The 117,469-nt window shown below is 47.3% G+C and overlaps 8 protein-coding genes across 19 annotated transcripts; 5 read left to right on the top strand and 3 right to left on the bottom strand.

Moving 5' to 3' along the window:
• The first annotated feature begins 572 nt into the window (after positions 1–572).
• Positions 573–36,136, top strand: LOC125768298 (dorsal-ventral patterning protein Sog). 7 transcript variants are annotated; one of them, XM_049435944.1, is made up of 10 exons: positions 573–826; positions 1,752–2,732; positions 6,159–6,471; positions 7,335–8,055; positions 22,025–22,128; positions 22,890–23,022; positions 27,858–27,920; positions 28,031–29,848; positions 29,977–30,482; positions 30,597–36,136. In XM_049435944.1, exons 4-10 carry the CDS (start codon positions 7,917–7,919, stop codon positions 30,798–30,800), a joined length of 2,967 nt encoding a protein of 988 aa, XP_049291901.1. In that variant the 5' UTR covers positions 573–826; positions 1,752–2,732; positions 6,159–6,471; positions 7,335–7,916; the 3' UTR covers positions 30,801–36,136. The 7 variants fall into 7 exon arrangements, with proteins under 7 accessions (XP_049291901.1, XP_049291725.1, XP_049291816.1 ...); XM_049435768.1 differs by having other exon boundaries at positions 573–1,143; XM_049435859.1 differs by having other exon boundaries at positions 573–1,143; positions 6,159–6,477.
• A 552-nt stretch (positions 36,137–36,688) lies between these two features.
• On the top strand, positions 36,689–38,522 carry LOC125773055 (protein LST8 homolog). 3 transcript variants are annotated; one of them, XM_049444311.1, is made up of 4 exons: positions 36,689–36,838; positions 36,922–37,061; positions 37,152–37,869; positions 37,959–38,522. In XM_049444311.1, the coding sequence occupies exons 2-4, from the start codon at positions 36,945–36,947 to the stop codon at positions 38,120–38,122; spliced, it is 999 nt and encodes a 332-aa protein (XP_049300268.1). In that variant the 5' UTR covers positions 36,689–36,838; positions 36,922–36,944; the 3' UTR covers positions 38,123–38,522. The 3 variants fall into 3 exon arrangements, with proteins under 3 accessions (XP_049300268.1, XP_049300258.1, XP_049300228.1); XM_049444301.1 differs by having other exon boundaries at positions 36,689–36,846; XM_049444271.1 differs by having other exon boundaries at positions 36,689–36,855.
• Positions 38,523–38,796: 274 nt separating this feature from the next.
• Positions 38,797–42,402, bottom strand: LOC125769342 (xaa-Pro aminopeptidase ApepP). 2 transcript variants are annotated; one of them, XM_049438055.1, is made up of 4 exons: positions 42,119–42,402; positions 40,519–41,837; positions 40,118–40,425; positions 38,797–40,037 (listed from the first exon to the last, which is right to left on the bottom strand). In XM_049438055.1, the coding sequence occupies exons 2-4, from the start codon at positions 41,802–41,804 to the stop codon at positions 39,745–39,747; spliced, it is 1,887 nt and encodes a 628-aa protein (XP_049294012.1). In that variant the 5' UTR covers positions 41,805–41,837; positions 42,119–42,402; the 3' UTR covers positions 38,797–39,744. The 2 variants fall into 2 exon arrangements, with proteins under 2 accessions (XP_049294012.1, XP_049294089.1); XM_049438132.1 differs by having other exon boundaries at positions 40,519–41,778.
• Positions 42,403–42,794: 392 nt separating this feature from the next.
• On the bottom strand, positions 42,795–63,562 carry LOC125771269 (cholesterol 7-desaturase nvd). 3 transcript variants are annotated; one of them, XR_007419296.1, is made up of 6 exons: positions 46,096–46,781; positions 45,116–45,449; positions 44,285–44,994; positions 43,904–44,195; positions 43,614–43,836; positions 42,795–43,117 (listed from the first exon to the last, which is right to left on the bottom strand). XR_007419296.1 is itself a non-coding variant. In XM_049441839.1 (5 exons), exons 2-5 carry the CDS (start codon positions 45,332–45,334, stop codon positions 43,675–43,677), a joined length of 1,383 nt encoding a protein of 460 aa, XP_049297796.1. In that variant the 5' UTR covers positions 45,335–45,449; positions 63,232–63,562; the 3' UTR covers positions 43,264–43,674. The 3 variants fall into 3 exon arrangements, 2 of the variants coding, with proteins under 2 accessions (XP_049297796.1, XP_049297704.1); XM_049441839.1 differs by lacking the exons at positions 42,795–43,117; positions 46,096–46,781 and adding an exon at positions 63,232–63,562 and having other exon boundaries at positions 43,264–43,836; XM_049441747.1 differs by lacking the exon at positions 42,795–43,117 and having other exon boundaries at positions 43,264–43,836; positions 46,096–46,780.
• A 6,783-nt stretch (positions 63,563–70,345) lies between these two features.
• On the top strand, positions 70,346–80,876 carry LOC125769979 (cytochrome P450 307a1-like). The gene is made up of 2 exons (XM_049439135.1): positions 70,346–72,187; positions 78,408–80,876. The coding sequence occupies exons 1-2, from the start codon at positions 71,743–71,745 to the stop codon at positions 79,664–79,666; spliced, it is 1,704 nt and encodes a 567-aa protein (XP_049295092.1). The 5' UTR covers positions 70,346–71,742; the 3' UTR covers positions 79,667–80,876.
• A 2,081-nt stretch (positions 80,877–82,957) lies between these two features.
• On the top strand, positions 82,958–91,403 carry LOC125767527 (rapamycin-insensitive companion of mTOR). The gene is made up of 6 exons (XM_049434232.1): positions 82,958–83,718; positions 84,782–86,823; positions 87,361–87,549; positions 87,621–89,263; positions 89,490–89,584; positions 89,646–91,403. The coding sequence occupies exons 1-6, from the start codon at positions 83,673–83,675 to the stop codon at positions 91,076–91,078; spliced, it is 5,448 nt and encodes a 1,815-aa protein (XP_049290189.1). The 5' UTR covers positions 82,958–83,672; the 3' UTR covers positions 91,079–91,403.
• A 927-nt stretch (positions 91,404–92,330) lies between these two features.
• LOC125774364 (uncharacterized) lies at positions 92,331–93,466 on the bottom strand. The gene is made up of 2 exons (XM_049444622.1): positions 92,878–93,466; positions 92,331–92,804 (listed from the first exon to the last, which is right to left on the bottom strand). Exons 1-2 carry the CDS (start codon positions 92,960–92,962, stop codon positions 92,350–92,352), a joined length of 540 nt encoding a protein of 179 aa, XP_049300579.1. The 5' UTR covers positions 92,963–93,466; the 3' UTR covers positions 92,331–92,349.
• Positions 93,467–109,627: 16,161 nt separating this feature from the next.
• On the top strand, positions 109,628–110,714 carry LOC125774646 (small lysine-rich protein 1). Its single transcript, XM_049444778.1, has one exon. The coding sequence runs from the start codon at positions 109,797–109,799 to the stop codon at positions 110,136–110,138; it is 342 nt and encodes a 113-aa protein (XP_049300735.1). The 5' UTR covers positions 109,628–109,796; the 3' UTR covers positions 110,139–110,714.
• The last annotated feature ends 6,755 nt before the right edge of the window (positions 110,715–117,469 follow it).

Here is a 117,469-nt window from a genome sequence, read left to right as displayed (position 1 = left end):
ATCGCTACGCAATGGCAATTTTTTTTTCGTATAGAGTACTTCATGGTGGAAGGGAAGGAATAATGTGGGGGGCGGGGGGGTGTAACGTAGCGTAAGCAGTGTGTCTATATCAGACGATGTTTACGATGGTTGCGTGTATATATATTAAGACACACATCTTCGGCCAAAAATCCTCTACACCTCCACAGGAAAAATGATGGGACGATAGACGTAAGAATAGCTGATAGGGCATTATTCGGCAAATGGGAAGAACGGATGATGGGTACCGACACGGCATTTACTGTACGCGTGCGCAAGTGTCTCAGGAGTGTATTTTGCGGGCGCGCGCTCACCAAGGAAAGTCGCACCTTTGGTTGGAAAGGCTGTCAGACCTTACGATTGCGATGAGTGGGAGAACACCGACACAACCACCGGTTACCGTTTTGTCGATTTCATTTCTGTCTGTGTGTGTGTGTGTCTGGGTATATACATACGGTTTAGTTTTCTTTCTAAAATGCTCTAAGAGAGCAAGAGCAGAAACCGAGCGCAAAACGCGCAACAACAAAAAAAACCGGCCCGCGCAAAAGCGCGTAGCGCCACATCGTTTGCCAGCTTTAGTAGGTAGCCACCGACGAGCAGAACCGCCAGCGCCAGCTAGTGATGTACCGTGACCGCGACGTGCACGATCACGACGACGGAGATTTGTGCAAGACACAAGCACCGACCGAATAGTGTAGCGGAACAGCAGACAAGACGTTACCCCGGTTCCGGTACCAGGTGTCATCCTGAGGGTGTGCCGAATCCCCCGACCGACCGACCGAGTTCATCGGAAGCAGCAGCCGAAAAGGTAATCGATTTTACCCAAGTGCCCAAACGCGGACAGAGACCCTTTTTAGGCGTTTGAGACGCAAGTGCGCAACCAGTGCGAACGAACGCCACCGCTTTATCGTTGTCCTGCCGAGTACAGCGTAGTGTGTGTAGTGTGGCGTAAAGTTTTTATTTCTATTTGCTGTGGTTAATTTTTGGACAAACAAAACCGGAAATACGAAAGCGCAATACTTGCACGGCAGCACGGGATACACCCTCAGGCGTCGGTGAGTCTTCGATCGTGAACGAGCGCGTGTGCGCGTGCGCCTATCTTCCGGGCGCCGACAGTACCGAAGGGTAGGTAATAGTGTACGGAGGGTGACGGAAGGAAGGCAACGTTAAGGGTTAGCTAATTGCACACGATCACTTTTCTGTCTGGTACATTAGAAGGCCCGATCGATGGGAGACGGGAAAATAGTTGAGTGGTGGGGGTGGGGGGGGGATGGGGGTGTATGTGTAACGGGCATGGTTCTTGATTTATTTTGCATCACCTTAGCTGAGAACGTTTTCCTCCTTTTTTTTGTTGCGGTTTTTTTTCTTTTTTTGTGCGCTTCTGTGTATGGGTGAGAGACAAGATGACGATGATGGAGCTATAAAGATTTGCTGTGCTATTGGAAGCACGATAATCGGGCATATCTTTTTTCCGATCTTCCCCGCTCGTCGATCACTAGCCCTTTTTATCCCCCCGCCTTACCCCACTCCCCTCCTCCTGCCCTTACATCTTCAAACTACCCGATCCCCATCCACCAAAACTCGACTAAACCAAGGTTGATCTGGTCGTGTAATGTTCGGCTCTGTATAACCTCCTGACGTTACATTTGTCAAGTTATATGCACACGTGTGTGTGTGTGTGTGATTTTTGTTGTACTTTTTTCCCCCTATTGAACCATCTTTTCCTATTTCAGCCGCCCACTAGCAGCAGCAGTACGTCGCCGGCAGCAGCTAATGCTACCACGATCAAACGCATATCGAACGACGACGACAACGAACGACGACGACATACACAACTACACCTAAGGATCGCGATCTTTTTCTACCACCCCACCCCACCCTCCCCCGAATAACAAGCGGAAGAGAACCACTACGGCTGGTAATACGAGCAAAAAACGCGCGAAGGTGATCACACCGCGGGGTGTGCAAAAAGGGACGTGGGAAGCAAAAAGAAGAAGAAAAAACAACAACAAATCGTTCAGGGCGGTGGGTAGGAAGACGCTGGCAGAACATTGATATCAAAAATAAGAAAACTGACTAGAATTTTTAAAAAATAACATACACACACACACCACCCTTCTTTTCCCAACTCACCCCCAAAACCCCAACACACACATACATTCGTGTAACACGATCGCTAGACGGTGCGAGCGAGACGCATACACCTGGAGGCGCCGTCAAGGTGTGTGGCGGTGGCGCTGGTGTTACCGTCTACCGGTCTCCATCCTCCCAACCACTGTCTTCCACCAACGAAACACCCCCACACACACACACACACACACAACGCCTTCTCTCACGCCTGCGAAACCGTGTGCGGAAAGCAGCTTTAAACGAGCGGGGGGGAGGGCCGTGTAAAGGGCGGGCAGCGTGGCAGGCTTCAAGTGTGAGCGAGACAAACGAGACAATTTATCATCGGCTCGCGCAAAAGGCCGTAAAGGTGTAGTTTCGCACACCCAGGTAGTACGAAAGACAGCGGCCACAGCAGCGGCAGCAGCAGCAGCAGCAGCAGCATCATCGGCAGCATCATCAGCAACACTATCAACCGAGTTACTACTTGCCATCCGAAGAAGAGAAGGCAACAGCAACAAAACGCACGCAGCGAAACACACATCACACCCGTTGTCATTTGGGGACGAATCAGCGCGCAACGCGAATGATTTGCAACTCGCACAAAGGTAAGTAGGATAGTATGTGATGGGGGGGGGGGGGGGAGGGTGGGTGCGATGGGAGGAGGGTGTGATTATCACTCTGTTTTTTTTGGTACGGCGAAGTTAGATGGCTTGCCGAATTTGATTTCAATCGAATGTGATCGTCTGTTATTTATTTATTTTATTTTTTTTGAACGAGTTTATTGTTTGGGGGCTACTTAAGCAGCGCTTAATAAGCTTCAAAGTAGCAAACGTATTTCAAATAGTTAGGATAGGTTGCTATTGAAGAAAATAATCAGAAATGGATAAGAGAGGGAGGGAGGAAGGAAGAAAAGTTTTTGTACGAAAAGTATTTTTGTAGTAACATTGTCTTTGACCCACCCATTCTTCCTTTCCCTCCCCCATTTTTCACGCCCGCCATCACCTTCATCGTGTATCCTTCAGCCAAAAATTGCACGCACGCATCTTTACACAACAAACGTCACAGTGACGTTGGGTTTTCTCTTGGCACTGCTCATCCTTTCTTTCCCTCCATTTATCTTTCTCTCTCCCTCTCTCTTTCTTTATCACTTTTCCTCTCACGTTTTCCCTCCACGTTCATCATCCCCTATTTGCGAGTGATTAGCGCTTCCTGGTGAAACTGTTTCGCAGAGGTTTGTTTTAAATTTATATACATAAGAGCATACGTGTGTGTATCTAGATATAACTAGAAATACTAGATACACTTTTTTGATGCTTCACAGCCACTTAGAAGACGTAAAGGATGATGCAAGACCCCTTTTTCCGAGTATGCAAAATATTACCCAAAAAAAACATCCTTAAAAATTCATAAACTGCGCAATCGTGCGGAATAGTGCGTGAGTTGCGCTCTTGGTAGGGCAAAAAAAAAAAAGGGTGAAGTAGCTGGTAGGACAACAGAAGTCCACAAGGAACACGGTCACTGCGTCAGTGTCCCCAACGGTAACGCCGTAACGCGCGGCGCGGCGATAATTACTCTTGCTACACCGGATCGCGTACAAGCACGCAGCAAAATTATATATACAAAATGAAGAAGCGAGAAATACAACAACAAAAAATACCACCAGAAGAAAAAGGAGATGCACTAACGTGAAATGCGTAAGCTCTCGCTCTGTCAGGCACGCTTCAAAACGGGGCAGCATTTTTGCATCTTGTCTTGTTTCTTTTTTTTCTGTATTTTTTGTCTGTAGTTGTTGCTGTTTTAGCAATTTAATTTTTTCATCGCTCATTCTGGACCGACCGAGCTTCTGGTTGTTGAATGAAGCGCGCGGCTGCGAATGCAGTTTTACGCGAACCGTTTCGCATGTTTTCGCATCGGCCGAATCACGCTCGCGTTAAATTGCAGCGTTTGGTGTGGTGCGTACGGCATAGAGAGCATAGCCGAGCTTAGGCGTAAAGCGCACACAACCGCGGGAGACTGGACGCGAGTGCGTAGCGTGGCCGCGGTTAGCGTTACAGAGAGAGAGAGAGCGAACATAGCATTAACCGGGAGAGCAAATTGAGCAAAGTGAGCAAAAGATCTACTATGCTGCTGCTTAGCGGCTTTAAATATGTCGCAAAACCCACAGGTAGAGAGGATGAAAGAAAAACAATACCGCCGCAACGAGAGAGAGAGAGGGACAGAGATAGAGAGAGAGGGCAGGAGAGCGTGTGCCCTTTTTTTTTGCGTGACCACGTTCAAGGAGCGAGAGACCGAGAGCAGTGTGAGAGAGAACGAAAGAGTGTGCCAGACACGGTGGAGAAGCAAAAGGTTCGATTTCCCATCGAGCGGATCGCACAAACGCGCGGTTGCTCGGACGAGTCAGAACAGAGCGCAACACGGCAGTGATATAAGCGGCAAGGGCATCAGCATCAGCGAAACGACAGTAGAAGTTTAAGCAGCATCAAAGAAGGCAGTCGCACATACCAAACTAACCCGTTGGTGATCGTTTTGGTTTACCTTTTTTTTTTTTTTAATTTTCATTCGTCCGTATTCTGTTTTCGTACCGTGTTTTCCTTCGTTGCTCTGGCCACAGAGAAGATTGTGACATTTGTGTGAATCCGCCGCATTACTTTTAACCGATCGAGCGTGCGCGCGCGCGCACACACGCCGCCGGAGGGATTCGTGCACGTTTTCATCACCCAGCGCGGCAAAAAAACCCCACAATCAACGCCCTCTTCTTTTCTTTTATCAAAAAAAAAAGAAAAAAGAACAACAAAAACCCTTTTACCCAACTACCTGTTCGATATTGGGTCCGTACGCGACGGTTTCAAACAAATAGGGCAAATTAATTGTTGAAAAAAAAAAGAAGAAAAATTGCTGCTAAATACATCGACAGTTTCGGGGCACGCTCAAGAACCGGAAGGCCCTTCCCCAGTACAACGGAAACTGAACGTCGGCTGCCATTTCCCGTGGCTTTTGTAGTGCTTTTGGAGAGTTTAGTGCTGTGAGTTTTATATGCATATAAATACATAAGTTCGTCTCTAATTGTGTCGGTGCTAAAACGTAAGTGGTCGGGAAAACCCGTAAAACGGGGAAAAAGGGAAACGTTAAGCTTTCCTCCTCCCCACCAATACCAAAAGCCCTCCTCATCGCTCCGATTCCGCCTACTTGTGCTTACAGTTTTTGGGGGGTACAGCATCCCCAAAAATTAGGTTTCACGTGTGTATGTGTGTGTGTATGTGTATCGTAGTGTGTGCACAGGAGGTGTGGGTGTATGAGTGAAATTCGTTCGTTAGGTTGATTGTGGTTTTGGTATTTTTTTTTTCGTTTGTTGGGCAAGATCCTGACGTTTTCGACGAGTCAACGCAGCTGCACTCAAGTGGCCGAGGTGGCGCATCTCATCAACCTCAATCGAGCGAGTAACGCACACATATAGAGGCGTACGTACGCACGTACACGCCCTCGGGGAAGGAGAGGGGGGGGGGGGGGTTTGCTGATGCCTTGGTGCAGGTCATGTTTGCCGCCAACAACCAACCACCGTCCACAGTGCGAGTAGATGCAGTATAGTACGCAACCATCAACACCAGCTTCCAATCACCGCGGTTCGGCGGTGTCTCTCTAGACACGATTCCTTACGGGCATCGGGGGTTTTGTGGTGTGGCCGCTAGTGAAACAAAGGTTTGCAACATTGCCACATTATGCGAGCAGTTTTTTGAGGGGGATTGGAGAGACAAGCAAGTCACTAGCTCCTTGGACAGGGTTAGAATATTGGGGGGAAATTGGGCTAATGTCTAGACGACGTCAGCTCAAAATGTTGAGAGCAGTGAAACAATCCCGTTGAGAGATGTTTCATTTGGTTGTTGGAGTGTTTCACTTGATTACATTTATTGGTCAAAAGAGTATTCTGATATCGAAGCGAGTTGTGTGTTGTCCTCAGCTAACCTTTATTTTCTTTCATTCTACTCCTTTTGTCCCACAAACGCATTGTTCCGGGTTGTTCCCATTCCGTGTAGTGTATGGTCGCGAAACGCGAGAAAATGTAAGCAGCCGCAACAACCGCAGTGCAACAATCGGTGCCACTAGACGAACGATCGAACGAACGGAAGAAACGAACGGTACCAGTGGCCATAGGTTGCCCCGTACCAGTCAGGGCACATCGACCGTTGGCCGGAGAACAGCGTACCGCTGGACGCGCCCGAAGCAGCGAACCCGCAAGCGCAGAAAACGCAAGACCGTCACCGATCGCCGGTGCGGCGACGCGCTGGCACCGTTGGCACCGGACGACGGCCTGGTGCCAAGGAGAGCAGCCAGGATCCAGCAATCCAGGTGCGTGTGAGTAGTAGCTCCCCCATCCCGTTACACTTTCCTTTTCCAGGATTTTTATAGAAAAAAAAACCCAGTGACCTGAACCGTCCGAGTTAGATTAAATCGATAGAGAGAAGATAGAGAGACAGAGAGAGAGAGAGATGCAGAGAGAAGAGTAGAACATTGAGGATAACCTGTGTTAGAAGATGCACCGTATATTACATTCTTCTATCATTTCCCGCACGACATTTTGCCCATAGTTTAGACATTTTAAATGAAGGGGAAATCCCAACCAAAAAAAAAAAGTTTGCTTGCTGCAGCTTCGAAAGACAAAAACAGCCCCCTCGCCCGATGGGTAATGCACGGTATGCATTTAACCCACGCGTACGTGCACAGGACTAAAGGAGAAAAAAAAATAAAATAAAGGGTACCGCGTTGAACGCAGTGCGCACTCTGCTACCCTTCGGTGTGCGCGCGGGCCTGCAAATAGTCCCCTTTTTGGCAGGTCCTTCTGTCGCGGCCATACCTTCCGAAGTGTGCGTGCGTGCGCATCATTGTATGTGTGTGTGTGTGTAGATGTGTATCTGCGCAGGTGACCCGTGCTGAGGGCTCCGCATCATTAGGACGGTTCAGTCGCTCGTGAGAAGCTGCCCAGTGCACAAGCACAAATCCAATCCAAAAACCAATCTCGCTAGAAAGCACAGTAGAAAAAACACGCTCGTGGCATTAAGTTTTAAGGAGTAATTATTTAATTTCCTTTTTTTTTATTGTGTTTCCAAACATTTTGTACTAAAAAAAAAAACATTCTTCTTTTCTTCTCCTTCGTTCGGTTCCTGATGTGCTGTGGTGGATCGTGTGTGTGTGTGTGTGTGTGGGGAAAACAGTTTTACGTGACCAGTTGAAGCTGGTAAGGTGATTGGGTTGAGGTTAGAGTGTTGTTTATCCATGCTATCCTGATAGGTGAATACTATCGGAAGATAAGTATACGCAGTGTGTGCATGTGTGTAGTGCGCGGTACCAAACGTGAAGCGTGAAAGCGCACCAAAAAACGCTAGTGAAGTGTGAGCAAAACTTCGGTACAAGTTCGGTATTTTTTGTTTTTTAAATTGAAGTGCAACAGTAAAATTTAAGTTGAAGCAAGTGTTTATGCTTAATAATTTGCAAACAACCTCAAACCAGTGTTGGAAGTGAAAATTTTTGGTGAAATAGATGTGAAATAGAGTGAAAATAAAAACCACAAATATAGTTTAAAAAAACCCTCAATTTTTTTGGTGGAGCATAACAAGGAACCGCAAAAGCAGCAGCCAAGAAGACAAGAATTTACAACAACAACAACAAAAAATCACACACACAAATCAAAAAGAAACAAAACTCAAATCGGCTCAACCAAAAAAAAAGCCGTACGGTTTTAGGACGCAAAACACGGTAAAAAACCGTGTACCACGACAGAAAACCGGCAGCCGACGATGGCTAAATTTATCGCGACACTTTGTCTCCTGTGGCTGTCGGTGCTGATGCTGATCGGGTTCGCATCCCGACCGGTCACAGCCCGCCGGCATCCACTGCTGATCGAGGACGAGGGAGCACGCCGTAACCGGCCCGCAGGTAAGACACTATAATCCGCCCCGATTATATGTATCTCATCACTAAACACAAAGTTCCAACAAGAAAAAAAAAACATTCCAAAGCGTCTCCAGAGATGCGTCTGCTTAGTTTTACTCCCCCGCCGGTGGGCATCAAGCAAACCCTCCACACTCATTTCTTTTGCCGGAAGTAAACGACCGTGCTCCGTTCAATCCAATGCCGAAAATGCCCACCAACGGGTGTAGCGGAAACAACAAAAAAAAACGTCAGTTGCTGATCACGAGATATCTATTTTCGCCCTTTTTTTGCCGTGTGCAATTGGCGCGCCCTTTTGTGCGCGAACGTATTACGGGAACTGGGTGGTCACACCTCCAATTTTTTTTTGCCCTTGTTTGTTGAGTGCTTCAAGCATTCAAATGTGTGCGACACAAACCATTTCTGGGGTGGTCGGTGGCTACTCACGTGAGCCCACCCAAGCTCACGCCACCTGAGCGGCAACGCTACGTCATATACGTTGAGTTCGGTTGAAGAAGCGCGTGCGGTGTATGAAGTAAATGGTAGGAAATAAAATTATTGATGCTATTCTAGCATCTCTCAGCAACTCGGAACACTAGTTTGTGAATCTCTCTGTCTCCTGGTTGCGAAGATCTGCAGCATCAGGAAATTAGACTAACACGCCTTATATAAGTCCCCCAAGGATTCACGCTGCAGAACCTCATCAAGCATTAGAGGAAGACTTGAAGACGAACATTAAAGAAAACCTCCACTGAGGACACTTACAGCACAATACGCCCGATACGGTACAGTGACCACCGTACAGTGTTGAGGTGGGGAGAGAAAAAAATATTTCATAATTTCTCAGACACCCCGGGGGGAAGGTTTGGTGTTTTTTTTCGTTACTTTGGCTTGTCGGAGACCACAGATCACAGCAAAGTAATAATAAAAAAAAATGCAAAAAAAAGGAAACCAAAATACTCAAGAACCGAACAACGCTCGTTTCCGCCGAAGTGATGATGTTTTTTCAATTATTTTTGCCACTAGAATCCGTCCTCTCGTCCACACACACACACACACGTCACAACCGGTGTCGCGGACTAACGGGGTTGAAAAAGGTTTTCGCTATTTCATACCGCAGTTTTGCTACGTTTGCTATCGCTGTATCTATTCTGCGTGTGGTTGTGCTTTTTGTGTGTAGTGTCGTACCGCATTGTGACAGTGTATGCCATTGGCATTTTTGACTTTTAAAAAATTGATGGCTCTCGACGAGAAATACAAATATATATATAAATATATTAAACCCCGAGCAAAGCAACTCCAAGGTAATGGCGGATGTTTGCTGCCACCTGGGCTGCCTCGTGAGGTATTTGCCGTGACGGATTACAGCGGTCGGTAATTAAGATATCCGGAATATATTGATACCATCCCGAACCACCTGGATATAGGAAGATACACAAAAAAAAAGCACGGAGAAAGCTCGGTACCGGTATCGGAAGTAACAGAAGACACAGTGAGGGTCTCCGTTCTCTAACAGCAGCCAATTGGTTCTTTAGAGACCCAACATCCAAACGAAGGGTGCTTTTAATGGTAACCTACCGGTTGCCCTCCTACATTTCACACGTACCATGTACGCTTCTCTATCTGTGGTAGCTGTCCCTTTGAGGTTCGCTAGATCCGGCTTTACCTGTATTCGCTCTACCTGCAAAACCGCTCACCGTAGGACTTATCGTCGCTACGGTAGACGACCGGGAAAAAGATGCAGTGTATGCGAAGATAAATTTCATTCTGGTAGCTTTTTACTGCGACTGTAATATTCGCATTGTTTTTGCTATGTGACCAGTTCCAGTCCATCGTCCACTGCCAGATGTTGATCGGGGTTCCAGGTTCTTTTCGAATGTTACGCCCCGCTCATAAATGCGACCGGTCAATACATAATCCTCGCTGCATGCGCCATTCTCCGGTACACAAACTGTTTTGGGGTTTTAACCTCTACCAATTCTAGCCTGCTACCGGACGTAGACTTCTCGGAAGCTAATGCTTTTAACATCCGGACACTCTACAGGAAAGGAGTGTCCATATCTCTCACTCTCTGTCTATCTCCAAATCCTTGGAAATGGTTCAGCAAATTTTGTTTGAGGATTTTGAGGTTGTTTGCAAAATTTTACACGAGAAGTCTAGAAATCTGGATCGGAGCATTCTTCAATGTAACGCACGAGGCACAAGTAGTCTCCACTTCCAGGAACTTGGAACTTGCGGGCCATTCAACCAGGGAAGTGCCTAGACCCGGAATGCCGGGAACTGGATACATCCCTCTTCAACTCTTCCCGGGCTCGGAGCCAACTCCCAAACAACCCTGTTAAAGAGTGGGGTGGTGAAGGAGGGGTAGGGAGGGTGATGGGGGTAACCGGAAACGTAACGGAACACACACACACCGATCGGTGCGATATTTTTGCGCGTTGCGTACTGCTGCTCATTTGCATAGGGGCAGGAAGCCGGCAAAAGGAAGGAAAGTATACTATGCTGAACTATACCATCCACACTGCTTCTATTGCAGCTCGTTGTTGGTGTGCTGTTGAAGTCAAGTCAAGCACACAAAGAGAGCCCACATACGTTACAAAACAAAATCAAACTGTAGATGCAAATATCAAATTTCAACTACCGTTGTGTAACGTAACAGAACGTGTAGATCTATTTTGCTGAGCTCACTGCACTGTTTGCCCTCTTTTTCCAGTACACCGCGGTATACACCTTCCCTTCCTCTCGCATCACATCTCTTCGCTTCTTGTGCACTTTTTCGATGGGTGTTAAATTAAAATAGAAACAAACAGTTTTTACTTATAACCTCAAAAAACCTGCCCTTCTACAAAAGGGGTTAAAAGTAGGGTTTTTTTATTTTGAAGATACATTCGATTTATTATTATTTTGTTGCTTAGTGTTTGCTCAGGTAATTGGATGCCCCATAACGGCATTTTACCCCTGGCACGACCCACACACACACACACACACAGGAACGGTGCGATAAATGGGGATGAGTAGGTGAGTGTCCAGTAATGCGGTGAACCGAAGATTGGTGCGTAGGTTGACACGTTTGCGCACCGAACCTGAATCACACTATTTGCCATATGCGATTAAGGGTGGAAAACTGGGGGAGGGGGGGTTGGTCGCGGTGGCCTTACTATTGCAGACATATGCTACCCACCCCACAGGGTGGGGGAAGGGGGGAGGAACAGGAGTAAGAACGGGTATAATTAATTGGTGGTCCCCCAACGTTATGCCGCGAGATACTCCCGTATAATTCTGGCAGCAGAAAAGAAAAAAAAAAGAAAAACCAAACCAGCCAAACGCACGTACAAATGAACAACACTATTTTTCATCATCAAACAAGCCTCCTTCGGGTTCTCTCTCTCTCTCTCTCTTTCTTTCTATACACATCAAGGCACGCACCCCTTTAGGTGCAATTAGCTAGTGAATCTTCAACATTACACCCCCGTAACCTGTATCTCACACGCACAAGTGTCACAAAAGGGGGGGGGGGGGGGGGGGGGGGGGGTGGGGGGTGGAAATGGTGATTTTTCTGTTGTTTTTTTTTGTTTCTTTTTTTAATTCACCCACCCCATTTTCAACATCCTTCTTACGGTAGACGCGACTGCAAATCTGCGTGGTCGCAAGTTACCTACTTTATAGTCGTGCTGTGGAAACGATTTGATCGACGTCTGTTTGCCTGTTAAAATAAAACACTAAAGCTCTCCCGAAACGCATCCACCGGCAGACGGCAGACATTAGAAAGCAAGAAGAGGACAAAAAATATTTAGATTTTGCCTCTTTTTTTTTAAATAATGTGTAAGGAAGCAAGTGTGGGAGGGGTGAGAGGATAAAACGAGGGGGGTGGGAATTGAGCAGATTTATTAGCGAAGCAACAACAACAACAACAAAATCGCATCCAGTTCGTTGACCCCCGCGTGCGCGGGGAGTGGGTTCGATATGAAGGATACTTGTGTAAATTATTTATTGCAACAAAAGAAAACGGAAAACATTTCCCAATTAACGCACCGAGAGAAGAAGGGGGGGGGGGGGGGGGGGGGAAAGGACAATAGCAAACGACAAACAACAACAGCAAAAATGAAAAGTGCACTTTTCCGACCAATGCACAATCAAAACAACACCCCCCCCGTTATCCACCCTCCCTACGATCTGTTTTTTTATGGACGATGTATGAATGTTTTAAACACCGCCAGACATCGTCAGGGATTGCCCCTTTTCCTCCACCCTCCCCCCCAAAAACCCTCTATACTACCCCTTTAATTAAGAGGAGAAACATTTTTCGAATAACAGCAGAGAAAAAAAAGGAAACCCAACCACCCAATTAATCGTACGCTTCTCGGCTCTAGCGTGTGTGTGTGTGTGTGTGTGTGTATGGGGATAGGGTGACGGGAACGCAGTCGAGACGAGAAAAAAAGAAGATGAAAAAAAAATAGCAAAGAGTTGGCGAACACCACCCCGTCCGATGCAGGGATTTGAGGGTTTCATCCTTCCCTTCCCCCCCCCCCCCCCAAACCCAACCCCCGGTTTACGGTCATCCGGTTACGGTGGCGCGGTTGTTGCAAATGGTACACAAAACAAACACGGCTCACGGCTGCTCTATCTAGACTATTTTTAGTGAAGTCACCGCCGTCACTTGTCGGGGCAACTAGTCGAAAGGGGTTTGTACCTTCTTTTATTTTTTAATGTTTTTTTTGGGGTTTCGTTCTTGTTTGTTTTTGCTTTTTTTTAGTAGCTAAAGAGACAGTTCTTTCGCTCTGTCGATCTCTCTCTCTCTCTCTCTCTCTCTCTCTCTCTCTCTTTCTCTCTCATACACATACGAACGGTATCTTATGGGTGGGTTTGTCGTCTAGCCTGTTTTAGAGCATAGTTGCATAGTCGTAGCAGCAGGGTACACCTTGCATGTATATACACCTTCTCATCCACATTAAGTGATGAGATTAGGTTACCACCGAAGGATTAAGCTTCCGATTCTCATTCCCTCTGGAACTCTGGTCCCTGTACTATTGGAGACATCCTTTTCGTTGAAGGGTCGGCCGATTGTTGAGGAATGGTCACGTTGTTTTCGTGGCGCCTGCTAAGCGCCATTTGAATGCTATCTCCATCCTCAGTCGCCAACCTTCGCCTTCCCTCCATACGGATCCATCAACCTGCACGTTAGTGTGCGTTCGTATCTGTGAAAGAGGGCTTGCGTACATGATCCAACCAGTCGAGTCAGTAACAAGCGACCGTACGTGCAGCGAAGTGACCGCCGTGTGACAACTCATCCACCCAGAGCAGGCACTCAATAAAATCGACAAACTCATAACCGATCTCCCGAAACGACACTTCGGATCGGCGAATCGGAATGGCAATGGATGGTGTGTGTGCTCCACATTCCTAACCACCATGTGTGTGCCTGTGCCCTAGCGCGCGTTCCCATCATGCAAGCGCACACCGCGCTGCATGAGCTGTCGCCAGCGGCTGTCGTCGAGCCAGCCACACTAAAACGGCACACAGCACCGCTAGAACGTATGGGCTGTTCGAGATGAGGTGCAGCACGAGGTAAAAAGGAAGAAGCACGAGAACCGTAATGTGCAGCGTCGCTAAGACACGACGACAAGTATCGAAGACCAACCTCCCCCCCACCCCACCCCCATCCCTCTCACTGCACCCTTTTATACTGGTCTTCTCCACCCTTCATCCCTCTCTCACCTTCAAACTAACGAAAAAGGGGTAAGACGACGGCAGGGTATAAGGGAGAAGGTGCATGCGATCGCGTCTCGCTAGCGGCGCTCGCGACATGAATTGACTTCGCGGCAATTTAAAGTTCAACCGCATACCGGCGCATACGGTTTTGCTATTTTTGCAAAACCCAACCCAACGCAGCAATACACACACACACACGCATGTTGCGTGTCTTGCAGTGAGACAACCCTTTTGGGGCGTCACACGGCACACGTCTGAGTTTCTACCAAACCCCTAATATGCAGACAACGCGATGTCCACCACTAAACGCTCAAGAAGGCGGGGAAAGGGAATTTTCTTGGGTTTGATCCACAAGGAAGGGATATCCCTGAGCAGCATTTTTGCATGACTTTTTGACATGTTGGGTTACAAGGGAAAAGATTGAAGTTAGTGCTGTAGTTCCCACGGCACCTCTGCCGGAGATCTCACGAAAAAAGCTGAAGAATTCCAAATGTCTGAGGTATTTTGGTACATAAGAAACTGAGGAATGGGGAGGGTGGAGAAGGAGAGAGGGGGAAAGAGAGCGGGTTTTCAAGAGACACGCATACTACGCATGAATCGATCTTCCGCTGTATGTGGGGTACGCGGGTGGTCTCCTTTATACCGCCAGTATCCTCAACATTCCTCAGGAAAGTGGACATGAGCTCGTAATAGCGTCTTTTGCAGGTTTTTGCATCATCTCTAAAGTGGCACGAAAGAAAAACCGCATACGAACCGGGAGAGCATGGAATCGTTTGCTTCACACGCATATTTGCACGTTCCGCAATCGACGTGCACTTCTTCGGGACGTTCCAGAACGGTACGGTTTGTCCTCTATCCGCATGTGTCGAACGCGTCGTTGCGTTATCTGTGGCGTCCGATCCACCGATATGTGACGGAGGGGTTTTGTGTCGCTGTTGTAAGCCGCACCTTGGAGTTGTTCTCCAACTCCAACATCGGTAGCCCACATTAGTGGGGTTTTTTTTGCAGCTCCTGCAACTTCTCTGTGTGCGTGCGTGTGTGTGTTTTCATAAATTATTCTCCCTTGTCCCTAGATAACTGTCCCCCACACCCATCTAATGGTACCGGGGAGAAACTGGTCCCTAACACCACCTAACAGACTGTCTAACAGTGCCAACTGATAAATACCTGCCCAAGATTTCGTAACAAGAACCGATCGGGTTCTAATGTGGCCCGATCGGAGAGCGGCTTTCTCTCTTCTGGTGTAGAAAAAGAAAAAGCGGAAAGACAAACAAAACAAACAAAAACGCACCTAGAAAGAGATGTAGCGAGGTGTTTACAGGCAGGTGTTGCCGCCATTTAGTCTGGCCTCACCGGAGTCCGGAGCGCATTTAATTGGGAGAGGTAGAGGGGGGGGGTGATAGCGAGTATCCCGTTGTGTCATGGCGATTGTCGGCAGCCATATCTTGTGACTTGCATTCCACTAACAACGCGTGGTTTGCCGCCATGAATGCGTGCCGAAAGCGATGGTCTAACTCCTTACCTTTGTGGGATGGGGAGGAGGGGGGAAGGCGTGGAAGGAGGAGTGGATCCAGGTGCTGGTTTACATGTTCCGGGCCGGTTTTCACTTCCACCCGTTCCAGTTGCTGATTCCGTCGCGCGCACCCGTCTACAACCCCGGGGACGTCCATCGGCGCACCGGCTGACTGTCCATCGCAGACAGTACGTCTCGCACAGTCCGGGGATCGGTAATCTCAAACATCGGTATTCTCGGCGGTCTCCGGCTTCAGGCCCCGGCCCCCGGGAGGGGCACGAAATGTAAACAGCCGCAAGCTGGTGTGTTTTCGGCTTTTTACCCCAGTGTTTTTTTTTTCTTCTCCTCTTCACTTCAAATTCCCATTCTTCCTCAGACATATCCAGACCGTTTACCGACGCCTGTTTATCGGAACTGTCAACGACCTCGGCCACACTCCGGTTTGCTGGGTGTGTGAGGATGATGTTTCTTCCTCCGAAGTACCCGAAGTACCGGAAGATTGATGCGGCAAAGAAAAAAAAAAACCTCCCCAAAAAAAAGGCAATCATGGATAAGGGGTTTGCAGCCCCCTCCCTACCCCCCCGCCCCCCCCACCTACCACCCAACCCCGCCCATTCATGCTAGGGAGCTCATCAGTTTTTTTAACGCCCATTTTTATTGATTTACTTTCGTTGTCGCTTCCTCAACTTTCCCCCTCCTCGATCGCTCGTATTGGTGGACGAGAAATATCAGTCCAAATATTGTGACCCTATCGAGTGTCAGCGTTGTTTGCGCGGTCGTAAATTATTGGTACCGCGGTCGATTAACAAACACGCGTACTGTTTGCACTTCGCCCCACACCGAACGCCCATCATTAATCGGCCGCGTGTGTGAGCTTGTGAGTACGGTCCGGGCCACAGTCGTTTATGGCAAAATGGTTGAACACCTTCCGGTGTTTCGCACTAGCAGCATCCACAGGGACACACACAGGGACGCACCATTAACATCTCGTCGCCTTGCAAATGGTCTCGACAATCCCCTCACCTCCCCCCTTTTTTCCCCCAAAAACCACCCTCGCAGAGGATGCGAAAGCAACAAGGGGGAGGGGGGGGGGGGAGGGATGAAAAAAAATTGGTACGACCCACCCCAGCTGTCGTGCGCTCTGCTCTGATTCGATGATGATCCCCGTGGGTGGGCAACCGTCATAACAGTGTTGCTTTAATTAATAGACCACTGAAAAGGACCTGACCTCTATCTATCTTTACCCGCGGGTTTGGTCAACCAACCTCGCTTTTGCATGTCTCTTTTGCGAAAAATCGGTAAGGTCTACGGAACCCCATCCCGTAAGGGTTTTATGAGTCACAGCACTCATCACCCTTTTTCGGGGAGGGGAAGAGGGGAAGGGAGGAGGGTTCCTCCCGAGCAAGGTTGTTGCGATATTCTTCTCTTTTGTTTTTTTTTTTTTTTGAGAGAAGAAATTTGTGAACTCTCCCAATGAAACCTAAATATTAACCTAAAATTAATAATAATAATAAAAAGTCCCAGAAGGCAAAAACAGTTCATAGACACACGCTCCTACTAAAAGGGGTGCGAAAACTTTAACGTTTTCAAACACCGTGCCAGACGAACCTCCCCTCCGGTGTTTGGGGGATGTTCGCTGGTTATGTTTATTATTATTTCCTATTCCCAACCCGTTTCCCGTTTCTTTGCCAACGTCTCTGCTTTTTTTCCCACCCTTTTTACAGTTTGCCAGAGGCTTCGTCGTTTGATTTCGTTCTTGTTCTTTTCGTTGTTGTTGCCATCCTTCCATCGGCGTTGGTCGGGCGCTTTTTTTTGCTGTTGTTGCTTGCGGTTTTGTCGCACGATAGCCGTTTAGTTTAATTTAATGATGATATCATCCGATCAGGGAGGTGTGTTTTTTTGTTGTTGTTGCTCTCCCCCGCCATTTACTGTAAGTTTTATTTTGGAAACTTAGTTGTCCGTGCTTCCGCGCACTTCCTTTTCGCTTTCATGCAGCACCAGTGTCCACCTACTGTCCCTAATTATTGCATTGGGCTGGTTAGGAGAAGAAGAGAAGAGGGTAAGGAGGGGTGGGGGGGACAGGTTGGAGGAGAAACACCCCCACATACACACACAGAGAGAAATAAACTCAAATGCATTGTTGTTTGATTGAATTTCGACTCTCGTGCGCCGTGATGGTGATGAGATGAGCATGAACAGGAGAAGAACTTTGAGGAAGAAGAGGAAAAAAAAGGATTCGATTCGGATGGACGTTTTGAAATTGTTGGCCGTGTACCGCGTGTGGGTTAATGATTTGCCGCTTTGAGGCTGACCCCTTGTTTGGTTCGTCGCTTTATTCAACCCCGTCTGATTTCCTCCTTTCCCTTCTCGCTACCCACCCTTCATCCACGTCCTTAATTGGTGAAGAATCAATCATGCATTCTGTGCACTGTATCGTTTCCCATAGCCACAACCTCCTTCAGGGTTTTGATCATGCGAGACATCTCCCACGCATCGATATCGTCTTTTTCTCTCTCTCTCTCCCTCTCTCTCTCTCTTGTTCGCATCGTAAGCACACAAATGTACCCGAAATGCGCATAACGCGAGCAATAAATTTCCATTCATTCTTCCCCCCTTCCCCCACCACCACCCTCCTCCACCTCCTCTCGATTCCTTCTCCCGCTCCTAAAAGGTGTGAAGAAGAGGCTGGACAGAAGGGTCGTGCAACCACACGACGGGAAATGGGTCTGGAAGGGGGGGGGGGGGGATGCCGGGGGTGTTAAAGGGGGATCATAATTTTCGAAAAACCCCAAACCAGCCAAAATAATTTTAACCATTCGGTAAAAAAGAAAAACAAGAACGCGAGGGAGGGAAAATAAAAAAGAAAGAGAACAAAAATAAAAGAATAAATAAAATAAGCGCACACACACACATGCACCTAAACTATTAAAGATGCACGGTTTCCAGGGGTGAACATTACGAGGAAGAGAACACATCTTAAAAACGAAACGCAAGCGAATAACGAAAAAAAGAAGGAAAATTATATACCAAAAAAAAACTGACACACACAACCACTGTGATCAAAACTGGGCCAGGTTGTGTTGAAGGGGAAGGGTAACGATGAGAAACGTAGCGAGGGGGTGGGAGACCGTGCAGAAGAATAAAGGAAAAGAAGCAAAGTGGAGGAGAAAATTAAACCACCACCAAAGAGGCGTAAAAGCGCAACGCCAATATGTTCCATCCGATCGTTAGCTGCTGCGGATGGTAGAATGAACGGAGCTGCACGGATGGGTTGCGATGGGCGGCTGTGCTTCATATTTCTTTATTTATTTATTAATCGCGTAGGAGGAGCGAAACGGCCCGGGCCCATCATCATGATGATCATCATCATCGGGTTGAGATGATCGATGGGTGGCGAATGGAGATGACGCTCGCGTGTGTGTGATACAGAGGGGGGAGTGGATGGGGTAGATTGTGGGGGGTGGGACAGCGACATGTGGAGGCGATTACTTGAGACTCGATGGAGCCATTTGCCACCAGATGGTCGGTCCGAGATTGCCTCAGCCGAGAGGAGGGCCCCCTCAAGTATTCTTTTCACTCGCAAATCCACCACCAGAAACCAGATGGGGGTTTGGGCGGTATTTTGGGGGCGGGTGAGTGTAAAGGCGCAGCGAGCGGTTTGGAGGTTTGTGATGTGTGCCGGAGAGAGATTCTGTTTTTATTGGAGTTGAATTGGTTGCTAATGCATATGATTGCCTTTAATTGACGAGACCGCAACGCAAGCCCGCACGCTTCTTCAACCCCTATGGTTTTTTTTTCTTTTTTTCTTCTCTCTCTTTCGCTACACCGGGAAAAAGGTGGAAACTAAGGGGAAAGGAGTCTGGTCCGGAGTTGGGAAGAGGAAAAGAGGGGTGGGTGGGGGGATGGATCAGAATGGGAGCAACACTAGAGTGCAGTGTCTGCACATCTTCATCCCTCATCACCTCCACAACCCCCGCCGCCCTCCTTCCCCTAACCCCCCTCCCACCCGCGGTCCCACCAAAAACCCCTTCTACCCTCCAATCATGAATCGGTGCGGCTGGTGAGGATGGCGCGCGTATGTGCCAAAAACAAAACATCCCCCATTTCGCACCCCCCCCCCCCCCCCGGATCCTTATTAAACAAAAGAAGCAGAAGCAAGCAAAAAAAAAACCTCCGTAATAAATAAGTAGAAGGCGAAGTGGTTTGTGGCACGCGGCAACTAAGAGCGTGCGCGATCTCATTTGCTTTCCATCCCTCCCCACCCTCCTCTCCTCTCGCTTCTATTTTTTTTTACATCTTTAGTGGCCGTTTCTTTAACGTACCCTTATACCATCTACCACCCTTTCCGCCATCATCCCTTACAATACGCAATCCCGAAGCCAACGAACTGGCCAAGATCATTTTCTATTTTTGCGCATCATTGGCGTATGATTTGTTGGTTCGTAATTTTTATGAGAGCCCTGCCTCGCAATACTGCCTTTTGAGGGGGGTGGGGGGTTAAAAGACGAAAAACGAAACAAAAGAAAATATATGAAGCTGCATGGAAAGCAGGAGGAAGACAGAGAGAATGCAGGGAAGGGGATGTTGATCGAGATATTATTATTTTTATTAATATCGTTACTATTTATATTACTATTATTATTATTATTATTATTATTTTTATTAGTATTATTATAATTATTATCATCACGATTAATGATTGAGTGTGCGATACTTGCGGCTATTTTTGCCGGGCGCGACACGCCGGTTAGGAATTTTCCATTCCAATCACACAACCGATGCGCCATTTGAAGGATTCCCTCTCCTCCTTCTTCCCCCTCCCTCCTCCACTCCTCTCTCACCCCTTTTTGGTTATTCATTTTGTTTTCCTTCGCTGCGCTTGTTTGTGACATTCACTTGACAGCTCTAATGGTATGAGGGAAGTTGTGGATGTATAATGGAATGGGGGTGGAAAAGGGGGAGGGGGGAGGAGGGGTGGAAGAGTGAGTATTTGGGAAGTGAATCACAGTGACACATCCGGTCCCAGCGGACGGTATTGCGAGGGGGAGGCCAGGGGGGAGGTGGGCGCCACGGACCAATGGTTGCGCAGAATGGATCATACTGTGCTGATCGTGCCTCATGCATACCAACAACACATCCCAACACCCTATATTGCAAGGGTTTTGCGGTTCCACGGGGGGGGGGATGCTGCGTCACGGGATGGATGGTGTCCGGGGTTGGTTTTGCGTAATTTTACACCCCCAAAGCCCCCTTCCCCTCCCTCCCCTTAAACGGCGGGAAGAAGTCACCAATCACCGATACGTCAAAAAAAGGGGCTTGGGAGGGGTGGTAGGTGGGGTGAACACAAGAAGGAAAAAAATAACCAAACCACCAACAAGGTTTGACCTTGATCTTCTATCCGTTCGCCCCCCCCCCCCGGGGTATTGTACAAAAAAAAGGGAGTTCAGGCGTTATTCAGGGAAGCATCTTACATCATGCCGGCACTTTTTTAAGCGTACTTTTTAAGTTTCTGGTGCCAGTCACTGTGCATTACACACACACACACACACACCCGTCTACACGGTAAGCCGGTCGGACATATATTTTTATCCCCATCGTGTGAGCAAATGTACGCAAAAATCATCGTCCCAATATTCGATCACCCTTACATAATTCCGTGGACGGCGGGGGGGGGGGGGGGGGGGTGGTTGGCACGTTGGAGTCACAAAACGGTAAGACCGATGAATGGGACCATAAATTAACCTACCAACCCCCTACTCTCGTTCCCTCCCTCCCTCCCTCGGGGCAATCGGTTCCAGTTCACTAATGATGAATGCGAAACGAGCGATCGATTCGGGAAGTGCGACATTTCCACCACCCCCCCCCTCCCCCCCGGTACCCGGTAGCAACACAATTTAAGTTCGTTTCATCTTTAACAATCGAGGATGGGAAGGATGAGGAAGGGAATGGAAAACAGCCTCCCTATCTTCCCTCTTCCTTCCCCTCCCTTCCTTCCCCCTCTCCTCTTCATAAACTTCTGCCCTATACGATTGTTTGGTTAAGGATTGTTTTGCGTGTATTTGTGCTTGTGGTTGACCATTTTGTTAACCACATGTAACGCAAAATGAGGTAGAGGAGCAGCAGGTGCAGGCCTATCAAAAAAAGGGATAATTATTTAAGCAGCGAATGGTGCACCACAAAAACAAATCGCCACAAGCTTTGGTTAGAATTAACCTTCATTTTTTCCCTTGTTGCCTACCTGTCATTCTAGTCTACTTCCATAGCCAGGGGAGTGCTTTTTTTCGTATGCTTTTGGGTGGCGATACCACCACTTCCTTAGCAACAAAGGAACAAAACAAAACGCAACAAACAAATGAACGCAAACTAAGCAACAAAAAAAATCGATCGCGATCACGTAAATTGGTGGCGCCAGTTGTTAACTAATCTGTTTCCCCCTCCCCCCCCCCCCCCCCCCCTTCATCTCCCACTTTAGGGGTGAATTCTGTTTTTTACCCCGTTGAGGTTATGTGTGTTTTGTTTTTGCGTTTCCTTCAAACAAACAAAAAAAACAAAAAACCCGTCCAAGATCGCCCATGTCGGTGTTTGGACGCTTCCTTAAAACCTAGACCGTTACCGGTTTCGGGTTTCTGTGTGTGTGTGTTCCACTAGTATTTTGTTTGATTTTCGTTATGTCCATTTTCATTTCGTTTCGCTATAATCACCGTTTTTTTTCTAACCGTTTTCTGCTTCCTTCCGTTTGTCTTTTCTTTCCAGAGTGCCAGTTTGGGAAGACCATACGCGAACTGCATACGACCTGGTTCGCCGATCTGGGGCCCCCGTTCGGCGTAATGTACTGCATCATGTGTGAATGTGTACCGGTAAGTAGTAGACGAGAGGGGAAGGGGAAGAGGGGAGAGATCCTATTCCGATCGACAATGTAGCGAACCGCACGCGATTATCTATCTTTCCAAAAGATGTGCAGCCTGAAGTCGCTGAACGCTCTGGAACTGTAAAGACCCTGACACGGAGACCGCTCATTATGGATTCATCCGCTTGCGACGGGGGGGGGGGGGGGGGTTCCGCTGATCCGCTCACTAACCGATCATCTGATCGCAAAAGAAGCGTGATGAAGAAGAAAGGAAATACCAGGCAAAACGGACCCCCCATCCAAGCAATATGTGTCGGGAGGGGGGGGGGGGGGGCGTAGAATTTAATCACCCTTCCCTGGGTGAATGGGTGTGAGCAACACCAACAGCAACAAACGGCGAGGAAGGATTTATGGCCGCGTCAACGTCATCGATTACCCATCATGCTGGGGGGGAGGGGGGGGGAGGGGGAGGTTCATGAGCATCCTGCTCCCTTTCCTTTCTAACAACTCTTTTCTCTTCCTCAATGTTGAAGATATCGCCGGCTAATGAATTAATTATCCCGGCTGTACAATACCATCGCCATCGTTTTGTCTGACCGTTGGGATGGGGCATGAGATATTGGGGGGGGGGGGGGGGGGGGGGTTTGTTGAGGAGCTACTATTTCCCCGATTACCTTCACCCCGACATCTTCAAAATGAGAATTCATTCAGTAAAAAGTGGTATTTTCACTAACCTTCTCTCTTTTTTTCCCCTTCATCTCGCATGCACAGTTCCAGAAGAAGCGTCGCGTCGTGGGACGCGTCCAGTGTCGCAACATCAAGAACGAATGTCCGAAGCCGACCTGTGACGATCCGATCCTGCTGCCGGGAAGATGCTGCAAGACCTGTCCGGGAGATGTTCAAAGTAAGTTTAAAAAAATATATATAGTAGTGTTTTGTGTACGTTTGTTGCAAAATCTAGGCACGGCGGAACTCCACAGAACTCCTGAATATTGAAACCACATCAAATCCCGATCCTTATTCGGGTTGTCTTCCTTGATTGTTGTTCGGGATTTTTTCCTCACGTTTCAAAACCCTTCTCCTCTTGTTCTTTGTCTTTAATTGTTTATTATGCAAAATGTGCACTTCTCTCCCCCCTCTTCAACCCGTATTGACGCCAGTTAATTGGCGTGGTGTTGGTTTGGTTTGCCTGCTGCAGGAGACCATAATTGTCGGTGGAAGTCGTCGCGAATGTTTGGTCGCGCCGCGACAAAACAACAACAAACGTATGTGTGTGCGAAGGAAGAGCGAGCGCAGCGTACAAGGCGCAAAAAAGGCCACCAAATTTGCCACCTCGAAATGACGTAGTCTTAAGACGACGGCGCCATCACGGTGCGCTACACGCGTCTTCCGATTGCGCCAGTAGATTTTACGCGCGTATTTTGCCCACCTAACTCTACCCGCACGCCCTACTAACACTCTCTCTCTCTCTCTCTCTCTCTCTCTCTCATATTCTGTTCCTATCTCGTTTTGCTCTGCTTTCTGTCTCATTTTATGCCGTTCTATTCATTGTACACACGGGGGGAGGGAGGACGAGGATCGGTCCCTCAAGTACTATCTGAACCGTCTCGGGACGGCTCAGTCATTTTTACGAGTTCACCTTCCAACTCCCTCTCCTCTGCTCCTTCTCTCTCTCCCCTTCCCTTATTCTACCCTCAACAAACTTCCCTACTGCTCTTTACCCTTCATCTTCACACTTCGCTAACTCCCCCTCAGCCGTTTCTCACACTCTCCCGCACCGTATCTCACTCTATCGTCGCGCCATCAAAAACCAAACCTCTAAGTCGACACCCACTACGGTGCGAGCGTACAGCAAGGTTCGTTCTCCAGTACCCTGGCGCTACGTGCACTGGACCGTGTTGACCGCAATCGTTATCACCTTGTCAGGGTAACCGGCCCAGCACCTGATATCACCCTCTGGTAAATCGCATCTGCTGCTGTTGCTGCTGCTGCTGCTCCACCAAACCCATCGTGTCGTTGCCTGTTCGTGTCTACCGTCCGACCCGCTTGCACGATTTCGCCCGAACACCAGTCCGCACTGGAGTTGACGGCCACCGTTTTCGCAGCGACGTTCTTTGCGCGCCTTCTTAGCGTAGCCTTGAGCTTTTGCCGGGTGTTGTGACGATGTGCGATGGTAAGTGTGGTAGTTAGCTGTCGGCGATATTAGCGACAGTGTGACTACAGTGGGTATATCGTGTTCTCGACTCACTCGCGCTCTAATGGGTGAGTCCTCCAGCAAAGACACCGCAATAGCTCGGTGTGTCAAAATCTATTACCTGGTGAAATCACGAGAGACATCTGAATTTCTCGAGGTACTTGACTTCCGGACATAAGGGTTGTATTGATTTTCTTGCTTTTTTTTACTGCTACCTTACCTCCTCATCGTATCTAAAAGATAAGACTAGACAGGCGAAATCAAATGGCCCCCTACTAAGGTGTCCAGCTATATGCTGGATGATCTCTAACTGGGATCTTAACTAGCTGAAACAAAAAGACCCATAAGGCGCACGATTCACACCACTTCCTTGTTCCTGCACACACAAACCACACATACGCACGCACTTGTTATGTAACGAGAGACGGGTACAAGCTTTTTTGCACACACACACACATACATATACATGAGAGAAAAACACACCCGCGAGTTTAGATAGACCGGCTGGTGGCGCCGTTTGGTGACCTCGACCGATTTTCTCCCCAAGTTTTGCCTTCCTTGAATGTCTCTTTCACTGTACTGCGTGTGTGCGTGTTTGTGCGTAATATAGCGTAATAGTGTATGTGTGAGTGTTTTTTGTTTTGTTATATAGTAGAGTACTATTATTGATAGCAACACCCCGCCACCTTAAACCCCGCCTATCATATACAGACTCCTATCGCCACTCCACTCCGAATCTTTAGACCGGTCGGTATGGTGTTATGGCTCCTTCCGCTAATCTAGTCGCTTCTATCGCGCACACCAATCGCTACAATCCGCTACCACTGCCAATCATCTCCCTCCCCCCCATCCATCATCTCCTCACCCGCTTCTCCACCGGATCCGGATGTATTCCAAGAAACCTCTACGCGCTCTGCTGCTCGTTACTGCCCTGTGGGTGTGTGCGATTTAAAAGGTTCCGGATTCATTCCCCAGTTCACATCAGATCAGCCGTTTGTTTTGGCACTCAAATATACCGTCAGTAATGGGTATGTTTTCGTCCATTATCACAATGCGATCGTTTGTTTCGTACAGCACACGCAGCAAAGTGTTCGATCACACCAAACATTGATACGCCCCCCTCCGTCCTATATATAGCTTCTGGTAACCTCTGGTAACCCTTTTTACTGGGGAGGAAGGTAGAGATGGTTGGGTTTCCGATCTGGACTCGATATCCATTTACGCCCAAATGTAGTACCCGAGTATTTGGGCCAGAGGTAGTATTACGCTGGTAACATTCACACCGGTCGAACCGATATACGAGGAAGCCTGTCGCGGGTTTATCGCCACTGAGTCGCCAGCTCTTAGTGCGCTTGGCGCGCCATGCGGAATTTACGCACTTAGCGCAGATATGCAAAGATATGGAGCGCTAGTGTAAGCCTACTCCAACAGTACGCTGACGTTTGATTGGTGCCTCGCCTGGGTTTTTATTTTGCGTTCTAGGTTTGCTCTTTCGGAACAGGTGCCAGGAACGGTTGCGTAACGTACAATAAAGGTTTGTGAGAAATGAAAACAGGAACAAGAATTCAGATTGTAGAGGATATATGTGGCGCCCTGTGGCGCCAATTCTCTATCAACAAACGGTAAAAACAATGCGATAGCACGACCAGGAGGATATAGGAGGTGAGAAGTAAGTTTGCGCACCTACTCATCAAAAGAGGGCCAACACAGAGTCTCCAGTGGTTTGGCGTGACGGTTTTTTGCTTACTGATCGACACACTTGGCATGAAGTGACATCCACTTCCCAGTCGCAACGACCGCTCCAGGTGTGTCGATTGTGTTGGTAGCATACAGAGCATCACATCTAGCCACGCTGAGGACTCTCGATGGAGTCGCAAAAGCAGTACCCCCGCCGCTAATCAAGATGGAGCAAAGGTTTTTTTGTGCTTCCTGTTCAGATGTGTGCTTACTGCACATCTTCACATGTGTGCTGTAATGAAGAATAACGCAAAAACTAGACAGCCTAGCCTGAGCTTTTTTGTGAATGGAAAACGGATATTGGCGGTACCACACCTGGGGATTGCTGAACGAAATCACACAACAACGGTTCGCAACCCGGTGAGTGTCCGGAAAGCGTCCGCCACTAGCCGGCAAATAAGCACCGAAGTGTGCAAACAGACAAACAAAACAGCACCAGCAAGCAAACAAACAAACGGAGCAATCGTGCAAATAAACAGGCACCCTGTCACCATAGGCAGGCAACCATCGCGCTTGACCATTAGGCAGACAGGTTGACAAACAGTGGAACGGGTGCGCGCGTGTGTGTGCGTAAACGGCTGTGACGCAACAGTGACGCTTCTTCCTCTTGTTTTTTGCATGGCTTGTCATTCTCACTCCTGTCTGGGTCGGAAATAGACAAAAAAAAACGCGGATCGAGAAATTTTATGGATGAACCTGTATACAGATTACCCGGAAGGTAGAATAACATCGTCCTCGAAACCGTGTAGTGAAACAGCATCAACAATGATCGATGTCACTGTTGCCGTTTGCTATCCAAGCAGAAGCTGTAGTTGAAGGGGAGATGAAGCTGATGACAAATATGTTAGAAGCGAGAAGAATTAGCGCGCAAAACCTAACAGGTAAGGCCTGCAAGAGCCTTCAGGGAAAAAGACTTCAAGCAAAGGAAGATTTGGGGCAGTTTGGGGCAACGCGTTTTTCCAACCTTACCACTTCCTTACCTAATCCACGTAACGTGTCGGTTCTCACGTCACCAAGGACAGAAACAAACCTATCGAACATTCGTGTCCTGGTGGGTGGTTGTCGACACTTCGACCACCACGATACCTTGGGCAAGCGGATGTTCAAGCCCACCCAAGTGGTAAGGCAACTTGCTTCAACACACTTCTTCATCGTATTGTTTGCTTCCCGTTTTTTTTTTGTCCCACCGACCGTAATGCGACTACGTGGGATTTTTGCTGTTGTTTTTCTTCTCAGTTTTCGCCACACTACTTGTCAAACGGGCGTCTGATAAGCGCCGTGGCGTATCCGAACGTCAGGGCCTACTGACTAAATTGTCGTGCCAGGTATAGGAGCAGGAACAGAGGGTGAAGAAGGGGAAGTACAACCGCAAAAGTGTTACGTCCTTAACGGCTCGAAGATAAGCAGATAATGGAAGAGGTGCTACAGACAGCAGAAACAGAGATAGAGTTTGTCAGTAACAGATATGGATGGCAGACAGGGAGAGAGAGGGAGGGAGAGAAAGAGAGAGCTTGTTCCGACAGTTCCGACATCTTACCATCGGTGTGCAGGACGGGGTCACAACAGCTTTAATACCAGAACCTAACCTTTACGTTTGCCAAAATGCTTTGCAACCAACATGGTGGATTTACTCCCAATCCCCTGTCGCGTATCGTTCCGGGTCACGTCAGGTCATTCTGCTGCAGGTCAAACGTCGTGCCTCAAACGTCGATCGTTATCTTTCGCACCGTTACTAATCTTATCTTTTCGACTCATTCTAATGCATTTCGTGTTTTGCTTGTTTTTTTCTTCCTTCTCCATTTTCACAGGTCCTGACGTGGTGCAAGATCTTCCCCAGGCGACGATGCCGGAAGAGGAGGAGCGCAGCAAACGTGAGTGTGCACCATTACCTACAAACCCCTTCGCTTACCGGCGAACCTCAACGATGCGTTGAATAAAGCTAACGAAAAACGCTTGTTTTCCCTATTTACTATTTCTGCAGATTTTGCGGCCCTGCTGACCGGACGTACCTCATCGCTGCTGAAGAAAGACGACATGAGCACGATGTACTCGACGCTAAACCCACAGAACGTGGTCGCTACCGGGCGGTTTTCCTTTCACAAGAAGAATCTTTACTACAGCTTTTACGTGTCGGAACGGGCAGCACGGCCACGATCGATACAGTTCGTGCATGCAAACGGTAACATCCTGGAGGAACACACGCTTACGCTGCCGTCGGACGAGGGTAGGTTGAGTGCGTACCAGAACGGTACCGGTAAGGTGTGCGGTGTATGGCGCCGTGTACCCCGCGAATATCGACGGCTGTTGCGGGATGAGCTCGTGAGCGTGGTGCTGCTCTGGGGTAGCAAACATCAGGCGGAACTAGCGATAGCCGGTCCGATTGCGAAATATACCGCACTGGCGCACGAACTCTTCAGCTCACTGTTGGAACCGGCCGCCCAGCCCGATATGATGAGCGGTGCCGGCGGTACGGCGATCGTGTCGACGAGCAGTGGCGTCACCTCCTCCATCCATCTGACAATCGTACTGAATGGGCTGTTTGCGCCGGAGGATGTGAGCGACGTGCCGCTGAACGTGCGTCTCGAATCGCTCGACAAGCGTCAGCTGATACTGGAGGATGTGCAGCGCGTACGCAAACCGGCCCATGACATCAACGTGCTGGAGGTATCGTCACCAGTGTCCGTGAGTGATCTGCGTCTGCTAACGCGCGGTAAGCTCACTCTGACGGTAGAGTCACGACGGAATCCGGAGCTGTTACGGTTGCAGGGTCCGGTAAGGGGTCGGGTTGCGTGTGAAGTGTTCCAAACCCTGCTCAGCTCACACGGTGTGGATGTACGCAGTGATGCGAGCGGTTTGGCCTGGATGTACCAGAACCGCGAGGGTTCGTTGGTTTACCACGTGCAGACGCATCATCTGCATGGGCAACCAGGTACCGCTAGCCCGGGACTGACGCTGATCGACGACAGTGCCAAGCGCAAGCCGGAGCTGGAAACATTGACCCGCGCGTTCGCCGGTGATCATGCGTCCGGTGTAATTGATCGTATGGGACCGCGCGTACTGGAACCGCTGTACTCGGGCGAACTGGCAATACACGTAACGAACGATCAGAATCTCACCCTACTGCACGGCAAGTTTGTGACGCGCCAGGTAGCGGACGCCCGTGACTCAAGTGCGCCGGTACTATTGCGCCGTACCGCCGATCTGCCACCGCTTACACACGCGGTCGGCATGGTCTGGATGGCGGTGGACAACGAGTGTAGTCTGCATTATGACCTGTCGCTTGCTGGAGTACCGGGTGCGTTCCATCCGCTGCAGCTCTACCTGGAGGAACTACCGCTGGAGGCACCGAATGCACCGATCAGTCGCCTGCTGCTGGAGGAGTTCAATGGCAACCAGCTGGAGGGTTTCCAGCTCGGACTACCGACCCGTGAGTTGGCTAAGCTCGAGACGAGCGTCATCTATCTGGAGGTGCGCTCAAACAGTACGTCCAAACCGTTGCTGCGTGCCCGCGTCCACACACCAACGCGCGTCCCGAGTCACTGTACTGGCGGGCTAGATAACGAAGTGCAGCAGGATCCGTTCGCAGCGAACGATGTACCGGTCACGACCAATGAGAAATGCTTCCATTCTGGCCGTTTCTACGACGAAGGTGAAACGTGGCGCAGTGCGGTAGAAGCGTGTACGATGTGCTCCTGTGACCATCAGCAGTACAAGTGCGAAAAGATGAAGTGTCCACCGCTGAGATGCCGCAAGGAAGACATTGTACAGAAGAAGGGCGAATGCTGTCCATCGTGTGCCGGTAAGTAAGAAATGTTGGATTTTTTTTTTTTCAAATAATTGCCATTTTTGGTGTACGACTTTCAATAACTTTTCCGAATCAGCTAATCTAACTCTGCTGTGTGTTTGTCCTTTTGCTTCCATCAATAGCATCAAAATCCTCCTCAGGTAATGTACTTCCGGCAGCACCGGTCACTACTGTCAGCGCTGGCAGCACTGCTGCTCAGCGTGGTTGCAACCTCGGTGAAGAGTTCCACGAAGCCGGTACAACATGGCACCCGTATCTGCACCCGAGCGGTTACGAAACCTGCACCATCTGTACGTGCGAGCTGCTTACGCTGCAGGTGAAGTGTGCCCGGGCCCAATGTCCACCGTTACCGTGCAGCGACAAGGTTGCGTACCGGCCGGACAAGAAGGCCTGCTGCAAGGTCTGCCCACAGGTGAAGGAACCGAAGGTCCCGAAGAAGGTACCAGCCGGTCGACAGGATGTACAGTACGATGAGGCGGGTAGCTCGGTCGGTACGTTGCGTTCGCCGCAGGCCATCCTAGCAGCCGGCGGTTGCCGTTACGAGGAGAACATCTACGAGAACGGCCAAGAGTATCACCCGATTCTGGCGACGCACGGTGAGGAGAAGTGTATCAAGTGTCGCTGCAAGGTAAGTCATTCCCGTCGCCGACGGTAGCGAGATTCGGTGTGTAAAAGAACTGTTAACTGACTTCTGGATTGTTTTTGTTCTCTTCTTCCTCTCCTCATGGTTTGCTCCTTCCAGGATGGACAGCTAAACTGTAGTCGCAAACGGTGCAACCGTGCAATGTGCAACCGACAGAATGCGAAGCGCCCCGGTCAACAGCAGCAACATCAACAGCAGCAGCAGCAACAGCCAGTCGATGAGTGTTGCCAGTGCAGGCCTGCACGCCATCACCGAAAACGACAGCAGCAGCAACAACAGCAGCAAACGAGTGTTAAGAGTTGAATTGTGTTAGTTTACGAGCGTAGTACCGACGCGGAGTACCGTGGGTTTCCCTGTGCCATGTTAAGTGTGTTGCTCGCGGGGCTCTGGCCAATCCACACACTTATCTGTTTACCATCCTCTCCTCTGCCTTCCTTCTTCTCTTACTTTCTCTCTCTCTCTTTCACTCTCTCATATGCATAAACATACTCACACATACATGGTACCTGTGTAAGGTGGAAGAATAGCAGGAATCGTTCAATGATTCCATTATCAAACGCCATTGAGTAAAAAAAAAACGGGTGCATATGTGTGTTGGTATCGGTCATCTGTCATTTGGGGACACCCTGCCGTGTGTCCGTAACGTACCTTCCTTCCTTTCCAGTATCCAAAAATGGTGGGAGTTTCTTATTTTTTTAGAAACGTTACTACTCATCACTTACGCCGTAACGCCGTTACGCACAAACAGATTTAAAAGAAGAAAAAAATAGCTCGTACACACACATATATACACACGCGCATACAAACTCATCCCAATTAAAGCCTTTTCGTTTCGCATTAGTACTAAAGAATTGCATCCATGTTTTTTTTCTGCACTTAAGCAGCCATGTTTTGTTTTCGGTATTATTAGAGCTTTGCCGTTGTTTACGGCATAACGCCACTTCATTCGATGCGAATTGACAGAGAAATGTGAATTGCTAGATTTTATCCTAGCGTTTCGAGTGTTGGTGTGTATGTGTGTGTGTGCGTGCGTGTGTGTATACGGGTCTGGGTTGGGTTTTACCTCCATTTGGAAGTACTTGCAAAGTTTGGAACATCTCTGAAACAGGACCTCCATCGTGTACTAAGATATAGAATACTTCTGTATGTGAAAACGCGCGGAAGAGGGTACCGGGGGTGGGTTAGGGAAAGGACAAAACTTAAACAAAACAAAACAGGAAAAAGAAGAATCGACATGTCGAAACCCGGAACGGGGGCTTTTGGAGTGTCACGCCATGGTTCGGGAGATTGTATTACGGAGAGGGAGAGAAACTATTTATATGTACTTTAAAATGGTAGAAACGACAGACAAACATACAAAAACACATATGCACACACACACACAGCATACATACATACATACATTACTTTTTTATAACCAGTTAAGGATAACGATGCATAACGATAATATAAAATATGCTATACCGTAACGTATCTAGTAGTAAACGTAAATGCGCGTCTACACGCACCCACATAAACCGTACACGCGTGCGCTTCTACACATTTTAATCAGTATGCGTACATGCGTGGTGTTGGGTTGTGTGTGTCGGTGCCGATGAGTGACCTTTTTTGTATTGAAACGATATACCACATATAGGAACATGTATGGATATATATTCATATACCTTTATATAAATATATATACATTTTTTTTGTACATGTAGGCATGTAGGATGGATCATGATGTACTAACTAAGCGCTTAGTACCTACCGATATAAGGACACGTATTTATTTTTGCAAACAAAAACAAAACCAACACACACACACATACATTTTTGTACACACTGACACACACACACATACAAAAAACAAATATATATGTATAACAAACTTGAACAGGACCGTCTGCGAATGGGTGGAATCGCGTTCGTGTTGCGCCACTCCACGTACCAAAGCGATTTACGATAATTTCTAGTGTTAGGACATTTTCCCCCCCTCTTTATTATTATTATTATTATTATTTTTTATAGTGGACGGGAAAATGAATGTAGGCGGTAAAGGAGAATTGAGCGATCCGGTATTGTAAAGATGGAGCAAAAAGGGCAAGAGACGAACGTTGGATGTGGGATGGAAGAAAGGTAGAAGGGGGGAGGGGATTAAAAACAAATCGCAAACTATGGAGATCCGTTCGGAATCGATCACCACCGATTTCAAAATGGCGGTCGGACGAAACAAACAAAACAAGATGGCGCGACCGAACGAACCGCCATAATGCTGGCGAAGCTGGTTAAAGCGTACTGCAAAGTAGCAATAGCACCGTACCGAGAAGCAGGTGTGGAAGGTGGAAGCGCATTTAAAACAAGAGAAAACAGAAAACAAGGAAAAAGAAGAAAAAAACAACGGATAGTGCTAGTAGGCGTTGTTAAGTGTAGGTGTTTTAGTGTGAAAAGTTTCGTGCGTAAAGCTTCCGAAGCAAACGTAGGAAACGAGCAGAAGGAGTTAAGCGAAGCAAATAGAAGGGACAAAATAGAATAAACACCACCACCAATTACAGGAAACAAAACCAGTTTACTAGTTTTTTGTGTCGTTTTGTGTTTTTGCGCGTCCTCTTCTTCGTCTTCTTCATTTTATCGCTTTTTCGTCCGTATTTTACAGTGTCCGAGATCTGCCAATGCATGTTACAGGGGAAGCTTTCGGTGACACGCTTAGAAAGAGGGGAAAGGGAAGGAGGTGTGAGGGATGAAGTTGAAGAAGGATTCCCGTGTTTTTTTTGGGCCAATCAAGGATTCCAGTGTAACGCGCCTAGTGCGAAAGTCTGGTTCCATACGCGCCTTTTTCACTCGCCTTATTCTTCGCGTGGTGTACTAATTTGTTGCCTTTTCGTCCCCTACTTGCTTAACCGTTTCCCCCATAGCATAGCATTTGCAAAAACAAAACAAAAAACAAAGAGTTGAGAGAAGCAGGACGCATAAATTAAGGAAGTTTGTGTGCGTGTGCATGTGTGTGTGTGACAGAGAGAAAGAGACAAGAAGGAGGGGGGAGAGCTAGCAAGAGAGTACAAGACGAAAACGTAAAAACAAAACATTGTAACAATCCTCGCGAATGCTGGTCATAGCAGTCATATATCTTGTCTTAAATCTTAATATTTCGCCATCGTTCCACCATTTTAGTTTTTGTGTTTTTTTTTTGTTTATCAAAATTGGAAAACAAATTTATAATTTTAAATTGTGGTTTAAATGTAACTATTTCGTAACAGCAAAATTATCGCAATGCCAAAAAAAGGAGTAATATCATCGTGAGGATATACAATATGTACGGCGAAATTACATAAGAAGCTTAATGTTTAGGCCCTGTTTTAGAACGCCATGTTTAAAAGTGGTAGAAAGTTAAAAAAAATATAACACTAAATTTAAAAAAAAAGAAAGGACGAGTAAGACAAACATTTTTATTCCAAACGAATGTTTAGAACACGGAACAATCTTAGATAGAAGAAGAAACCTACTAAGAACAACAGAACAAAACAGAAGAAAACCGATAGTGAATGGAAAGGAAAGAAGCGAACTGAAACAGTTAGTTGTGGATGCCTCGATCTCTAGTCATGCGTTTGCACTGGTGTGCACGCTAGGGAGGCACGTCACGAGACGGTAAGCAGTTTCGATCGGAGCGAAAACTAAAAACGGTGCGTTTGATTGTGTTTGTGATGTTGGATTTTTAAACATACTGCAAACACAACCATTCACCATTTTGTGTGTAAATGGCCTACTACGGGATATTCATCTGAAGAGAAAAAAAGCACATGCACACACATACATATATATATAATCCTTTCATTAACACACTCGTTAAGATGCAGAGGTTAGGTAGTGCAACACCTTTTTTTTGCTGCTAGTAAGCAGCTACTAAGATTCGATAAAACCGCTAACACTAATGACCGGTCAATATCATACAGATATGAACAATGGTAACTATATTTAAAATGTAGTGTTTTTATTTTTACTAAGTATTACTACAGCTTACTATATGATACCAGCTGGTTTATGGAAAGTTTTACTCTCCTGCCTGATTGTTACAATTAACGACTGATGGTTCGTAATTACTGCTTTCTGTCAGTTGCTTCGTTAGACTTATTTGCTTGCTTACACTACACTCAATCGGAATGTTGCTACCGGACCACGCGTCGGTAGTTGTTTTGTTGATGTATAACGCTAGTGTTACTATATTGTAAAACCCTGCCCATGAACCCATCCCATTACCGCCTGTACGTGTTGTTTTGTTTTGCGTCCCATGAGTTGTCCGTTTTTCTGTTACCGTTCACCTTTGCCCATGGGAAAAGATTTAATAAGTAGTAAACCAGCTTTTTTAAAAATAACAACAGATAATAGAGAGAAAGAGAGAGAGAGAAAGAACACAGATAAACTAAAGAGAAAGAGTGAAGAAGAGAACAAAAAATGGAAGTAAAAGTGACAGAATATCGAGAGAAAGATAGTAAAATGGTAAAAAGAAAAAAAGGGCAAAAATTAAACATAGGCACACGATTGAAAACTCTTCCGTTTCGTTACCACTTACCAAAGAAGACTGAATATGTTAACAATATACAACAAAAACACACAACAACAACAACAAAAATCGAAACAAAACGGTATCGAAGAAAAAAAAACAAACGAAACACAAGTTTTGTGGAACAAAATTGACACGACGCATAAAATAATATCTACCCCTTCCTCCCCCTCTATTCCCACGATTGAAAGAGAACAAAATGCAGTTGCAAATCAGAAAGCGCAATCGTTTGGTAGAAGGAACGAAAGCATAATAATGGCCGCAGGTGTTGATTGCAGCTCGATGAAAACAGAGAAACAAAACAATAATTGCACACAGATGGCGCTCGGTGCGCCGTGCCTTAGTGTCAAGCGTTTTTAGTGCAGCATCAAGATGGCTGCCGAGCAGCGTTAGGCATTTGCGTCGCACGTGCGAAGCGAATCGCGCACAAAACAAAACCGATCCAAACTTGGAACTTCTTCGCTACATGTTTAAACCGTCTATTTAATATATGTGTAAAACGATAGCTTTAGTCGAGCGGATGGCTGAACATTCTGTCGAACTTTACTAACTTTAGTGGAAGCGTTTTGGGCTTTCTTTTCTGGGGTGCGTTAGCAGTGAAAGAAAGTAACGGAGTGAAGGGACGAAAGGGAACGCAGAGGGTAGAAGGAAACGGTGCGTGGAACAGGATGGAGATATCCAGGGAACACCAGCAAGAAGCCCATTTTCTTTTATAAATATTTAGTGCATAACGTGTACTTCTAGGTCAGGACGAGTTGTTAATGAAATGAACATATGTATACACGCGTACACAAAACATACAGCCTCATGCACGTAATAGCACAGGAACATAGCATACTTACATATATGGCAGAGAACTCAGATGAAAAGTGTGCGGCAGCAAAATTTCACAGTATTCATTTTTTTTTTAATCTAAAACCTTCCGAATTCACTATCAAAACTGAACCGTTTTATCGGCTTGTTGCTTTCTTTCTTTGATCTTACATTTTGTCAACCATTATTTAATAGATAACCGTGACAATGTAAAATTGGAAATCACCTTTCGTTTTGCAACGCACTGTACACCGAATTCTTAATAAAACTAAGAGCTACAAAACACTTATCAGAATGGTTTTTTCTCTTTTCATTACGTCATTTAACGATCATTAAATGTTCACCAGTTGGAATCGGTAACGGTAATGGTTAAGCAAGCAGGCCCCGTGGTTTGTACAAGCGCCATCTATTGCCGACTAGTCGAACTATTGATGAGGTATTTAACACGCAAACCTCGCCTGACGCTTGATACGAGCGTTCTACTGGATGCTCTGTTTCTTAAACCAACGAATCCCGCGCACATATTTACGTTAGGGATGGTTAAACTATTATTACTTTAGTCTGTCTGCTTATGAATGTAGAAAACTCATTAACGTAACACTTGTTTGATTCGCACATGATCGAAAAAGTCGAAATAGAGCGATGGTGGAGTACAAACAAACGACACTACCCAAAACGCATTCTTAAAACAACTGAACTACACGACACATTTAGTGTTTTGTTTATGTACTGTTTCTACAGCTATCGAGGTACAACTGACGGGACGCGTTTACAGGGCTGGGTGGAAAACTCATTTCACAATGTGTACAAAACAGGTGCTTGTACATGCGTACCTTTTGCACTGCGCACGAAATGTGACAGATATACAAAAAAACACCACTCAAAACAAAACGACCCGCACCGCCGATGCGGATGCTGTTTTAGAAATTGTGAAAGAAAAGTGATAAAAACAAGAAAGTTGATCACTTAAGTTTGCTTCTTTATCGCACCGGTTTGTTGGTTGGGCTAGTAATTATCGAAAAAATTCAAATATTATTGATCACACTAGCATATCAATTCACATTCCGTTCTCAGGTATCCGACAACACGGAAAAGGGATGGCGTCGGATCCGCTGAACGAACCGATACTGGTGACCGGCGGTTACGATCACACGATTCGCGTTTGGCAACCGTACACCAGCCAATGTGTACGGACGATGCAACACGTCGACTCGGTACGTGGTAACAAAATATCATTTAACACCCGGCCGATAAACGTTACTCACCTGTGGCATTTTCACTGACTTTCTCGGTTTTTCCGATAGCAAGTGAATTCGTTGGACATTTCACCGAAGCGTAACATGCTGGCGGCATGCGGCTATCAGCACATCCGGCTGTACGATCTCGTTTCGAACTATCCGATCGTGAATTTTGAGGGCGTTACGAAGAATGTAACGCGTGTCGGTTTCCAGGAGGATGGTAAGTGGATGTTTACCGGCGGCGAAGACGGGAAGGTGCGCATCTGGGACATGAGCTCCCCGAACCCGTCCTGTAAACGCATCTTCGACTGCCAGAGCCCGGTCAATGCGGTGTGTCTGCTGCCGAACCAGGTAGAGCTGCTGATGGCGCACCAGGGCGGTGGTATCTATCTGTGGGACGTAAAGTCGGACCAGCACGACCACCTGTTGCCGGAGGTCGAGTGCTCGATACAGGACGTGGCCGTTAGTCCGAACGGGGCGTACATGGCGGCAATCAACAACAAGGGCAGCTGCTTCATCTGGATGCTTACGAGCTGGAGTGGGCCACCGGGGCAAGAAACGCAGCTGACCCGTTCGGAGGCGAAACTAAAGATACAGGCACACGAAAAGTATGGTTTGCGGTGTAAATTTAGTCCCGATTCGACGCTGCTCGTGACCTGCTCTGGTGATAGTACCGCCCGGATCTATTCCACCGAAACGTGGACGTTACAGGCGGAGTTACGCATCGATCGCTTCTGGATCTGGGACGCTGCCTTCAACAATGACTCCAAGTACCTGTTCACCGGTAACCGATGTGCAAGCTGTGGAGATGGGTTTGACCCGTTGGAACGTCTTTTTCCAGTGTTGGTTTATCTTTTTCTTTCTTTGTTACAGCCTCCTCCGACAGTATGGTACGGTTGTGGCGTATCGACACCAAGACGGTCGAGCGTGAGTACGCTGGTCACCTGAAAGCGGTCACGGCATTGGCCTTCCAGGATGAGCCTATACGCAGCAGCACCACCGACACCACCGGTACTGGCCTGACATCCACACACTAACGATGTCCTCTGTTTCTTCTTCTTCTTCTTGTTTACCACTATAAGCATTAGTCAGTCTTGGTCTGCCCTCACACTATCTGCACGTAGATAGTTACGGGTGAGTCGAGATTTTAACCAAGGCCGGGCTTGTTGAACCGTGCATTACCGATTATACTATACGACCGGTACCGGTGCTTATCTTTAGGAGTATTTTAATTCAGCGTAGAACACCATAAAAAACGGGCCAATAAAATGCATTAGCTATTTTACCATGTGCTTCTGTTCACCTTTTGCACCTTAGTTGATTAACTGAATTCTTCGTTCCTCGTTTCGCAAGCCATCAAAGGTTACATTTAAATTACTTTAAGATAAAGGTAGGCCAGTAATATTAATCATAATAAATTAGGTTCATAAAATTGTACTTCCCGAGTGAGCTTAATTTTTCCGAAATTTAAATATGTTTCTCTATATTTTTCTATACCTAGCATGCAACACATGATGTGAAATATACCCACATTTACATCCAGAAGTAGAATGCAACAACTTTGAAAAAAGTTCCAAAACTGTACCATAATTAATAATTAAAATAAAGGTGTAACTATACTCATCCTAATTGAAGAATTCTCAGGTTGGGTTTTTTTATATTTTACTTCTTTTAATCATTAACACTAGAACGACCTACCTAGTCACTATGACTGGTATATTATTTGTTTTTTTTTTTTGAAATATTTTCTTGTAGTAAAATAATACAATCTATATGAGAATTGCAGATCTATAAAAATGCGTGCTTGCAACAAGTAAACAACAAAATTGCACTTAATAATTTGTACTTTTTTTTAAGTGAAATAATGACAAAAATTGAGAACATTTTAATAATTCTTTTCAGAAAAGCGAAGTGCACTAGTGGTTCAGAAAGAACCAGTCTTAGTAGTGGTAAATCTATAAAGTAAAGCAAAAATAAACCTGAAACGTGATTAATGGGGGCGATATTACAGTAGAACGTCGATTATCCGAGGTGCTCAGGACCGGACCGATGCAGGTTAATCGATTTCCACGGATAATAGTCCCTTAAATATCAAGCGCATTTCCATATCTAGATAAAGCGTATATAGTATCTATATATTATACTATGGTTGTCCTTTTGATGCCAAAAATGATTCTGAATTATGCAAATTATTATCAAATAACAATTAGATCGTAAAATAAAATCATTTCAAATATATCGTTTGGTAACGATTTTAATAATTGTAACCCACGTGACATCAGTACAGATGTTCAGCACGGTTGAACAGCTGTCAATTTTCGACGCAGGGTTAATCCACTCGCTGGTTAATCCGCCCCCGGATAAACGTTCTACTGTATTTTGCATCAATGAATCGCTTTAAACAAAAATCAACAGTGTAAACTACCAGGAAGAAAAACAAACTGGAAGCTTTTGGTCGTTCTAGTGTTAATGTCTTCGAGAAAAAAAAAACAAACGTTCGATACGTTCGAAAAAAAGGGAACCAAAATACGTAATTTAAATAGGAAAATGAACGCGAATGAATACTAAATAACGTACAATTTTTAATTGTGGTGAAATCGAAATAGTCAGCAACCACAGCCGTAACTTGTGGCCGATAGTTGGTTGCACACCATTACTGTTAAATCGGTTTCGTTTCGCGCACTAACCAGTCGAGCGTTTCCATATCGCTGGCTGCACGTAGCAGCGGTCCCAGATTGTCCAGTACGGTTTGATGGTACGCGTTCAGATGGTCACGTTCGTGCACGGTCAACAGGTTCACGTCGATCAGACGCGTCTGTATCGGGCACATGGTGATCGTACGGAAGGTGAGTGCACCACGCCCATCAAAGTTTGTGCCAACGTTAGCCGTTACCACCTGGACAATATCTTCGATACGGATACCAAACTTACCGTCCTTGTAGTAGCCGGGTTCTGTGCCAGATAAAGCAAAACAAGGATAAAAAAGGATTAATAAATAGCAGTTGCAATAAAAAAAATGCTACAATACATACCATTCGAAAGGAACATGTTCTCCTCCAGCCCTGGATCGTTTGGCATCAGCCGAATGCCGATGCCCATCGGACCTTCGTGTACGTTCAGAAAGTGTCCAATACCGTGTCCGGTACCGTGGCCGTAATCGAGCCCAATGTCCCACAGCGCTTTCCGTGCGATCGTGTCCAAAAACTGACCCTTTACCTTGCGCGGAAAGATGGCGGAACCGAGCGCTATCTGGCCCTTCAGTACGTGCGTAAATGCGCGCTTTTCTTCGTGTGTCGGTTGACCGAAATGAATCGTGCGTGTCACATCCGTCGTACCATCGCTGTATCGAGAAAGAAAAATGTGTGTGTGTACACGCAAGGTCGCTAACCTGTTCCACCCAACCGAGCTGAAAGTCGGTTTAATGCACACTTACAGATACTGAGCACCGGAATCGCAAAGGTACAGCTCGTTCGCCGTTATTGAACGGTTCGTTTCCGGCAGTGGATGGTAATGGATGATCGAACCGTTCGGCCCGGAAGCACTGATCGTGGTAAAGCTTAATCCCTTGTAGTGTGCCTGCCGGCTACGCAACTCCTCCAGCCGGGTCGCTCCACTGATCTCGTCCACGGCCGTCCCATCGCGTACGCAACGCTCCAGCCAGGCAAAGTACTGACAGAGGGCGACACCGTCGCGCACGTGACAGTCCCGCATACCTTTCGCTTCCGTTTCGTTCTTAACCGCCTTCATTAGGTTGATGGGCGTTATGTCGTGCAGGCGTCGTTCCTCCGGCACGAGCGCAACCAGCCCGTAGCTCGACCCCGAGCTGATCCACACGAGCGGACCACCGCCGGCCGGTGGTGGCGTACTTTCCGCCAGCTGCTTCAGCACCGTATGTATCTCGTCGTATCCGCGCACCTCCACCGTGACACCGTTCGTGCGGAAGTGTTCCTCCACCTGGGGCTGCATCTGCGTCGCATCGATAAACAGGTACAGTACGTCCGGTGTTACGATCACGTACGAGAAGAACACGGGATTGTAATCAATGTCGCTGCCGCGCAAGTTCAGCAACCAGGCAATCTCATCCAGTGCGCTCACCACGAGCACGGACGCACGCTTGTCCGTTAGCTTTTCTCGCACCGTGGCAAGCTTCTCCGCAATGGTCGCCCCGGTGAAGGTGGTTGCGAGCGGCAGCAATGGATTGTGCGGTACGGCCGGTTGATCGGACCACAGCAGATCGACCAGATTCGGTGTGACGGGAAGCAGTGTGCAGCCGGCCGTTTTTAGCGTCGTTTGCAGCGGTGTCCATGCGGCGGCAGTGATAAGATTAGCGTCCACCCCTACCCGCGAACCGGGCTGTAGTGCTTTTGCGAGCCACGCATCGATCGACGGCGTCGTCGGTAGACCGTCCCGCATCAGTGTCCAGTTGGTGTCGAGCTGCTTCGTTGCCTGCTGATAGTAACGCCCGTCGGTCCAGAGCAGTGCTTCGCGTTCGGTCACCACCGCCGTACCGGCACTCCCGTCAAACCCAGACACGAACGCACGGCGTTCGTCGCGTGCCGCTAGATATTCGCTCTGGTGCGCATCGTTCGACGGGATGATGTACGCGTTGATCGTGCCGAGATTGTTCGGCAGGTTCTTCATCAGCTTCCGCAGGGCGGCCAACACGTCACCGGTTGGTTTCATCGTCGGCACACTGGAACGATCCCGGTGGTCAGTCATGGCGTGTGAAGCGTTACGGGCAGACTGAATGCGCTGCTCGTTTGCATTGAAAGTGAATGCATGCAGACGGATGGGTGACGGGAAAAAAGGGAACGATAGGGTAGGAGTAGTGAGCGAATGGAAGATTCTTTACAATTCACAAGTGGCACTTGGCTTATATCTGCTCGTCCGTATCGTTAACAGCTCTGTCGTGATGGATTACCCATTATACGAGATATTCACTACACCCAATATCTTATCTTTGCCGATGTTAAGCATTCCTGGCCCTTGCCTTCCCTTTCACCCTTCGGATCCGTGCGAAAGCTCATACATACCTAGCAAAAGTACGACAATGATAAGGCAGTTTGTTTACGGACGACAGATGAATCTTCCCCTTCGGCCACTTGTTTTATCGTAACGATTTTTGTTGAAAATGTTACGTTTTTGCGACTGAAAATAATATATCTCCCAACCAGTAAATGCACGACCGGAACCTACCGGATCGTTATCGATACAAATATATGTGTATATATATCAGAACGGAAGCTGTATTTAGTCCCTAAATTTCTAAGCGCCACACGAAATAGCAACAGAAAGTAAATAAAACTTTTCCCCACAACAACAATCATTTCGCCCCGCAATGGAAACGTCAGTTTTTCGCCTGAAGTTGTGAAATATTTCAACCGGTAACGTGTGTGAAATGTTTCAACCGTGTAATGCGAACATTCGACCAGTTTGGTTTGTTGTGTGCAGCGAGAATATGACAGCATGCGCAGAACAGTTGAATCGAACTTGGATAATAAATATCAGACTGATAGCATAAAAAAGAGCAAAGATTAAAATGCTATTTACGTACCCAAAAAAAAACCCCTTTTCCTTGCCAAGATTTCCCAACCGCTTTATTGCCCAAGTTTAATGCATAAGGGTCATTGAGATTTTGTAGTGGTTAAATTTGGGTTTACTGAGGTAGTATATTTGAAGGTGTAAACACGTGCAAACTTTTTATTAGTATTTTATTTATAACATTCAATACGTTACCGTTTTGTTTCCAACCATAGTCGATAAGCGTTACGTGCGTCACGCCTAATTCTTGGACATTGATTATCCACATCACTTCCATCGCGGTGGATAATATGTAACGGCGGTTGCGTCACATTATCATCGTTTTAGTTCACGGTCACGGCATCGAACAATACGGTATTGATGTAAAATTGATCAATCGCTTTATAATCGTCGAATATGTTTGTCCGATCGGCTTGTGAATCCTATATTCACTTCCGGTATTCCCACCAGCACCAATCACGTGGAGCATCTCGCGATTGATAGCGTTTTTGCTAGATTGTAACAAAGTAGACCAAGAAAACAAACAATCAATAAACATTTTGAGCAAAAATAGATAAGACTATCACCTTCTCCATCGTCCACTTCTTATTGCTTACTACCCGCAAATCCATCAAGCGAATGAACTTCGATACGAGTGTTACGTTAAAATACAAAACTGATTATCTTTATTCTGTTCATAATCCTATCTCTAACACGGTAACTTTTCACCTAGTAGGTATTCTCTCCCCACCGATAAGCACGGCTACCATTCGTTTCTTTTTTCTTTTTATTTCCTTTTGCGGTGGGAGAGTTTGTTGTTTTGTGTTCTCTCTCCATAATTTATAATCTATAGTTTGCAGATTCAACCTAATGTCGATTCGTAACGCGCTAAGTACAAGAAGATCACTGCCCGGTCTGTCGGTACGTTGTGTACCGCAGCCAGTGCTAGTTTCGGGCTGTCTGCCAACGTCAGCCAATGAGTCCTGACGGGCGCACCCATACACATACCTATGTTTTATATATTTGGGGTATTTTGGAGGCAGTGGCTTTGCCAGCGCACTGGAATGCATCACCAGTCAAGCTTTTCCTTAGCCATCGTAAAGCTGACACTGTTTTCGGAGTAGAATTGGCTGTACCATTTCCGATAGCTCTTGATCAGACGATCCTCCTTGATCAGTAGTGGATTGTCGATAAACTGCTTATGGTTCCAAACCATCATGTCACGTTCGAACTGGAAGGTGAAGCACATTGTTACCGACTCAACTCGACTACTTCCAACCAACCAATCAACGACTCACCATGATACTCTCCGCCAAGATGGCAAACTTCTGGAAGATTGCATTCCATACGTTGCGCGGTGCGTAGAACCGATGGATAACTTTCTGCACGAGCGGTTCTATCGGTGTGACCGTTTGCAGCACGACAAACGGTCCCATGCCCGTGTTCATCATCAGCTGCACATAGCCCGGCCCAATCTGGTAGGCACGGACATCGATTTTACCCACCTCAAACTTGTTGAAAATTCGAAACGAATGCACCAGATCCATTTTGGCGACGTGTGTCGGATCACCCTCGTCCGGTGCCTGCCAGCTGTGTGTGTGTGTTTTTTTTTTGTTGGAAAGTTGTGCATTTCCTATTAGTTGTTGCTAGATAGCGAAGATGCGCTCCAAGTCCCTTACCTTGCCAGCCACGAGTGCATCCCGAAGTCGGCCCAAGCCGGTCGTGAATATCGGATGTCGCTCCCGGACATCATGTTCGGTCCGTGTACGGCAGCGAGATGTGCCACGTCAGCCCCATTTTCCGGCACGTCCTGGATGTGACAGTTGACCAGAAAATCGTTCTTACCGTAGTACACCCAGCGTCCGTCCTCGATTTCCTGTACCACGTTGAACGTCCACGGTTCGGCTTCCGGGTCAACATGGTGCCAGATAAAGATGAACCCGTTCACCTCGAGCGAGCGCCACTTGCGTAACCGTGCCACCTTCGGTACTGTGCCAGATTTGCTGTACGGAATGTTGGTGCACTGCCCATCACGCCCACTGAACGACCAGTGATGGAACGGACATTCGATACAGTCACCCCGCACGATACCGCCGACACCGAGATTGGCACCGAGATGTGGACAGTACGCATCGAGCACGTTCACCTCGCCCGCATCCGTACGGAACACGACCAAATTCTGGCCGAGACAGTCGACGCTTTTTGCCTGTCCGCGGGCGAGATCTTCCGACTCCAGCACGGAGAACCAACCGTTCGGGTACGGTGGTGGTAAGCGATCGCCGATCTTGCGCAAACGCCGTGCTCGGTTTACCGTGTCGACCCGCTTCCGGTCGCTTTTGCCAATGCGTGCCGTATCCAGGATGTGATTGTAGCCGATATCGGTGAGATCCTGGATCCGTGATCCGACAACGTGGAGGTGAGACAGACAGAGACAGAGAGATGATCGTGGTGGTGGTTGATATGTAGTATGTCTTTCCCTCGCCACTTCCCCTTAGTGAGTCTTATCTTACCCGCTTCCAGACCATCGCTTGATAGTAGAACAGATAGAATCCGTACGCGAGGGCGGCACCGAGCGTCCCGTACCACAGCAGACCGGTTGTCCACGGCCAGAGCACGAGCGTGTCGCAGGCGTCGTGCAGCAGTTCTTCCAGCGTACCGTTGCCGGAGCGCGCCATCCAACTTGTCAGCGTCTTCAACCGGTACTCCATCATCGAACCGAGCTTCTCCATTGCGGCGAACCGACTGATCGCCGTCCGCGACGTGTGGACCGTAGCTGTACTAGAGCAGAACCAAACCAACCAGCCCCCGTCACGTACCCGTCACGTACCCTTACCCTTGTGCCGTCTAGAAGAGAGCAAAAGAAGCGTAGCAGAGCAACAGAAACCATCAAACGAATCGTATCAATCACGGCTCCACTAATGCAAGGGGGGAAGGGGAGGGGGGGATGGGGGGTAGGTGCGGGAGGGAAAGGAGACGATTGAATTGGGCGAGGGAGCAAGAATTAATGTGCACTGAGCGAACAGGACCTAAGAACAGCATGCGAAACATGGGTCCGGGCATTGGAACACCGGAGGGAGAGATATGACACGGGGAGGGGGGGTTTGTGGTACACCCCGCTCTTGCGTTCTTGCGTTTCTACTGTACGTTTTGTTTCGCAGGTCTTACAACAAACAAAAAAAAATACACAAACCTACATACACACACACACAAAAACACAGCGAGCGAGGTTTCGACAGTAGCTGCCAGTGTGCTACTGCGGCCTAATCCTGCCGGTCTGCTGACTTAATGTGATCTCGAAACGCCTTGTACGTACTCACAGCACAGGATCCCCCGTGTGTACACTGATTTGAATAGTGGAATCAATTGTACCGAACTTGCACCGAAACCGAATCTTCTCGTCATCGGCCGCCCCGGGGTGTTTGACAATGAACGACATAAGAGGAGCGAACCCAACCCGCGTTATACAGAAGGCTGCGTCGTTGAACCTTACCCAGCAGCGTAGTCCAGTCTTTTTGCCGGCCTGTGCGTCCTGTCTGTGGGGCACGTTTTCAGCAAACTTCTGGGCTCCCTGCAAACGACCTGCCCAACCCCGGCTAAAACCGATGACTAGTTAGTGGCTAGCGTGTTTCAAGCACATCCCTGATTCGGGCGAATTCTGCCACTCCCCTCCCCCCAAACCGAATGCCGCAGCGGCGCCGATAGCGAGGCTAGATTACTCATCAGCAAGTCAGCGAAGGTGATTGCGAAAAAAAAAACGCGACGAATCATAATATATTAACCCATCCACGGAGGAGTAGATAAAGTTTAGTCCAATCATTAAACCAAGCAAACGAATGGGGGAAGAAACTGTCCAGCGATAGTTAGCGATAGAGAGGTAATAGTAACACCAATCACAATCTAAAACCGGGCCTCCAAATCAGACATTAACGCCTACAATCGGTAACAATTGTACATTCATCTTGGGACTGGAATAGTGGTTTCGATCAGAACTCTTCATTGTCCAAATTAAAAAACAAAAAAAAAACACACACACACACACACAAACCAACAAACAAATTCTGCCATCTCACGCAACCCCAACCAAAAGCGTCATTGGCGTGCGATAAACTGCCCTTAGGACGTCTGTACGTTGAAACACCTGCACGCAGTTTATTCGGGTTTCACATGCTTCGTTCGGTGTTGCTGTTCTTGTTGGTTGGTGGTCGTTGTCTTTCCCTATGGCCAAGTCCCCACAACCATACGAAGGCCACCTAAAAGCCCCCCACACGCTACGTGTGAGCGTCACTTATCGGGGGATCCGATTGATAGGAACGAGGTCCGCGATAACGGGGGTTGTAGGTGAGGGGGCTGGCAGCACACGAGCATGCGATAACGCAACCTGCAACAGAGCGGGTGTCATCTGCAGGAATTTCTGGGGATTCTGGAACTCGTCCGGATATTGCATAATGCCTCTTTTTCCGGAACTTTGATTCTTTTGAGATCAAATCAAATTTGAATCAGCGAAGACACCTGCAACAGAGCGGGTGTCATCTGCGGGAATTTCTGGGGATTCTGGAACTCGTCCGGATATTGCATAATGCCTCTTTTTCCGGAACTTTTTCCGGAACGGCAAGAGTGAAGGAAAGATACAAACATGCAAAAACTAAATTATCTCCCTGTTAGCAAACCAGGGAAGTATGTCTTTAGTTTGGAGGTTAGGCAACGAAAGACCTCACAGCGAAAGAGCTATTTGTCCTTTTTTGTATCTATATATATTTTTAACTTGCACCACAAACATCCAGAGTTCAGCTAGTCAAAGCTTCCGTCGTACTAGGGAGCAGTTGTATGCGCGGCGAACTAAGGACACGTGTACCGAATGCGCGATGGTTCAGAAAAAGCGAAAGCACCAGTTTTTGCGTACGATACCGGTGTAATGCCGATTGCCTAACTCGTAGGAGCAATACGAGTTGCAAACGGTATATGCGATGCAACAGCCTTTCGTTGGAATTTGTTTACTTCAATATGCAATTCATCAAACCTCCTCACCTCTACCTTCCCCCTGCTTCTTCTCCAAACAAATGAGACAAAATCATTGGAGATGATTGAACTATTGCTATACACACGTGCTACGCAATGTGTGCAAACACGATAAAGGTTATATCACAAATAGTTGTTTGTGATCAGCACACAGCAATGGCGGCGCTTGGTTTGACAACGCTGGCGAGTGTCCCTGTATAACTGTCAACAGGGCCTGAACTCCGATGGCGCTGACGATGATGATGCTGATGATGACGCTCAATTGTGGAAAGGGCGCGTGCGTTTCCGCAAATGCAAAAAAGCTCCGCTATGCAATCGCGAAGCACTCGCGACAACAATCTGCTACGTCTGGTGCGAAATTAATGAAGCGCTCAGTTCCTAACCTGCACGCGCGCCGCTCTCGTGTTGGTCGGGAAACAAAACGAAAGGAAAGAAAGAAAAAGAAGAATAAAAAAAACCTCAACAGCAACTAACGTCCAGAACGCAATAACCTACTTCTGGACCAGTTAAGTTCAAGAGCCCCCTTTGCTCGCTGTCCGTGTATGATGGTGTGGCACACAACACTGCAGCAGCAGCGCCTCCTACCGAAAGCAAAATAAAATCACCATTTCCATTCTGGATCGGTTCGGCAAAGTCAACTGGACCTGGTGCCTGGACTTTTGCGCCGCACAGAACGCAACAGAACACGATGATGAAAGCAAAACTTCCCCCCTCTCCTCCCCCCTCCACCCCCCGTTTTTCGACCTCTTTTTTTGGTGCCACGTCAATTTCTCCAGGCACTTCCAATCGTGCCACAGGTACGGGAAGGAAACGGTTTTGGAACGGTTTCCCAGGAACCCAGGGAGGTTCTTGTGGAGAACGCGAATTCCACTTACGAAAGTGGCCAGCGTCTTTTGTTGCTGCGGGGGAGGGGGGGGGGGGGGGGGTTTGGGAACGATAAACGTTAGCGTCCGGTTGCAACCACTTGCTCGTTCAGCTCGGCGTACCTAAGAACATAATGTCCGAAAGAGAGAAAAGGGAATTCTCCTGATTCTTTCCCTTTTCTACCGCTCTGCAGCTAACTTCATCTCACGATCATACTTCTCCGCAATACGAAATACCCCAATAACCGCTAGTGATTAATGTTTTCCGTTCTTTTTTTTATTATTATTTGTTGTGTTTGCCTCCTTCTGTGCTTGCGCTATCTTACCACTCAATCGCTTTGCTAAAGTGAAAAGAATTTCGCCAGAAACTCGGCGAAAAACTCCCCATTAGTGGCGCATCCGCGAAGGATAGGCAACATGGCGGACAGGTAGAAATGGCGCGCTCGGGGGTTCGGGTGAAGTGATTCTTACGGTACTTTGCTCCGCACTGGTGAAAAACCTTTTTGCTACCAGGTTCTACCAGGTGCGATACGTTCTTATCCCCCTGTTCCCGTCTCGTTCACTATATATGTAATTCGCAACGGGATAAAAAAAAATCAAAGCGAACCATACAGAAACATGAACAAGCGAAAGCTTTCACATTCTTAAATTAAAAACAAAATCCCCCAAAAACCCACGCAAGCTGGCGAAAGAACACGTTGGAATCACACCATTCGATAATACTACGCATATGGAAGAAGTGTCGAGAATTCGCTAGAAATCGGGCTGTATCTTCACCATCTTCACCAGCAACGAAAGTGGAATCGAACTTGTGTTGGAAGTTGCACGCGTTACTGTAGTGTGCATACTATACGCATACTACGCACCCAACGTGCGAACCACGCGCGGTGTCAAGTTCAATGTTAGTGCCATATACACACACGTGCGCGTGCGCCTGCTCGTACGGGCTATTCCTTCGCACTCCACTGTGGACTTTCTTCAGGCTTCAGGGTCAGAAGTGTATGACGCGCGATTGTGGTGTAAACACCAGGATTAAGACGACACAGAAAGTCGAAACTGTCACCCAATATTGGCGCCATATTTGCTGTTCCGGCTCAGGTTGTCGCAACGCAACGATTACCGGTTGCCGAGGCTTCAGTAATTGGAGACGGATTGTTCGCGGAGACACGATTAACGTTTTAATTTAATTGACAAATTAAAAACCCAAACTACCGTACCCGTCCACACACACGCTATCTCCCGCGTTGAGTTGTGCCGATCGCATCAATTAAGATGTATGGTCGTAAAAAAAAAACGCGCGATAAAAATCGCTCTCTGTATAACGCTCAAGAGATGCTATGGATCTGAGCATTGTTTACGTCTAAGTGTTCCAAGAAAATAAAAGCGATGAAAAGCGATGACGAAGATATCGGGCGGGAAGATGGAGAAGCTGAAAAGAGGAGAAGCCAACGGGCACAGGGTCAATGGTCCAGGTAACGGTTACGGAATCTTTCGAATTCCTTCCACAAAAATTTCCCAACCAACAATCACGTGACTGAGGTCGCCGTCGCAGTGAGTAAACAACAACTTTTTTTTTATTTATTTTGTTGCTGTTGTTGTTTTGGAATATATATATATTTATACATATATATTTTGTGTAGCGATAATGATCGCTGCAACGGCAATTTGCTGTTGTTGTTTTTTTTTGGAGCTGTTGCGGGTTCCTCCCTCTTGTTATCTGTCACTGCTATCGATCTACACTGTTCGGGTTTGTTTTGATCTTGCTTTTTTATTGTTTCGGTTTCTCTCTCTCTCTCTCTCCCTCCTTCCTTCTCCCTCTCTTCTATCCCTCTCACCATCCTAAACGGTGTAGTTCTTCTTGTCCGCCCGAAAACAGAGTGTCACACTCTTTCTAATCGGTTCCTTCCCCTATTCGTGTCCCGGACCCAACCAGGCCTCTCTTCTTGATTTTGCTCGTTGAACTCGTTTACGGCGTATGTTGTAGGTGATGACCGCGCCACGGGTAATTTCTTTTCTCCCCGGTTGGAGGTCGGGTAGGTCCCGGATCAGGACCCACCGGGGTTGCGCTTTCTCGCCACCATCTGATGCAATCGGTGTCCATTCGACTGTCACGTGTCATGATCACCCATTTTTTGCAGTCTCTCTCTCTCTCTTTCTCTTTCGCTCGCTCATGCCAAAAAAGAGTCCTTCATCTGGCATCTTTCAACTGTCAAAAGTAGCTGTAACTCTCCAGAGGTACATGTCTTTTATTTTATTTTGTTTCAAGTCAGCAAGGTTTATCAGTATATACCCCCAAGATATTCATGTCCAACCGCGCTACAGTTACGCTGACGATTTGCAGCAACTTCGCGGATCTAACGGTTCATCAGTGCAGCCCGTTTGCCTCGGAGCGCAACTGTTGGAGTCGGTGACTTCTCAACATGCCCAGGGTTTTGATTTTCGGTGCTCGCCGCGCATACCGTAATGGGGCGTACAGGCAAACCCGCAACCACCAAACTGCGCATTCGCATTCACCGATCCGGCACGAACATCGGTCCAGATTAGGGCTGGACATGTTTTTTTGCAGGGTTCCTCCAACCCGCAGTAACATCTCCAGTCATCTCACTCCCCTCCCCATCCTTCCCGCCGCCGCTATAGGTGCCTCAAACGGTTCGCGGAGATCCTGTCCGATTTGTGAGTTTTGAACAGATTGACGGCTTGACTGGCTTTCGGGCACGGAATTTCGCGTAACGGTTTCACGAATTGCCAACAGTATGCTGGTTGGCGCCACTGCAACCGTCCCCCATGTGCCCGATGTTGACGTTCTCCCCTCAAAACGGTTTTTACGCTTCACACCGTAGCGCGTATTTTCCCGGTTCACGTTCCAATTTGTGTGCTGCGTTGTGCTGGATAACCCCTGCGGGGTACCGAACACTAGTGACCGCCTTGACGGCCGGTCATTGCGATACAGCAAAATAGCAACCACAACCACACAATAAACAGCAAAGATTTAAAAAAAAACATAGAGTATCTATCTATATATATATAGAAACCAAAACCAAAACAACGGAGTGAACTAGACCACATCGCGTATTTTTGCGCAGCCCACAGTCGGCCTTAATTGGGAGGTATGGTTTTCCTTCCAGGTGCTTCGTATCCCATGCCGCATTACGGGCAAAACCCTGCTGCTGCCACCAGCAATGCCAGGAAAAATGTTCACTTTCACCAAACTGTTGGTGGATGGGGTCCGAGACCATCAGATGCCAGGAGGTATACCTGGAGATGAAAAGTCAGGGCAAGATAGCTACAGATTTCTAATGTTGTGAAATCGTGTGCATTGAAGCACATGCCGGATTATGCACATAACATTGTTGGAGTAGTGGATGTTAGAACAAGTTCTTCCGTTCAACTGCTGTGTAATGATTTGGGGATTTCAGATCCTCGCTCTACTGCCGTATATGCTTCGTATGATGATAAGAAGCCTCAGAAACATACGAAACAAAGGTTAACCAATGCGTAAAAACATTTGCGTATACTAACACTTGCGCTAGTGTATTCCACACGCTTGATACGAATGACAGGTGACAGTTGACAGTTGACGTTTGGCAATAGCGTTAGTAAGTTTCGTTTGGAACACACTGCCGCTCGTACTATAAGCACCGTTATGCTTATAGCTCAAGCGTTCTCCTACGATCCTGCCCTGCCTTGTCAACGTGAAGGGCATCATGGAGCTGTTACGTAAATCTAGAAAGTGCCCCAATTTCGAACCATTCAAGTTGGCTTGAGAAGCAAATAGAGCAACCGATGCCTCTCACACACAGCCTCTTCAGCATTCGTCTTCTGTCACTCTCGCTCTCCCTCGCTCCCTCTGTTTTTCTTTCTCTCTCTCTCTCTCTCTCTATTTCTTTTCCCTATCTCTTTCATACAGCCACAGACACACTTCTGCATAGCCCTGGTTTCGTTCGCCAAGCGCAGCTCTACTTCCCTTTTATTTTATTGCTTTTTTTTTTGTTGGTTACCATATTATCACGCCACTCGGAAGACCGGCATTGGCGCGCGCGTTTTTTTTTCTTTGGTTTTTGGTTTTGTTTTGTGCATTTTGTTTTTGTTTTGTTTGAAGGGAACCAGAAACATTGGACCAAAACAAAATAGACAGAATTCTTGGGCCACGCCACGTGGGCCACGCAAGTCAAAACAAACCTTACCCTCTGTGCGTCTGCTTTGCGGTTGAAGCTCTGGAACTTGGGACCTACCTCCCAGCTCCACTTCTTTGCCGTGCTAAGTTGCAGCCCCTCTCCAAACCCATTCCTTCCTTTCCTCTTCGGTGTTAAAAACGATATAGGAAAAACAGGGCCACACACCGTCGTGTTGGAGTGTTTTGGTTTGAGATGTACCACGTTTCGACAGACTAGGGGAGCTTGCTTTTTGGTTGTTATGACTTGCCCGTGCCCTCACACGTGCCTTCCTTTTCTGCGCACTTTTCGAAAACAAAACAACAAAAAATCAGGCCCTCCTCCACGAGCTCGTCGTCCATCCGCCCGGATGAAGGTGTGTGGGGTGCGGACGACGCGAAGGAAAAATACCGGTAAGCCGTGATTTACGGTTATAGTCCATTGCCCCCCGGGTATACACGGCTGCAAAGTCCGGAAAGGTGACCAGGGCAAAACGGTAAAGAGACGATCCTCAACGCAATTGAAAGCTTTTCGAGAACTTCCATTCTTTCTGTGTCGTTCTTTGAACCTCTACCATTCTCTCTTTCTCTCTCTATTTATCTCGCTCTCTCTCTCTCTTCTATCAGGCAAATTCTTCTTGGAGAGTTGTGTAAGGGACGTCGCTCTGAAGTTCTGGAAGTTAGAACAAGGCATCTCCTTAGTGCCAATCTTCAGAACAAGATGTTCTTTTAGTGCCAGGGTGCAAGTCCAAATTGGCCCAAAAACTCCATACTATTTCCCAACGGTTTCTTTCGCACCATCGGTTACTGACTTCCCCAAGATGAAGTCTATCGTTTGCTCTCGATCTGTGACCCCGCAGGGGACATCTCGCGCACAGCAAACAACTTTCATTCGGTTCAGGCCACTAACTGTCATGGTGCCTTGCATTTGTGTTCGCCCTCTCCACAAAATATCATTTTCTGTTTACTGTTATTTACATACAGGTGGTGGTTTTGTTTCATTTCCTTCTTCTTTGTCGTGATTGCTAATAATATATTATATCAGTGTTATTTGCTTGAGCAATCGGGATTTGCCAATTTGCCATTTTTCTTTCCCTCGCACCCCTCTGTACTCCCATCTGTGGAGCACTAACTGCTCCATATCAGTGCACTCGTCCACTTCAAGGTTTTCTAATGTACCGGCCCGAAACGGATTCATGTATACACAGCCGTTTCCCCTCTGAAAGATTTCGGTTTTTGGTTTTTGACACCGCCACCGTCACCACTTTCCCCCCCCGCACGGGGTAGTACGTCTTTTCTTTCTTATGTTTTTACAGTTGTTTTAGTTTTGAAATTCCCTCCGAATGGCGCCATTTTGTCGCCTGCGAGGCATCTATAGCGCCTGCGGAATGCTGGATCCGCAAAAATATATTTCCACCTAAGAAGCTGTGTATGGATTGCGAACAGCTTCACAGTTTCGCTTTTACATAACTGTTACCTTATTTTCTGTTTCCCCTCACCTATCTCTCCGTGTGTGTATGTGTGCAGTTTGACCTGGATGCCACGATCAAGGATTTGAGGGCGGGAAAGTGAGCTGCCCGAGCCGTAACTGCATTTCTGGTTCACAACACAGCACTCTCCCATCCTTACTTCATTTGCAGGACATTTTCTCCAACGATGGGTCCACCGTACATTAGGGTCATTAAGTTATATCCGGGTGTATAAGGATCACCATCACGACAACCGTAATACGATTTCATCACGAACTGTGCGTTGGTGTGATCCGCGACAGTTTTTGGCATGTTTCGAATTTGGACAGGGTGAGAGATAAGGGATCGAAGTTTTGCCACCAATGCTCGAATCACACGCACGTCAGAACGCGCTGTCCCCAAACAGTCTACAGCTAGTTCTTCTTCGACCAGATGCTTGGGGTTGCCTTCTTGTTTTCGATCGCGTTCTGGCATTCCCTCCGGTCGTCCGGTCGTCTTGTGAAGAAGGGAATTAACAATACCTTATCGAGATCGCACACGGCTTACCTCCACACCACAGCTGTTCGGGTACGTTCGTACAAAAAGCTGACGTCGGTCACGTACGGCCATCCGTTTTGTTCTACGTTGTGTTGCTGCTCCCGTACGCCGCGTGTTCCTTGCGGTACGGGCTCCATCCATCATCTCCCGCTTCATCGAACGCCAACGCAATGCTGGAGCTGGTTTGGATGTACGATTGATCTCTACACGAGCCGATCAATTCGTGCCCGGCTTAAGATGATTCGGGCATTTTTCTTTCGCGATCCAAAAAGGAAGGAGACGTCTCGAGTGTTCTAGCCCCCGATCCGGTGTGTATCTCGCTGAACCAGTTCACTCGATCTAGACACCCAAAATCCTGATCGGACGTACCAGAGTGGACTGGTACAAAGACAGCTGGTCAGGCTAGTTTCGTACGCAGCAATCTTCCCAAGTCATTGCCAATTAATAGTCGAATCATGGCGTATCTGGTTAAGGTAGAACTGCCACACGTTCTGCTGCCGGAGCGCATTTGCGTTCGCGTCCAAAATTGAAGGTCTACAACCTTTTTTTTCCCCGAATCACTGGTTTGAGGATATTGGGAGAGAGATGTTGGGAGGGGGGAGATCTTCAGAGGGTGATGTGCCAGAGAAAGGGAACTAGGGGGGAAGGGAGAAACCCAAAAATTGGAGAACAAATTCTATGCCCCATCCAGTCCCAGCCACCCTCCCCCTTCCCCCATACTACTCCCATTCCCCCTCGGGATCGCTTAACGGGATTGGGAATGAGCGAGAATTCGCAAAAACATGTAGAGGATACCGGTCGGGTGGGCCGAAATAAACGATACGATAAAGAGAAAGATGTTATGTGTGTGAATGTGTTTTTTTTTCTTTTCTTTGTTTTCTTCGTAATGAAAACTCCGCCCCGCCAAAACAGTTACACACACACTCACACACCGCCGTCCCAGGATGCCGTCCCAGTTCGAGTACCGGCTGCAACACCAATTTATTGGGCTCAATTCGCTGTGACCGCGAACAGGACCGAACAGGACGAATCGCGACTAACTGGCTGGGCAATGAGCAATTTAGAGCATTTTGCTGACCCTATTAACAGCCGCTCGTCCGCCTGTCCGTGTTGCCAGATCCTGTTTTGGGGGGGGTTGGCGTTCTACACGTGGATGCGACGCCAGTACGAAACGGCACACGGTCACCAGATGAAATCCGATGGTCAAATTTATTGACCACGCCATTTCTTACGCAACGGGTCGTATCCATATACATCCAAGCCCCGGGTTGGATGCACGCAATATCCGCTGCCCAGTACCCAGTGTTGGCAGCGGACCAGTATGCAGGAGTGGTCGAGTGTGAGCGGTTGCTAAAATTAAGGCCATCAATTTTCAATATCAAAAAACCAATTCCAGCATGAATTGTGATGCTGAACAAAACTGAAATGAAGATGGCGGCTAGAAGAAGATGTACGCTTCCGGCGTGACTCTTCTCAAAAGAACATTGCAATGCAGCAATCGCAACTTCCACCGTTAAGATGCAGTTCAAAATGCACAAACTTTATCACCTCCATTAGCATTGAAAGTCTTTCCGTTTTTTTTTTCTTTTTTTTTTGTTTACGATTCTCTTGCGTTATGTAAGGCAACGCCGGTTTGGTTTCGCCACTAAAAACCAAACTTATTCTCGCTTTCTTTTGTACCAAGCTGGTGCCCACCAGTATGTGTACGAATAAAGGTAAATAAACTAAACAAAACAAAATTAAAAAAAAAAAAAACAAATTTCGATTTGTACTCGGTTTTGCATGCCCACCAAAAAAAACGGTACACCCTTTGCTGGAAGCTGGTGCACGTGAAAAGTGGTGGCAGAAAGCAACGGATTGAAGGGGCGGAAGGAAGGAAAGCGAAGAAAAGAACGGTACCACATTTTAGACATTTTTATTACAAGATTATTGGTACATGGAAACAAAGGCAACCACTAGAGGGGGAGAGGGGGAGAGGGGGGGTAAGGAATCGGGTTAGCGTTCGGGGAATTGGATCATTGCATTCCAGAAAACCACTTTCACGAAGTGCGAAAAAAGAAAGATATGGAAGGCGAATAAAAAGGCGTTTTTCCCTTCGTTTTGCCGTACGCGAATCATTGTCGTTGCGGGTGTGTGTGTGTGTGTGTGTGTGTGTTTATATGGAGAAGGACCAGAGAACGTGGATCCCAATGCCCATCCTAAATGTGGTGAGTGAAGGTGGGCAGGAGAAAGCATTCGCCTCCGGTGAACTGGAAAAAAAGATGGAACGGAGGAGGGGCCCGCAAGCGTGAGAGAAAAAAACTCAACTCAACAGTAACAACCACGAGCAAGAAAAGCGAACGAAACAGCAGAGGTGAAAGATGAAAGCGAACGCGGAGGAACAGGGTAAAGGAAGTGAAAACGCGTAGATGACGAAACGGGCCCATGCTGTATATGCGGGGTTCGTAACAAAAAAGAAAAGAAAAAAGGAAGAAGATAACAAATAAGAAATTTGGTTATGAACAACAGTGTTTACACATGTAATAGGGTGATGAAGTAAATCTTAGCAAATAAAAGAAAAAAATAGAACAGAAACATACAAAAAGCAAAAGCAAAAAAGATAAAAGAAAAACATGTGAAAAATAGAAAAAAGAAAGCAAAAAGAACAAGAACAAACAAGATATGGAAAATATATTTAAAGAAAGATGGAAAATAAGAAGCTAATGAGAGAGCAACAGAGAGAGAAAAAGAGATACAAAAAAAATATCAAATATCAAAATAGTTCTGACCGGCAGAATGGGGCAAACGGAGGAAAAAGCAGAAGAGTAGAGCAGAGAAAGTGAGTGTGGCAGTGCGGTGAAGAAATGCCATTTTCATGCCGATTTCCCCTTTACTAGCGTCGCAAGCAGAACGGTGCGAAGAAAGCGAACGAAAGAGATTGTGTGCAGAATAATTTTTTTTTCAGATTAATACGCAGCGCGCGGTGCTCGCTTTAGTCAGTGGTCGGCACACATTTTACCGGACAAGATGGAGGAACAATTATTTGCTTTACACACGTTACACACGTTACGTTACGAAATTGACACGTTACAACGGAATGAAAGATTTATTGATCTACTCCAAAAATTCAATTCCGGTTAATTTATCCCTTTTTTTTTGCTCTTAGAACTTTACCACGTAGCAGGATAGTCAGTCCATGCTACGGGGGACGGTCCGGATGGGATATGAACCCGGTCCTGTCGTGTGGACGGGCGCCGTTTATCACATGCACCACCGGGCAGCCCCAAATTTATCCCTTTATATTGTGTCAAAACCCTGCGTACAGGAATACGCTCCGGATGCGATTTGATATCCGCTCTGTCAGATGTTATAGTACATTCCGCCTCTGAACACGGCGTTATAAACACATAACGCACTAATTACACCATTCCTGCAGGGAGGTTTTCCTGAGGTTTGCCATTCCCTGCAACTTGGAGAACAGCACCAAAAAAAAAAACAAAGAAGCGTAAATTCTCATTTACGAACGAAAGTAGCGAAAAGCGAGGTGAACGATAAAAAAAACGTGTAAAAACGGCAAACGATCCAAACGGTTTTCGCCTGTACACACTTTTACCGTGGATCAATCCGCATGGCACGGGGAAGGTGTTGTCCAGTGAAGGCTGGACCCATCCTTCGGGGGTGCGGAACATCCAAACGGATCTGAACCGTTTACCGTTAGTCCGCTGCTCGTAAATTGCGCCGAACGTGACTGACGGAATGTTCACTGATTTATAAGAACGTTCTCGAAGGGAAAGGTAATCGTCGATCTGGTGTCGCAATAAAAAAAATATATATTTTTAAATCGAAAAACATCGAGGTAACACAGCACCAGAAACTGTCTTTCATTACTTATGCCCACCAGGCAGAACGGGAAGGAATCGGGGGTTCACTCAACACGCGTACCGTATTATAGAAGACGCACAAACAATAAAACTGGCCCTGCTGGTGCGTAAATCTTTTGGTGCAAAAAAAAACAGAGGAGAAGAAGGAAGGAGTTAAGGGGCAAGTCCACTTTCTCGAAGCCGATGTGAAAGTGTACAGCGGACACTGGGGGTTTAGCTTAGCGTTCTGCAATAAAAGAAAAACAATAAAACATCAACAGTTACCAGTTCTCTGGAGGCGTTCTCGGGACATTTGTGGAGAGGACTCCTGTATAGATATTTGCGCTACCAGCTTTGCGATCGTTGCGCTTACGTCAGAACTGTTAGACCGCTACCACGCTCGAACCGGGCGGGGTTGACGGAAGATAATGAGACTGTTCTGGCTTTGGGTTTTATTGGCTCTTAATTGGCTCGCCAGCCTGTTAGGAACGGTCCGCGAACCATCTGTCATTTATGACAGATTACATTACACTGTCCCTGGCTATATCCTGGCCAGAACTTCCCAACCCAGGCACACCCGAAGCCCCGTAGGGGATTTGGTTGTGATGCTGACACAACAGTAATTGGTTGGTCGTCTACTTCTGCATCTTCGTTTTTCCTTCCGAGCACCAAACGTGTGCGTCCTGTACCTCGTGATGTTTCACCGACCCCCCCGTACCTGGTGACTTCTGTCACGGTTAGAGCACATTCAACCGCCTGCAAGGACTGGGGAACAGCTCCGGGATACTAGACTATCGTTACCAACTCCACCTCCCCCCCTCTCCTTCCCCTCGCCTCCGCTTCTTTCCTTTCCTCTCCGTCCCACACCTCCGCTGGATGGTGCTCACCGGTTTGACAGTCATTGTCAAGGGTACCGGACCGGTCGCCGGTTGTCCACGGTAGTTATATAACAATCGTGTCTCGAAATTGATTGATCGGTTTTCGCAGGAAAACGCCCGATGAATTAGAATAAATTTTGCGCTAAACCGGTTTTCTTTTTTTTTTTTAAAAAACCCCCCACTCGCAACTGTCGGAATCGGCGGAGGGATTTGCGGTAATCTGGTTGCAGCAGTCTGCCAAACGATCCTTGCCCGCGTGTTTCGTCAGCTGTCGCTGTTTGGCGCAGACAGTGCGACGGGTCTGCGGCAAATATGAGCACGAATTACCTGACGCACGCACGCACGCGCTCCGGAACGCGCTGGAAGGTCATGGTATTCCGATGCTTGCGGATAAACGGGCGGACGATGCGGACGATAGGCTTGTGGAGGTGTGTCTGTAACGTGTCTTTTATTTTCTGCTTGGACCATATATTTTTGGCACCGTGAAGCTGTGACCGGTTTGTACAGCGACCGGCTGATGGGTTCGTCCAAACAATTGTACCGGGGTGGAGTGCGTCATATCGAATGTGGCGTCCCGAAAGCCGGACTGACAATCTGCTGATACACACACACACACATATAGGCACATAAACACGGTCTGAGATAAATCCAGCAGTTTTGGAGCTTAACTTGCCATATGTAGCAAGATTGCACATAATACACAATAGCGCTAGGCTACTTCCTGAGGAGTGAGCGCTGTGTCGCAAGGTTTCCTACAGAAGGCAGTGCAGAGTCCAAGCGAGCGCTTCCAACACACACATACACTCTAATCGATCGTCTAATCGTTTCCAGTGTCGGGTTGATTTCTTCTTCCTTGCGGAGTTTCTTCCGCACTGCTAATATTGAAGGTTAGCTAAGATGCGTGTAGCATGTCGTCTACTCCTGAGTATAGTATGTGTGTGTGTGTGTGTGTCTGAGTGGGAGAGGTCGGCGGGTATGGTAACAAGGGCAGTCTAGCACAAGGCAGGTTTCTAGCTCTTCTACTCCGAACCGGCACACAGGTTGAACCAGTTCACTCGATTGGACGAAGATCTCCAGCATCATACTGTCTGATTAGCACAGCCTGAAGACGTGAGGAAATGGCAAAGTCACCGAAAAAAAAACAAAAACGAACCCACACTATTATCCAAACTGGATTCAAACAGCTGCTCGGCTAATGGTAGGCGAAACATTGACGATTGTCTTGTTACGCAGCCAGGCTCTGCCAGTTATGTCGATGACACCATCCAACTGAAGTGAAGTACCGATATTAAATAGTACCTGGGTGATAAGAACTTTTATGTCCTACAGTTTTTTTTCTTCAACAGATATTAGAAACTCTGTAAGCGCTACACGAACGTATAAAGGATTGCTATTCCAGGTTGCATTAGAACGTGACGGCTTTCACATCCGTGGTACATACATCTTCAGCCACCATCACGATACGAATGAGTGCACCGGTAATTCCTTTTACAGGCCACAATCAACGAAAGAGAAACTTCTAATGAACTTCTGCGTGGGCTCTGATTTGTGCTCGGACCGTGCGCAACTTACGCCCTGATCATAATGCATTCCGGGGTGTTAATTTTCACCTGAGCTGAGGTAACCCTTCTGTTTGGTTCCAGCTAAAACCACGCACTCGTACGTGGTGCGTTAATGTTCCAATGACTCTTTCACTCGGTATCGACACGCACCGTTGCGCAACGTTCTAATCTCGGCCCCTTCGTTTTCGTTCTTCCAAATTTTTCTAACTACTGAAGCTACCTTGTATTTAGTGTGCGTACTGATCGCACTTGTTCTTTACGTTTTATATCGCATCACTACGCTTGGTATTTTATTTGCTTCCAAGGTACGGAAGGGAGTTGGATTTAGAATACAATTTGGAGCATCCATCAACCGCATCTCGGTGCGTCACGCACCGTAGAGAGGGCGAATCTTGGAAGCCGGACGACGGGGGTTAGGGTGTGTCTGGCATCGTCCACATGTACGTAACCGGAGCAGGAAGCAAAACACATGATACGCTGACGTCAAAAGTGCTAGCACTGACCCGCCCGGAAGACATACCCCCGCAAACGGCAAAACTGTTGCGTTGTTCGTCCTCTTCTTTGGTTGCTTACTTTAGCCTATGCGAGCGATTATTTCGCTGCTCTTGTTGCTATGGGTGTGTAAGCACTGCGGCACATCGGATTGCCGATTATCCTGTGGGTGCGCGTTCCGGGAACGAACGTTCGGGTCCGATTGCGCAATGCCGGTTGCGGCACATTTGCAACACGATCCGTATCATGTGCAGAAGGTGCCAAAGTGCTGTCCGATGTGCAAAAAATGGGGTTTTTTTGGGACAGATCGCCGGGAACGAACCCCGCACATCTTCCGGAAAAGGGTGTCCTCGCGCTGGCTAATCCGCTGACGCATCGCGGAACCACAATACGCTGGGCGCACTCGTAAGCTAACACCTTTCGTGCGTCAGCAGTGGCAACCGCTGGGTGTCGAAGGACGCCACCACTGTTACGCAGTGTACGCGGACGGACAATATACGGGACAGGTGGAAGGTGCTGGTGGACCGGTGACCGAGCGCACCGGCAGTCTGTATTCGCGGAAGCACATCACACATATCTGGCCCCTAAAAATTCCCCTCCCCATCAATAGGCTCTTCGGCTCTCGTAAGGCCCCCCAAAAAACGTACCGCTGAACGTGGTGTGTTCAACAAACCGCTGCTGGGGATTTCGACGAGTTGCTGGGGACTCCCGCAGAGCAGTGGGTGTCCTACATATGGAGTCGTCGCATACGTACCACACGTTTGGTTCGGGCGACAACTCTCGAGCCCGTTCGGTGCCAATCGTAATTGATTGACCATTGCGGAAAGGTCATGATCAAGGGAAATTGAAATCTAGACCCCCTCCTCCCCCCCCCCGCCCTCCTCGTCCACATCTGCCGCCCCTTTCCTGTTAGGTCTGTCCACCTGCTCCGTGGTGTACTTCCCCTTTCATTGAGCTGCTTTGCCACTGTAAGCGCTCTTCCGATTGCGGTTGTTACGAATGGTGCGTTCCACTTAAAGCTGCTTGGATGGCGGGTTGGTTTATTTTGCACAATTCAGGGCCATCTATCTCACTGTCTCTGTCTGTTACCCAACGAACGGCCCCGATCTCACGGTCCCTTTCCGGTATTTCGCACTATCTCTTTCTCTTTCTAGTTCTCCCTATCTCTGTCTCTCTCAGTCTCTCTCTCTCTCTCTCTGTTATTCTTGAACAGTTCATTTGCTCATCGTATCTACAGGAGGAAGGGAATAATCTGGATAGCAGAGCAGCTCTAACAGAGTGTGGGTGGATGTAGTTAATGTATCAGATTCATACCGATAAGGAGCAGTTCTTACGTATGCTAAAAATGGCCAGTTGTTCTACCACACGGTCAGGTGCGTATTACATGCGTCAGCCGAAAGCTGTAGCTCCATGTTTGCGCTAGGTACTCAACATCATCCCCCATCATGCGAGGTCTCCGATGGTGTTCTGATACGGGAGTTAACTCAAGGAAGGACCAATAATTAAAAAGAAAAAAAAACTAAACAGCAAAGCAACTAAAGTTGCTGAGCGATGGTTACAATCGGAAAAATGTGCATACACCAGCACTGTGACTGTGAGGTACCCCGTCCGGACTACTCGTTCCAGGTTCGCAGGTGTTCGGTTACGGAGATATTTGCTAACGCACTATTTTCCCGCATATAGGAAGCTATTTTGTTGCGTCTTGGCAGCTGGGGAGGGGTGTTTGGAAAGGGGTCCAACAAATTCATTCACTAGTCGACCTCCCTACCACTAGATCCGAGGGTACCCATAGATGGCGCTGTAATTCGACCTGCACTTACCTTCTTCTAGGTTCGGGGTGAGGATTTTTGCTGTTCTTGTAGTTTATTTGCTATTTTCGATCGATCCTCTACCGGCTTACCGGCCGAGGGCTCAGAAACAATGCTGATAAGCGATAATCTGTGCCAAAATGAGGCCGTCAACGAAAACAAAAGTAAACTACAAAAAAAAGCCGACACTTTTTTCCTGGCGCTTTCACAGGTGCGCGCCCGTTTTGTGCAGTTCTCGGGTGTCGAATTCGCGGTCAAAGAAAAAAAAACACACACACACATACTATGCACAAAGAAAAGAATGAAAATACGGCCTGCTTTAAGCGCTTGTGCTCGGCAGGACCAACGGCGCGGCACTGATCAGGCAACTTCCCCGAGACGATCCTCCGTGGGGTTCGAGGTGTGTGTGTGTGCGCGCGTTTCCGAAAATTGTTAGCCAAGTTAGCTAGCCGGTTCCGGTTCGGCTAATTCCACTCCTGCGCTTCTTTCTGTGTGTGTTTTTTTTTTGGTTGCTGCTGTATCGAATAATTTCCGTGGTACTCTTCATGCTCGGGTTTCTAATTACACAGTCTGCTCCTTTGTGTAAGCGTTTTCTACTTTCCAGCCACATTCGTACCGTATCTTTGCAGCCGAAAACTATACTGTAGAGGGATTAGATAAAGGAGTTACGAAAGCCTCACGGTACGGAATTTGTTTGGAACCCCAATGCGAGACGAAACTGTGCTCAAGACGTGTGCTCGTGTACGCCCAACACTTGATAGTATAGTACTTGTGGGTAATAGTAAGAAATGAGTCATTTATGAAGAAATCCTGGGCATCCTGGAACATTGGAGAATTGTTCTTTTTCAGATAGCTATCACTAAATGGGATACAATTATTTACGCTAAAGCTGCTATAAACCGTTAATAGAGTGTTATAAACCTTCTCTATAAGTGTTGACGTAACTTATTCTTGATGATCGAGTTCTAGCGTTTTACAGACGACTTGTACTGTATGCGAAGTTGCAGACAACGGTCAATCGTTTGTTAGTCTGCCTGGTTTTGTCTGGAGCCTTGAATCAATCGGTTTACGCCGATGTATCGGAAAAAGAGATAGAAAGCGAGAAAGAGCTAAAGAGAGATAGAGAGAGAGAGATACCAAACTAGCGATTGGTGTTGATTGAATCCTTGGAGCATTCAGAAATACGGAAGCGTTTCCGTTCGTTCGGTACGGTGTGGTATCGATTCCGTGCGCACGTTATTGGTACCGTGGTGGTCCGAAATAACTGTTGCCTTGAGAATAACTCCCAAGTCCAAGTGGTAGGAGGTAAGAGGAGATAGGATCCAATGAGGGATCCAATGATTGGTATATGGGCATAATTGTCGGTATGGTTGCGACATTACACTTCCTGGTAATGCTATGCCGGGGTGTTCTGCTTCCATTTCTTCTCCAGAAGGATCGTACAAAACGGTTGTAACATGGAAGGAGTGTTTCTTAACTCATTCACATATTTGCAAGTATTATTAAATAAATTCAACTAGTCGTTTTAAAAGCATTTGCAATGTGAGAAGAACACTCTAGACAACTATAATCTTACCAGCTACTGCTGGTATTGCTGAGCTATTGCTGAGCTACTTCAAATATCTGACAGGCGACAAGTTCTCCAATTGCTTCCTAATAATAGATGCCATTGTCCTTACAATTTCACTGCTCTAGTCAAACACTAGCTATGTGGTAAGTCTGCTCGCCTCGAGTTTTCTTGCATCGCAAAGAAAAGAGAAAAGAAAAGATAACACAAGCCTCGGAAAACAGGTTTCATAGGACTGGAGACGTTCAGTGTACCCGGTTGCCGGTTTTCTTTACTTTTGATTTTCTTTGATTTTCTCTCGCTCCTTTTCTTGTTTCCTTTTGGAATTTTCTTGCTTTTATTCATACCTTTACTGTTGCAACGATACCTGTTAGTGCTGTGCAGGCTTGTGCTACCTTTGTTTTTGTGCGAATCATTCTGTTTCTGCTTTAGTGCTGATGTGAGAGTGGTACCAGTGAGTGTTTTTCCAGTGATATCGAGACGCTTGACAGTTTGATAAAGTTGGTCAAAGTCGCGTGCTTGTGTTGGAGGTGTATGGAAGCGTCCGTGTTCGTTCTCCGTTCCAATTTCGACCATCCTTAATGTTGGGCTGACCAGCATTAAGCGCAACCGCACTGGAAATAAAGTGAACTTCAAACTTCTTCCAAGAACGTATAGCACTAGCTCCGATGTCCGCTACTCCCGCCAGCCATTTACAAGCGGCAATAGACATCTTCCAGACTAGTTTACCTACCCAAGCCAGTTCTTGGTGGGTGCCAGAACACTTGCCATTCGGTATAATCAGTGCGGCAGGGCACAGAGGGAACCACCCGCTCAGATACCCTTAAAACCCATGCGCCCATCTACGCTAGAAACCGGCTTTTGCAAAACCAGTGCGAGGAACGCTGATTGCTTTTCTCTATACCACTTCCCATCCCCGGGACGGGAGCAATAAAAGGGTACCGGGGGTGGTGTAAGACGTTACGGGGTCATGCGTCCCCAAACCGTTTCTGCGCGAGAGTGAAAGAGCCACCCTCCCGGCTCCATCGGACCAGGATGCGAAGGTAGAGAGAGAGTAAAAATTACTAGCAAAAATTCAAACCAGTACCTTTCGCCCTCCGGGTCGAGGCGAAATGAGCTTACTTCGATACCGCATGTCTGGACCGGTGAGAATGCTGGAAGAAAATTAAGTCATAACTCCTGCGGTGGATGTGAAGGCAAAGGAGACAGGTGTAGGATAGTGCTGTAGCCGCACGATAGTGGCAAGTTTGGAAAACGACAGAACTGCTACCCTTGCCCACTTCTGTGCCATTGCTCACTGTCTCCTTGTGGCCGTGGCTGTCCATTCGGAGAAGGATGGAAACCAGTTTCCTCTTTGGGGCCAGTATCCTTGCTCTACCGCTCTCCACTGAAGCGAGTGGGAGATGTGCTTTCTTCCCGGATTTTAGCTTCTCCACGGTTACGGCTCCTGTCCGACATCAGCATAGGGCAAAAGTTCTACGCCGGCTTAATGATCTACCCCGCACCGCGTTGGGCACTGCCTTTGGTGATGATATTCGAATAGTGATATAAATCGAAGACTTCTTCTCCGGCCACTGGCTCGACATCGTTTGGCAATTGGCTTGCAATTCGTGAACGTTCCAATGGTCAGCAGGCTCACATCAGGGGCGCCACTGTGCTGGACGATCGGTTGGCAAGATCTTAGCATCTACATATTAATGGATCGTCCCAGCGCGCTAGACAGCGACTAGCTCGGGCTGATATAATGATGCGGCTTTGTATAGTTTCTCTTGTATTCTCCGCCCGGCTCCACTCGTGCACGTTTTAATTTCGAAGTTCGGGAACCCTGCTGATCGTCTGCAAGAATTTCTCAACCCCAACCATAGCCCAAAAGCGCTAGAGAAAGTCCAAAGTCGTCGCTGAAGTGTTACTGGTTCTTAGTCTTTCGACTAACCACATCCCGTAGCTTCACCCTCGCTCCCTCATATATTAGAACCATTCCTACGGGCCATTCACCTTGCGTGTATTCTGCACAAAAAGGACGCTACGAACTGATGTTGCGCTTGTGAGCGTAAACCCACCAAAGAGATCTCAGATTAGCCGACTCTGTCATGAAATGTCCAGGACCCATCAAGAACTTTCGAGTTCTACAACATGGTTAGAAATGCTGCAATGCATTTCTTCACTTCTGCCAGCAAACTGTGTCGCATTGGTGCTGACCACAGCCAACTGTGCTCCGGCAATGAATGGCCCCAAAAACCCAGAACTCACAATCAACTCTACGCCTCGTGCGTTAAACGAAGCGTGGCGGTGCAGCGGTGTACGAGCAGCTGATTAAATCGCGCCTCAATCATTCCGGCTCCGGAAGCGGGTACCAACCCTTAATTGACGGTTATTGAGTGTCGAACGAAACTGATACACCAGCGCATTCAATAGCGACATGGTGTTCGAAGATGCATGCTGGCGCCAGACTGCATACTACCCTCGCCAACACCAGCCATATCCAACCAAAGCAGGCCACTCCGCTCACTCCTTCGCCGCAGATGTGCGCATCATCCGTCCAGCGTGCTTGACATTGGCCAGTGTGTTTGACCGCCATTCCCGGCGACGTACGTTCTTCACGGATCTGGATGGGCAGGGCCTGATGATGGATGCCATGCATACCGTGATGATGGTGGCTTCACTTTTGCTATCGTAGAGCACCGCGCACCCTACCGAGCGTTACGTGTGGTTAGTGTGCTGCGCTTAACTACCCCAGTTCCCGGCTTCCCTAGCACCAAAAACCCCTGCCATCGAGCCGGTAGATGACGGTGGCATCGAAACAAAAACCGGCAGGACAAGTTTTGGGGGCCGTAACCGGTAAATCCCGACATTTCTGTGGCATCCCGTGGGATGGATCCGGTCCACCCTCGAGCCGGCTTTCTTCGCGGTGTAAGATCTTCGGCCCTTCTTCGGCTTTGGTTGCGCATATTCTTGGTTACGCGGATTGTATGACATCAGAGTTCAGACATGATAGTTCCGACCAGCACGATCAGAACGCAAAACGGTGGTCGGAAAGGAAAGGGGGGAAATGAGATCATTCGGCCGTAGGTAGGATGTTTTGTTTGTGTTTTTTTTTCTTTCTCCTTTAATACGAAATTGGCTGATCGGGTCCACTGTCAAGGTTAAGCGGCTCTAACCCCCACGGTCGACCGTTTGCGTAAAATCTCCAAATTGGTTCTACCGGAAACGATGAAGCACTAGAACAGGGACAGGTAAGGCTGGCTGTGCGGTTAATGATGCATTCTAGTGTCCGACAAACCCGTATCAGCCTATATTGGAACCAAACGAATGGATGTCATTGCCATTGATTGCGTAACTTGCGACACATTGGCCATATTCTGCTGGTCACCAGCAAAGACTCAGCCAATTACAGTACGTATGAATGTAATCGCGCGCGCGCGTGTGTATGTGTGGTGAAAAGAGAAAGGTCGACAGGATGCGAAGAAGCTTTAGGACGCTCTGCATTCTAGTAGAAGAAGTTAGTAAATAGTACCTGTCAGTGCCTACTGGAACTGTCACTGGACCCTGCCGACAGTATGGCTTAGATAATTTGCTTTTCCTTTTTGTTTTTCGAATTTTCTTCCTTATTTTGTTTATTGCTTTCTCTTACGCTGCGTTTGATCACGATTTACTCTCTCTCTTACTTTCGTTACCATCCGCCCGTCCCGGTGTGCTCTTTCGCACCAGCGGGTGCCTCCCTGTACGGTGGGTATCTCCCTTTCTACTGCTTTCACAAAGCACTATCGGGTCTTTGCGCATTTGTGTGTTGTTTTTCTTATTTCCCTTCCTGCCGCTCATTACACAGTTCATTCTGTCGCTGCCTCTCGTTTCCTCTGTTCCTTTCTTTTTCCGCACGGCCACACATACACAGCCACAGTTTACTCTCTTTAGGGTCTCTGGTCCAAGGAAAGGGTTCTTTGCTTTCGCTATCCAAGGAGTTTGCTAGCCCGTGGGTGGGTGGTGGCATGTGGTGTCCTCTTAGTATTTCTTCAGGCACAACCCTACCTCCCTGCCCCTTAGTACCTTTCTTCCCGTCGCAAACACACACACACACGGCACGGCATTCGCGGTACAAGACGCGAAACTGATTCGAAAGGAAGGGTGAAGCGAAGGCATCTGCCTATCCCAATGGCCAACCAGAAAGGAAATGGGTCGCCACGGGTTCTTTCTTCACACGGTCGCCATCACCGGTGTCCGTCACGTTTGGTCTCGCTTCAGCTCGATTATCTCACGGATGTTCTCCTCTCCGGTTGATGATTGTTCTGATTATTGACTATTTCTATGCAGTTCATTGTGGAAAATCATACCAGATAGGAAAACTGGTCCATGCGAAAGAACTATCAACGTAATGATCAAAACGAAGTTGTCGAGGGGACTTGTGATGTTGACGAAAGGGGAGAAGAAGAATTGATGGTATTTACTATTATTGCCTGTTATCCTTTCTATGGTACGCTCATGTACTGAATGTTGATAATGAATAAAAGGGGAAAAAAGAGCGGACTTTAAGCCATTCAGAACACTAGCGATAAAGTGTCCGGATCTTCGCAAATCTTGGAAACCGGACTAAATCCCAGACTTAGTATACATTCTACTGCCATACATCCTTTTCAAATAGAAAGCATTAGAATCTCTTCACCAGCGGGCAAACTTTTCCCCTTTCTCCAGGGTGGAAAACCATCTGAAAACTAATTCTGAACCTCTGGAAGAAAACTACATTGAGACATTATGCGTCGTGGGTGAGGTCTCCGTGCAGAAGAAATGATCTTCCCACGAGTCATGGTACCATCCGCAGCTTCTGTCACCCTGCCAGAGGGTCTAACCCTTTCCTATTGCTCACTCACTCGCACACAATTTCGTTCTCTTTCTTGCGCTCTCTCTCTCTCTCGCTCTTTCTGTGTCGCTTTATCTTTCTCCCTCGTGCAATGTATCTTTTTCGGACCCCGCGTACATGCAGAGGGGGAAGCCTTTGGACAGCTATTCGCTCACGGGTCTCTCACCTATACTCTCGTTCCCTTTCGCGCGCCCCATGTTATTTATCTCTCTTTCTCCCTCTGTTTCCGCACCCATACCAAGAAACGCATTGTTCTCTCGCATTTCGCAGTTTCTGGTGTGCCGTCTCCCTCCTGCCCAGGGGGGTTCGCAAACCGAGCTCCTTTTTTGTTGCTTTTGACTCTTTCGCTTCGTACGCTTCCACCGAAAAACCGCTCGCCCAAGAGGGAACCGCATCGCAGGGCTTTAAGGTGCCTGAATCTCCCGTTCTGATGTCTCGCTCGCACCCCGAACCAGGGCGCACGTTGCGCACTGTCTTCATCTCATCCCTGATCCCCGCTGCAGCACTGCTGCTGCTGCTGCTCACGAAAACCGCTTCCTTGTGCAGCACAGCGGGCAACACGCTTAGCCCTCTCTGTCTCTTTCGGTTGCGCGGGTGCGAACGCGCGCACGCGCGCACACGCGCTTGCACACACGCTGTGCCTCCGCGCGCAGCACGGATTGCCCAGCATGCCGTTTCGAACTCTATATAAACGTTGGCGCATAATCCGCACTCGATCAGTCTAACTTTTTTCGTAGCTAATCGTTGATCGCCAACCAGGAAGCGACAGCATTCTCGCACATCCATCCATTCCCCTTCAATTGTCAACTTCCCTATCCACCCACCAAACACCCCACCTTCGGCCCACACTCGCTTCACCACTAAACACCACATCTACCGATCTACGGCTGCCACCGAACAAAACACGCCACGGTCCTTGGGCGCCCCCCGGGATACAACAGTTACCTGGTACAATCAAACAAGTGTCACCCAATCACCACTCATCCACTCATACCCGAAAAAAAAAGAAATCAGATAAATATCGGGAACACACGGCAAGGAGGTTTGCGAATCCATCGACCAAACCAACCACCAGCTCCAGCATCCTTCAAAAGTCCTTACAAAACACCGGACGAGGACTGCGCGATCAAAGAGCCATCGGGAGCGATTAAAGAGGGAACGAGCAGCGATAAAGTTAAGACCCGATATTGAGCGAAGTGAAGCCACCAACATTGACCGGCACCTAACTCCCGCCTCAAAAACCAAAATCCTCGGGCAATTCGCCTTCACCGCTCTTTTGCAAAAAAAAAGAGAAAAACCAGCGACCAGCTTAACCCAGCGTGTCTGGGAAGTGTGTGGCGGCAAGTGTTACCCATCTGCAAATAGCGCGTGCGGCCGTACGATAAGGATCCCCACTGGGGGCGGTGACGGTTTCGCCTGTTTTGTTACGATTTACATGCGCGCGGTTTAGTTACGCGGTGTTCGGCGCAGTTGAAACTTTTGTTATTTGTTTGCACACAATTGTTCGTTTAGTTAGGGGCAGCGTTGTTTGTTTGTTTGAATATTCGTTAGCCAAACCCACCCGCCGTAGCCCCGCACCGGTCAAGTTTTGTTTGGTGGTTTGGTGTTGTTACGTTGTTTTTTCGTTTATTTTTTTTTGTAATGTTTAATTTCTAATAAGTAAGGTACTGTTTGTTTGAAATCGTTACGATTTGTCGGGCCATTTTAGTTATCCTCGTGCGCCGCAATTTGCACCACGCGTGTTTTGTGTGTTTTTATTAGGCCTGCGCCGTTTGTTCTTCTGCATGTGTGTGCGTCGGTGGTGTACTCGTGTATCGGTGGTCCGGAGTTGGTGAAAGAATTTAAAACGCCCTCGCCCGGACGTCAGGAAACGCACAGCACACTGGACGGTTTAGGTGAGTGCTGGAAAGGACTCCCACACCGTTAGATTTGTGCAGGCAGGCAGGCAAAAGTTGCAAAAAACCGCAAGTGAACATCAGAGGTGCCCAACCTCTGGGTGGGAAAACGTTAAAAACAGACCTTTAGCTGCTACGTACAAGGCGAGTTACAGGCGCCATCTTTTGAAGCCACCCAACAAATCTACAACAATCCGCCCAAAAGCACAATGGCGTACACTGGGCTGATACTGGCCGTACTGACCATCATACTGTCGGTCGTCTGCTACTTCAAGATACTGTACGAATGGCATCGGAAGGTACGCATCCAAACCGTACGCCCTGCCCGACTACAGAAGGTAGCCGTACGGGCGGCGACACCCCAACAATCAACCACCGAGCTGATGACGTTCCCGCAGGCACCCGGTCCGGTACCGTGGCCAATTCTCGGGAGTCTCGCATTCCTGGGCCAGTACGACGTACCGTTCGAGGGATTTACCGCCCTGGCGAAGAAGTACGGCGATCTGTACAGCATCACGCTCGGCTCGACACGCTGTCTCGTCGTCAACAATCTCGACCTGATCCGGGAGGTGCTGAACCAGAACGGACGCTACTTCGGCGGACGGCCCGACTTTCTGCGCTTCCACAAGCTGTTCGGTGGTGACCGGAATAACTGTAAGTACTCGTAATATATTACCTTTTATCGTTATTTTTGTATTGTTGTGGTAGAGTGACTTTAAAACTCAAATCAAAATCCAAGTCTCTAGATTAGTGATTTAGCGATAGGACGTCTAAATCTTGAGGAGATCCTGCTACTTACCTTTATCGTTATTTTTGTTGTGGTAGAGTGACTTCAAAACTCAAATCGATGCCCAAGTCTCTAGATTAGTGATTTAGCGATAGGACGTCCAAATCTTGAAGAGATCCTGCTACTTGCTGACGTCTCAAAGACTTTGAGTGACATGAGTTTTTTTTCCCTGTGGTAATAGCGTTTGTTCGTTCACTGTTTGATGCTCATTTCTGTATCCCGTCCGTATTTCTCCAAATGTCCTGCTTCAAACATAATGAAGACACACAACATCGTATACCAAAAACATTCGTAAAAAAAAAAAAACAAAACCACCAGCATTAAGCCGACCGCTCCACTGCACGATTCTACGGGCTGTAGCCCTCAGGCAGGGTGGCGCCAAACGGCGGCACTGGTTTAATCTGGGCCAGAGAAAGTGAAACTCCGTGCACGCGAGGTCCGGACCGCCACCAACCCGCCCGGGATCGGATCTAACCGGACCGGCTCGGATCGGCTTGTCGGAGATCTGGTCGGGGTCTGGTGTTTGGTGGTGTTTTTTTTCATCCCCTCAGTTTTTTTTGTTTTTTTTCTGTTTGTTTGTTTGTTTTGCTTGTTATTCTTCTACTCTTTCTGAGCAGTTGAAAACCCACCGATCGGTACTCCAACTCCAATTCCGAAAGGCGATTTGTGCACAAGCGCGTGCACACGGGAGCCACGCGCCTGCGCAAAAAAAAACTGCCACACTTTGCCTTTTCGCCCTGCAGGCGCTACTTTTGGGTTACCCTGAAGAGCACGCGCAGGAAAGATAGCGTGGAATGGAAGGGATGCCCTGAAGCGGTGGGGGGGGCAGGGTTGGAAAGCGAAGGTACGAGAAGATGGAAACGGGAGTGGAGGAGATTGGAGATACGCAGGCGGGAACTTGCAGTGTCGGGTGAAGGATGCAAGGTGATAAAGCGGGGAAGCAAAACGGAAGCCTCCACCAAACCAACCAAGTGGTGTTTGAGGTGTTGTGGTTTAGTGTGCGACCCCCATAGATAGGGTGAAAGAGCTTTTAAAAAAAAAGAAGGGAAAAATCGGTACCGGGACCGAGGTGGAGTTGTGGGCAATGTGTGGACGCAAGGAAATAGGAAACAATCAACGCAAACAACAAGGGGAAAGTTAAAGTCGCGGAAGGGTAAGGGAAGTTGGTGGGGGGGAGGGGCGGAGGTGATGGGGAATAGGTAGCAGCAGGATGAGAAGGGAGGCAAAGGTATTATGTGTTGGTCAAAGAGCAACCAGACGGAAGTGGAAAGCCACTTTCGGAAGACCCAAGGGAAATGGCTGAGATTTGTGTGTGTGTGTGTGTGTGTGTTTGTGTGTATGTGTTTTTGCAGAATGACCTAAACCCCTAAAGGTAGGGCGAGATGTATAGAGAGAAAGTATGAAAAGAAGGAAAGTCCCTAGTTACGGACTAAATTTAAACATCCAGAATTGACACACACACGTACACACATATTCAATTGAAGGTACCAAGGTGAAGAAGCTAAGCGACCTGAAGTGGATGACGGCGTGATGGAAACCATCTAAAAGGGAAAGGCAACAGAAAGATGTCTATCGCACCCACAAACACGTTTCCCCAATGACCCTTTTTTTCCATGCCCATTCGTTAGTGGGGACCCACCGTTTACTGGGCCTCGCAAGGTAGGTGTATGAGGTGCTTGCTCTGGGTCAAGACTGTGCTGCTTCGCTCCAGAGCTAAATCCCCATCATGCTGCCGTATCTTGATATCCTGCAGGGAAACGATCCAAAACCCCCCTCACGGTTCCGATCGCCACTGCAGTCGTTCGTGGTGTCGTACGGCCAAAAACTGTCCCAAAAGACATTGTGCGAAAAGGTTGTATTACGTCAATCAGCACTTCCCGACATTTGTTGGCAACACATTTCGCAAACATTCTATCGCGTGCAGCAAGGGGAAGAACGGGGGAGAGCGCGAAGGGGGAGTTGACTGTGTTTTTTTTCTCGTTAGTCTCTTCGTTATACTTTGCTTGTAGAATTCTTAATCGTACGTTGTTGTTTTATTATTATTATTTTTCCGTTTTGGAAGCGGCTCGTCTGTCATCGCTTACGTAGCCAGAACAATTCTGGGACAGGTCGAATGGTTTTTGGTGGGAAAGGGGCAACTAGACCACTGCACCGTCGACGTCTTCCAGCATTGGACAACCTGTTGCGTGTGTCGATTTTTTTTTTGGTTTAAGAATGAGGCGAGAAAGAGCCGTTTGTTACCGATGGACTCTAAGCGGAAGTCCAAAGTTGCATCATCGCCTGCATTGGACAATTTATTGTATGTGAGTTTTTGCTTTTGTAATAACTCAGAGTCTTTAGACTTGTGCACTGCAGTACATTGGAATGATCGGAAATTCTTGAGGTTTCGTTGCAAGTTTGAAGAACCTAACCACTGTTACAATTCAGTGAACTTTACAACTTCCAATCATCTACCGTAGAATAACGTCAACCAAGTCCATTGACCATAAATAGTGGTCACGTTGTTGACGCTGGCGCCCCTTTTTGAGAGAAAAAAAAACCAACGATTACGAATTAAGCATTAGCTTGTCATCTGAATGGCGCATGCTATGGTCCTCAACTTGCAAAAAAACAAAACTTTAAAAAAGGATGTAAAGAAGAACACAAATCCACATCAGCACACTGCAGTGTCTTGCAATACGACCTCAGTAAGACTGCACGCTTACCCTGCATACATCCACAGGCTTTCCATCAGAGGCTTTCCATGCCCGATTGCGAAAAGAATCAACACAAAACAAACATGACGACATCCGTCTGCAAATGCAACGAAGTGTTTCCAGGGCACCTGTGTGCATTTGCGTCGATAGAGGAATGCAGAGAGCGTATAGGAGTGAAGCGAGGAGTATAAAAAAAAGTACATGTGTAGGAACAGGAACCAGGCTTGTGTAGCTCAGGTTTTGCGTCCCGGTAATTGAATCCCGCCCCAAAATCCCGAACTCCAAAATCGAAAGCATTCAAAACCGACCAAAACCGGATGGGCTGAGTGACTTTGGTTTTGTGTGATCGAGAACAACAGGTACAGCGGAAGGGGGGGGGGGGGGGGGGGGGGGGGGGGGGTCTGCATTAGATCGCGATTACCAACTGTGAGAGAAACGTCACACGATCGAGTTGTACCTTGTGACAGTGTTAACCTATCAGATAAGACGAGAAGAATCAGAATTCTTAGGTGGTTTTCGGCACACATCTTCATTGGAAGTTAAAATGATGACGGTGACGTTAATCTTGTTTGTTATGACTTTTGACAGATAAACTTTACCCCCTCCCCCTTCCCTCCCCCCCTCCGCTCTTTGCAACACAGAGGGGAAACCCTTTAAAAAGTAGTTCAACGCTGTTAGAGCCATCAGGTTTACCAGGCTTTATCTCCATTAATTATTCCCTTCCGACCTGCACTGCTATCATACTAATCCTACACCTGAAGAAAGGGGAACTTTCTTGATTGCTTTCACAGTGCGTGAAGAATCATATGGAGCGAAGGTCTATTATTTAGAAGGAAGTAAAGCGCAAAGAATAAGCTAACGAATAAGCGCGGTTGGTATATATGTATACAGCTCAAGAAAACCTAAACGATACCTAACAAGAAGAATCGAGATCGAGAAAGAAGTTGGAAACAGGTTGGTTGCGATCCAACGCAACTTGCGGACCTATTAGCCCTATCGGCAAACCAACGAGGGAAAGGAAGAAAAACTTAATCGGCCACCAGAGGAAGCAAAACGGGAAAGGGGGGGGGGGGGGGTATAATCGTCTTGCACCATCTCATGCACTGGACGCACTGGTAATATCTGGGTTGTTGTAGGTGTTGTGCGGTGTGCGGCCTCAACGATCGGGTGTTTCTTGATACTTGTTCGACCGTTGTTCACACCTACTTAAGTAGCGGAGATCAATTTCAGGCTGCTTAAAACAACACAAAAAAAGCCCCTTTTCGTCGTGAGTGAGTACGAGATTCTTGGTTTGAAGTATGAAGTGCCCGAAACAAATGCTCTCTCATACATAATTCCTTTATTTCGAGGCAGATGAGATTTGTGCGCTGCTGCTACTGCTCCAAGAACTCGTCAAAGAAAAGGAACAGCCGCCCTCGATCTTCCATTCATGAATAATTCAGCCACAATTGATCGACCGGGTGCGTTTAATTTGTTCCCTTTCCCTTTCGCCCGATCCGCATGCGTGCTTTACACACTTACACACACGGTCGTTCCGAGGCTGGGTAGAAAAGGTAGAACAGTTACAGCTGAAGATCGCATCAGCAGCATTTACAACCCGGCGCAGTAGTACCCGCCCGCCCAGACTTCCGTTTCGACTACGGTTTAATTAATATTAATGCAGGCCGCAAAAAGCGCAGCGAACCAGTTTGCTGGCCCGTGATGGTACACGTACCCTTGCACGTACGAAGATTCGCGGCCCCGTTAAGGGTAACCGCGGTGGGTAATCGCACACCGGCAACCATCGCACCGGAAGTAAACGCTTACCCACCACAACTTTGCCAGCCTGCGCAGCCAAAGTACTGCGGAAGTAAATGAGCAACTTCGTAACGGAGCAGAACTTCCGGGAGGCTCGCGCAAAACAAAACAAAAAAAAACCGATTCTTCTGCAGCTCCTGGAACTGGATGGGCAGAGGGCGCCGGGGTGTAGAACTAGCGGGAACTTTAATCACGCTTTAGGAAGATTCCACTTACCCAGCAGAAGATTCACGCTCAATTTCGATTTCATCTCACTAACGCAACCTGCCTTACTGCTTCCGGGTTGTTGAGAAAGGCGACGCCTCTTTCCCCATTTCTGGAGCGATCGCTGTTCTTTTGAGGCGCTCTTCCTTCGCAGCTGGCTGCATGCCACAAAACATAGAAAGAGAAGATACGTTACAGCTAGTACCGTGACTGGCACGGGGTTGAAGCAATGCATCTGCATCCCGGACTGTGTCGTATGGTGACGTCTCAGCGCTAAAAAACACCGCTAAATTACACATATCCCTATCGTGTGCTAGACGCACGAGTGACATCGTGACTCACATTTCCGGAAGGTCACCAAAGCCGGTTAGATCGACCGGTTCCGTCGCCGCCATCGCTTCGCGCCAACGACAGGTCGTGCCCTCAGCAGACCTCCAAATATTTCAGGGTGTTTAGTGTTTGGTCTTTTCGTCTGGAGCTGGTCTCCAGTTCGGCACCGTACCGAGCACCTTCCCGGCTTAACTATCCCCGCTGATATATGGTAATTGATCGGCCCGTCCTGTTCAGTTTGGTCGGCTATTTACATTTCGCACGTGAGTGTCGGACGACGTACGCAAAATCAGCGTACTGGTGTGGGACGGACCGGACTCCACACAACTGTTGACCTCTCGCAAGGTCTCGCACCTCGTCGTCTGTTAAAACGTTATCCAATCCGGAAGTGATCGTTCTACCGCGCAGTCGCTGACAGTCGTAACCGTGTCGCGTGATGTGACGTAACTTAACGATTCATTCACAACTGCGAGATTATAAGTACGTTTGTGCAAAAGGATCACGGTCTTAGTAATCGTTACTTCGATCGATAGTAAACACCATTGTACGTGCTTTGGCACCGTGCTAGCGCAACCCAATTGGCGGTCAAAACGATATATTTCAATATTTTATACACTTCCCAATACCCGTGCATGTACGTGGTTTTATTCGGCTGCTCAAGGACTAAATATTTGCAGACGGGTTTATTTTTGTTGCACTCTTTTTCTTCTTCGTTTCGCGTCGTTCTCCCTGCCCCCGGTGCGGCCGCATCGCCTACACGCACCGTGCGCGAAGGCCAAGGATGCGAACTTGGTCGGTTTTGGTACGATTTTATAATCGTACGCTCGTTCGAGGCTGGATTTTATGACTGTTTTGATACGGAGGACGGAGGCGCTCTGATAGCCTCCAGAGACAATTTGAGCGACCTTCGGGCCAATAAAGTGACATAAGGAAGCAAAAGCGGTGTGGGAACGTTTTGTCTTCCTGGGATCTCTGGTTTGCTCTGAGCCGCTAGTTTGAATAGCGTTGTTTCGATGCCGCACATCTTCAACTGTACGTCTTCCCTTTTTTTTCGTTACAGCACTCGCCCTGTGTGACTGGTCGACCCTGCAGCAAAAGCGTCGCAATCTCGCCCGGAAGCACTGTTCACCGAGCGATGCCTCGAGCTACTATCAGAAGATGAGCGACGTGGGCGTGATGGAGATGCATCGCTTCATGGACCAGCTGGACGAGGTGGTATGCCCCGGGAAGGATTTCAAGGTAAAGCCACTGATTATGCAGGCGTGCGCGAACATGTTCAGCCAGTACATGTGCTCGGTCCGGTTCGACTACAACGATCAGGACTTTATGGCGATCGTGCGCAACTTCGACGAGATCTTCTGGGAGATCAATCAGGGATATGCGGTGGACTTTCTGCCGTGGCTGGCACCGTTTTACCACAAGCACATGAGCAAGCTGACGCGCTGGTCCGCCGAGATTCGGGACTTTATTCTCGAGCGGATCGTCAACGAACGGGAACAAACACTCGGCGACGATGATACGGAGCGGGACTTTGCCGATGCGCTACTGAAGAGTCTTCGTCTGGATCCGTCGGTAACGCGCGACACCATCATGTACATGCTGGAGGACTTTCTCGGTGGACATTCGGCCATCGGGAATCTGGTGATGTTGGCACTCGGCTACATTGCCAAACATCCGGAAGTGGGCCACCGTATCCAGCGTGAGATCGATCGTATTACCGAGCGGGGCAAACGCAACGTCACGCTGTACGATACGGAGAGCATGCCCTACACGGTCGCAACCATCTTCGAGGTATTGCGGTACTCGTCCTCACCGATCGTACCGCACGTCGCGACGGAAGATACGTGCATTGCTGGGTATGGCGTCACCAAGGGTACGGTGGTATTCATCAACAACTACGAGCTCAACACGAGCGAACGATACTGGACCGAACCGAAACGCTTCAATCCAAGCCGATTCATCGAGACGGCAACGCTGGCCCAGATCCGGACGGATCTGCGTGACTCCCCGACCGCCAAGCAGGATCTCACCAACATCATCAAGACGAACGGTGTCAGCAGCGAGAACGAGCGCACGCTACAGATCGAGCGGGTGCGCAAGAACATTCCACACTTTCTGCCGTTCAGCATCGGCAAGCGTACCTGCATCGGGCAGAATCTGGTGCGCGGGTTCAGCTTCATCATTATCGCAAACATACTGCAGAAGTACGACATCCACTCGAACGACCTCAGCCAGATTAAGATGTACCCGGCGTGTGTGGCCGTCCCGCCCGACACATACCCGCTCGCCTTCACACAGCGCTCAACAATGGCGGCTTAGTAGCCCAGTAGTAGCAATAGCAATAGATAGTAATCATAGTAGCAATAGGTACGCAGTAGGGACCATCTATTTCTCCCCCCCCCCACCCCCCTCGAAGGATGTCCGAGATGTCCTATATGTTTGAGGCGTGCGTCACAACGAGACACTGTACATAGTTCAATGCCTTCATCGAGTGGCTTTCCAGACGCTCGGCAGTACGCCTCTATACGATATATGCAATATTTGTCATCGCACCGTAAAACAAAAACACCCGCACACACACACACATACGTATTAACTTATTAACCATGCAGATAACCGCACACCAGCACATCGCTTACGGGGCAAGCTTCTACTGCCGGATCTACCTACTCTTCATCAGAGCCGCATTCGCTTAGCAAAACCTGCACGCACCTTTTGTTGGGTTAGGATTTTCATTGTAGGTTTTCGCAAAAAAAGGAACGCACTATCGTTCGTCAGTCAGCTAGTAAGGATTAAGGCTTTGCGTTACGTTCACACTGGCAAGGCTAGTAACGCAGTAAGGTGACTTAGTATCTTCCGAAGCGCACACTGGGACAGGCAAACTATGTTTCGACTTACATTCCTACGGAATACGACCAGGTCAGGAGGAAATGTTTTTTTTCTTCGCGTTAAATTAAACAAAAGAGCACATTTGTGTATGTGTGTGTGTGGACGTGCGCGCGTGTTTGTGGGCGCTCAAACATTTACTTATCTATACGTATGCAAGTACATGGACGTATACAAGAGACATACAACTATAAATTAAATAAGAGCTAAGACTGATTTTTTCATCTTTACCCTGTGAGACAGATCTAGACGAATTCTATCAAATTCCAAACGAAAGCCAGAACGGTTGCACTAATAAGTAGCAAACCGTTAGCCGAATCTCCTTCGCCTGAAGAATTTGTTTTATACTTATGATATGTATATCTTTAGCTCCCGCTATCAGCCAAGGTTTCTCACTTCCCCTTAAATTCAATCCGCCCCTCCCCTCCCCCTTCCACCCGTCTTTCCCACACTTCCCATAATCTTTTTACTCATGTTTTTTTTTTAAGGAACACGCGCACAATCCGCCACGATTAGAAGGAGCAAAAGCATAGCTATGTTAGAGTTTTTTTTTCTTCAGGGATTTACTGTGAGACGTGATTATTTATGAAATGAAAGTAAAATAAATCGCATTTAATTTGTTATTTGCCTCGACGAGTGTAAACGGTAGTTTTACTGGCTATAAGTATTGTATATGATAGAAAAATAAACATTGCATTACGATAACTCAAGCGGTTCTATATTGTGCAGTTTTTATTTTAATGTGTGTGTATGGAAAAGAAATTGTGTTTGTTATTTTTTTTCATCTCAACATCAGCTATATCACAGCTATATGTTAAGAAATGAATGATATATCTCTCTCTGCTTGGCTTAACGACCACTATACTAAGGTCATGCCTGTCGTGATTTCCTCCCATTTCTTTCTGTGTCTTGGACATTTCCAACAAAGACTTCACAGATCCATTTTTTTTTTACAATTTTTTCTTTTTTCTATGAGTCACTCGATCCTCTCTCCGAAAGGATCTTGTTTCGTTTTCTCACTCAGGATTTCCAGATCCTCTCTTGTGCAGCTTCTCTCACATGTTGACAGCTAATCCTTTCGCCATTTTTTTCATTTTTTTCTTTTTTATTTTCCAGGTTTCTTTAATTTCTCTACCCTATTTTATTCTATTCTCTACAATGCCTGCCATTTTTGACGTACTAGACTATTTTTAACACGTAGTCGAATAGTCAAGTGCGGATGGGATTTAGTGCACGGTCCTGTCGTGTGGAATCGGCGTTGTTTATCACATAGACCACCGGGCTTCCACCCTATGCAGTGGTGGATAGTAGTGATGGGTAAATCCGACAAAAAAACGGAATCGCTTCCGAATGACTCCATAAATTTTGGAAGCGGCTCCGGAAGGTAGGTGCAGTTCCGGACGGCTCCGACGATTCCGACGGCTCCGGCTGCCGACTAGGCGGCTCCGGGCGGCTCCGGACGGCTCCGGACGGCTCCGGGCGGAATCGTGGTTTTAACCTAGCCGGAATCGGAGCCGGAGTTGCAATGCTCGAAAGCGGTTCGGAGCCGTGGGTGCGATTCCGAGAACCCATCACTAGTGGATAGTGTTGTGCTTATTGAATCTTTTGAAAAGAGTCATGCATATGAATCAAGGATTAAGTGAAGAGTCATGAGAGTCATGATGAATCATGAACTGACTCCCAAAATATTAATCAATATTCATAAATTCAAATGAATCCTCAAAGATTCATGAATCCTTAATGATTCGCTGCCAACAAACTTAAACTAAATGGGCTGAAAGTGGTGCTAGGGAGGGTGAAGGGAATGGTGGAAGATTTATTCCAAAGGTGCTGACCGAGGTTGGAGGGGTGTAACCATATAAATAATTAGGCTGTCCCGAAACTCTAAGGATTCATAATGCAATGAGAATTCATGAATCATCAGAATAGAGATTCAGAATCATTAATTCAGTTCAAAGATTCGTTCAGATTCATGAATCTGCATTAGATTCACCCACTCCACCCCCAGAGGTGGATTATCTTATGGGCGGAGTGGGCGGCGTTGGGGGACCTCGTCGTTCGGGGATTCTGTGCCTCTCTCTCTCTTCTTGGCATTTTTAACGACCTTACAGGTCACGCCGGCCATTTCTGGCTTACTAGACTTGTGCCTATAACCAGGAAAATAGGTATCATCCAACGACCATGTTAAAACGAGCCATGTGCTGTGTGTTTCGGTGTGTCTAAATTTTAGACCACCTGAGCTACCGCAGTTTGAGTTGAAATGTTTCATAGATGGGGCGAAACGTTGAACAATTGGTTCATACCGAAACAATTATTTATAATTATAATTTTAGATTTTCTCCTACAATGTACTGATTTGTACAAAAAACACTACTAAGCTTAACGAAAAATAATCAATTTATTTCATTCGCAATATGTGCAACAATATCAGTGTCGCTTCGCCAGCAGAAAGTTGTTGAAACGAAAAGTAGAATCATAAAAAGCACGAGAGAGGAAAGAGACATTAATTCGCAAGGGTACTTTAAATTACTCACGCAATCTTTTTAAAAAAAGATCTTATAACCATTCATGATAGAAAATTCATAAAATGTGGTGAAATTAATTGAAAAGCAATACAAACTTTTCGTCGAAGTATTGAGCCGATAGTTATAAACCAATCCCATTGCATTGACAGTCCAGCAGCAGGAACGTAAACGAAGCGCGACCGCTGTAGGGTTCTGCGCAAGCACTTACCAAACAAGAAGCAGGCAACGAGAGGAGTCGGGCGCTCGTTTCGTTAGGAAAACATTAGTTACGTGCGTCTGTTGTGGAAAATCGGTACAACTTTGCCTCGCACAGTAAGGAGCAAAAAATTGCTTTCCTCTATTTCTGGTGCGGTACCGTGCGGTCGGTTTGTGTTGCTCGTGCCATAGGTGTGCCGGGTGCGTGCGACACCAAAAGAGTGCGTCGATATATGCGTGTGTGTGTGTGTGCGTGCGTGCGTGCGTGTTTATGCGTACCTTTCAGTCGGATCCTGTAGCATGCAGCTGTACGTGAATATTCACTAGGATCAACATTCAACATTCGTGCACACAACAGCACCACAGCGCCAATCATCCATCAGCAGCAACTAGTCGCACACGCGCGCGGGACAGCATCGCGGTTTGGTGTGTGGGTTCCTATAACGCGAAACCCACGGGGTCCCGCGGGTGCTAGCAGCAACACCGTCAACCCATCAACAAAACAACGTCCATCAGCCGCACGCGGGACGAAAATAAAACCGAAACGTCAGACAGCCCGACAGCAAGCGAGAGGATCTGATTTTGTTTGTTGGTGTGTTTTGTGTTGCCGCATACAACAGGCGATCTCGCAGTACTCCTAGCACGGTGGAAAGCGGAACGCCGGAAACGAAGCAAATATACACACATACACACCCAAACCCACCAACGCCAAACCAATCATGGCCATGTCCAGTTGGATGATCCGTAGAAGTTTAAGGCAAAGAAGTAAGCATCATTATTAAACGATTTCTCTCATTATTGTTTCGCAGGACGCGACATCCTGTGCTGCACCGTCGACCGGTGCCTGTGGTTAGCCCGGAGCGAGTGGGAAAGGTCACAAAAACATACCACTCTATCCAAACACACATCATCCCCCCGCAACCCCCGGCCCAACTTCACCTATGAGGGTCAGTGACCATGCGAAAATAAACAAACAAAACGTTCGGTGTACGGATGTACAATCGGATCGCGCACCACACGATCGCGCTCCTTTGTTTTTCGCATTCACTTCGGGGACGATAAAAATAACAGTACCACCTAATGGCAAACTCAAATCCCTTTTTATCCATCCCCCCCATCCACCGGTTTACAAAATAACATCCCCTCCGTCGAAGTCTACCGTTTTTCGCAAACAGCAAGCGCAATACAACACTCGCAACACAAGCCACTTTACGCGTGTGTATTAGAGATGTGCACACTGAGTAAGAGTGAGTGAGTGAGTTTAATCGTGCAAAGGAATTTATGATTTCCACTCAGCATAAGGAGTTTTTATGACTCTTTTACTGGCTCCTTTACGTTTTTATTCATTCACTCTCTGTGTCGACGAATGACTGACTCTTTTGTGTTTTTACTCACTCACTCTTTCTGTGCCGACTAATAACTCACTCACTCTTTCTGTGCAGACTAATGAGTAATAATTTAAATCCAAAAGGAGTAACAGCCCAAAAACCCAAAAAGAGTACAAACAACACTTACTCACACTTATTGCGTGAGTTGAAAGGCAAAAGAATGAGTCATTAGTCGGCAGAGAGAGTGAGTGAGTGAGTAAAACCGCAAAAGAGTGAGTCAGTAGTCGGGAGAGAGAGAGAGAGAGAGAGAGTGAGGAAATAAAAACTCTAACGAATAATTAAACGATTATTTTTGAGTAATATTTTTATGACTCGCAAAAGAGTGAATAAAAGATTCAAATCTTTATAACCACTCTTTCAACTCTGTTTCAACTCTCTCAAGAGAGTAAGTATTCTAATCTTTAATGTGAATGTATATGGTTTTTTGTGTTTTGTTTCAGATCGCCCTGCACCGGAAGATTGTTACCGGTTGGATACGGACAAAACGTTGCGAGAAAACGCCACCGACATCTACACCGGACTCTGCTCGATACACACAACCGTTAACAAACGGCTCAGCCTGCTGAATGGATTGGTAAAGCTGATCGATCGATGGAAGCGTGATGCCGGGCTGGACAGTGGTGCGTCGCGCGATTCGTCCGCCCCACAGTCGAGCCGATCGGTCGCATTACATTCTGCCGGACGGGACGCCTCGCTTGGTTACACCGTACAGCAGTGGATGTGCTGTATCGGGCGCAGTCTCGTACACCAGCTGCCACAGATACGGGCGGGTGCGTTACGCGCGTTGCGCCGTCTACTGCTTGCACCGTGTGATATGAGGGAGCTGAATCGATTGCAGCTGGCCCATCTGGTGTGCCGTAGCCTTGACGTGATGCTCCGTAATGGGGAGGAACGGATACAGGCGTTAAAGCTGGTGCGTAGAATGCTGGTGGTAGCACCGGACGAGCTCCGACCGGCTATCGTACGGTGTTTGGTAGCGCTCTGCGAAAGTGGTACGGCAGGGACGGGCACCACAGGCCCCGGAGGAGGAGGAGGAACAGGTGGTGGTCCTGGTGGAGGAGCAGGAGGAGGAGGACATGCAGGCGGATCGGGTGAGGATCGGTTGTTGCGCTGCTGTCTTGCAACGTTGTGCGAAATCGGCGTGCTGAATCCGTTGCTGCTGATCGAGTGTGGTGGCGTGGGCGTAATTACACGCAGCGTACTCGAATGCCACAGTCCGCGTATCGCGGAAAGCTTGTGCGGTGTGCTGCTGTATCTGCTGGAGTGGCCACGCACCCGAGACATTGCCGGCGTACGGTTAGATTGCTTTGCCGCACCGTATTGCGACTTTACGTACCGGGTCGGCATTATGGACCGGTACAAGGATGCGCGCGAGCTGCGTTTTACGTGCAGCCGGCTTGCGCTGCTGTCGGTGCTACGGTCCTGGGCTGGGACGATCGAGTTCTGCGATCCACATCGACCGTCCGGTTTACGATCGCTCATCGACATCCTGTACCTGAACCAGCTCGAGATACGGAAGGCGGTGCTGGATCTGCTGTACGAGCTGATCGGTCTGCCACAACCGGTCTGGACGGATGAGTACTCGGTCGCAATGTCGGTAGTCGATCCGGCCGAGTATCAGGATGCTTGGAGACTACACGAAGGTTTCGTCGCGGCCGAAGGTACTGCTATCCTCCCCAGTCTGGCCGGTGCCGTACCGAACCTGTGTGAAATTCATCTAGCCCTCCTCCTGTACTGTTTCGTCGAGAACGGACTACTCAATGCACTGATCGAGGTGATCATATCGAGCGATACGTTTATCTCCGTAAGGGCAACGATACTATTGGCACGCATTACGCACCAGCTGCACTGTTTGCTGCCGGCAGAAATTTGCGCCCGTACACCAACCGCCACCCTTCCGATGCTGGTAACGCGCGCAATCGAAGGTAACCATCAGGCACGGGCCGCAATAACGGCGCTACAGCAGCACCATCTAATGCTCCAGAATCGGCCCGCTTCCTGCAGCCTGTATCTCGATTGTATTATCCAAAGCGGTGAGCTAATTAATACGCGTGCGTTTCGCCGTGAGCTGGTGGCACCGGGCAATCGTACCGGTCAGCAGGGTAACGGCTATGGAGTGGGTGGACCGAACGCATACAAATACGGTACGCTCGATGGGTTGAAACGGGTGCGCCATGATTCGACCGGTTCGAGCGGTGGTAGCGGTGGCCTTGGTGGACTGTTCGGAAATATGTTTCTGAGCGGTGGCAGCGGGAGTGGTGGTGCGTACGAATGGAATACCAGCTATGATGGAAGCTTCGTCCGGGATGTAACACGTGGCACCATGCGGTCGGGTACGATGAAGCGTACATCCAAGCGGAACGTGCTACAACAGCTGTGGGCCAGCCTTACCGAGGGCGATCGTTTGCTGAAGGAATCGAATGTGCTCGCCGTGAAGGATGCCAACATGTGGGACTGGGATATTATCATCACGATCCTTCGGGTACGTTACCACAGGGCGTAAATATTCATTTTATTCGTTCTGTTTACGTTCCTAGCTTTAGTGAGCGGTTTTCATTGATATTAATTGTTTGAAAGACAGGTGTAATTTGAATAGTTTAAAGCAGTGGTCGACAAAGTCCGGCCCGCCGTCCATATCCGGCCCGCTAAACGATTTGATTCGGTCCGCGAGAAAATTTCTGTAGGACTCACGAAGAACAAAAAATCGAATTATCATGATATCAGAATATTTTTAGCCCTGTGAATCCAAATCAACATCAATTATGTCGCATTGTAACCGCTGTATATACATTTTTCTAAAAAGAAATCATCTAATCTCTTAGGGAGTAAGAGTTTCAGGTTATTTTTTACTGCCTGACCATTTTGGTGAAAACTCTGCCGACTTCTGGTTTAAAGGAAAGACAAGAAATGAAATAGAGAACGTAAACGGATCGGATGAATTTCAGCTAATGATTGTTTTTAATTACTACTGATGATTTAAAATTATTAAAATTTCGTTTCTCTCTTTTCACGCTTTTAGTCCGATCTGCTTGGAATGAAGCTGGACGAACAGAATACACGGTTCGTGCGTCGAATTGTAGATTACTTTAAACCAAGCAACAATCGCTTCTCGCATCAGGATTTTGCACATCTCAACAGCAACCGGCAGATGCCGGCATACGTAACTGCCGGGTTGGAGCTGATCGATGCGATGCTTCAATCGACGGAGGTAATTGCGTTTTAATAGCTCTTCTCGCTAGTCCGAACGAAGGAAGATTAACGTTCGCTTACCGTTTACAGCTCGAATATATACGCATCCTTACGGATCTGTTTACCGACATTAGCCGGCAGCTGATGGCAATCCATGCGAAGAAATCGGCCCACGAATGTTTGTTCAGCCCGCTGCACATGACCGGTACGATGTGTCAGCATTACTTTCTCTTCATCGGGCGCATGTGTCGGACGGAGGGTGGGCTGGAGATACTGCGCAACACGGACGTGTTCAAGGAGCTGTCGACGATCGTGCTGAAGACGAATCATCTCTGTTACGTGAAGCTTATTGTGTCCGGGCTGGATTATAGCCTGGAAGGTGAACCGCGCTTAATACTGGCGAAGGCGTTACTGCGTCATCCATCGCCGAAGGCACGGCTGTATGCAACGCAGATGCTGCGCGTACTGCTCCGTGCCCGGTTGCCGAACTTTGAAGTGTGGGGCATACAGCTGATGCTAAAGCTGGTCGCTGCGATGTTGGGCGATGGGCAGACACGGTGCGTCCAGATGGCGGCACTCGATCTGCTGGAGGAGGCATGCTACGAGCGTACGTACCTGGAGGAGCTGGCCCACTCCTGGCCACGGCTCGATCGGCTTGGCCCGCGCGGTAAGATGGTAATGATGCGGTTCTACTCGATACCGCGCGGCATTAACCATCCCGAGGCACACACCGTGCAGGAGCTGGAACAGTGGGTTACGGTGTATAACGAGCAGTACGTGCTGCTGGTCGAATCCGACACACACGCGCACCTTACGCAGCATATCCGCACGGAGGATGGTACGTACAGCAGGCGGCACATAGCAAACGGTGCACCGGGTGAAAGTACGGCCGCCGGTGCACCAAACCTAGCGCCCCATCTGTACGGGCAGCTCGTACAAACGAGTAAAGGCTTTTCGCAGCTGCTAAACCACGGCTCACTGGTCGAGCTGGCCGAACGTGTGCGTAACGGGGTGTGCAACAACGAGCAGGACTGTTTGCGTTTGAAGGCGGCACTGTGGGCCCTGTGTCATACCTGCACGAGCAAGGAAGCGATCGAGTACGTGAACGAACATCTCCCATGGTTGTTGCCCCATCTGGTACAGCTCGTACGTACCGCGGACGTTTATTCGATACGTGCGACCGCACTCGGTGGGCTTTGTCTGGTAGCGAGCACGGCCCAGGGTGCCGATGCGCTACGCGCGATGGGCTGGGTAGCGGTACGGCACGATCGTAACACACACTGGCCAGTGAATGAGCCCGGCTGCTGGGAGACGGCCGTCCCGGCCGCATCATCCGCCAGCACGAACGAAAGCGACGGTGAAGGGCCGGGCCGCCGGAGGCACAGCTTTGCCTCAACCGAGGACGAAAGTACCGCCAACAGCGTTTCCTTTCTCGCGTCTTCCTGTCTCGTCACGGGCGACCTATCGCCCATACCGAGCACCTCCCATCCGAGCAGCGTCGAGCGGGAGGTAATCAATGGCCGCAAACAGCATCGCCATCTGTTCCACGTACGGCGGCCACTGCTTTCGAGCTCGTCGGCAGACATGACCGACGCGGAAGATGTGCCGATGCAGCTAGACAACAGCGAACGGTTGTTTTCCTTCTTCCGTACGTCGACGGTCACCGAACCGGTCGACTACGGTGGCAAGATCCGTAGTCTCGATCGGAAATATCATCGGCTCAGCCTGCAGCAGTAAGTTTAAATATTTATCGTACTATGTTACGATTTTGCACATTTTTTATTTCGGCAATATTCTACTATGGTTTATATAATCCTATTCTGCAGAAATTAAAGCACAACTAATGTGAAGAATAATTAAATTTTTAATTATCATTAATTTACAAAATTTACTCAACACTATAATCGACTTTTTTCATCCTCAACGTGTTTAATTGAGATGTTTTTTTTTTAATTTTAGCTACTCCTTAAGCGAAGATGGTCATTACCCGAGCGTTAAAGCAAAATCTTCATTTTTTCCTATCAAAACTAACACACAGGGACCCTGCTTTATCGGTAAGTTGGAAGTCGCACAAAAAATACGCGAAAGCACTGTTTAATTAAATCTTTCTTGTAGGTATTTGTTTCCCGCTGGACATAATGGAGCTTTTTCCAGAGTTGGAAACACGGCGTCCGCTAGCGCTCGGTTCACTCGTGCAGCTGGACCGTAGCAAAATGCGATCGAAGGATTCGGGTCGTTCGATGAAGGTGGTGAAACTGCGCGTGAAGACAGGCTCGGACGTGGAAGAAGGTATCGCCGTTGATTACGAGCAGGAGATGAAGGGTGGTGCACCACCGAACGCTCCTGCTCCGTGCTCGCCAGCCTCCTCCAACCACGACGAATCGGAATCGGGCGATGGCCGGCAACAGTGGTGGTCTTACGAGAAGCACAACCGTTCACAGTGCGTTCGATGCTGCCGTGGGAAGCGTGTGGAAGATCGTTGGAATCCAGCCGACCTGGACGATAGCGGTAGGCCCGTGCTGGATGATGCCATAGCGAACAATGTACTGCGGCACGTCCAGCGCATGGCAAACCCGGTATGGAGCAAACAGTCCCGGAGCGTCCTGCTCGACATCAAGCAGTCCCATCCGTACGTGTTTCAGGATGTGTGCCTTTACTCGGAAGTATGCCGTCTGCTCGGTTGCAACACGTACCGGCTCGGTTCGCGCCGTTTCCTCCAGGAGCTGTTTCTCGATCTGGACTTTTTAGGTCCGTGCAAAACGACCACTCCGGTGGAGGTACCGAGCGTACCGCAACACACTACACAACACAATACAGCGCCACCACCGACCACCTCCAAAGCTCTCCACACACCGCTACAGATACAGACGCAGAATCTCCCAGCGCCGGGCACGATACCGGGTGGTACGAAGAGTCCGCTGCCCGGTGGATTGAGTGCATTTCTGCTACGCTCACCACCGCTGGCAAGCGTGCACGAAGCAAGTGTGGAAAATTTGGACGAAATGTCGACCACCCCGAAACAGCGCGACTCGGTACGGACGGGACAGCAAGAACCGTTCCCAGCTACCGTACGTGATCCACCACGGCAGCAATCGGGCGTAACCACAGCGGACGATGAGCTGACAACGGTACGGTTGCGTGATCCGCACGGTACATCCACAATGCCACCGCCTACCACCGCTCACCACCACCGTCCCCGATCGATCGGTGCGCAGAGTGGTAGCGGTATGATGGAACCGGTACGGCCCCGCTTCAATACGCTCGAGCTAGATTTGAGCTGCTCGCGCAACAAGTTCCCGATACGGGACCGCAGCAAGCTGGACTACTCACCGACAACGCCACCGGTTGCGTACGGTACCGGAACCGCCCTACCACTGTCCGCCAGCAGCTCGTCGGCATCGTTCATCAGCACCGGCAGTGCGTCCGCCGTTACCAGCCCGACCCAGGGCGTACCGGGCGCATCGGTCACCTTCTACAATCTGTTCTGCGAGCAGCGTTTACGGCTAAAGTCATCGAAATCGGAAGCGACCCTTACGAAAAACCCGTAGTATCTTCCCGTCTAGTCAGGAAAAGCTGTGGGAACGGCTCGTTCGAAACACTTGACTCCCCCCCCCCCCCCCCCCCGCGGTTCGATTAGTTGTTTATATATGTAAATGTGTGTGTGTGTGTGTGTGTGGTTTCTTGATTTTTTTAGTCATATATTATTTTTCCCCACGGCCAAAAATGGAGGGGGGGGGGGGGAGGGGGAGGGAGAAAAAACAAAAAAATCGTGTGGAGCCGTAGCAATCCAAAGTTACGTTAATAATCCTGTTCCTAACACAAAACCGCCGCAAATCATATACGCTAGATACACTGCGATACGTTAGCTCTTTATGTTTATGATTTATTTTGTATTTGTAAAGAAAAGCATATGAGAAGCAAATACACCCACACACACACACACACATGAAATACTTTGCTTAAAAGGGGAGGAATTGTTAACTAACTCTCGGACCGAACAGATGCATATGTAATGGTGGTAGCCACCATTAAAGAGCTCCGTGATTCGTGATAAATGGTCGGCCGAGATGTTTTTTTCCTTCCTTCCCCTCTTTCAGCGTAGATCAGCTAGGAAGAAGGCTACCAAATGGTCGGCATATACAACCCGTAAATTGTATTATACTTAGTGGCGTAAGTTTAGCTAGGACTATATATTAGAATGTGAGCAGCGGTTTTATTTGTTTCGTTTCTCGATTATCGGTTTACCATTTCTACTGACGCTATATTACTTCGTGATCGTATAGTGCCGGTTGTGTGTTCCATGTGTCAAACTGTACATCACGTGCTCTAGCAATACTGTGACCCTTGTATTTTTTTTTGTGTGTGAGAAGGGTTGAATTAAACTACGTGAAACAAAAACTTCCGGGTCGTTGGCAATGTATTTCGATAAGTTGGTATATGTGTTTAGTATTTTATTAACATCTGTTTAGTCACGGTACGAGTTTGGGATGTACCATCGGCCAAAAAACCCAGAAGCGATCAACTCTAGGTCAGGGGATATAGAACACAAACAAATACGAAAGTCAAAACAGGTGATTTTCAATCAATCATTTAGCGCAGAAGAAGACGAACGTGGTGAACTAAAAATGCGCCCCTATTATCGATAAAGCTCCAAGCAACAGAATAAAATCCCTGGTGTTTTGTCGGTTTGTTTTAGCGATACATTTTACCTGCACCGTGGAGTTTTTATTAGCGTCTATACAAATAAATAAGACATATAATTTGGACAGTGTATTGCATAACAGAAAAAAAACTAGTCAAGAGTGTGTAAAAAAACCTATTATAGTAGAAATTGTACACCGGCACGTAAAATACCGATAATGTAGCGCCGGTGTGTGGGAAAATTGATGACGAACCGCACTATACTGATGTAGGTGCGTGGATGGAACCAAATGCTGATCTCGAGATGTTTGTCATCACTCAGAACGGTGCGTGCCAGTGCCATGTTTTCGGATGTCAGTACGAGCTTTACCTGGCGGATGTCCTGCCAAAGTGGGACGGCCACGTCCACTTCCCATTCGTAGCGCACACCGTACGTAATGAACTGGTTCCAAAAGAACAGCAAACCATCATTGACGTAACCGGCCGGTATGACAAACAGCACCATCTCACCCACGGTACTAGCGTTGCTGTACTGGTCGATCTGATACGGTGGCAGATACACGTACCACAACTCCGTTCCATTGTGCGTGCTATTCGTGTGGTTGTGATCCAGTGTAAAAATTGGTTCTACCACTAAGGAAACGAACGTAACCGATAAGCAGGGGTGGATCTTTAAAAAAAAACCGGCGTTAGTTAAAATAGTTACCCTGAGCATTGTATGCATTTTTAGCGAATTTCCACGCGGTCATCATCATCGACAGGAACAGATAGGTAACCCGTTTCCTATTCATTTCGCATCCGGTCTTTTCTTCTTGGTTCCAATTAACGTCGACACCTCCAAACACCGGCACAAACAATAATAATATTGAAGGGTAACATAATTTGTCATCTCAAAACGCATTTATTTCAACGCGATTACTTTGATCCATGTTCACCTGCATCAGGACGAGCGCGCGCCACTAGGAAAGAGCACACCTTATCTATATTTTGACAGTTTGGCAAAACACCTTCGCCTGTATAAATCTTGGTTTGTTGTTGGTGTTTTCTGACGTTGTTTACACACGTGAGGTAGTTTGCAAATTTGAATTAGTTTTGTTGTAGTTTTCATCGCATTTTCTAGCAACTTTCTTCTGGGAATTCTCGGTGTTAGCATTCGAAATTTTCCGGAAGTATTTTCTTAACGAAGTTTTCCGCACTTTACCATGGAGTGAAATGAAATTTTCATGGAGAGTTTTAGCGTCGTCCGTGATAGACCTTCTATGAAGTTGTTGTAATGAAGTTGTAAGTTAGTCCATGTAGTCCACAAAGGGCGGCCCGGTGATGTATGTGATAAACGGCGCCGATACCCAACGGCAGAACCGGGGATCAAATCCCATTCGGACCGTCCACTCCGTAGCAAGGAATGACTATCCGACTACGCGGTAAAAACAAGTCTCATAAACCAGAAATAGTCGACATGACCTCAGAGGTCGTTACGCCAAGAAAAAGAAGAAGAAGATGTCTACAAGGATATACAAGATTTTTCTCAATAAATTTGAGTCCTTTGGAAGCTTCCGTACTATTTATTGAGTACAGTTGGAGCGCCGATTATCCGAGTACCTTTTATCCGGCTGTTCCATTATCCGTGCAGCTAAGGCGAATTGACATATCTAACTGCAATCCGTTGATGGCATGAAATAAAAGCCTCAATAGGAAATGGTACAATTTGCTCAAGTTCGACCAAATAGAACAGATTTATTTTGCTAAGTGCACCGAAGAATATTAACATTTACCTTTAGAGGAAAAAAATCCATCCATTACACACTAAACACTAATACAGTAGAACGTCAATTATCCGGAGGCGGATTAACCGTGCGACGAAAATTGACAACTGTGCAACCGTGCTGAACATTTGTACTGATGGCAGGTTGTTTAAAATTATTAAAATCGTCACTAAACGAAATATTTGAAATGATTTTATTTTACGACTTAAATTTTAATTGTTATTTTATAATACTTTACTTGATCCAGAATCATTTTTAGCATCAAAAGGACTACCATAGTATATAGATACTATATACGCTTTATCCGTGGAAATCGATTAACCGGCATCCCGAGTCCGGTCCCGAGCATCCCGGATAATCGACGTTCAACTGTATTTATCCATAAAAAAGTTGTGCCTATTATCCGTGATATTCGCTTATCCGGCAGGGGCCGAGTCCCGATGAGCACGGATAATCGGCATTTCACTGTATTTTGTCTTGATCTTACAAAACGGCTTAGATGATGTATTCACCCTTTTTGGAATAGGGTCGTTCTCTGGGGGACAGAAACTGTGATCAACAATAATGATGAATTGTAACACAAGGTTGTTGGGAACTACACGGACTCTGTGTTTTACATCCGTAACCGAATTTCGGTGAGAATAGCTTTATTAGCAAGAGTACACAACAAAGCAAAGCAACCCATCAATGGTTGGAAGGTCGGCCAGCACACCGCGGCAATTAAAAACGCCACAAGCGGTCCTACTAATTGGTGCGGATCCACCGACCGGATAAACCGATCAACCCAAGCCCATCTATGACTGGAAGGGAAGGGTAGATACGAGGGCGTTGCCGGTTGGTAAATGATCACATTTATCATGCAATCTGCCGACGCTGGTTGGAATCCTTTCTTTCCTTTCTACACCCGTGATCCTTGTCGGGCGATGTAGATGTAGCGGCACGAGATGATTAATTGATGGCGCTCCGTTAGGCGGTCAATTTTTAGCGGTGGCCAGAAGTTCCCTTTTTTTGATTAGAAAAGCGGTGTGGAACTACTTATCATCCACACGTTCCGGATGGCTTCCGGATGATCCACGATCCGTTTATTTCGGCTATTTGATTACCGGGTCCTCAAGAGGAAATGTCTTTGTTAAGGTAGACTACATTCTACAAGTCGTAATAGAATTTTTCACCTTCATTTTGTTCGACGTTATTTATGCAAGCCGATTCGAGATGTTTAGCCCGAAGAGACGGTACGACATTTCTTTTTTCTTCCATTCCCGCTGGTAATAGCTTTTCGTTGTCGCTGCACCAGCAGCTCGATCGACACTCAAGCGTCCGTAAATTTATGCCATTTAAAATAATTAATGCGATTAAATGCAGCTTCGTCGCAGTGCGAGTACTCAGCCGGTACCGGCTGTGCAGAAGCAGCGCGCGGAACGCAACGCAGATAACCGTACCAGAGCAAACACCGAACCGAATCCTCGAAAAGAACAAAAAAAATGGTACAGACCTCCGTCATGGACGGAGGCACCGAACGAAAGACCACTAACCGCAGCATGATAGATTAGGGGATGCATCGGTGAGATTAGCAGAGCGCTCTGGAATGGTGAAGACTTGTGTACAAACGAAAAAAAATAAAAAATAAAATAAAATAGTGTATAATAATAAGAACGATCCGGACGGCACCAACTTGCCAACTTCCACACCGTCCATCGCTGCGAAATTGGTGTCCCGATATCGTAACACCACCACCACCAAAAAGGGGTGGAAGACGGATGGGAACGTGCCTACAGCGTAAGCACCCGGGAATTCAAATGCATTTTGAATGTTTTCTGCCAAGCTGAGCTGCATTTATTCGACCGATAAAATGTAACCCATTATCAGAAGGTTTTTAAAGAGCAGCGCGGAACAGAGCCTGACCGCTAAGGAGGACTGCTGCCGGGTTTGCCTTTATGCCTGGTCTGGTGGATATTAATCAGTCGACGAACTTACAGACTGGGCACTGGTTTCGTGCTGTTTCACCGTTTGTTCACATCACTTCTGTTGTAGCGCTGTTACTGCTAGCTTTGCTACAAGAAATTCTTGCACTCTTCTCGCTGTGATTTGTGTTTTTTGCATCGATCAACTGGATCATTGGAAAACGCCTATTAGACATTGGTGCTACAGAAGGTCTATAGAGGTTATTGAGAATTTATACTCTTTGGTGTCTCCACTCCGTGGATGATATTAAGGAGTTTATTGGACTCAAATAGCATCCAAACCATATCTCGCTATTTAAGTGAAGGAATTGCAGAAATGGTCTAGAATTCTTGAGGTTTTAATGTCCCAAAAGAAGAGTACTCTATGGGCATTGTTGTTGAGTCGTTTTCTTGTATACATATAAAGTCAACAACCACCCAATATAAGAGAATCGTAATGCAAAATAAAGTTACGAAATGTATGAAGAATACCCAGCCGGTAACCTTCCAGGCAGCATTCCACAAAAGACGGGACCACACCTGGTCCACAACTTCGCAGGCAAAGAAAGGAATGCATCCGCCTGTTTAACGATAGTGGTGACATTTGACCCAATGCTTAACAAAACCCATTACGGCGATTGTAAATGGCAATAGCTGAAGGGAAGATACACACGGTGACATTCAAACGTACCAAGTTCAACTGCATGTGTCATCAGATGTGCGCCTGTGCGTATTTGTCATCAGGTTCAGTGTCAGGTGCTACTCGTAACGCATCCACCCGCTATTCATCACTCATCGCGTTATCTGTTGATCGTTACTGTCGGTTAGCTTTATTTTGTTACTGTGTGTTTTTTTTTCTATTTCTTGGTCCCCAATTCTTTCGTAATTGTTGTGGGTTTATCTTTTACAGCTCCGTTCCGAGGATGTGTGTGTGCGCGCGCTCAGGCAGTGTTTCGGTTATTCTTTAATGCATCCTTCTAATTCGGTTTCCTTTTTTTTGTTGGTTTTCCTAAACTGGGACAATTTAGGGATGGTGTTGACGTGCCGTTCGGCTACTTCTCTTGAATGTAATCGACACCTGTACGCGAAATGTGAAGATTCCCTTAGGAAGAGGATGTAACTGAGTTGATCTACCTCAGGAATTCTCATTGAATTCTCAAGATCTACTAGCAGTCGTTCCATACTATCTGCTCTAGAAACAAACGACTGTTCTGTATGCAAATCCGCATTAAAACTAAAAACTGTGTCTTGTTGTTTTAATCTATCTCAGTCAATCTTCAATATGTTTGAGAGATCACAATAACTTGTCCATATCTACGGTATGGCCGATCGCCAATAACCCAATAAGAAGAGTCCCCACCTCTGAAGTATCTAGATTAGATTGCAATCAACTTTGAAGACTTAGACATAACTATTTTCAACTTCCCAAGCCGGAGAGTTGTACTTGGAGCGCGATCGTCTAGTGCCACTCAAAAATCTCTCTACCTTGTCCAGCAAAACACCCGAACACCCGAGAGCGAGAAACCGCGTGCCGTGCACGCCATGTTCGACCGGTAACGTGGCGACATCTAATTTATTGCCAATTTAATGCGTATTTTATGGACCCATAGAGATAGCGTTAAGTATTCATTTACATTAGCATTATCACCCAACGTTTCGGGGCTTTGCTCGCTCGCTCGGTGTGTTTATATGCCCCCTTTCGGTGTTCAGCCAAGCTGTTGCATCCTTTGCTGCAATGTGTGTACCAATACCATGCGCCTAACCAACTATGCTAACCAACGAATCAATAAGACCAGGTCAACAATCGGGAAGATCTTTTTCGCCGAGGGGTTTTTTTTGCTTTGTTTGCATTGTGACCGTTTATTTTAAATCTCCAACAACAAACAACGAAACGGTGCAATGTTTGAGTGTAATCGTCTGGTGGTAAAGAGCACGGTGCAGGTGATCGCTTGTTTCTTTATCGCTTAATTTGCGAATACAAGCATTAAGAGGTGCCGACATGGACACACGGTGCGGAATGGTCACTCACGACTCCGTTAAGCGTTTTTTTAAAGATCCAGTACGATATCTGGTGGTTGGTGAAAGTCATATGCGGACAGCTTGAAATGTACTGAGCGAATGGTAAATGAAGAATCGCATTTGCTGATGCACATTTCTAATCCGAAGCGTTATAGAGATGCTAATATTGAGATAGGTAGGATATAACGATACAAATCTATTGCCCGCTTAATTACCGTCCCCTTTTAATTAGTCGTCCCGGGCGGACCGGAAACTGTACGCAAACGATTGACGAATGAATTACGTCCATTATAACGTAACGCGATATTAAATGTCATTTATGGTCCCTTTCTATCGGTTTCAATCTCACCGTTTCATGATGCTCGTTAAAATGCTTTCATAGGTGTGTAAATTTTATTTTACAGCATCCAACGCCGGCGGTCAAATGGGTGCCGTCGCATCGCAAAAGCGACAACAAACCCATCCACAGATGCATTTTGCACCTCGTTAATCCGGTGCAAATATTCCATAAACGGTTGGATAATGGGACGGTTTTCTGCTTTTTTTTATAACACCATTCCATTTATCGTGCATTGCAATCGGTTGAACGGTTAAAAAAGCCTAACGCAGCCTGGGACCTGTTTTTGTTTGGGCGAAAGTGACAATGTTGAAGTACTCGGTGTTAATCTCGGTTTAAATGTTAGCAAGTATTGAAGAAGCGTAAAACAACCTTTTCCTAATGATGGTAACTTGTGCGAAAAGCTGCTCTTTTAATAGACCTATCTTATTTCATGAGCACCTGGGAGTCTCAAGGTTTGCCCTAAATACTCCAATTTACAGCTATTCATCTCATGCATCTCTGAGGACTTTAGGATTCTCTTGAACTAGCTGTAGGGCTCTGAAAGAAAAGAAACGTTTAGCTTATTGGAGTCTACGTGCGCGACGTTCTGCAATATCAAGACAGCATTATAATACCGAGCACTTGCTCTACCGGCGCTACAATAGGTCATGCTACCGAAGACATTTGTACCATGTCCAATTCAACCTGTACCGTAACCCACGTTTCTTCTCGATTTTTGTCCTTTCCTGACCCCTCGAGGTCCGTAACTTACGGTAGGACCCTCGCGAGCACACCTCACGAGATGTACGACATATTCGCTACCCGATTCGCGGACTCCTTCTAACCGGACATCGTAGATCTCGAGACTGAAGACACCGCATAAATGCCTGTCATAAATGCGGAAAGTGTTGCTACCACGATTGGACGCCTCAAATCGTCGTACGCTCCAGGACCGGAGGGCATACCTGCGACTCATCAATTGCTCCGCTTTGATCCAAAATCTTTTGCGAATCGTTGCAGTCTGTCACATTCCCTACTGTATGGAAGAATTCCTGTATGATTCCTATTTACAAAAAGGGGTTGTAAATCTGAAGCAGCTAACTATCGCGACATCACGTCACTTTGTGCCTGCGCTAAAGTATTCGAAGTACTGGTTTATGAGCCGCTACTAGCCTCCTCTCGTAATTACATCAGTGCGACCCAGCATGGCTTCATACCCAAAACGATCCAAAACGACAAATTTATTGGAATTTGTAAATGATTGCCACAGCTCCATCAAAGATCTTGGTGTTCTGCTTGACTCGAGACTATCCTTCAAGGATCAGCTCGAACACGCTCTCACTAGGGGAAATCCTTTGGTCGGTCTGGTAGTTAACCTTGAGAGCTCCGTGACCCTGTTTGCGCTAGAAACCTGCACTGTTTGCTCGTCCGATAGGTACTAGGTAGAAGTACGCCAATGTAGTTTGGTGGCCTACTCGCACGACTCGAGTCCATCCAGCGAAAGTTTTGGCGCTTCGCTCTGATCTCCAGGCTCTGATCTTGCCGACTGAATTATCGGACCAGGTGTTTGCTGCATGGCCTATCGCCTCTCGAGAAAAGGTTGCTGAACGCCAGAAGATTGTTCGTATCGGGACTAACAAATTTCCACGTAGACTCTGTTACGCTACTCTCGGCCATCAACCCTTACGTTCCTGCTCGTACTCTCCGGGTGCGATCCTTGCTGGCGGTGTAAAATCGGCACACTGTTTTTGATTCCTCCGACCCGTTCCTGATTACGTGTCGTAATTTCAACGATGTTTGCGATGCGTTACCTAGCCAGGAATAACAAATGCGGCTTTCAACGAAAGTATTAGCATCCAGTGGGCTACCTCGGACACCTAATTTATATGTTGAAAAATCCTTCTTGTATCTGTTGTAAACGCTGTCAAGTGGGCTTTTCGGGTCCGTTGACGAATAAACATATTATTATTATTGTTGTTAAAGCTGGGATCTCGAATTCGAAGTTGTAGATCAACTTAAAGTGTCTTGCCTCATGCTCTTATTCGAATTCTGTTACAAAGTTCGGATGGTGTTTCGCAGCGCTAGAGATCTTCTAAATTCTTGAGAGTATATAGTCAGATTTTTATCCAACGTTTGTTTCTGTATGTGATTGCAAAATTCGCCTAGAATGCATAGTTGTTGCATATAAAATTGAGGATGAAGACAAGCACTTCAAACTACAATGGAGGTTGTCCTTCTTTGCTATTATACTTTTCCCAAGAGTCTCCTGCATTCACATGCGAACCTTTCGAGGGTCCTCCACAAAATAATCGGTTCTTTTGTGAGAACTCCAACAATATAAGTCGCTAGTTGAAAAGATTTAAACACAAACCATTCGTTCAATGAGGAATATAACAGTGAGCTGCAAATGTATCATCTTCATTAACACACAGCGCTGCCGAGAGGCGTAACACAAACCCATTGTGTTGAGTTTGGAAGTTGTGACAACATAAGCTCATCTGGCGCTGCGTAACACGATAAAATAAGGTTCTTAATGTTGTTGCTACCCGCACCCGTTTGCTCGAGATCGTTATACTTATGGCCACTTACCGGTACTTCACCGTCACCGGCTACACGTTCCTTTCTTTTCCCCGCACCGACCCGACCCATCAGCGCGGCGCGACTTTAAAATCCCAAGCGCCTTCGGTGAAGTGGATAAACTCTTGCATCGTATGCACTAGCACGGGATACCGCGGTCCCGGGTGACATCCATCAAGAAAATTCCACACCGCGCGCCGTCTTCACGCGTCATCGCGCTCAAGTACCCGCCGTCTAAAGATTGTGCATCGTAGCCGCAGGGGGGGGTCACATTAGGCCTAATAGGACCCTGTCGTCGCGGTTATGTTGTATCGCTTCCTCATGGGGTCCCGCTTGTCAACCGAATTGTCAACTGCACTCAATTACACCCTTTATTTAGAGTGCCTGATGTTTTTTTTTTTTGGTTGTTTTGTTTCTCTCGCTTCTTCACAGCGTTTCCCACATTGCCCGAGGTGCTTCGGCTTTTCGACGCACACAACCCTTAAGGGGCAAGAGGCGCAAGCTGTGCTAAGTGGAAAAAGATGTCCCACTTGGGTTTTTGGTGCATTTTTACGTTAACCATTTTATAGACTTCCGATTCGTGTATGGTACGGTCCGGATTTCCGAGTGTCAAACGTGGTAATCACACCGGAAGCCCAGCCTGCTTTCACCCTAAAACCGCTTACTGGAACAACTGCCACAACTGCCGGTTGGGTAAGGTACATGGGTTCCTTTTTTTTTTGTTTGTTAGTTTCCTTCCCTCGCTTCTTCCCTGCGCAATTTCAAAGGACACAGTAGGGCCTGTGTAAGAAATTGCCACCCATTCCCATTACACCGGGATGAGATACAAACGTCACTTTATGAGTCCTGCGGGAAATCAGGAAACGTATTTTAAAAATTAATTTCAATGACTTCGGGACCGAAGTTCGACGGCGACGAAAAAGGGCGAACGAAATGAAATCCCAAAAACCCGGCCCGGAGGCTGTGTACAGTGTACACGGGAATGATGCGTAACGTCACGTGTGCTTGCGTGGGACTGGAGATTAGGTTTTTTGTTGTTGTTCGTTAGAAGATAAATCGATTGTATCGCTAGAGTCTGAAGAGGATGAAGATCTCAATTTCAATTCTCGGGATAGTTATTTAACATTTTGTAGCAAAATTAGTACCTTTTGCTAAGATTACCTACTTTCAAGGGGAGATATACAATCACCATGTTTGTAGACATTTCTTTGTTGTTGAAGCTCAAGGATTCTGCAGTATAAAATCGATATCTCGAAAACTGTGGAAGATACGTCGTCAAGAGGACTCTTTGCAATGTTTACCAACAGATTGAAAATCATTGCGGCTAGTACGAGCGAGACCTGAATTCCGCAAAGCAGAAACCCTCGTTGCTATGATTTCCCTAAATCCGACACTAGCCACCATTGTCGCAATGTTACGCTTCGTTGACGCGGAAAATTGTATTACCCGAGGCATCTCTCTCTCTCTCTCTTTTTCTCAAGAATGCTTTTGTGTGTCCTTGTTAGTCTTCTTTTTTTTTTGTTTGATGTCTCATTTATATCGAACACACCGAGCCGGTAATCCCAGGATTTCTGGATCCTAAAATCCACCTGATCCGTCTCGGTACACTCCATGCAATGGGGAAGGTAACAAATGACTTTTCCGTTCACTGCACACGACCTGACGGTGCTTCACTGCCAAAAAAAGGGGGAAGAAAAGCAACGTGGAGTAAAGGGAGGAGGCGGGGATAATCTAGTCGGATGACTTCCAAGCGTGGATGAGGTACGAAGACTACCCTCGAGCGGATAGGATAATGGATATAAAAAAGAGTACTTTGTGTGTAAAATATTGCAAAATAAGTCGGTGGCCGCACGTGACTTGCGTAAAACAGGACAGGCGGGTGAAGTTGTCGAGGGGAAGGATTCAAGTGAACCGTTAAAAGTCAAATGAAAATTACATTTCCACTTGTTATAGACGCATCGTTCAGATATTCCGCATACTGCAACAAGCAAAAGGGAGCGAAAGAGATCAAACCCCCCCCCAAAAAAAAAACCAATGTTTCTTCGTGTACTAATTGGAACGGGTTAATGGTGACGATACTGCCGAACCTGGTGTCTTCGCATAAATCTTCCGACGAGCAAGAGTTATCGCTGTCACAGGCGGAAGGGTTAATTGAGAGTCATGAAGTGGATTTCAAAACCGTTTCGGTACGCGGGAAAATAATTACTTCCAAAGGTTAAGAGTGTGCGTCACGTCGCAAGTATTCGCCCTGGGGGGGTGTTTTGAAGTTGGCTAAATGCCATGCAAAACCCTCATACAGGTGGGTTTGGACAAATTGTTGTATGGTGATGTACGGTGCAATATCGGTATGTGAATATCTCCCAATCTGGCAAATCTTAACGTCTAATGATCGAATCGTTACCAGGTTCTCCCTCAAACCTCAAGAAATCGCCCACATGGTTAAATATTTTCCAAGAAACATTTAATGTTCGTAATGTCTAGAAGTATCGTGCGCATTCCTCGTTCGATTTGGTCATATTTTCTTTTTAAGAATTTGTGCCACGGATCAGTTGACATGCGGAATAATTAACATCAACCCTCATCACCTTCGTGACCGTCACCGTAGTTTGGTGTCTTTTTTTTGTTTGATAGTGGGTGCAATGCGGGGATTGATTTGTTTGATACTATACACGAGCTCCAGCGAGCATTTCGATCGGTACGATATGAATACGAACGATGTCCATCCCTGTTACCACGGTACGGTGGATAGTGTCAAGCAAGCTTGGGGAACGCATGAGGAAGCAATAAACAAATATAAGACACAAGAGACATTAAGAAGCAAAAAGACAGCAATAACAAAAAAAACTTTGAGCAGAACGTGAACGTTTATTGGGTAATTGGGAAAAGGCAAGGCCGCCTGTTGCGCCTTGTTTTGCGTGTCCTGTCCCGTCTCTCAAGCTCAACAGCTTGGGTAGGCAACTGGAGGCAAACGCCAAAAACAAAAAACAAAAAAAAACCGACATGAAACGGACGGTTTACGTACACGAGAGGTACACAGCTGCTTGTAGACTGTGCGCGCGCGCGCGTTTGTAGATGCGTGTCCTCTGTGTGGCGTCGCGCACATAAAGGACACATTTTTGCTGCATATTGTGTGTGGAACGCGTAGCCCAAAAAAACCCGACAAGATCTACCTGGGTGTGTGCACATCCATGCCGATAAGATACCACGCTCCATGCCCTCGGTTAGCAAGTATCAAGTTACGGCCCATGTCTCATCTCGTCCTCAAGAAAACTGTTCCCCCCGCTTTAGGAAAGCGCGCTCCGAAACGTCATCGAAACCGGAAGAAAGTGACGGCAAACACGGGATGGTTGTGTGGTGCGTAGGCAACCTACGGACGGTGAATATATGATTATAAAACTGCATCCACAGCACAGTTTGTGGTCTCGGTTAATTAACCAAACTCACCCGTGGTCACAGTCCCACCAGCAAAACACTGGATAATCGTCGCAAAACCAGTCGACCAGGATACCGAACCGTACAGCAGTTCTGCTGTCCATCTTAAAACAGGGTATCCCCAAAGACAAGGGGAGGGAATCCAGTTTGCAATCAGCCATTGATGATTCCAATTGGCCCATTTGCACCGATCGTTCCGAAACCTCCGCATCGGCGATTCGTGAATGCGTGTATCGGGACAACTGTTTGCAAACGTCCGATTGGAAGGATTCCAACAGGTACGATGACAGAAAGATGCTTTAAATTAACTAGACCAGCAAAGCAAATTGACGCAAAACTTCAAATCGCAAATCGCAAACAGAAACAGAGACACTTATCGTCGCCGATCATCCAGAGCAACAACAAACGACACGATATTAGAGATGTTTGTTTTGTACCCTTTTTCCAATAAGTTGATTACAATCAACATGGTCAGTTGTTTGTTTACGTTTTTTCCCCCATATTTGTTTCAACATAATGAAAAATAAATTATTGCTTTGCTGTGGAGCTTTTGTTGGATGCGAATTAAATGCTTCGCTAATAAACAGCGCAAATGTTCAACCAAAATGTCAAAACGCAACCCGGATAACCTATCGAAAACCGGACTCACTCGCGAGATATTAAAGTGTCGTTGTTGGGATTGGGATTCGTAAAGAAGAAGCAAAAAACAAACATGCATTTATGGAGCAAAACAGGTACTTGGTGACAAGTGTACGTAATGTGTTTTTTTATTTTATTGCTTTTCTCATACGTGATGTTGTAGCAGAATATTCTACAGTATTGAATGTAAAAGATATCAGAAGAAATAAATGTCCAAGATGGAGGAAGATTTCCTAAACTAATCACAAATTATTGTTGGAGAATTCAATGTTTTATTTCGTAACATTGTTTATAATTATTACTTCGGTACTTATCTGTCGGCCCGGTGGTGCATGTGATAAACGGCGCCAGTCCACACGGCCGGACCGGGTTCAAATCCCATCCGGACCGTCCCCCCGTAGCAAGGACTGACTATTCGGCTACGTGGTAAAATAAGTCTAGTAAGCCAGAAATGGCCGGCGTGACCTGTAAGGTCGTTAAGCCAAGAAGAAGAAGAAGAAGAACTTATCTGTCGCCTCTTGAGATCGACCTGATCCAGAATTCCTCTAGACCTTTCCTGGTGGACTCAGTTTGTGCCTGCCACGCCTCCTCTGTCTATGAGGACGAACTAAAAGGACGGGCTGGGTTGTCCAGTGTCATTCGAATGGCATGGCCACGTTCACCGAGGAATCCTGGAGTGTCTAATTTGCTGTGAGTTCTTGGTAGAATTCATAGAGTTCGTCATTAAAGTGCCTCCACATATTGTTCTTCCACAAATACGGAGTCTGTCCTTCTCAGGAAAATCCTTCTGAGCATATTTCTCACAAACGTGGTTAAGTGGCTCGAGTTTGAAAATAATTCCTCAAGAAATTCTCCAAACTGGACATTCGGAACTGCGTTCGATCTAATACACCGATGGACTTTTCTTCAATATAAGTCTAAAGAAAAGCGATTATGAAGGGAAATATCACCAATCTTTGGAGACTGTCTGACTAGTGCGAATTATCATACTGAGATGTCCTTCACGGTTCTCTTCGAAACAAACTCGAACTGATTCATCGTACCCCAAAAAATCAACAAGAATTTGTATCTTCTCATCGCAAAAACCCACAAACGATCACGGAGGACACAGGATGCCTAAAACAAAAAAAAAACATCCCAAATCGGAAGCAACCGTTCGTGGTGCAAAAACGTATACGCCCTGGGGGCGCTATTTTCACGGCCCGTTTCCCCAACTCCAGGTGCCAACGAACTGTGAACTAACAAAAAAAATCCTCACACACACACACACACTTATTCGAAAAGGTAAATAATAATAAAAATCACCATTCAGCTTTGACAGAATAAGGCAGAAACGAAATAACACAAAAACCCCAACAAACGAAAGACACTCCCGGGTGGGACTATCGGATTGGGGCGGACCGGTGTACATAAATCAATATTAACGATACACCTTAACCCATCCGCGCGGGAACCGGCAAGCATATACGGGGCCTGCCACGGTGGTGACGGTGGTACCGGTGTTGCCATACGTGAAAATTTATATGAGAACGGGCAGCCTGTCCCTAATTAGTATGTTAATTGTCAATTTATTTCTAACATGAAAATTGATTACTAACCACGAGTCCTGTACGATGGTCGGACTGCAGAAGCCGCTGCGTAACGCTCCCGTTCGTAGACATAGGCCCGGAGGAATCGGGGGTCGCAGAAGGATGCGCGACGAAAACATTGTAATAACTAAAATAATCACCCATTCTCATTGTTCGCCACTAATTTGGTTCGATTTCGATCACTTTTGCCCAAAAAAAAAAACTTGATCGTCTCCCGAACGCCAGTAAACTGGGCGAAGGTTCGGACATTGTCCTTAGCGACAATAACTCATTCGCACATTCGGCCGGGGAGTTTGGCCGATGATGCACGGTGTGTACGGTGAGATCGTTTGCATATTTTATATGGCTCACGCGGTAGTGGCTTGTTATCCCGGTGGTCTGTGGACAGAGAACGATAGCATGCAGATCTTTAGTTACGAGAAGATAAGAAATATTTGAAGAGCAACATGCTTTATTGTGTGTCGTAAAGGTAAGTTACAGTAGATACATTTGTGACCCTCATCTGATAGACAGCAGAAGGAGTTAAAGTTGTTGGAATTATAAAAATATTGTTCTATAAAAGAGAGTTCCTACAGATATTCAATCCACAGAAGATCTTCATCTAGAGTAACGTCAATTACTCAGTCACGTTAACACTTCTCAGTCACGTAGATTTCAAGGACTTCTTGGACATCTGAAGATGCCTAAAACAAACTAAACAACTCAAAGTGTCTTGCAAGATATCTTCACACCATCCACTTTTGAGACAGTTTAGATCCTTCGCTTTATGCGCACACCTAAATACAGGCGCTTTGCTGCACTCTTCAGGGTGTAGCAATCTGTGGCGAGGCACTCGTCCATCATTCCAACCATGCAAATTGTTTCCTCTTTTCTGCCTTCAAAATAAGCCCGAAAAGCAAAAACGAACTGCGAAAAAAAGAACAGAACAACAGCGCTTTTCTTTCCCAGGAAGTTCCTCCCCACCGCGGTGCGTCCAAAAACTCGCAGTCGCTTAAGTACACAAACCGTTCGAGAAAACCAAACATCGTCCTTCACACGCCGGTCTGTATCGGCATGGGCGAACGTGCTGCAAAGGGAAGGCCCAAAAATAATAGCACAGTTACAGTAACAGTAATAGAAACAATAAAGTATTAATGGCAAACCGATCCCGGGCGCGCATCACCGTACGTGTGCAAACAAGAGTGCAGCGCCTCTGGGTACGTGCGCGAGTGTTGTGAAGGGAGGGCTTGGAGGGGGGGAAGTGCTCTGGTGTGCGCACCCTTTCATCGTGGAACCGCTTACGCGTCTCGCGCACTTTGGGGGGGCCGGCCTACCTGTCCGTTCCCGAAGGGCGCGTCTGGGACTTCACGAAAATGGAAAAATTGATAGGACCACCCCTTTAATGAAGCCCTAATTATAGTGTGCGTCCGGAGCATGTGGCACCCACGTTGGCACGGCGTTGAAATGTAAACCCGAGCATCTTTGGGCTGGTGCTTTTTTGCTTTTGCTTGCCATGCCCCCCTTTTTAACCAAAGGGCCTTCTGATTTCTGGTGGTGTGTTGAAGGCTTGTTAGACGTATGCTTTTCCCCGCTACCTTCTACAGGCCCCATGCTCCGTCAACTTTCAAGCGTCACGGGTGAGGAAGGGCGTGCCACCATTCAACACCTTCCGCCTTGCATTGAGATACCACCCAGCAAGATTGCTGTTTTGTGAAAAAGCTGGTGCTGCAAGTGCAACCCGTAAAACACGGCTGATCTACTCCCCCCCTTCGGGTAACGAGGTGTGCTGAACTGCATCCCATCGGTTGGATGCTGTGGCTTAGTGCGGCGTGCAGGTCATGCGCCGATTTCGGGTCAATCTGCCAACCTCCCGAACGATGGGCAGCGATTAATTACGGTACGACCTTACGGCGAGAGTTGATCAACCTTGAAGGGATGATGCTGTATTTTGTTTTTGTGTTTTTTTTTTTGGTAAGGCAAAATCTATACCATCGTGGTTCCGTGGTTCAGGTGGCAATGTGCTCATAAATCTTCCAACACGGCAGCCCTACCGTGGCCGCCGATGGCGCAGATGGCGCGTGATTTGCCACGGGAAGACCGGAGGATCCGACCGCAAAAAAATCCCTCAGTTCCCCCCCCTCCCCCTCCCCTTCCACTTCCCAGAATGGCCAACCGCAACGTTTCTGCGCAGGCTATAGTTTAGGCGGTGTAGCACCCGATGCATGATTTATCGGTACGGGGGAAAAAATTCGGATCGTGGATCCTGGTCACGGCACCAACACGACGATCCTCCTCGAGGCTTTTGTGTCTATGTGTGTTGTTGCTTGTTTTTTTTCGTTTGCTTGAGGTGAGGTTGGAAGTGCATCTCTCGCAGCTCATGATTACCACCTCCCCCCCCCCCCCCACCCATCCCCACCCCCTCCGTTTCCCTTGCTTACCCGTTTCCGTCATGTTGGTTTCCTTACGAAAGCAAGAGGTAGTCCCAAACCGAACGCTGATAATGAGTGAAGGCGCTGAAAAGCAAATCTCGCGCGCCATTTTCCACCCCAAAAAAAGTCAAGACAAAACAACAACAACAGCAACAAAACACATACCAAGTTTTTCCGCATCATATCGTTACACCGGTGCACATCCGAATGGACCACCGGCCGTGCAGGGCGCAAAACAATTACGAGCTCGTACCAGCTGCGCCCCTTCCAAACCCATCGATGACAGTGTCTGCAGCAATCGGTGAACGGAACGGGTTTGTTGCTGCTGCTGCGGTGAGGAACTTGTCAGGTGGAGGCGAAATTTAATTTCGATATTTATTGCCTCATCGGACGTGGAAGGGTCCGCGATAAGATCGAATGCGGGGACCGCCTAGCTAAGCGTACGTACGGTGCTCCGGTTCGCACATGAATATTTATACACCGTTTGCGCGAGTGCGGCGTGAAGCATACCCCGAGCAATTGGGGACATTGGTGCACGGGTGAAGACAATTCACGACCCATGATGAATGGGGTTCCGTTTTTCGTCGCAAAACAAAACAAAAAAATTACCCAATAAAAAACAGAGTTCCCAGCAACGAGAAACGATGCATTCTTGGAGTGATATTGGATTATCCAATTGGATGTCCTCTGCTTTGAGGATACTGAGAAGATCCTGTGAGCCGGCAACATCTGATAGGAGTAGCTTAATAGACACTAGATGGCGCCCTGACCAACTATAGTTTGCGTTACCATGCAACACCAACTTTCAAACTTGCTTGATCGATTTCCCCATGTGTTTTGTTTGGTGTCTAAAACCCGGGACTCCTCGGGGTTTTTTTGATTCAGTCTAAGACCATCGGTTGAAGTGATTACATATCCACCTCTTCACGTGTGCCCGTAATGGGTGGCAAAGGGAAGAAAAAGAAGGGAGCAAAGGATACTTCCGGTGGGGGTAGTGCGGGTGGTAGCGGTGGGGCTGCCGGTGGGTCGAGTACACCGGCGAAGGATAAGCCGGAAGCTGAGGAGGGCGACGAGGAGGACGGAGAAGCAAAACCGAAAAAGGGCAAAGGCAAGAAGGGCAAGGGCAAGGGTGGCAAATCATCCAAATTTCAAGGTGACATCTTTAACGAGGCGGCAATGGAGAACGCCTACTACATCTGTCACAACATTCAGGATGTGCTAAAGTCGCGCGGATTCGCCTGGCCGGAAGGTCAAAAGAAGAAGAAGAAGGGCAAAAAGTAATGTGGATTAGATGCAAATATGTAAATATACAAAAGTTTTTATACAATTAAGTTTAAGAAAATTGTGTCTAAATGTGCGCTGGTTTGAATTAAAAACAAAAAAAAGTAATCGACTAACAAGTGCCTATATGTTTACGTCTGTTGCTAGGCAACCGGTAGCATACATGTACGGTCTCGCATTTGGCAATACAACAAATCCTCATAAACAAACGGTATCATGTATTGACAGAAGAGTAAGTTAAATAAAATACGAATAAGAAGAAGCATTCCGAGTTGTTTGTGCCGCTGTTTAGTGTTGCGTAGTTCATTCTCCGCTGGTGTCTGTAGCTTTGAAGTCGCTTCCAATCCGCGTACCTCATCCGTCGTGTCGTATGTCATCAATCAGCTTCTGCAATCCGGCGGAATGTCTTAAAATGAAGCCGCCCGCAGTGCATACCCGTATCAATCAAATCCCTGGAGCGTTCCCGGTGTGTCCGATTCGATTGTGCGGCCCCCCCTCAAAATGGACGGGTTAACCACCCGGGACTAGGGGAAGCACTTGTGGTCAAAGTCCTCTTACGTTCAGCTGGAAGCCTGGAGACGTAGATGAAAGTCGGGATGATGAGGCTCTCAAGACGTCAACCTATACCTTGAAAACTCCCGAACTCCCGAGCTCGAATATGATTTTTTTTTGAGTCCAGCAAACTCCTGGAACCAGTAGTACCGAGAGGCCACAAATCTCAGACGAGGTCACGTTTCGAGCTGGAAGTGAAGGCACCGGCGAATTTGATTGACTGACTCAGCGCTCCGGATGCGATAAAGGTCTAAAACAAACACATCACCCCAGGATTCCCAGATCGCCGTATCGTGGACGTTGGTTTTTTGTTTCTTCCCTTTATCTCGACCAAACAACCAGCATGCAGCGACGATGGTACGATCTGGAGATCTCTCGCACGCCACCGAAATGAGGCAAAAATGGGTATTTAAATTCGAACCAACCCGATATCTGGTCGAGGTTTGTTGCCGTCCGGCCAGGTCGATGCCAGAATGCTGGCGCACACTTTAGGACCACGACCAGGACACGGGCTATATCCATTCCCAGCTCCACAGCAGCATCCTCTACATTCGGTGCACAGCATGTAAATTGATGATTAGTAAAATAAAATGGACGAAAGAAAGAAGGGGAAAACCAAACAAACATACAACAAACGGGAATGTAAAACGAAAAGCAGTAGGTGGTAACTAAATGGAACCAGACATGATGCGAATGCTGCCAGCGCATTCGCAATCGGTGATCGAGTTTTTGTGTGCGAGAAATTGTATGTTGTCTCCCACAAGTTGGTCAAATACACTCAATCAGGTTCATCTTCCCGAAGGAAACGTACCGAGTGTCACATACTGCCAGGTACAGCTGTCAGGATCGAAGAATGCTACCGAACACCGGAATCTCTGGTGATTTGTTTCTGTTCCGGGTATCGAATCCTGCTCTCCCAAGCGTCATCACCTCCAATGCTGCTGCGAACCTTGGTTTTGGAGTTTGTTTAATTTGGTTTGTTTTTTTTTTGAACCCAGTGTACAGGCAGGGACCAAGGCACCAAGCATCAAATGGTAGTCCGTGATAGATGTTTAATGGACACGCATCCATCCATCCCGGAACACGGAGGGATGTAAAGTGACTGACTTGATTTCGAAGTGATACGATCATCAATCATTGCCAGGCAGCGCAGCGGTATTCTCCGAATGCAGCACTGACCAGGAGATCGAGAGAGATCGAGAGAGAGAAAGAAAGAGTGGCAAAAAGAAAGGAAGGCAAACAAGATGTAGCAAAGCAAACGAACCAAACGTACAATCTCCACGTAACTTGACGCAAATCGAGCTGACGTGGGCGTCATATTAGGCACTCTTAACCCTATCGTTTTACCTGAATGATCGAAGAACGGGACCCTTTTTTGTGTTGTTGTTACGGTGTAGTTTTGGCACAAGGTAAAGAGAGGGAGAGAGAGAGAGATGGTTGTGATGCTACCGGTAGAGGTGCACAACGGCTCAATACGAGTGGCCAGATTGGAATGTCGACTATCATTAGTTTTGCGACCGGTTTCCGGTACTGGTAATAAATAGCGATCCTAACGCGATGGTACACCGTGACCAGATGTGCACAGCTGTCACGACCGGATTGCAATCGAACCGGACGTCTAGTAATGAAATTTAATTAAGCGTGAAAAACTTTACACTGCACAAACGATGTTTGTTTGCTTATCTTGAGAAGTATTGGAACGCTAAATCAGTACGTCCAAGTTCTTCGTTTATGATATTTGTTATGATGAAACCGATTGGATGGTGTGCAAGGATTTTACTATGGCCAGGCAATCAGAAATGTTTAATTCTAGTGTCTGAACTCCAGGAACTCTGGACGAAAATTAGCCCAATTTCAGAGATATCTTGATAATCTTGAGATCTACACGATCGGTATTGGGCCCTAGGTGCGGATGAGCAAATTGAAGTTATAACTAGCTAACAGTGAACTTTACTGTATTTTCACCAGGATTTCTCGAATATCTCACTATTAAAATCAAACTGAATTCTCAAAACCTATGTATTTCTCGCAAGAACGTTCTGGACACACTACCTCACACAATATCTGATAGATTATCCACATCGTCGACAACCATTGTTTCCGATCTAATCGATCTTCCCCAATATTGTGTAGTGGTTGAAATCTTAAATAGGTGACAACAGTAACTCCACCCGTCTCACACAGGTACTGGCGCAACTAGCAAAGATCCTTTTATCCACAAGCATCTTACGGATCCCTGAATGCTAGCGAGCAGGAACCTGGAACGGTACCAAACGCACCATGCGGGGATGTATAATTACACCCTAATTTTTCAATCATCTCCTCTTCATCGTCCCATAAATTATCTCCCGAAGGTGCTCTCGGGATCGAGCGTGCCGAACTCGGGCAGCGTCGTCGTGCCCGGACGCCTTGGCATGAAGAGGTTTTTGTTTGCTTCTTTTTCTGTTTTGTGTGTGTGTTTTTTCTCGGCCCAAGAATTCTGCACGCTTGGTTTGTATTCAAATTTCTTACGGGACATGTTACGTTCGGAGGAAAACTTCACGGTTCGGTCAAGAATTGGCGAAGACCTGCCATGCACAGTGTGTGCAGTGCCAAGGTAAGTTCCGAAATGGGCGCACAGTTCCAAACCGTGCCGTGGTACCTTATATCTCCAAGCTCCCCAAAACTCCACAAAACCCAAACGCTCGCGTTTCCGGACACCGTGCGATCATGACGTGGTCTGGATGAAGTCTCTCGCCTTTTACGAAACGAGGCATATTTTTGTTAGTTTTGAGTTACCTCCGTATTTTCTCCACTTCGCCCTTCTGTTGTGTTGAGGTTAGGGTGGAGGTAACGGATGCACTGAGATGCAATGCAGCGAGCTAAACTGGTGCCGTGTGTGAGGTGTCTTGTTCTTTTCGCATTGCCTTCATTGCCGAGAAGAACTGCTTCGTTTCTCACAGTGTGTTGTCTGTTGGTTTTGTTGACGGTTAAGCCCGCAAGGAATTGAAGGCAGTTCTGGCGCTGGGCACTGCTCCATGGCGTCTAGATACTGCAGCCATTCGTAGCTCCTGTCCACATATATACCCACCGCACCGTACATCTCCCAAGCAGTTGGCCGTGTTGCCAGTGTTTTTGCAGTGCATTTGCAAAAGCCGTAAGGAAGAATTAACATAATACCGCACCTTCGTCTCCTTTCGCTCTCTTTCCGTTCTTGCTGCGGTCGCAAGGTCCGCTGGTCTCAACTCTCTCGCTTCCAGATCATCTACCAATCAACACTAATCCACTCCACTCACCTGTACCACCCGGGGACCGAACCATAGAATAAGAATGGTTATGTGTTGATTTTCTGTTCGTTTTGGCTTTCATGTTCATTCGCGAGATAGTTTTGTTGTAGTTGTATCTTGTTTTTTTTTTGGTGTGTGATTATTATGCTATATTGTAATTAAAATTAAAACTGATTTTTAAGGCGGATGAATCTTGTTAAACCTGTCTTTAAGTTCCATACACGCCTCCAGGTCTGTTCCCGTTTGTTTTTTTTTTTGGGTTTTTGTTTTGCTGCTGATACCTTCTCCTTCCGGACGCGATCGTGTGGACGCGAGTTACCTGGATAGATGTTTCGCTTGCTATTGATATGGTCTCCACCACTATCTCGCTTATCGCATCCGTTCTGCGTCGCGCCGTTCCGCAGTTCCTTCGGTCCCAGCAGCACGTCACTTCATATGGCAGAAAACAAAACGAAATGAAAACAACAAAAAGACACCCCTTCTCTCAGTCACCAGCGCAGCAGGGGGGAAAAATCATCAGATTGAAGATTTCGAGAACCTGAAATACGATACCACCACCGCGAGATGAGCCTGATTGTCGCCGTCTTCAGCTCTTCCCTTACGGTTTCGGAGGCCCAAAAGTGGTCCGGCCGGGGATGGGTGGAAAAAGCGCATCGCCAAACTTGTGTTTGTTGGCCCGTGGACGCAGCCGTGTGAGGGTTTCTGTTTGCCTGAAATGTTTCCCTCTCCGTTTGCCAGCTTTCCTTTCCAGTGAGTGGATTCTTTGGTTTTTTGTCTTTGTTTAATTTCGCCGTTTTTCGGGATGTTTTTTTTTAAACGGAACCACACGAGATTTTTTGACAACATTCCTTCGAAAATACCACGAACCATGACGCAGCGCGCACCGTTATGTTGTGTGAGACACAGAAGCATTCAGGTAAATGTGCTGCTTTGCAAAAGTATCGAGATGGTACGGTTTTGAGACTAGCAGATCACCTTTTTTGTCCCTTCGTACAGCGGCTGACGTACAGCTAAACGTCCTGGAAAGCTCCACACTCGTGTCACCCGTCACGTTGACAGCAATATGCACTTGGTGACAGTTTTCGTCCCCCAAAAGAGGAGCCACCGTCGAATCTGACTCACAACGCTTAGTGCACCAACCGAGACGAGAGAGAGAGAGCGAGAGAGGGAGAGAGAGAGAGAGAGAGAGAGAATTTTCCATTAACCTCTGTTGTGAACTTGCCCTACCGGTGAGACACTTTTCCGATTCCGCGCACAGCAACATGTGTCAAACGATCGGCTTCTTCACGCAATCGAACACCTCCATGCCCCAGGAACGCTTACCTCGTTGCGCATCACGCAAACACGACGACCGTGCCAGGCAGACACAACCGAACACGGTTGTTGGTTTTTGCGAAATTGCGGTACGCGCGTCGGTATTCCATTTATTTGCACGGCAGACGAGATTTATGGGTGGCGGCTTTTGGTACAAAGCCGACGACGCGCACCCTTTAACATGCGGCTAGAGGTCGCTGCAAGCCGGCCGGGCAGACACGATGAAGCGTACGCATTCGCCCTGACAAACGCCGGGAAAGAGGCGGCGAAAAAAAAATGCGAGAGAAAGAGAGAGAGAGAAAAAAAATGGCGCAACGAACAAAGCGAACCAATGTATCGACTCGATCAAAATCCGAACCGAAACATTAAATCAATATATGAAACAAACAGCGATAGATCTCTGGCGGATTTGAGAATAATGATTCGAGCAAGAAGATGAAGAAGTGGAGGAAGGGGGGGGGGGAGATGAAAGGTGCATCTATATTCCGTACATTCTGGTAAGATTGTCCCTTCGAAGCAGCTCGAGCTGCAACACCCGACCGCGAGGCACCCGATGACTGAGTACGTACAGAAAGGCATTGCGGCAATGTTGTCTTTGATGTGAGAGACTCCTTTTTGCATGGAAATTTTCACCGTCTACCGGGCGTTGGGTAGTTCGAAGAACTTGCGCTTTGCAAGAAGAGAAGTCGTTGGTTTTTTGCATCGATCTACTGATTGAGTGAATTAATGCAAGATTTCAATAAGAGGACTAACTTTCTCACTGGATCACCACCCGCTGGTTGAGGGCTTGGAGGTAATCTTCTACTATTCAAACCAATACTTGATTAACTTCAAATTAGACATAACTGAGGAGTACTACCCAAAAACCTTCAACTTAGAAAAGCGATAATGTACAGAGAGTTAGTAACGCAAGAAGATACAGAATACCTTCCAGAACGAGATGGAGATTTAGGAGTTCAAACACCAAGAGTTCAATATTTCTTACAAACGTTGGCTATTTCTGCTGTAAAACGCCCTCAATATGTAGTTATTGGACGATGCGGATATTCGACTATATCTGAAACAAAATAATATCACATCATTACCATTACTACTAACTTCTCAGACGTTAGAACAGTTTGGAGGCTATTGGACAGCTGTAAGAGTCTAGAGTACTGCGCACCGTCTAGTGTCCTCACCTTCACCCACTATATCCTGAACGTGTAGAGTCTAAGTCACTGTGAGTTTTTAGTACTACGAGGTCCAGAGTTCTAGGCCCTTTTTGACTTTAGCAAAAAGTGGATCAAAACTCTCAAGTATCAGTATAAGATTTCTTCATCTTCCAAACGGTATCGTACCAGCTAAAAGCCCCTCATTCACTTGAGGATTTTCCCTCAGGATGCTCCACTGAAGTCATTTAGCGTAGGGAACAAAAACAGAATTAAAGTAAAAAACAAAAATGAATAAAGATTCGGCAACGAGGAGAGCGGACATAAAGAAAGCAATAAGTTATCGGTGTACTTAAGTCGCTTTAGATGAAAATGAAATGGAAAAATATTTCTGTTTGCTTTCTGGTGCTATACAACGACAACGAGAGAAGAAAAAAAATCCTCCGTCGACACGGTGTCGGTACGCGGTGCCAGCGGCATTTTCGGCCGTGCCCAATTGGCTTTTGCAGTGCATGCGAAATGTTTGTTATGTTGTGCTTTATTTAACCACTCCGAGCGTGGTGGAAGAATCTATATATATAGAAAAAAAATCATACAGACCAGCTTGCTCCGAAAGAAAAAAAAAACATGATCGAAGTAATCAAATAATTCCAGCCGGGAGATTTATATTATCGCAATATTTTAATCCTTATTAAGCGATTTAAATACGTAAATATGCGCACGGATGGTGTGGCGCCGCACCGTTGGCACCCGCGAAATGATCGCACACTAATCGAGACGAAATGGATGTTGCATTTGCGGTACAACGTACAAAAATTGAAATTGTTCCACGGCTGCCCACAGCCCCGGGTTTGCCAGCGAGCATGGGGCGCATTTGCAAACAATTCACCACCATAAATGTGGATGGCGCACGCTGTAAATGCCGCCCAAAATATCACCAGAACCGACAGAGAATGAGAGAGTGAGAGGGAGAGAGAGAGACCTAATGCCATTCCATCTTACACCGTGTCCTTTTTGGTGAAAAAAAAACAAACGGAACGGAAGGAGCTGC

Source organism: Anopheles funestus, chromosome X (genome assembly GCF_943734845.2).
Source record: "Anopheles funestus chromosome X, idAnoFuneDA-416_04, whole genome shotgun sequence".
Classification (NCBI taxonomy): Eukaryota; Metazoa; Arthropoda; class Insecta; order Diptera; family Culicidae; genus Anopheles; species Anopheles funestus.
This window is presented reverse-complemented; position numbering and strand designations above follow the sequence as displayed.

Excerpts from the sequence above, each read along its gene's own strand:
- LOC125768298 (XM_049435944.1), top strand. The coding sequence starts at position 7,917 with ATGGCTAAATTTATCGCGACACTTTGTCTCCTGTGGCTGTCGGTGCTG. Across the intron at positions 8,056-22,024 it reads ACGCCGTAACCGGCCCGCAG|AGTGCCAGTTTGGGAAGACC; the intron begins GTAAGACACTAT and ends TTTTCTTTCCAG. Across the intron at positions 23,023-27,857 it reads CTGTCCGGGAGATGTTCAAA|GTCCTGACGTGGTGCAAGAT; the intron begins GTAAGTTTAAAA and ends CCATTTTCACAG.
- LOC125773055 (XM_049444311.1), top strand. The coding sequence starts at position 36,945 with ATGGCGTCGGATCCGCTGAACGAACCGATACTGGTGACCGGCGGTTAC. Across the intron at positions 37,062-37,151 it reads CGATGCAACACGTCGACTCG|CAAGTGAATTCGTTGGACAT; the intron begins GTACGTGGTAAC and ends TTTTTCCGATAG. Across the intron at positions 37,870-37,958 it reads CTCCAAGTACCTGTTCACCG|CCTCCTCCGACAGTATGGTA; the intron begins GTAACCGATGTG and ends TCTTTGTTACAG.
- LOC125769342 (XM_049438055.1), bottom strand. The coding sequence starts at position 41,804 with ATGACTGACCACCGGGATCGTTCCAGTGTGCCGACGATGAAACCAACC. Across the intron at positions 40,426-40,518 it reads GATTCCGGTGCTCAGTATCT|CGATGGTACGACGGATGTGA; the intron begins GTAAGTGTGCAT and ends TTCTCGATACAG. Across the intron at positions 40,038-40,117 it reads GAACATGTTCCTTTCGAATG|AACCCGGCTACTACAAGGAC; the intron begins GTATGTATTGTA and ends TATCTGGCACAG.
- LOC125771269 (XM_049441839.1), bottom strand. The coding sequence starts at position 45,334 with ATGGAGAAGCTCGGTTCGATGATGGAGTACCGGTTGAAGACGCTGACA. Across the intron at positions 44,196-44,284 it reads ATGCACTCGTGGCTGGCAAG|CTGGCAGGCACCGGACGAGG; the intron begins GTAAGGGACTTG and ends ACACACACACAG. Across the intron at positions 43,837-43,903 it reads TCTTGGCGGAGAGTATCATG|TTCGAACGTGACATGATGGT; the intron begins GTGAGTCGTTGA and ends TTCACCTTCCAG.
- LOC125769979 (XM_049439135.1), top strand. The coding sequence starts at position 71,743 with ATGGCGTACACTGGGCTGATACTGGCCGTACTGACCATCATACTGTCG. Across the intron at positions 72,188-78,407 it reads CGGTGGTGACCGGAATAACT|CACTCGCCCTGTGTGACTGG; the intron begins GTAAGTACTCGT and ends TTTTCGTTACAG.
- LOC125767527 (XM_049434232.1), top strand. The coding sequence starts at position 83,673 with ATGGCCATGTCCAGTTGGATGATCCGTAGAAGTTTAAGGCAAAGAA. Across the intron at positions 87,550-87,620 it reads CGATGCTTCAATCGACGGAG|CTCGAATATATACGCATCCT; the intron begins GTAATTGCGTTT and ends TACCGTTTACAG. Across the intron at positions 89,264-89,489 it reads CATCGGCTCAGCCTGCAGCA|CTACTCCTTAAGCGAAGATG; the intron begins GTAAGTTTAAAT and ends TTTTAATTTTAG.
- LOC125774364 (XM_049444622.1), bottom strand. The coding sequence starts at position 92,962 with ATGAATAGGAAACGGGTTACCTATCTGTTCCTGTCGATGATGATGACC. Across the intron at positions 92,805-92,877 it reads AAATGCATACAATGCTCAGG|TGGTAGAACCAATTTTTACA; the intron begins GTAACTATTTTA and ends TCGTTTCCTTAG.
- LOC125774646 (XM_049444778.1), top strand. The coding sequence starts at position 109,797 with ATGGGTGGCAAAGGGAAGAAAAAGAAGGGAGCAAAGGATACTTCCGGT.